Below are 134,204 nucleotides of genomic sequence, written 5' to 3'. Positions count from 1 at the left end.
GCGGCGGGATGTTATTTCTGTGCACATGGAGGTTAATACACAGCAGGGGTCCAGATGAAGTTGTAGCAGATGGTTAGTTGCATATGTGTGTGAGCACACGTACAATAATAGTGTGTATTACAACTATGAGAACATGTTGTGGATTAGACGTGATGAGCAACAGGATCAGCAAGCAGCATCGGTCCACTCCCAGCACCTTCAGTGCTTCATGGCAGATATTGTAATTCTACAGTAACTTGTTATGTATTTTTGTTAACTGTGTTGGAGAGCAAAGGAGATCATATGCATTAATCATTAATCAAACATGGCCCCTTACTGGGAAGAAACTGGGGTGGAAAAAAAGAAAACGGTAACATGAATGGAGAAATGCATTTGACTATGTGTTATATAATACATCATAATAATATGGTGTATTTATATATTTAAAAAATAAACGTTATTGTCTTCATATTTTCAACAAGCAAGTGTGAAAAAATTACACACTTCCCCTCCGGGTTTTTCATATTTTATATGATGCAACTTGAAATCACAGTAGAATAAATGAATGACAATTTCAAGTAAAAAGGATACATTGCATCATAAGAAGTAAACAGGAAAAAGAGACAAAGCAGAGTGATTATGACGAGGTGGATAAATGGAAGGGATATGAGCAAATGAAGAAGACAGAAGAAGCAGAAGAGAGGGAGAGGAAGACTACGTAGATGAAGAGATGAAGAAGAAAAGAAAGACAAGAAGAGAAAGTTAAGCATTAAGTTTGAATCCAGTGGCCTTATTGAAAATATTAAGCAAGTGAGCATTTTCTAGAAATTATCAACAAGAAGAGAAAGAAGAGTGACGATGATGATGATGATGTTAAAATTAGATGCCGAGACACAAATCATCTGTCAGATTAGATATACGTACGTGTCCAACGTTACTCCAAAGAAACACCAAACAACCCTCTCGTTTATTTATTGTTGGGCCTCCTCTCACACAGTTCGCAGCAGGAGCTCAGTCCATCCGTGGATCACCACAGGCAGCGTATGTGTGTAGTGTCAGAACTCAGGAACTCAAAGAGACACCGGACCTCTGAGCAGCGTTTCAAACCCGTCAGTCCTGGACTCGAGCCCAACTGAACTGAAAGTAATAAGCTCCGCCTTTGTACACGCACTGACTATCAAGTTGTTCTCCAGGTTCATTTACATTTAATATTTCAAAGCTTTACGTAAATCATTTTTCTACAGCGGTTTGAAATGTGTTGGCCTTAAAGCTAACAGCAAAAGGACACACACACACACACACACACACACACACACACACACACACACACACACACACACACAAAGAAAAACATCACAGATGAATAACAAACTATTTGAGAGCAGGACTGAATCAGCTGGTTTACTTGCATATCAAACACAGCAACCCTTCGAGAGCATATGTAAATCACTGCTGTGCTCTGAAGCAAAACGATTCATTTTGAAGTCTTTACAACTCTAAAAGATGAATAAGTGGACATAATGTGTTCTTGAAATATGTTCAGTGTTATTGTCCCGCGAGTTGTTATCGCACTCCGCTTTTAAACAATGTTTTATGAGATAAGAAATGCCTTCTCTTTGGGTGATAAGCAACCTTTTCTTTACACATTCTCAAAGTGATATTTATAACTTATAACACGTGAATTTGTCAAGAGATGGTCATATCAACCTGAGCGTCATTTCTCCAGCTGGGAATCCTTTAGACCCTGTTTTGATCTCGTTTGACCTTGTGCTACGTGACACTTTTCAGCCACAAATATCTGTGATAGCCAGCTGTCCCAATTTACTCCAAAGGTGGGATTCCACACGGTGTCCTCGCGGTGCACTGAACCAGTGCAAAATATATCACACTCCACACATCCATTTAATTCTTGAAATAAAATATATTCCCCGCTTCTTACGCAGCTATAAAATGTAATTTGAATGTAAATAGTCCACATCTGCCAAACGTTGCTGTTAACTGTTTCACAAAGCCCACTTTACAGCTACTGCTCATTCCTTTAAAGCTGCAATTTCTCTTGGATCAGATGCTGATTTATATTTTACGGATTCACCTTTGACCAGCCTCAAGGTTTTACCGATTACAGGTTGGCAAACTAGTACTGCTTCGTAGCTGGGCGTCCTTGAATGGACATTTAAATGTTTACTGTGTTCGCTCTACTGTAGACTCCGAACTGTCGGGCTGAAACGAGGACAACGCAAGGTGTTGATTGGGCTTTAAATTTTCATTTTCATATGCTACTCCCTGACTGCCCGTACCTGTTTGCATTCATTACACAACACTCTGTGAGTGACCACGGCCGTGCCATGTTATATGGTGGGGGGACCTGTATTAGGACCGGTATTGAAAACATCCTGTTGGTTCTCCCTTTGTAGTGTAACATTCTCCTCTTGATTGTTATTCGACAACAGGAAAGAGGATACGCATGCAGTCGGGCAGCTGCTGCATGAACCACGAGTCACACATTGCAAGCTATGATATTTTGCACTATTTACTTATATAAGAATATAAATATGTGTCATTCCACCTCACACATGGAACAAAAAGCAAACCAAACAACCCATATTACGATTACAAAAAAGGAAATAGTCCAGGTATTTTTTAAATCTGCCATCTGTGGTCATGATTAATGGCAAGGATATGGTGAAGTTTGACAAACGTCCTCCCTGATCTCCTCCCAAAATGTTTGACAGTGTTGCGCAATGTCTGACTTTGTTTCTGATGAGATTAGATTTATGACCACAAGAGGTCGCTTGTCAGGAAGATGTTAACAATGTAATTTAAGTCAACAAACAGCAGAAGCTGATGTGGTTTTTCTGGCGAGGACATTGTTAATTCAACACACTTCACCCACAAGAACTGTACTCAACCCAGCTGTGACTCATCTCTTCTCCCACACTGCAGTTCCTTTGGCACTTCATTCAGTTGTAGGATCTCAGTCTGTTCTTTGGCTCTCCTCTGACCTCCTCCTACTTAGAAATTACTCTCTCTAGTATATCGTGCCTTCATATTGTGTTTGGGGTTTAACTTGTATTTTATTCTGTCTCCTGAGACTGCAAATCAATTTGGTCATCAATAATTCTCTGCACCCTTGCCACTTAGTCACTTTCCAATGGATTTGTCAAACGTGTGAAATTATTCTGATTCTGGAAAACTCTGCAGGGAACTGTATTGTAATTCATTTTTCATATTGAACTTTGCCAGAGATCAACATCTCTTGGTTATAATGAGATTGCATCTCAACGGACCATAAATTATTTCTGAGAGTTCTCAGCTCCCACGATATGAAAATGCCAGCTTGCTCTTAAGGGAGCAACATTGCAATCAATTTCCTAATGCTAAAATGAAAATGTCAAGATCTTTCAATGTTGATTTGCCCAAAGGCCCTTGTGGTTCCATTAAAGTTTATTATAATATGTATACACCAGTATTTTATGTAACATTGGTGTCTGAACTTCGCCCTAGAAGATCTTTCTCATCCAAAAATAAAAGCACTGGTCCTTTTACTTCACGTGACATCATGAGAAAAAGGTGATTGCAATTATTGAGACTGATCTGACCCCATAGTTTTTCAGCAGACCACACCGGGTGCCACTCCTGTCAGCTAAGAACAGGAAGCGGTGGCAACCATCGACACAGGCTCTCCTAAATTGGACGATAGATGTTTGAATAAAAAAGTAGATTTCTGCTGATACATTCAGACTGTAGGGTCAGAATTTGGCGTACACAACATGAAAATATGGAGCCATCTTCACTTATTTCCACAGTTCATGCTTCTGGTGATGGTGTGAGGGAGAGATTCTCTTCTCACTTTGGGCACCTTATTGCCAATTTGAGCATCATTTAAACGCCACAGCCTACTAACTACCTGAAGATTGTCACTGAAAGTCCATTACTTTATGACCTCTGTGTACCAAGCGTCTGATGGTTTCTTCCAGCAGGATAATGTGCCATGTCATGTCGCCACGAGTCACCAGATCTCAATCCAATAGAGCGCCATTGGGATGTGGTGTAATGGGAGATTTTCATCATGTATGTGCAGCCGTCAAAACTGCAGCTATATGAACCAAAATCTCGGAGGAATGTTGGATTTATATATTATTAACTTAATGATTTATGCTGAACACTGTTGCCTACATAGTCTATGTTTAAAACCATTTTTTTTCACATTTCTATCTCAAATTAATAGCAATGATTACATTCCGTTTCATTTTAGCCAACATTTTTATCTAAATCCACTTACCTTCATACACCGTAGACACAGCTCCGGGGAGCAATTCGAGGTTAAGTGTCTTGCTTAAGGACACATCGACATGGGCCAGCGGACCCACATAACCTCTGATTGAAGAACTGCTCACCACTGACCCACAGTCACCCTAATCCTAAAATGAATATGTAAATCCAACATTCACTCTCCTTTTTGCACATTTTTTTGGTCATCACCAAATCGTGAGGGAAATATTAGTCTTTTTAGCTGCTAAATGCTCGACTGTGTTCACCAGACAGTGGCATTGTGGTAAAGCTAGTATTAAACGGAAGGTTTTTAGAGCTTTGGCACATATAATCAGATTTGTTGTCTACCTGTGCACAATTTCGACAGTCTACCATTTATTGTGATGGTGTAAATCTCTGTTTTGCAATAGTATAAAGCTGTTGTAGTGTGAACCTGTTAATGCTTTTAGCAAGATATACATGTTCAGATACAGCTGTTCTTTATTTCCCTCCTGGCCTACATTTATAGAATGCACCGGAGCTCTTATATCGCTTGTATTCATATTCATATTTGTATTAAATTGCATGAAAGACGGACCATTTCAAGCAGAATGACTGTTTATATAACTGCCTCAGGCCCCTTTCGGTGAACGCGTGTCGCCTGAGTCCAGTCACTCCGGCTGAATAAGGCAAACTAGACCCTCTCTCCACCTGTCTGATAAATGGCTCGAGCACAATTCCCTCGCTTTGCTTTTTTATGCCGTCGCCTGTCTTTGATGTCATCAGATAATTGCTCCTTTTAGAACTCGGAAAGGGCCACTCAGCGCTCACGGGATGGAAGAGTATCCATGGTCCATTGTGCCCTGGAACAGGGTGGAGATGCTGCACATCTGGGGCGAAGGAGAGAGGGAGACGGAGGGACGGAAAGAGAAAGGGAGAATAGAAAGAGATGAGAGGAAAACTAGAAAGATCACATTTGTGTGCAAGTGGCGGAGAGAAAGAGAGCGAAAGAGAGAGACAGGTGCTTTGTGGATCGGGGAGGAAAAGGAGAGCTTCGTGAGGCAAGGCTGCTGAAAGGAAAAAACTAATTCACAGGATGTCTTCCCAGTGTTCACAATGGTTCTTTATGTGCAGAGCATTGATCGTGACCAGGCAGAATGGATATTGATAACCGGCACTGGATCACTAGATATGGCACCGGTAATTGACAGAAAGTAATGTCTGTCAAATTGAACATATGGCTGAATAGAGGCTTTTTTTTTATCATGTACTCCTGCTGTACGAGCTGACACCTGCTTCAGCAACCCTCTTCCTCATGTATGTTATTATTAATTAGTCATTCTGCTGCATCCCTCGGCCCAATCTGTCCCCCTCTCTCTTCTGCTGTTAGACTTGATGACCAAGCTAAACTCTGCTATCTGTCGAAGCACTTTGAATTACAATCCTCTTCACACTCCAGTGATACAATGAAATTGTCCATCTCACATTTTGTAGTTATTATCATTGGATATTGCCAAATGCAATTATGGCAGAAATTGCATGGCTGCCAGCTACGTGATTGACTTTGACTGGCTGCCATATCAACTTTATTGTAACTCTTTAAGGTAATATGAGTCGTATTCTTAATGTGCCTGATAAATTTAGGAAGCGCATAGCGCCCAGTGAAGGAAGTGAGCCCACAGTTAGAGTTTTACTGGACCATGAAACTGCTTTTGTATATGCAAAACAAACTTTTCTCAGATATTACACCTGTATGTCAAAGCCTACAGTTATTTTGAAAACAGCAGATTGGGGACTGATTGACTGGGAATATTCACAGCGGGTTCAAATATAAGTTGGATGTGATGGAAAAGTAAGACCTTCGGAGAAAAACACACTCAGAAAGAAATATATGGATTACATATTTTCGGTAAACAAGTTGGAAGCCGTATCGTGTGAAATTGCTCCCTGTCTACAGCCATCTGCGAACGATCTGCATACATCATGTTTCTTGTTGTGCATGCTGAACCATTACCCGCAGCATTTATTTCAGCGGATCCTCCAAGATATCCCCGGGGCCGGGAGCGGCAATCACTTCCCTGCACTGCATCTTAATAACAGAGGAGAGGACAGATTGTGGCTCTCTGGGGAGTTGCTAAGGGGAATGGTGAGAGGATTGGGGTAAAAGAGAGTGCAAAGACAAAGTTATGGAAAGGGGAGGACGGGGAAGGTGTCAAGAGGAGGAGAAAAGTAAAGGAGGACGGGGGACATTATGATAAAACAAGAAAATAGGAAAGGGGAGTAGCAATGATCATATAGCGGTCTTAATATGTTTTGTTTTAGTTAGTTCAGAGACAGAGGCTGTACATTTTGTAAAGCCCTCTGAGGCACATTTTACATTTTTGGGCTATACAGTAAAAATAAAACCGACGAAAACTGAAAAGCTATAAGGAGACAAGGAGAGAGGATGGAAATAGGATAGAATTAGTGAGAGGGGGAAACGTTGAAAGGTCCAATGAAATGAAAGAGAATAATAGAGGGAGAACGAGAGCAAGTGAAAGATAATGATGGGAGGCTGCAGGAGCTATGGAGGAAAAGTCAGGAGTGATAAAAAAGAAGAGAAGAAGTTCAGTGAAACCATAAGAAAGTCTTCAGTGTTATGTGTGCGTGCGTTTTTTTTTAAGAATGCACACGTGTGCTTGCATAAAGGAAGAAAGCCTGCGAGCATTTTCAGTGCCGAACCTCTCCGGCTTCCAGAAGTCTCTCTCTCCCCCTGGAGTTTCACACGAATTCATGTAATTTCTGCGAGGCTGAGTTTGGCAATCAGTGCAGTGTATTGTTCACACATCTCTGGTAATCACGGTCTAGTCCTGTTGGATTAGTGCAGGAGATCCCTCTGATACTCTGTGTTGTTTGAGAGGAGAGAAAAAGGCTCTGGCTTAGCAAAAGGAGACTGAATCAGACGCGTTATATCTGCAGCTGCTGTCCGTTTGTCCTATAACTCGCCGCTCGTTCCAACCGGCGTATTCCAGGCTTTCTTAAATATAGATTTGGCACTTGAGAACATGGCAATATGTAAGGGCAGATGGCTCCAGCTTTACATCAAAGTAATACATTCAAAGGAAATGGGTGGTGTGCGTAATCATATTCACGATAGATTATCAGTTGGGCTGCTTGTCTGCATTATTCATATTTTGTCTAACAGCATATTTTACCCACAGCATACTTTCTCTTTTTCTGTAGTTTCCCTTCTCGTGCCATTAAGAGAGGAGACCTATTGAATGAAGCACTTTATTACACTCTGTGTCAGGAATGGACAATCCTCTTTTACTGACATATCCATTCAGTGGATTCATGTTCAGGTTTACTAACATCAATAATTTTTTGTGACATGAATTAAGAAAGAAATAGACTTTTACAACTGTCATTATCTTATAACGCACTGTTTTCATGTCACTGAAAATGTGAAGTGTGGGGCTCAAAAGCATTTACACAAGTTATTAAAATAATAATAATAACTTCACAGTATACCATGTGACAATGAGCTTTCCATCTCATTGTCACATGGTATAGTGTGACGTCATGGAACTATGAATGACCCTCCTCATCCCCACTGCCTTTTACATTACAGTGGCAATTCAAAGTGCTTCACAGAAATAAGTTAAATATGACCTGTCATTAAAAGTAACGACAATAACTAACCATTAGAATGAGATTGATGAGCAGTTGTAAAATCAAAGAAGAGAGAAAGAAAAATGAAGCCTGAAGGAAGTCCAGGCAGGTTAATATTCATGTGCTATTACCGTCTGCATACAACAATGCTGAGTTCTGCCACACTACACCCTCCACCTGCTCAGCTTCCTCTTGTATTAGTATTTAGTTGTGTGTTTTTGATTCGATGCCGTGGCCTCAAGCGTTATGTTTCCGGGTTGTTGCTGTCGGTTCCGTTCTCATGGACGCGTTATCTCAGGACCGCCGGGAGGGAAGTTCTTCACATTTTTCAGAAATGTCCACCTCTAGACTAAAGCACCAAAATCTAACGGATAACATTTTAGAGGTCAAGCTCACTGGGACATCACATCCTTCCTATTCTCGTTAACGCAATATCTCAGGAACGTCTTATTTCTTCACATTTGGCACAAACATTTGGATTCAATAATGAATGAGTTGGTCAAAGGTCATTGGGACCTTACAAAACACTTTTTTGGTCATAACTCAAGAATTAATATGCTAATTACAACAACTTCACACAATTGCTAAAAGGTAAATATTCTGTAATGACGGCATTCGGACAGAGATGAATGCAAACTGCAACATGCCTGTTTAGTGGAGGCATATCAAAAGAATAGATTTCTAGGGTGAGTTCGACCTCTGCAGTCTGAAATAGCCGTCATTGTGGGTTTCTTCTCTCAGCAGCAGCAGCAAAACAATGTTTTGAGATTTTCCACAGTTTAACTTTAGTTGGTTGTGCCAAAAGCATTTTTGTTATTTTTCTTCTTCAAACATTAACCGTCTGTGACGCTTTTGTCATTTGTCATTAAATGTGGTCGTGACCCTTTTCTCCACGCTGCTTTCACCGCCTCCTGATGGTAATTGGCAGCTTCAGTTGTGTCTTATCTACTGGGTTTTTATTCCCCCTGAGGCCTTTTCCGTCAAAAACACAGCACCACATCCAACAATGTAGCTGAACCTTTCGCCTTCAAGTGCAACCCAATGCCACAGCATGCAGTTTGAAGGCTACAGTGCAGTATTGTGATAGTGGGAGGCGAGTCCATTGCGCCATGTTAAAGTTATGCTGGAACCAGATCAGAGGACCTCTTGCACCAGTACGAGTGAGTGAGTGAGTGAGTGAGAGGTAGATTGCCTGTTAACTTCAACACAACTCCCTGGAGATGAATGAAGAGAAGCTGAGTACATGAAATGTAAATCATAACTGAAGTTCGAACATGATCCGTGTAGTTTGTGTAGCAGGAGTGAGCTTTATTCGCTGAGCTTCGGGGCACCCTTTTTCTTATAAGCCAATCACGGTGGGCGGGCATCCTATAAAGGGGACAGGGATTCCCTTGGTTCCCTACCTGACGTCAAGCGCGTGTTCCTGTCGGCTGGACTTCCGCCATGATCATGGACGCTCTTGGGCTCCCCTCCTCCTGCACAGGAGATTCACCTGTAGATTCGGTGTTGGTGAGTTCAGAATAACTCCTGATTTTATAGTCTCATGGTGACATGTTAGTAACTCGTCCTGATTTTATATATAGCCGGCGGTGACGTCATCATATGGCTTCTTGCCTCCTTCTGGAGCAGATGGGAATTATTGCCTGATCGGTAGGTGACTTCCTTGTGCTAAGTCCGGTAATTTAGGGGTTAATTATTACTATTTGATCCTGATTATAGGGGACTGTTGGCCGGGTCGGGAGGAACGCTGCCGTTTTGCCTACGCTCTTTTTGCCTACGCCGTGTTTTGTACACAGCGCGGTTTACCGACCATCGTTGACCTACATCGGGTTGCACATAAGTGACTGCTTCAGCTGTGTCGGCCTGCTGTGTTAAAGCACTTCCTTCTGGAAAAAAAAGGTGAGCAGGACATGGAAGCCATGATCCCTGGCACCTTGTTTCCGGAACCGTTACAGCGGGCATTGCAGTTGGGGAAGGTTGAGGTAACCCAAGCGGCTGTCACGGTCCTAATCGCACCCTGTCTGACCTGTGTTCTCTCCAGCAGGCTGACCCAGTTATCCAGGAAGTTGTGTTGTTCTGGAGACAGAAACAGCGTCCTAACCATGAGGAGCGGAAACATTTATCTCAGCCCGCATTGGTGCTGCTCCGACAATGAGACCGTCTGGTTGAGCAGAACGGAGTCCTTTGTCGCTGGATTTTCCGCCCTGATGGTACAGCGGCAACATTCCAACTGCTGCTGCCAGCTGTCTTAAAGAACAAGGTTCTAACGGGGCTCCATCAGGACCACGGACATCAAGACGTGGAAAGAACGTTTGAGCTCTTGCGAGCCCGTTGCTACTGGCCAGGTGTATCCTCTGCGGTGGCAGACTGGTGTCAGGCCTGTGAACGATGCCAAGTGGCCAAAGACACCCAGCCAGCTACTCGTAGCTACCTGGGGCATTTATTGGCTTCACGGCCTAATGAGATTGTAGCCATTGATTACACTTTGTTGGAACCTGCCCAGAATGGATTGGAAAATGTTCTGGTGATGACAGACATTTTCAGTAAATACACAATCGCAGAGTGGTTTTACAAGTTTGGTGTTCCTGCACGTATACACTCAGACCAGGGCCGCAACTTTGAAAGTTCTCTGATCCAGCAGCTGTGTGGCCTTTATGGCATTGAAAAGTCTTGCACCACCGCCTACCACCCGCCTGGTAATGGGCAGTGCCAACGTTTCAATAGAACCCTCCGGAACTTGCTGCGCACTCTACCAAGTCTCTCGAAAGAGAGATTGGAATTCTTGCCTGCCGCAGGTATTATACTGCTACAACACCACTCCCCATCTGGCAACGGGTGAATCTCCATTCTTCCTCATGTTTGGTCAAGAACCTAGGCTGCCCGTCGATTTCCTGCTGGGCCGAGTTCAGGACCCGGTTGGAGGAAACATCCATGAGTGGATCCAGGAGCACCAGACTTGGCTGCAGGTAGCCTTTGAAGGGGCTGGGGAGAGGTTGAGGTTGGCGGCAGAGCGCTGAAAGAAAAACTATGACCAGCATGTTCGAAGTGCCCCTTTGACGAAAGGTCAGCTGGTATTGTTGAGAGATTTTAGTCCCTGATTATAGGGGACTGTTGGCCAGGTCGGGAGGAACGCTGCTGTTTTGCCTACGGCGTGTTTTGCCTACGGCGCAGTTTACCGACCAGCGTTGACCTACGTCGGGTTGCACATAAGTGACCTACAGGGCCGGCCTTTTGTTTCTCCGTTGTCTTTTGTTTCTTATTTGTCTTTTGCTTGCTTTTCCTTTTGCTTGGAAAACCAGAGCCTGGGTTTCTTGTGTGTTTGTAGGTGCGGCTAGACCAAGGTGGTGGGAGTGGTGCCTCCGGGTGTTGGGGGTCTCCCTTCGTGTGTGTTTTAGGTTACCCCTGGTCCGGACCCTCACGTGTGGCTGTGTGTGTGTGTGTGTGTTGTGAGTGTACACGTGTGATCGGGGTGCTTTCTTTTCTTTTCGGGACCCTCACCTGCGCTGGTCCACCTCGCTCGCCACTGGTCAGTCCCGCACTACACTCCTTTTTATTAACGGCTCTTTTGTTAGTAAAGTGTATTTAATATTATTATTGAACATTGTGATAATAAAGATTGTTCATTGTACTAGAACCACGTCTCCGTCTCATTACGTACAAGGAACCTGAGTGTCCTCCGTGTCTGTACGACTGTGTACAAACCTAATTTGACCACATTTGCATCACTTATGCACACATGCACGTGCACAAACCGCCGCCTCAGCAGCACATCTCTGGTGAATCTTCTCGGAAAAGGAGGATTATTAGAGAATATATTAACGGTATACAGATATTACTCTGACTGCTAACTTTGAATTATGTTTCCCTTGGGTCTGCATAATTAATGATGGCTGAGGCAGGCATACTTTATCAATATACTATATATATACAGGATCCATTCCAATTGTATATGTACTGTTTCCTCATTCTTCCTTTAGTTTTCTTTCTGCTTCTCATCCATATGTACTCGTGCTTCTTTGCAGCGTAATTGCTTATCATCTTACCACCATTGCAATACCTTTTTGTGTTTTTGGGCAATGATGTGACGAATTGAGCCTCTGATACTATAATGTTATGCCTTTACTTGTGTTGTCAATTCAAACATTACACGATTACAGTGGCACTCTGTATTTTGGAGGATTAACGTAGCTGGACTGAGATATTTCATGTACTGTATATCTGCTAAATTGAACCAAAGCAGCTGCTGAATACTTTCATAGTGCATGATATTGGTGTTGAAATCTGATTAAATACTAGCAGCAGCACATACTCTTGTACTCATATACGTGTACTCTTCAGGACTTTTCCCTCTCTCCGTCTTTCTCAAAAATACATTTAAAGGGTTTCTCAACATTCAAGACGAGAGGTCATCTGACAAATGAAACCAGAGCAAAAGGGCAAGGATTTCTGCCAGCCAGACAGCAAGTGGCTGCTGCTCTTCTCTGACCTGTTTTTTAAAAAATTTTATTATTGCTTTTAAGTGGAAGGTCTATGGGACTAGACTCTGGAGAGAGGAGAGGAGTGTTGCTCGGGGAATAGTGAGAGAGGAGTAAAGAGGTGAAAATTGAAGAGCATAGGAGGTGCCAAAAATGTGCTACGGACAAAGGGGAGGGAGACGAGGTACACCGACCAGAAAGGGAGTTAGGGGTTGTGGGTAGGATTCATGCGTATGCCCTCCATGGCTCCCAATCTCTCATTCCAGTCATTCTACTTAAATTGGCTGAAATTCATTTTTGAAATCTTCCTTGTTTGTTTTCTAAAAAGTAAGAAACAAGACAGTGGGTTAAAAAAGAATAACAACTGCGGATAACAGAGAAAAAACAAAAGGGAATCAGTTTGCTTTTAAATTATTTTAAACAGCAGCCCACTGTGGTTTGGGACCACGGCAGCTTAGAGGGCGGAATTTGTTCATGATACTGATAAGTAGATATTGATCAGGATGCTGTGGAGGTTTTCCAGGGATTCCCCTCTGCTGGGAAGAGACCTCGGGGCAGACTCGGGACACGCTGGAGGGATTACACATCATACGGAGGAAGCCCTCAGGATCACACGCCAGAATTAATCACATCACATCTTTATGAATAGGCAGACTAGGGAAGCTTTGTGTTCCTCATACTCTATATCTTCCATATGTACCTATAGTGACGCTGTGGTGCATGCGCGGACTCATGCATGTGTTTCTGTTTGCACACACTGCCATGCATGGCTACCCACAGAGCTCTGTGCAAGCACTCTCATGTACTATTACTTTCTATTAAATGCCATAGTCAGAGGATCATACGATAAGCCCCCTGGCTGCTGTTAGCACTGCATGTAGCTAATTGGCCTCCTTTAGAGGCTCAGTTTGCGAATGATGAAGTGTCAGCGAGCTCTTATCCTTTAGATTCGCGGCGCTGCAGCTGGGCAGAGACAGAGACTAATGGATAGACTTTGCCAAAGGGGACTGCCGCTGCTCTCTGCCAACACATAATAAATCACACGCACGTCTCAGCGAAATGAGAGCATGCCACACTTACCTACACACACCCAGGCACTGACAATCCCTTCTAGGCATATTGGAGCCGTCAGGGAGCGTGCTCATGTTCAGACACGACACATTCATATACAGTTTAACCACATGAGGCAAAGTATGTGCTGCTGTAAATAGGAGCGTATAGCGTATATACTGGCGATACATACATGTGCACAAAGCAGCAGCTTCCTTATCTCAAGCCTCGAGGCCGTCAGCTTAGCCTTGAGCCGGGACTCTGATTTTCCTTACACATGCCGAGGATTTCTTCCTTCGGTAACAAATATGTTTTCTGAGTGATGCCCTGGATTTTTGACAAAAAGCCTGAGGCCGAAGACAATATTTTCACATCAAAACTAACTATCTCTCTTCCCTTTTTTTCCTCTCTTTCTCTCCCTGTTTCCGTTTCTGTCTTTCCTTTTTCTTGCACGTCTTTCCCCAAATTGATGGTGGGGCCCTGTTCACCGTATTCTTGCATTGATTTCTGGGCCCATCTATCCATCACAAAGCATGAAGTAAGAAAAGCGATTGCATTAGCAAAGACAAACAGCGATAGTGGTAAATGTAGCTCTCACCAAACATTAGTCAGCCAACCATCTCATGCAAATCTTTAACAACTCCCCAGTACACCCTAATAAACCGGTGAGCCGTTGCTTGATGAATCAAGATTAGGGAAGGTTTTTTTTTTCTGACATGACCCGTCTTTTTATTCTGAAATAGATAATGTGGCCCTCTCTTTGAGCTCTGATTGGGGACTTTTTTAAAGCTTCTAAATGGTTGTTCGCCATTTCATTGCTCCTCCAATATTTCATAGAGAAGAAGTGCAGCCGATCAACTATTTATCACATCAGTCTCTTTGCCTGCTTGATCTAGACTTAACTTTATGAATATATTTATGGGGGACAATATACACTAATATACGATCTAAGAATAAATATCTCACTGTGAGGCGCTATCACTTTAGTGACCAAAAAAAGTAAAGGTTTTTGCAAACCAGACTTAATGAGGAACAAGCCTATCAATGGGGCTTCTGGGAATATCTGTGTTAGTTTCTGTCTGTGCATAAGTGTGTGTGTGTTTATAACTGCCCAATTAACGTGCACATCTTCTTCGAAGTGACAGTTTCTTGTTGTCAATTAAGACAACATGACTGAAAGCAACGACGTTGTCTCAGCGAGCACTGAGATGATGTTGTTATTATAGATCTATGAAGGAGCAATACAAACGTTGGTTCTGAGGGCCCAGACACTGCATGCTAAACTGATGGTGGTGCATTATGGTTTGCAGAGACACAGGAAGGAAATGTAAATTGGAAAAATAACAAATAAAGAAATGTCAGGCAAATAGCTGGCATGTTAAGTCATTTATAAAAAGGCCGTGAACAAATTTACAGGACACATGCTGAGAAAATGCATTGAAAGAGTTGGCACGACATGAAACGAAGACAGGCGGGCTTTTTGTTGTTTTGAGTTCATTTTAAGGCAATAGATCTCACTCTTGGCAGATGTTGCTCGCTGACTGATAGTGGAAATGATGCAATAAGTCAAGTGATGTTTCCTCTCCAAGATGTCTCACTCTCACTCTCTCACTCTCGCTCTCTCACTCTCTCACTCTCTCTCTCTCTCTCTCTCTCTCTCTGTCCCTCGTTCTCTGTTTCTGACTCTTCCAACGCCACTGCTGAGGAGCTAGCGGCAGGCAGTTAGATCCAAATTAAAATCTTCTTTCAGAACCACCACTTCAGCTTTGAGAGAAACACACACACTCATTTCCTTTTTACAAACATCCAACTACAAACATAAAGATCTGTGAGTTGTTAGGTTGTGTGGACCCAAAGTCCACTTTTGAAACTCTAACAAGCCAAATTGCATTCAGAGTTTGTGCTAAAAAATGCGTATTGACATCTTTTACTGAAGTTAAAGTGTCAGTGCCAAACAATGAAAATGCTCCATTACAAGTCAAAGTCCTGCATTCATAATTTAGTTATGTATGAGCAGCAAATAGCAGCAACATTGTTGTTTTGGGTGAATCTGGAGCTAATTTAACTATTTTATATACATAAAAATGCTCCGTATATTATTAAATTATCCTATATATTGAACGCCTACATGTATGTAATATCTGAATCAGAAAAGCAGTCAAATTAATAAAGTGTAATATATAGTACAACATGTAATGTATGAAATGAAATGTAGTGGAGCAGAAGTATAAACAAAGAAAATGAAAAGTACAAGAACATCTATATAGGTGAACATGCGTCATTACTTACTTTCCACCGCTGCTGGAATTCTATTTCACATTTCCATTTATGCTTTTCAGCCTATACTTCAACCAACATTATAAAGCTTGAATGGATCGCACTTGAGTATTTTGTCATGTAAGTATGTGAAGTTTTACTGCAGATAGTTCAGAACAGGATGAGAAACCAGAGGAGACAACAACAGCTGATTTCATATTCTTATTATTTAGAGAGATATTGGGATAGTCATTTGCTGTAATAGCTTTGTGGACTGTAATAACTCATAATTTTGCCGGTTTGTTGGACCCTTTGATTATATTATATTATTATACACCGTTGTGCCATTCGGTTTTCAATTTCGTGAAGTTACATTATGCGAGTAAAGATGTTACAGTGCCAGACATATTTTTTTCATTTGTCCAAATAATTGCTTTTAAGACCTGGCAGCCACTACAGCGACAGCGTGTGCATGATAGATACTTGCTGTGTAATGAATCCCAAAAATGTTATGGAAGTGAATAGATAACCCTTCAACTAAAACAATAAAGACTGTCACTTTATCTAATGTGTGTTAGTAGAGACAATGATTGTTTCATCAAGATACTTTGGATACAGTTCAGACGGTGAATCGAGTGCCTCCAAATAGGACACTGATTTTCTCCAACCGAACCTTTTTTGGGCCTTGAACACTTATCTAAATGAAACCATTTGAGGAGTTTCGAGGGGAAATGTCTTCGGTGGAATTGCGGACAACTCAGACTTCTGAAACGTGACATGGGACCACAATCAAACCGGAATGGATCTGGACCACCGGTTTAATCTTAAAGAGTGCATGGTGTTTTTAAAATCCAAGTCAGTCAAATGTTGTTGTATCAAAGACCAACATTTCCCTTTGAAATATAGAGGAGATGTAGCATAAAGTAGTCATCCCCCAAGTCGCTTTCTGGCAAAAGAGCAAATTGAAATTTCTCTAGATTGAGAGTTGAGCTTGTCCCTTCTGGACCGAGATTCAGAGATCTGACAAGGTGAGAAATCCTTTAAAACATTTATATATATTTTTTTATCTCTCTTGCCATTCAACTGTTATAAGCTCAGTGTATTGATGATGTAAACCACTGTTGATTGGGTTGGATGATGATGATGTACAGATGTGCTCCAGCTTCTATGTTACGCTTGATGTACCTTGTTTTATGTCAGCGTTTTATTAATCTAATTGTTCTTTGTGTGCTTTGTGTTTCACCGGACTACAAGAGACATTTCCCCTTGAAGACAATCAAGTTCAAATCAAAGTTTGGTGGGAGCTGTGAACTTATAAGCTTTGTAAATGATGACAGATTGTCATTTCCCACTGCCCCCACACACACATACAATAATAAAAAATAAACAAAGGTGGCAGATGTTTGTCTCTCTCTCTCTATCTCTCTTAGGAGAATGTGAACTCTGAGGGGAAGTTTTTGTCACCGACTGCGATATTAATAACACTGGCCACTAGAGCACTACTCTTCATCACTCTTATGCTTTTAGATTGTTTGTGAAAGAGGAAAGCGTCTTTCCGTTTGCTGTTGTCCTTCAACACATGATGCCTGCCCTTCATCAAAGTGATGAGTTTGTGTGAGAGTAAGAACATCTGAACACATTTTATCCATCACTGTTTGAGAGAGAGAGAGAGAGAGACACACACAAACACAAGCAAAGAGAAAGAGAGAGAGAGAAACACAAACAAAGAGAGAGAGAGAGAGAGACACACACACACAAACACCAACAAAGAGAGAGAGAGAAACACAAACAAAGAGAGAGAGACACACACACAAACACCAACAAAGAGAGAGAGAGAGACACAAAGAGAGAGAGACACACACACACACAAACAAAGAGAGAGAGAGAGACACACACAAACACCAACAAAGAGAGAGAGACACAAACACAAACAAAGAGAGAGAGAGAGAGAGAGAGACAAACACCAACAGAGAGAGAGAGAGAGACAAACACCAACAAAGAGAGAGAGAGAGAGAGAGAGACAAACACCAACAAAGAGAGAGAGACAAACACCAAAAGAGAGAGAGAGAGAGAGAGAGAGAGAGAGAGAGAGAGAGAGAGAGAGAGCCTCCGGCGTGTGACGGGCTGTGGGCTGTAAGATCCTTGAAAAAAAATTCTGACAGATCAAAAAGCCCTGCAGTGGGACGGGGGCGAAGCAGAAACATGTGCTGTGCTGAGTGTTCAGTCAGATATATCTCTCTCTTACATTCTCTTTGACTCTCTCCTCTTCCCATTGTCTTTCTCTGAGAGTTCACTTTTAGACCACAAGTTATTATTAACAATGTATTGTGGTGCTGATGATCTGTATTGCTCAAATAACAACAAAAATGTCTCTGCAATGTCTGAAAGAAATCTACAATATGTTTGGACCGTGCTCGTTGTTTGCGAACACATCAACAAAGCAGTCCTTCCTTTTTGTGAACGCAGTCTAATTTTGTCGTTTTATTTTTAGATGTCTATTTGAAACGCTCCATGACAGGCTTGAGTTAGTCAGCTGATCTCAGGTGACAGTCCGTTTGAAATAACAGTGTTCATTTCAAAATTAACATTTTACTTTAAATATTCTAATTATTCATATTAACTGTGTTTAAATGTAGTCTACAGTACGAGTTAAGACTCTTTGCCTCTGTCTCTAGCAATCGGTGAAGAACATCCATTTTCAGATCCTTTGATAAATTAAAAAACGTTTCACTGTCCCACCTCAAAGCCAACGAATGAAGGTTTAATAGCAAAAATAGTAAGTGCGTTCATCAAGTCATTAATATTCATGAGTAGATTTGTTTCTTGGATCGTCTATTCTTCAGGTGTCACATTTTCACATATTAAACACTTTAATCAATTTCAAAGTAGCACGGGAAAGAAATTCCAATTGTTGCCTCTGGAATAACCTGTGTCATTTCCTGTTTGACTTCTATGAATGTTTAATATCGTGACTTTAATGCCTCTCTTATAAGAGTGGCATTAGTCTTGAAGAGTGTGTTGAGACAGGAGTTCAGGCCGTCCTTTAACCGGCTGTTCATCCTTGCTCAGTGCTCCTATAGGACCAATAACAACCGACTCCTTGTAGCATAATCTCATGCACTTTCCATCCAGTTTTAGGCCAGAGGGCAGTGGCACACCTATAATAAACCCTGTAATCACCCTGTTTGTGGTGCCATTTGATATAATCCTCCTCTCCTCTCCTCCCCTCCCGGGGTTAAAGGCGATGCTCCTGCGTCATCACACTGCTCCCTCCTACCTAACGTTACATTTAGAAATCCTAGAGGGAGTGGGATTAATGCAGTCCTACAATCCAAAGCTTTGATATTACTGAATAGTTCAAAGGAGGTCGCTGCCTTGTAATCCCATGTATCAGGACCTAAATGTAATGATTTTAATGGTCTTACACACAGTGTGACTCACAATTAAAAAATATATCACACCCAGTGGCTCACGGCACATTCTCCAAGGGCGTCTCTGACACCGTCATGAACCCAGAACTTGACCTACAGGTCACAGGTGTGGGAGTCACTTTCCCAAAAGCATCTTGAGTGCATCTGGTGTTGCAGTAATGCACCAGAGAGCAAAAGGTAACCAGTGTCATGGAGAGAAAGAGTTTTGTCTGTGCTGCTGAGACCTCAGCGTCACTACATCACGTTTGGCACAGGCCACATCTTTATTTCCTGTAGTCTATGAGTGATATTAGCTTTACAGGGAAAAGTCCAGTTTTTCACACTCAATTAAGTTATGTGACTGCAACTGGACGGGCGTCATTTGGATCATACTTTATTGTGAACCCCTGCACTTCTAGGCATTTATTTATACTCAGTAAAAACCTTGTAAGACTCTATATTGTAGACGTAAAGCATTTGTAACTTGTGCATTAAAGGTTAATGAGTCATCGACAATGTGATATAAGAGTTGCCATCTTATAAATATTACATGTCATTTAGCTGACGCTTTTATCCAAAGCGACTTACAATAAGTGGATTAAACCATGAGTCCAAACTCATATTTGCCTTGAATAGTACAAATTGTATTTTTTTCCTATAGTACAAATTGTATTTTCTTCCTTTCTACAATATTTTGTGATCATAATTATAGTTATTTATTGTTTTAATTTAGTTACGTTATTATTATGATTAGCGTTATTCATGGAGTATTTATGTATTTATAAATAATTCATCACAACTTATTAACAGAAGTTGTGGCTGAAAGAAATGCAGTAAGTGGACCTTGAGTTACTTTTAAGCTCAATTTGAGTCTTGAACACAAAGAACATGCTATTAAATTATTCCTAACAAACTTCAAGCAGTTGTTAATTTGTGTGTATTCATATTTAATTAATTTTGATTACAGCTGTGTTATTCTGTGTTATCAATGATTCATTAAGTGTTATGCAGCCTCACAGATGCTCACAAGATGGCTGTTAACACATACATTAATAAACACACAGATGTCCGCATACTACACATTTTACCTATAGCTCTACTGCTTATACATTCTTACCCCTAAAGGAACAGTACTGTCACTGTGGATTCATTATTAAAAAAAAAGTTATTCATGTTTCCTGTAACCTACATGCACCCTGCTGAGTGTCAGACACGGGTGTCATCTCTAAATTGCCACACGGTATATTACATTCTGGTCTGTCCATGCTCACTTAGCCCCTCCCTCCACCTTGGCTGACCCATGATGCCTTGGGCTTGAAGTGTTGCCATGACCATAAGCCAAATAGCCACCCATCTTGTGAAGTGTGCAGGCTTCTATGGGACTTCTTCCTGAAAGTTGTTTTCCTCCTTCTGACAGTCTTTATCTTTTGTATCTACTGTAAGTGGATTTGTGTCTGGGATTTGTTTGATTGACGAGAGCAGTTATAGCAGTGAGGAGTATGTGTTCTTTTTCCCCCTCTACATTATGTGGTATTATGAGTACTTGTACTAAATTTAGCACTGCTTTTCTTGAAGTTGATGTAACCGGGCTGTCTTCTCAAATACTCAATGCTATATGGTACTATAATGCCCTAATGTAGGGGAAACAAATGTTTGATGCTCTCTCGTGATTTTTCTCTTGAGCTATTTCTGTTGTTTCAGTCACACACACACACACACACACACACACACACACACACACACACACACACACGCACACACACAGGGGACAATCTGAAATAGGCGTGGGAGGGGGAGCTCTGGAATAAAAGGAGAGAGAGAGAGAGAGAGAGAGAGTGTGAGGTGTTTGTGGGGAGGGGGGCGGTGGGGACTGAGAACATATATCATAAATGTCGAACCTTCATTTTAGAAAAAGAATTGCCCATCTTCTTTTGCTTTTGACTCTGAGATGGATTTGATGGACAGGCAGAGGGCTTTGTTTCATACCATTTGCTGTAAGACCTCAAACGCACCATGCACTTCACAGCGTGATATCGACCACCATCATCATCATCATCATCATCATCATCATCATCATCATCATCATCATTCGTGTGGCCTGTCGAAGCAAATTAATAAATTGCTCTCTGCTTTTGTTTGCTCAACAACACAGTCAAGTCTTCATTCATAATAGGAAGATGTGATGATGATGATGATGATGATGATGAGACAGGTCCCAAGTGAAACGTGTTTATCTTTTTAATCGTTTAAACAAAGATGGACTCATATTTCTTAATGACAATCGTTGATTGCTTTTATTGTTTCAGTGCTACAAAGCTCATGGTGTGGGACGGAAACCAGGCGTGTCTCGGGATAGAATGCATGGAATCAGCACATGACACGTGTTGCATGGCAATATAACGATGGCTGCCGTCGCATATAGGATATATATACTGTAGCTACAACACTGAACAAACATGAGCTTGTACATTAAGAAAGAAAGTTCCCGTCTTGTCTCTCTTCATCCGCGGATAGTGAACCCGGGTTCTCTTTTTTTTTTACACGGTCCTCAAACACACATCGAAAAAAGAGACTGTCCCTGAATGAAGCCTCTGGATCCCCCCCCCCCCCCCCCCTCCCCCCCCCCTCTCAATACAGTCAGCGAACATTTCCTGCTGTCCGTCCACTCCACATGTAAGTAAACACACACGTGTTCACTGTGTGGGCTTACGCTCTGTGGAATTTGCATCTTATGATCTTCTTGAAAGCACTTTGGAAGTCTTTGTTGAAGTAGGCATATATGATGGGGTTGAGGAGAGAGTTGGAGTAGCCCAGCCAGTTTATGACTGCGCCCAGCCAGTCGGGCATGTAGCAGCTCTCTGCACAGAAAGGCAGCACAAGCGCTACGATGAAAAAGGGCAGCCAGCAGAAGATGAAAGTCCCCATGATGATCCCCAGTGTTTTCACCGTTTTACGCTCCCTCGCCAGCGCGATCTTTCTTTTCGCCCCCGAGTTCTTTTCATTCATGTGCTCGTAGCCCTGCGAGGAGGACTGAGGCGTGTTGGGCAGAGGCAGGTGCGTTTTGGAGTTGCTGATAACTTCTATGATCTCAAGTGACTCACCCTCCTCTCCGTGCTTCACCGCGCCGTTTACGCACGGTGAGCTGGGCTTCGACTCGTGGCCCCGCTTCCAGCCTTTGCCCCCGGCCTCCCCGTTGGCTTTCTTGTGGAAGATCGCCGGAGACACAGTCGAGCACTTGTCGGAAACTTTTGTTTTCTCGGGTTTCTTCACCGTCTTTCGAATCCTAAACCGTGCAGCCTTAAATATTCGCCCGTACAGGACCAGCATGAGGATGAGAGGGATGTAAAAAGCCCCAAATGTGGAGTAGATGGTGTAGCCCGGGTCCTGGCTGATGATGCAGGCGTCGGGATTCGCTCGGTCTTCGGCGCTTCTCCACCCTAACATAGGCGGAATAGAGACGGAGAAACCAATTAGCCAAGTCACACTTATCAAGATCGCAGCTCGCCTTGGTGTCCGTTTATTTACATAGTCGATTGGGTCTGTTATGGCCCAGTACCTGTCCAAGGCAATTGCGCACAGATGTAGGATGGATGATGTGCAACACAGTACATCCAGGGAGATAAATAAGTCACAGATCTCTTGCCCCAGTGTCCACTTGTTCAAAACCTGGTAGAGGGCCGCCATTGGCAGAACCAGCACCGATACCATGAGGTCTGTCACGGCCAGAGATCCAATCAGATAGTTAGCAACATTCTGGAGAGATCTCTCCAGGGCGATGGCTGCCACGACGCACGCATTCCCAAATATGGAGCAGATGATGAGGGCCCCCAAGAGCAGAGAAGTGATAATCTGGTAACTCAGCTTCACATCTGGCGGAGACACAGAGCCCGTGCCATTCTCACTCCTGTCCCAGTCGGCAACCACGTCCACCCCGTTGAGGTAAACGCTGGTCGCGTTGCTGCCGTTGCCGCTTGTTGTTATGAAATCCATAATGCGACCACACTGAGAGCGCAACTTTCCCAGAGCAGTGGGGGGACACGCCGGACAGATAAGTAGGACCCAGTCAGCCCCTCAGACTGCTGCCGCTGTGCGTTTTACCGGGGTCCATCGGAGTTACCGCGTTTGTGCCGTCGCTCCCAGGACGCATGACGCAGAGGTGTTTGTGAGTGTGTGTGTGCGTGTGCGTGTGTGTGTGAGAGGGGAGTTGTGTGAGTTGTAGCTCGTGAGTGTTGACAGCCGGGTGCGCTCACGGGTACTGCGAATCGTCTGAGCTCGGTGACGCCGTGAATTCATTTATACCAGCAGCTTTGGGTACGTCAGACCGTGTGGAGGTCGCCCTGGAGTGTTGTACCTCTGCTTTCCTTGTCGCTCCGTTTTTCACTACAGGCAGCCGACGAGGGCGCAGAGCTCTCCTTTATTTTTCTATCTTCTTTTTTGTAACTATTTGGACTCACTGAATTTAACATGTTGTGGATTAGTTTTAGTTTGCATCTCAAATGGTAGGTGCCAGTCAGGACTAACACTTAACCCAACTGAGTTATTACAAAAATAGTATGATAGAAAACATATATATGTCGGCAGGATACTGCAGGTAGAACTATTAACTGAGGACATTTCTTAATTGGTTATGACTTCTTAATAACTTTTCGTTTAAGCCAACTTAGTTTGAAACAGGCATGTGTTTATAAGAAAAATACCTTAAAGAGAAACTCCGTAACAAGTAAAGAGTATTTGAGGGCGCAACCATGCATTTCGAGCCGGGATTAAAGAAAATGCAACATGCTTTGGGAGCGAGATGTAGTTTCAGGACCAGGGACAGCGCCACGACTTTGCAGAGAGGAGAGCTGCTGCCATCTGCTGTTTACAGCAGGTACTGCCTCCGATGACGGCCACTGTTGCATCAGTATGAGCTGATATTTGCGAGAAGCAAACCCTGTGTGTGTGTGTGTGTGTGTGTGTGTGTGTGTGTGAGAGAGAAACATGAGAGAGAAACATCCTTGAATAAACCCAGCTAAGAAAACAAACACTCACTTGAAGGGTGGATAGAAGGAGGGAGGGTGTGCGGGAGTTTTAGTTGCCACGATCATTTAACCCAAAATTTAAAATAACAAAAAAGTAAACTTAAAAAACAGAGCAGAAACATCTTGCTGGTACTGGCAATATGAAGGACAGAGTGAAGTTAACGCCGCCTTGATATTCTGCTCCGCATGCCCGTTGAACTTGACTGACCCTCCTCCCTGCCTTGGGTCTCAACATTAAAATGAGTACTAGCTTAAGGCCTTTAGCCATCAACATAACATTCTCACTTTTTCACATTTTCAGTTTAGTCACAGTCACACATGGATGTGTTTTATCAGAGGGCAGAAGTTTGAAGATGTGTAGTGTGTAGTGTTAGCAAGCTAATGCCTCGCTGCAAGCTTCACTTAATATTCAGTGGATTCACTCATTAATTTAGCTCATAAAATACGAGTACACGGCTCAGTCCTCTATTATTTCTGTCTGTATGATGCTCCCTATGTGTCGGGGCGTCAATAGCTCTGCAACAGACAATCGGTCTTGTACTTTAGTCTAGTTTGTGGTTAAAAAGTATCCTTCCAAGAAGCTATCAGAATCATTGAAATTGAATGTAGAAGCCGACAGATGAAGTCAAATAATGTACTTTATTGACTCTCAAACCTGAGACCAGGATAGGACGAAGAAACGTGAGCAGAAAGATATCGAGAGGTTGGAAAAATGAGGGAGTGGGGGAGATAAGGGGCTGTTGGGAGAGAAGAGAGATGGGGAGAAGTTACAGAAGTACAGAAACAAACGTAAAGCAACTCAACTTGTTATTTGGTGACAAAGTTTCATCACTTCACAACAACTCATGAAGCTTTAGGACAGAGAAGCACGGATACAAGGATTCTGATGCTTTTAGATCAGTTAGAGAATGAAGGGAAGGAAAGGAAGTAAGGAGGGAAGTTCAAAACTGTTGAACTATTTTAGACGAGGGATAAAACCCCTTCAAGAACAAACAAGTCCAGCTGAAAGAGCTCGTCATGAATCCTTCATAGTGTCTCTGCTGGTCTGTTCTACAGGATCTGGTAGTGTCTCCACAGCCTCGGTGGACTGTAGTGTCTCCACAGCCTCGTGGGCTGTAGTGTCTCCACAGCCTCGGTGGACTGTAGTGTCTCCACAGCCTCGTGGGCTGTAGTGTCTCCACAGCCTCGGTGGGCTGTAGTGTCTCCACAGCCTCGTGGGCTGTAGTGTCTCCACAGCCTCGTGGGCTGTAGTGTCTCCACAGCCTCGTGGGCTGTAGTGTCTCCACAGCCTCGTGGGCTGTAGTGTCTCCACAGCCTCGTGGACTGTAGTGTCTCCACAGCCTCGGTGGGCTGTAGTGTCTCCACAGCCTCGTGGGCTGTAGTGTCTCCACAGCCTCGTGGGCTGTAGTGTCTCCACAGCCTCGGTGGGCTGTAGTGTCTCCACAGCCTCGGTGGGCTGTAGTGTCTTTCACAGCCTCGTGGATTAAATTACTTAAGATTCTATGTCGAGCATTTACTTCAAGTGTCTGTGACATATTCAGATGAGCAGGGTTGACTGTTTTTTTCTTCTTCTCTGCGCAGTAATTATAACGATGTCTTTAAACGCTTCACCTAACCTAACCCATAAGAATAATGAGTGTGGAAAAAAATCTTAAGCTTTTCTGTTTTTCTTCTGATGAAGAATATCCTCTTCCTTTTTATTTTCTCCATTTGATAAACAAAAAATCAATCTGTTGCAACAAAGTGCCCTTGAACAAGTTATCTTGCCTTCTTAAGTTATCATCAAATGCATTTAGGTGTTTAGGTGAAACAACAAAATCAGACAAAGGAAAGGTCAAACACACACACACACACACACTCTCATTCTGTGCTCTGTTTGTAAACTGTGGAGTGAAAAATAAGCTGACACCATGGTAGTGGTTGTGAGAAGAAAAAAAAGGTGGCTCTGGTTTTTTCACCTTATTTTTGTGTGTATTCAGGGGTTGCATAGCACGGTGCTTTCTATAGGTCACACGGGACTATAGTGAGGCCATGAACAGTGCACCTATTGTGATGGGGCTCACCAGGGGGACTTTGTCTTTGCCAACAGTGTGGAATGTCCCAGCAGGCTAACAGGGGCAGGAGAGGGCAGGCCAGAGGGCTGCAGTGCTCACCTCCTCTACACTGGAACAGTCCCACTAGCTCTTTGAAAGAAAAAAAAAAGCTTAATGCTGTGGGAGGAGTGGGAAGGAGTGGGAAGCATAGAGGAGACTTTGGGAAAGATGACATGGGAAAGACCAGGCTAGGTTGAATCAGAAGCGCTCTGCTGGTGACTGAGGGGCTCATAAGCGCCGCGATGAGCTCCGTTTTGGGATCCTCTAGTGTAAATGTCTCAGGCAGAGTTGGAGGTGGTGGAAGTGAGGATGCCGGTGAAGAAAACAACAACAGCGAGACTTACACCCAGTGTTTAAAAGCAGCGAGACCTGGGCCGAGAAGTGCAGATCCAGCCGCCGAGGAAAGGCCGAGCAGTGTGGAGCAGCTGGTGAGACCTGCCCTGCCAGGGAGGAAGGCACACAGAAAGACCTGCCGCAAGGACAGCAGAGGAAGATGGAAAGAGGGAAACCAAGACAGGGATGAGGAGAGGCAACATGTTGAGCACGTAGGGGGCAGGGAAAGAGGAAAACAACGACAGAGAAAGGCTGAAAGAACTGGCACACATGGAGATGGAGCCCAGGACAGACAGGGAACAGGAAGCACTGAAAGTTTGTCCAGCAATAACTCCGACATCCCGTTCAACAACACTCTGGAAGTTGGAGAAGGATCGAACAACTTTCAGAGAGGATGTACGTGTCCCAGATATCCAAGTACTGTCTGCAGCCAGACCATCACCGCCAATTTAAACCCCCAATTCCCTCAGTCAGCAAAGAGGTCTATGTATTCTGCTCTCTCTCAGCCTCCCATCCAAACCAGATCCACACCTCCGTCCCCTCTGAGACTTTCATCCAGGACAGTGGCCGGAAACCTGCACCGCCACCACCCGTTTAGTTCGTACAGAGAGGCAGATCCGTTCTGGATGGAGGTGAGAACAGGGTCAGCAGCCGGACGACCATCACAAAGTCACCAGACACGCATCCCATCTCTCATCAGCTCAGACCAAGGAGAAGAAGAGGAGCAGGGGCAAGACGAAGCGGAGGACTTGGAAGATGGCGCGGAAGGAGGCAGCGGCGTGATGGAGGTGATCGGTCAAACCATAACCTCAGCAGTGGCGCCAACTTGTGTTCCCTTTGGGGAGAGGAGGATGAGTAAAAGAGAGAAGAACAGGATTAAGTGCCTGAGGAGGAGGCAGAGGAGAAGGGAGAGGTGGAGACAAAGTCAACTGCAGGAGAGCAGACAGGTGAATGACAGAATTATCTGAGCGTCAATATGTCAACGGGTACTGAAGTCAACGTTCCTTTAACAAATGTTTTTGCCAGTCATTTCCAAGAAGAACCACAGAGCTTGTGATTACATCTTTGAATGATTTATTTGTGTCTTCCCATTTCCCAATCAATACTATGTTAATACAATGCAAATAATTGATTAACTCCAAAAGGCACTCAAGTCTTAAATTACCCAACTGATCTACTTAAAGCCTCATTTACATTTTAGGGTAGAAGGCTAGTGCAAGAAATCAAGTAAGAGTTTTGTATGTGTGTGTGTGTGGTACAATACAATAGGCAATCAGACTAAAACTATGCTTGTTGGGTCCACTTTTAACTGTATTTATTGCTGGCATTTGTGTGTCTGTCTGTGTTCATTTCATCTAGAGTCTGACTGTTGACAGGCCTATCAGCACTCAGCTCATCTCAAAATCCATTGTCTATGCGGTTTAAAGTGGGCTTACATCTGAATTAGTTGCATGATGAGGCTAGGGTGGAGAGCCCTTCAAAAACAGCCAGATAAAAGATCTGATTCAGTTTTGATTGGCTGCTGCAGATCAGCTGTCACGTTGGTGGATTGAAATTATTCTGACGAATTAGAGAAAGTGGAATAAAATGAGTTGCTTTGAAACACAGAATAGTGTATTATTTTTGGTTGAGATATTCCTCTCTCCCTCACATTGGAGTTGGCGTGTTAAAGTATGTATGATGTAGACAAATAATACACATTATATCTGGCTCGAGCAGATGAAATTATGTTCAATATAATGTGGCGGATTATTTCTGTGGAAGAGAACAGATGGCATACGCCGTGAGGAAAATTGCTCCACAATTATCACGAGCCAAATGTTAGAAACTCAAAACTCTTGCTCAGTCAAACCGACGAGAAGATTGACACCACTGAGAGTGACATTTGTCTTCTCACCTAACCCTCGGGGGAAAAGCAAGTCAGCGTATTTGTCCTAACTTTACCTTGTATTTAGTCAGAGAAAATGTAATATGCTTGCTTGGTCATTTATCATAATCAAGGCTTATTGAGCATGTTCTTTCCTCAGTTTGATCCAACTCTGCACTTGCAGTTACATTAATTTTCACATAGGAGCTGCTACCTACAAGCCCAGCATTTCTGTTATTACAGAAATATATATATATATACAGGAATACAGGAAAACATTCCTGCCCACAGCAATTAGACTGTACAACAAATCACCTCTGGCCAGGTCCTCTGTGGACTAATTTTCATTTTCACTGTACACATTCACATTTATTTATGTTGATTTACACTTCATATACACTACACATACTTTGCATTTTGCACACTCTGGTTAAACTTAAATTAATGTCCTTAAATACACACTGCAGTTATTCGTATTCTATTGTGTATATATATTTTACATATTTTGCACACTCTGTTTACATTTAATTTGATTGAATTTCCTTAATACACACTCCACAGTTATTTGTATTCTATTGTGTATATATATTTTATATATATTATTTTATATTTTGTATATATCTGTCATCCCTGTTATATTTTATTTTATTTTATTTTGTGTGTTTAGTTTATTTAGTCTATTCCATTTGGTGTCTGTAAAGTGTTGGGCGCTACTATGACAACAAATTTCCCCTTGGGGATTAATAAAGTATATATCTATCTATCTATCTATTAGTCATAGCCCTAGAGATTTTAAGACACTTCTGAAGGGCAGCTAAACAATAGTTTTTCTTATTCACTCTCTCATATAATGATTGTTATTCTTTGGACCCATTGGTCACAAAGTCTGATTTATAGCGTGCACAAATAATTTACAATTTTCTTATCCAACTGTAACATTTTTATTCCTTTTCTTCTTCGCAGATTTCATGTAGCTTTATGACCAACACACCTGCATTGTTGGCAAAAACGGTTGTTTTAACTCCCCTAATAGAATCTCATGTAAATATTTCTGAGTACAATGTGCTGCTGTCATTTTTGCATGTACAGTATAAGGAAGGCCAAAGGTCAGAGTGGGAGTTATTGTCATCCAGTTCCCCACAGGAAGTGGTTTCCTCCTGTGTGATGGGGAAACCATTAGTGCTGGATTGCTCACTTACTTTATCCAGCTGCTGCCAAAGGAAGCTGAGATGTTATTTTAGTTGCTGCCCGCAGTTCTGCAGAGACAATTATTTCTAAAAGAATTACGATGCTTGACACAAACCACATTTGTTTCAGGTTAGTAATGCAGTCAATATCTTAAAAGTTAAGATGGTGAAAAGACGAAGATAGGCCCACTTCTACAAATACATTTTGATTTGCGTTCCCCATGATAAAGAATTGTATTTACTCTTTTTACACATTTACCAATGCAATCAAGACAAAGGTGCCATGAAAATGTGCATGTTGCCAGGGGAGAGCCTCAGAGTGCGTGATTACTTGGGAGCTAAGCACTGTCGTCTCTCCTCTGTGTTAATGACACACCTTGGGAAGCAGGACTGGTTCAACACGGAAGTCCCTGGAGCTCCCCCTGGGTGAGAGAGCGGTAATTACTCTGTATGTACCCCCCCCCCCCTTGCCTTTGCAAGACACATGTTTCAGACACCAATCCTCTGAGTCTGTCGATATAGGTCTGAGGAGGAGACGGGGGACTTGAGGGGCCCCAGATGCTGATCTTAAAACAATTTTTGGTACTTCCTTTTTACATGAGTTGAAGCTGGAAGTTTGGAAATGCTGAGTGTGGATTTAGGTGACGACGCACTTGGAAGGCTGGTCAAGTTTACTGCTGAGGAGATGAGCGAGATTATGGCAGAGGGGCGGGGTGGATCAGATGAATTATGCTGTTGGAACTAAAAGAATGCAAACTAGATTAAAAAAGGTAAACTAATCTCAGAATCCAAGTTGTGTCTTATGGAGAAAAAAAACTCCTGAAGAGATGCAACACCTCTGTTTTCTGTAAATTGAATGGAGTTGGAATTAGGGTCAGCGTCAGGGTCAAATAGCTCTCTTTAGCAAACAACGTTTATGCTTTACAATAAGAAGTGAGAAAATGTAGGTAGGTAGCCGTTTTACACTCTACTGAGCTCACACCCGACACCCTCATGTCCTCACACATATTATTATGTTGTGCAGGTGGGTGTCAAAGACATTTACACCCACTCAAATAGGGTGTATTAAAGGAGAGACTATTGTATACATAATCTCAAGAAGAACATGAAAGATGACGTTCTCACTTGAATTTATTGCCAGCTGGTTCAATGACATATTGTAGTGATAATGTAAGTTCAGAACCTAATATTTCTGAATTGGTCTCTTTTGTCCTTTATTTGATGTTTAATCTCATTCCGTGTAGAAGTGACCCTGCAGAAATGGGTTTGCCATCATGAATTTAGAGTCATAAGAAAAGATAAGATTGCAATAATATTTTAAATAAAACTCATAAATCAGGTATTTCCATCCATCCATGCTTTATATCCAGTTTATCTTGATAGCAGGCTTATCCGGATATTTTAGACGTCCCTCTTCCCAGCAACGTTCTCCAGCTCTTCTGGGGGGACTAGAAGCGTTCCCAGGACAGACGAGTTATATAATCTCTTATATAATGCCCTGGGCCAACCAAGCCCGAAAGGCCTCCTTCTTTAGCTCGATGGCCTCCTTTACCGCTGGTGTCCACCAGCCGGCTCTTAGGCCAAGCATCGACAACCCTCACCACCACAACTCCTATAGCAGCCGCTTCTACAAAGGAGGCTTTGAACATGGCCCACTTGGATTCCAATGTCCCTAGCCTCCCCAGGGTGCGTGAAGGTTCAGATCAGGCAGCCCCCCCATCCCCCCCCATCCCTCCCCCTCTGCTCCCCCAGCAGAGTCCCCAGTCTGCGCCGTTTCAGAGACTCTAAAAAGGTACTCTGAGTTGCTGTTTGTTGCATAAGCACAAAAAAACAGTAAGAGATTTCTTCTCAGCGACTCGATGTTGCATAATGGAAAACCTTCTCTTTCCCCGGGGAGAACTCCAACACAGCTGAGCTCAGCTGGCGGCTTGTGAGCATCCCCACACCTGCCTGGGCCCTCTCATTCTGGGCAACTCTGGAATAGGCTGCGTTTACCAAGCAGGTCTCCATGAGGGGTCCCCCGTTTCCCTTTTTCCGGGGCGAGGTGCTACAACTTTTTTCTGGACGATTCATATAGTGTCAGTGAATCGCTCTTGTTCTGGCTCCTCCTCTGGTACCACTTGGCCTTAAAAAAGACCTGACCAAGAGTTACTGCTCCTGACAACTCAGCTCCCAGGGTCACTGGGGCAGACGTTAAGATGGTGATTCATTGAAGGGGACAAACGTGTTTTATTCGTATACTTTTATGTTGTGTATAGGAGCGGTCATGTTTATGTTGGCGCTAATCTGATTTAAATCTCATCTAAAAGACACACAAACCAACCCATATTTATATATATTTGCATTTATAAACATATAGATATTGACATGCTTGAGGAGACGGTTTACAAGAAAAGATACACAGGGGCAGACACATCTATCTTTTCTCTGTCTACCTTTCCATCTCACCCAGAGTTCAACAGGGAACGCATCAAGCAGCAGCAGCGAGGATGATGACGTGAGCGCCGGTGACAAAGAAGGTTACATCTGCGCAGTGTGTCTGGATGTGTACTTCAGTCCTTACATGTGTCAACCCTGCAACCACATCTTCTGTGAACCCTGTCTGAGGACGCTGGCTAAGAACAGCCCCACCAACACCCCCTGCCCCCTGTGCAGAACAATCATCACTCATGTGTTCTTCCAGAAGGGTGAGCTAATCGGCAGAAAGCACTCGCCGTACAATTCACATGATTAGAAATACTTATCACCTCTACTTGTGACTTTGCTCACAAGTCTAAATTGAATACTGTGCGATGGATAAACATACGGTTTGATATGCCAGTAAAATGTGTAGTTGAGAATAAAATAACCCATGAGTGATATAACCGTAAATACATATGCATACATGTATATGTGCAGCTCTATGTGTATTCGTGTGTCGGCTGGCTGTTGTACTGATGACATCTAAGCTGCAGATTGTTCAGAGGGCCCAGCTGCAGAGACCCCATGGGGAGCAGAGCAGACCTTTAGTTCAGCTCAGACCAGATGAGTCACCCCGAACGAGAATGGGAAGATGAAACCAAACACGATCTGAACAGTTATTTAGTGCATACAATAAATATAATTCCTTGTAAGTGAATAATGCATTGGGCTATGACAAAAAATTGTGTTTAAAAAAAAAAAAAAATCCTAATCATGAACCTTGTTATCGCTGCATGCTGATTACATGGGACATGATCAGGAAGGTCCGTGAGTCACTTTAGCCTTCTTCTAAATGTATGTCGGAGAAAGTGAGCGGCAGTGTGACCATAAAAAGACGGAGTGGCCGTGGTTACGAGCACTGCAGACACACTGAGGGCTCTTGTGAGTGATTAGATGACAAGCGTTGTAGATTAGATTCTTGTGTTGATTACCAAACCCAAGGTGACACAGAAACAGAACAAGGAGAAAATGAGGGAATCTGGTGATGCTACATCAGAATATATTGAATAAATCAAACATAATCCATCCAGGCTATCATGAAGTGGCGGCGTGAATAAGATGTTCATGTTTGATGGTATTTACTTTGTCTCACCGTCTTTTTGTTACAGAGCTAAACCAAACAGCAAGGACATTCTTCCCAAAAGAATACCTTTTCCGGAAACAGAACTTCCAGAAAGCAAGTTGTGCAAAGTGGCCTCTCCCAAGCTGCCGGAAACTCTTCCGTATCTTTGGAGGCAAGTTTTTAATTACCCCACATGGAAATTCTCTCAGTTCAGGACGAATTCATCAGATTTGGCAAAGTAGCGGCAGCTGTAGGACTCATTTATAAGGTAACTGCTATTCTCTTTGTATGCAAGTCTTTGACAGAGTAAAGTATACCTGCTACACAATCATCCTTAAAGGCTTCAATGGCACAAACACAACGCTCCATCTTTATGGCATACAGAATACACATTCAAGCCACATTTAGGCAATTTCTTATGAAACTAAAAAAAATGTTGGAGAATATCTTGAGGGGAAGCAGTGTTGCAACATTCCTAAGAAGTATGTGCTTATACCGATGTGCAATAACTGACATAGTTGATAGTAATATAAATACATATTGAAGTATTCAATGTGTAGTCAGCAATTCAGGAGAAAGATTGCTGATATTTGAACTCAATTCCCAAACAAATAATAACGAAACATATTTACCGTCCCTCTCGCTCCCAGTGCCTTTCTCTTTGCACATCCATTGGCCTTTCCCCTGTCCTGTGCACGAGCATGAATGTTGATTATAGTGTTTGCGATGCCCGGTTTCAGCTGCTTTGTTTGAGCCAGGGCTGTATGAGCACCGGCTTTTTTTTCAGCCCACACAGAGAATGGGCCGCGAGGAGATAATATCTTAATTTGAAATTGTGTTTTGGATTAGAATTGCTGACTTCAGCGTTAAACACGGCACCCTTATGGTAAATTACTTTCAGCAAAATATGAGCTCACAGCTTCAAGTAAAGGAGCAGCGCAACGTGGATACCCTGTATATGGCAAATATAACTTAAATACATAAAGGTTGTTTGGAATAAACTGAGGATATGGATGGACAGGGGAAAAGTTGACTACGCTGCAGAAGTTGATTGGAACATTTTGTTCAGCATTTTCTGAGATAGAATATATCCCACCAATCTAAGAAATGTTTGACTAATCAGCAACCAAACTTATTTACTTTTGGTAAATAAGCAAAATCACCTTTAAAACCCCAATTAGTTTGTAATTGTACAATGAACATTTTATTGAATTCCCCTAATTTTCAGAAATACTACACAGCGCTTGGCCTTGGTGTCCTCAATCATTGCTACCTTCTTAACCTTTTGGTGCCGTTTTACAACAAAAAAACGTGTCGCCATTAGAAGCTATTGGAACTGGCATGGATTCAAGTAAGGGTGGAGTATCACTACCACCAGATGTGATGCTACATTTGTCACCCAAACCAGGCTTCCAGAGGCAATCCAGTCCCGTTGCTAGACGCCAGTTCCCCCACGGAGGAGGCTACCGTCTGGACGGTCTGGACTTCGAGGATGACTCTCGAGGCTGGCGTTTTGACATGGACATGGTCATCATCTACATCTACTCAGTCAACTGGGTTATTGGCTTCTTCATATTCTGCTTCCTTTGCTACCTCTTCTTCCCTTCTTTTTGACAGTCATGGCAAATATGATGGTGCAACACAGAAAGGGACAAACCATATATATATATATATAGAGAGAGAGAGAGAGAGAGAGAGAGAAGACAATGAATGAATTTCAGGTTAAATGATGCGGTAGAAGGAAATTACAAGAGTGTGCCAGCTTGTTTTCTCTTAATAATACATAATTGAAATGGGTAACTATTGTAGGGGGCGGTTTGGGAATCAATTGTGCTCCGTCTCCACATGCTGCACATGCAATGTGGGTTGAACATGTCTTGTTCCTGTATCTTGGGGAGTTAATACATGTATAACATATCATGCTGTGTTGTGATTTCAACATAAGTACATACAGTCAGATATTGCTTAACATTTTGAATAGCACCACAGTCAACTGGATTACTCCCAGTCCATTTATTTTTTAACCTATTGTTGGACCGTGCTTGTTTATGCTTTTGCCCAAAACCCAGAATACCACATTTCAGTACTACCACAGGTTGGCATATTGCCATCATAATAACGTGATGCAAATCCTAGTTTATTAATAATGATGATCATAATAACTAAACCACATTAAAAACTGAAAAGACTATAACATGAGTGAGCACTTTTTGGATGGATTTTCATGTTTATGCATCCTCAGAAAACTCTTTAGTTTTTCTCTTTGGTTGAAACCACATGTGTTTATGGCTTTATGAACCCCTTTGTTCCAATTTATGACCATGCAAAAAGATAATTACTTTTAATTGGCACCTTTGTTATACTATATAGTATGCTAGATGTTTTTAATTTGCTATTTTTCAATGGTATTGAACTTTGTGGCTTTTATTGTTCTTAAGCACCCCCTGGAGGGAATAATGTAATAAATAAAGTCGCTGTATTTTATAGCCAATACCGTTTATATATAACACCTACATACGTACATGGCTTTTGAAATTGATACATACATTTTAAGTGATTTCCAATGTGTTTGAGCCACACAAATTACTTTATTCTTGAATCTTGACACATTTCAAGTTATTTAATTTAGATACCAAATATTTACATTTAAACTTTTCCAAAGGTCTTCACTTTTAGTTTTCACTTGTATGCCAGTGTAACGTGGTGTGCTTCGCCGAGTGCACACATTGTTCTTAGTTTGATATAACTTTATAAAAACAATCAAGCTGCTGCGTTGCCAGTTTGACAGCAAGAAAAATCTGAGGCCTTGGTGGAGTGACCTCTAGCTACGGAAACTGGCACTTGGGACAGAAAGCATTACCTCTGTGGTTAGTGGTGAGTACAGTATTGTGCAGGAAGCAAAGCAACCCTAAAAAGATATATTTGGGGTTCATGAAAAGCATTCAGCTCTGGTTACTCCTGGATAGAGACGGGAGTTTCTATGATGAGAGGCGCAAGACCCCAGAGAAAACATTTGGGGAGGCAATGGAGAAAGACTTTCACTCAGAAAGGAATAGCATTTAATATTGACTGGCAGAGTTATATTACCTCTATTTATTAAAATGCAATGCACGTTTTGGAGTAAAAAGCCATTTAAGAAAAAAAAAGTAATCGCTAAGAAACAAGGGCATGGGTTAGGGCGCCATCTCTTCTAAAAGATCCAAAGCCAACTCAAACACAGACTCTCTAACATTTTAATAGACATACCATTACGCTGTACATTTCCTATGTCAATCCCCACTGTATGTGTCTCTTTGTGTTTGTGTGAGTGGACCTATGTGCGTCTGTGGATGTATGTCACTTAAATATATGGATTTTTAAAGTCTTCCTCTGCATTCATAATTAAATAGTAATCCAGGTTTAGAAAGAGCACTCACCATACATACACTCAGATGAACCCAAATCAGGCTCTCTCGTGTGTGTGTGTCTGAGTGTGTGTGTGTGTGTGTGTGTGTGTGTGTGTGTGTGTGTGTGTGTGTGTGTGTGTGTGTGTGTGTGTGTGTGTGTGTGTGTGTGTGTAGGGGGGGAGTTGTGGGCTAACCAAGCAACTAGGATTTTAATAAGCATATCATCCTCATATTGCTGCAGAGAAGAGACATATTTCTAAAAAAAAAAACAATGAAACACACTTGTAGTCCCAAACTATAGGCCCTGCATATAAATATCATAAACATGCCACGGTTGTGTTTTCAACTGTGGCGTCCCAATGCTAAAGTTTCAATCGAGCCACATTTGGTCTTCATGGCGTATTATTGAATTGTCCTAATTCCATTTGACTTCTTTTCTAATGCGGAGGCAAAGTGGCCAGCAGTCTGATGGTCACACGTTTAGGAGCTACAATGGACAGCTCAGGGCGGGGGTTTCACCTGATGGGCCCAATTAGTATGCCCGTCCTTTGGGTGCGCAACCACAGAGCCACGTCAGGCCTGTAGACGCTGCTCGTCTTCTCCTGCCTCTCCAAGGTTAGAGACAGGCCCGCCCGAGCAGCTGGAAACACTCGGAGGAGCAGACACTGGGAGCCGATAGAGACCGCCATAGCGGGGATTACGTGTTTGTTGTTGTGACGTTCCGGTTTTCTCCGGCCACAGAAGCTGAACACACGCCTGTGCGCTGCGAGACTGTCGGCGCCATTGCGTCTCTGTCAGAAGGTTGTGCGGCTAAAAAAAAAAGAAGAAAAAAAATATTTTTTTTATTTTTATTGTTGCTTAATGGAAACGCGCAATCATTAAAAAAAATGGTTGCATTTGGAGAACGTCCGTGAGTGCGCGATCGTCTCCTTCCGACATCGGTGCGTCAGAGAAGACACCTCAGCTAGCTGGACTCCGGGTTGGATGTGAAGTCTTCCCTGTGTGCACCGTGTGCTGCTGGATTGAAGGTGACTTGCGTCCCGTCGCAGTCGAGGCAATGCGCAGAGGAGTCGCAGGCGCTCATCCGGTACTTTTTCTGGACTCCGAGGCTCGTCTGGGAAAATATTTGCTCCGTCTCTCACACTCGAGGGGGGGGGGGGGGGGGGGGGGGGAACGTGAGAGACAGACAGAGCAAAGACAATAATCGGGGTTTCAGCCCAGCCAGTAGTTGGCTGAGGTGGATTGAGCGTGTAAGTGTATAAGCGGAGGAGAGAATAAGGTGAACAGTAAGGTGCAGGGTGGTGAGGCAGGAAGGAGGAACGTGGTGGAGTTTTGGTGGGGTAATAACACAACACCGTTCTTTATTAGGGCTGTTTTATTAGTGGATGTGTATGCATGAGTTCTGCATCGAATGGGCGCAAAAACCGCCCCAGATCCGCCGGGAACATCTTCCAGATTGGCAAGCCTCCTTGCCGAGACCCACAGAGGAGGGAGAGCACCGAAAGTACCCGCAAAGCCCAGCGCGCCGTGGCCGACTGCAGAATGGTAGGTTTGCGACACGTCAATGCCTGCATGGTGCCTCTGGTAAAGATGTTATTAGCACAACCTTCCTTTGTTCTAGACGACCGACTGTCCCGTGCATGCAAGGATACACAGGCGACAGCTGTTAATAGCTGCACAAAAAAAAGGAGAGAAAAAGAGTCTGGGAGCCTAAAAATAGATGTATATGCATTTGTATTGTTTTGTCGACAGTGAAGGCAAACGGATATCATCTCGGCGTTCAGGTTGATTGTGATTCGCATTTGAAGTGTTTATGATTTGGGTCTGATTTCCAAATTTCCCCAATGACAAGATTATCGAGATGTTCGCGATCACGGCACATGCACATATGTTAATCGTATGTATTTTCATACACCAGTTTGCAGCCTAGATGAGTGCAGTAAGTTGTTATGCAGGAGTTGCACACAAATGAACGAAATATTTACACCCCAATCTCAAGCTCCGACGTTGTACAAACAACCACATTTAGCATAATGGGACCTGCGTCAATAAAAGAAAAAATATATATTTTTTCCTTTTTTCTTTCCATCATCCACTTTGACTTTGCGGACTATTTTAATGGCTTAGTCACAAGTTCCTCTAAGATACCAATGGACTTGTGTGACCACATATGTGCACGGTTGCAATAATACAAAACAAAAATACTACTTCTATTGAAGCACCATGCAGCTTTATTATGTGTCTTCAGTGTGGGGAGAAAAGGACTGAGTGCTGCTCAGCATTCCTTCTGCTCTGACACGTTTTCATGTTGACAAGTCAATATGCTGATGGCCAAGGGTAAAGGTCATTCTACTGACATAACCAGAGCAGGACATACGCAAGCGAAAGTTGTGTGTTACACGTGTGCAGTGCTTATCGTTTTGGGAATAACTTATTTTCTCGTGTGATTTTAAACATCTCATTGTAACACAGATCGTCCAAGAATTCAATACGCTTGTGGCTCTGTACCGTGAGCTGGTCATCTCCATTGGCGAAATCACCGTGGATTGTCCTACTTTACGGGCCGAAATGCTGAAGACCCGAACTAAAGGCTGCGAAATGGCGAGAGCGGCGCACCACAGTCTCTCCTTGATATCGGGGTGAGTTGGCACAGTCGCTGTCCGTGGTGCTGGAAAATAGGTACCTCGCAAGGGGCTGAGAGTGCACCAATTGGGAAGCTCTGCAACATTGCTGCGCTTAAAGTTGTAAAGTAGCTATTTTGTATTTATTCATTTCCACCAAAGATACATCTCTGATTTGCATAAGCATCCCCGTTTTAGGCACATGTATATTTGAGCCTGCTCCTCTGCACTTCAAAGAAACCATCTTATGTGTCCGCCCTGTTAGTGTTTGGGGAAAACCGAACATGAGTTCAAGTACCAAATAAAAAAAAGAGAAAAGAAAAGCGTGATGTCTCTAATTGCTCGCGAGACAGATTTACCAGGAATCAATCAACATGCTGTAACTGACCACGTCCCATTAGCTGGGGCCTAAAACGTTAATGCACGAAGTGCAACGCTTCCCCGGACGAATATCTGAGATGATAGTATCAATAATGTGAAGCCTTTTGCATTGCTTTTGCTTTTAGTGTGTGTGTGTGTGTGTTTAAGTGTGTGTTTTGTGGGTTGTGTCTCTATTATGGTCATTTGACCATTTAGATACCAGCATGCTTTTGAACAATGTTGGATGTTATTATATTCTAGAGTTCAGAATATCTTAAGAATCCAAATCATTGGCTTTATCTTTCTTCAGAAAGAGAAACGAAAACAGATAGACCGTAAGAAACAGCCAATGCAAAGTGATCAGAGGATTTGAGGTTGTTAACATTGTGGTTTGTGTTTGAGGTTTTGTTGAAAACAGCCACATAGATAGAAGCTTGACGTGTCTGTTGCCTCTCCAATGAGCACAACGTCTACTCCACATTGGTGCCAGTGGAAGAAGGGCAAATTGAGGCTTGGGATTTGAAGGTCCTCAGTAACGTTAAGATGCCAGTTGACTTGGCACCCTCAAACTTACTTAAATAACAATTGGACCGACTGAAGCCATTGGTGAGAGGGATTTGGAAAGACGCTCTGCAGTGCTAACTGCTTGCCAAGGCCCGGGCACTATAACAACATCCGGTTTACTCTAGCTCTAGCCCATCTTCCTCTTACATACACTTTTTCAGAGACCTGCAACATCTTTGAATGATCTCCATTAAACATTAGTCTGCCATATTTTTCATAGGCACACGTTTACATGTATTCTAATCTGCTCTAGAACCCATTTCCTGGCTCAATAATTCATCCACTTGCTATATCTTACGACGATTTAATAATGTATATCCTTCACTGTCTGTTACATGCATGACAACATCTTTCCATTTAAAGTATCCAGGTTTTGAACCACGTGACACACTCGTACGGTTAGCGAGTAAGCATGTTTACTACATGTGTTCTGCCATAAGGAGGCATGAATCATACAACATCCATTGTACACAGACATTTTAGTTACATTTTTTATAACAAGGCTTTAATAAAATCTTATTAAAATCATTTGAGAAACAGAGCAGTTTACAGTGCAGATACTTTATACTCTGTGCTTCTTTTCCCATTATATGGCTCGTAATTAGACAGCTAGACACAGTTATACCTCCACGCCAACAAGTACTATCAATTATAGTCCCGTGCTTGGATTTTTTCTGCTGCTGCTTCTGGAAAAGAGACATTGTAGCAGCTTTAGAGAGAACTCTTAAGTTTCCACCGATAGCAACATCAATGCCATTGTCATAATGCTCTATTCCTCCTTCTCTAAAAGCTCTGCGGGCAATTTCATTGTTCGTCTACTAAGAGACAGGGCTTGAATTTGACAGCACAGATCATTCCCCTTTAATCAAATAAAGCCAGTGTGTCTGAATGGTTTGAGTGGTGCAGGGCCTCTCCGATGTGCTAGAGGAAAGCTGATAAGCAGAATAGCATTGATGACAGCTCTGCTTTAGCAACAGTATACTGTAGAAGGCAGCACTGTGACAAAACAAGGCTGGGAAGGAGAAGCTCGCTGGTGGAAGAGGGGAATGCAACAGCATGATTTGTGTGAAGAATATTTGCACCAGGTGCAAGTTTCACGCCTTTCATCGCTGTCACTTTCCCCTGTGATGTCACACCCACTGGATATCACCTGCTGTCGTTCCCCCTTGAACAACTCCTTATTATCAGGCTGCTCTAATAAATCTCTTAAGTCCCTCCAGTTGATCCAGAATGCTGCAGCTCGTGTACTCACAAAAACTAAGAAAAGAGATGACATTACTCCTGTATTAGCTGCTCTGCACTGGCTCCCTGTAAAATCAAGAATCACATTTACAATTCTTCTCCTCACCTACAAAGCCACCATCATATCTTAAGGAGCTTGTAGTACCCTATCGCTCCACTAGAGAGCTGCGCTCACTACATGAGAGGCTACTCTTGGTTCCTAGAGTCCTAAAAAGTAGGATGGGAGCAAGAGCCTTCAGTTATCAAGCTCCTCTTTCAGTCCGGGAGGCAGACACAGTCACCTCATTTAAGAGTAGACTTAAGACTTTCCTGTTTGATGGTGCTTATAGTTAGGGCTGAATCAGGTTTACCCTGGTCAGCCCGTAGATATTTTGCTATAGGCTTATATGCTGCTGGGGGACATTTTAGGATACACTGAGCATCTATCTCCTCTTCTCTCTCTCCAGTGCACCTTACTAACTCTGCTTCCTCCCCGGAGTCTTTGTGACTTCACGTCTCATAGGGTCCATTGGACCTGGCTGTGTCTGAAGCTGGTCCTGGGTCCTTGCCCCTGCTTCTTGCATCCAGCCTCTGGCCTAGACCTGGCCTCCTACCCAATAGCCCTGCCTCCTTCTCTGTGCCTCCTGCCTCAAGGGTCTCGCCTCTTTCGTGATGCCTCCTGCCTGGTGGACCGGCCTCCCGCATTGGCCCTGCTGATGCGCCCCGCCCCTCCTCCTCTCTTCCTCCTTCTGTTTCATGGATTGTGGTTATCTGGATCGTGGTCCATGCCTACTACTAATTATTCATACGTTGTCATATTCATTAAATGTGTTGTAACTCTGTAACACTGTTCATTCTGTACACATGACATATATTGCTTCTGTCCATCTGGGGAGAGGGATCCTCCTCTGTTGCTCTCCTGAAGGGTTCTTCCCTTTTTTCCCTGTGAAAGGGTTTTTCAGTTTTTTTGTTTTTCCTGATCTGATGTGAGGTCCTGGGACAGGGATGTCGTATGTCTACAGATTGTAAAGCCTTCTGAGGCAAATTTGTAATTTGTGATTTTGGGCTGTACAAAATAAACTGAATTGAATTTAATTTAATTGACACCAGATTGATATGGTCCTGCGGCTTCTGCTGTGTCTTTTATAAGCTTGTGATCTGCTCTGGGTATATCACAAAATACTCAGATAGTTTTTTTTAATGTTTGAACTTCTCCACTGCCTTCTATTTACACATTCTCAGATGGTTAAACAAACAACAAATATAGACATGCAATAACACATTCAAGCACACATCTACTGTTGACGTCAAGAAATAGAAACAGGTCAAAAGAACCAGACAGCTCCTATTTATTCATCCGTAATGCAAACTCCAGCTTATCTCTCATCTGGTGGTTCAAATTTGGTAAACTTTGTTTGATGTTGTTGAGTTTATTACCCTCCTGATATTAGTTATTTTTCGTTTTTGTTTAGATATATAAAACATAAAATGATGTTAGTGAAATTTGTGGGTTGACTGCTTTATGAAGTGACATAGAAGATGTGCATTCTTACTATTAGCCATACTATTTTATTTTTTTCCCCGGTACCCAAACTTTATGCAGTTTGGAATCTACCTGCTGTGCATTGATCAGATGAACTGCTGCCAAGCGTAGGGTTAAGTTTAGCACATACACATCGAGTAACTGAGCTCAACGAGTTTAAACTCATCAGTCAACTTTCGCTTAACGGAGATGTCAACTTTTAGTTCAACAGAACTATGATTTAAATTTGTTTCCATAAAGTTGATTGAATCCAGAGTTCAGCCATCCAGTAACCTCTCTGTCTTCTAACGATGTGTCATTTCAGGCCAGAGGACGGGGAGATCCACCCTGAGATCTGTCGGCTCTTCATCCAGCTGCAGTGCTGCCTGGAGATGTACATCACTGAGATGCTCAAATCTGTCTGCTTGCTGGGCTCCCTGCAGCTTCACAGGAAAGGTTAATACATAGATGAGCCTCGTGGCATAGCTTTTGAGTTTGTGTGCATACGTATGCTTGCTAGTTTAAATACAGCGCGCTTTGTTTCTTTTTTTTTTAATGTAATTAATTTAAACCAAATGACAAAGAAAACAGATGAGCAGATTTTAAAATACATGCACAGATGTAATTATTTATTGACGGCTTTTAAAATGTTTTATTATTCCAAATATCATCTAAAACATTCCTTTAATACCACCAGCGGCCTAATCGCCAAACCTAAATATACGTGTGAAAATATAGTGTTTATAAGTGCTTGTAAATGTTTAATGACGTTGACAAATCATGTGATCGGACGGGTAATGTTATGTGCGTTTTTGTTGTTGTTTTGTTTCTCCTATGTTGGCGACACATGTTTAGGCTCGCTGCTCTCTATGTGCTTTAGGTAAGGATTCCTGTGGCCCTCCCGGGGTCGAAAGTAAGACGGAGGAGAGCTCAGACATCCCCATCCTGGAGGACACCTCTTCTTCCCCCACTGACTGCCCTCAGCTCTACTGGCTGGTGGCCGCTGATATAGAAAACATAGAAAAGTAGGTCGACCAAAGAATTGTGTTGTGTCCTTCTGTGTTTGAGTAAGTGCCGTGTGTTTGTGTGTGTTTATTGATGTGTGAAAACGTAATGCAACTATTTATTTTCTTCAGTTTTTGTCACTTAACATGGTTGCGTTATAACATTATATATATATATACATATATATATATATATATATATATATATATATATATATATATACATATATATATATATATATATATATATACATATATATATATATATACATATATATATATTAGGACATAGTTAAACAAAATATATATTTAGTTCAATCACTTTATTTAACTAGATCCCATTTTAAATCTTCCTCTTTCAACCACACTAATAATGTAATAGTTGATCATTTACAGCGTGCTTTGTTAAATATTTGTTTTTATGAACATATAATTGCATATTAAGGAAGCACTGTTTTTCTTATTGGACTTCCAAAAACAAATTACCAGATGTTTCTGTGCAATGCCAACCCACAGTATTTACAACTGACTTGGCAAAGTTGACAAATAGAATATAAAGAAATATGTAACGTTGAGTCTGTCGTTGGTTTTAATCATTTAAACATTTTTTAGTAAAACAACAGAATCAAATAATAAAAAATGTAACCCGTCCAGTTTTACATGGGATGTTGCAACTACTTGAACATTACCTCACTGTGTGAGGCATCTCATAGTCACAGAGTACACTGGGCTTTAGTCAGAGTGTGTATTAAATTAGCTTCAGAAATTAGACTAATACGTGTTATAATGCAAAATATTTATTTATTTAAGATGTATTTTTCGATTTCGCTGCAAAAATGGGGCAGGTTTGCTGAATTTGTTTGTGTGTAAATACACAGCATGAAAGATGCCCGTATTTGTGTTACTGCAGGGATATGAGGGAGATGAAGAACCTTCTCAGTAAACTCAGGGAGACAATGCCTTTACCATTGAAGAACCAAGGTAAGATATACACTTATTTAGCATATTACACACACCTCTACCGCAAAGAGCAGTGACACTTTGAAAGTATGTTATAGTCAAAAAGTATAGACAATTCATTGAGATGAAGACACATATCTAAAAGTAACTGCTCTGCTGTGTGTTCTTGTGCCCAGATGACAGCAGTTTGCTGAACCTGACTCCCTACCCACTGGTCCGACAGAGGAAGAGGCGTTTCTTTGGGCTCTGTTGCCTGGTAACCAGCTAAGGGCCTCGCCTTCGTGGGTAGGAGGCGGCAACGAAGACACCATTACCCACTGTCCTTCACCACTTGTGTCTCCCACCAATCTATTACTGCCATTTTCAAATAAATTGTCTCCTTCTCTTTTTTTTAAAGGCTGCCCATTTTATAATTTTATTTTGTAATACAAAGAAGAATTGTAACTGAAATGTAATGAAAACAAAAGTCATGAACATATATTTTAAGATATTTTGCAAACAAACTCTCCCTTTTTTTGGTAAATGAGGTCAGATATCATCTGATTGTCCAATGTGAAAGAGAATGAGAGGTCATATGAAATAGTTTCAATTTTCATTTACTTCCGCAAACCTGAGTGAATGAAATGATGATTCATGTAAAAAAAAAAAAAAGGGAATGTAATTGTCAGTTTTTGTCAGAAATAATGTGTTAACTTATGAATAGAAGCCATTTCAGGATGGCACTTGCAAAGACAAAGTTATATCTTCGTATGTCTAAGCTCAGATGAGAGGTTTGTGCAGAGTTTGTTGTGTATAACAGTATCTGTTTTCTGTTTCTTGCTGTTTTTTCTTCTTAATGTACTTAATTTAGTCTTCCATAAACCAAGTACCTGTATCCAACTTTAACTTTCCAGCTTCAAAATGGAATATATGATACAATACTCAAAATGAAAACTTCTTTGCACACAATATCTATCTATAAATTGAGACATTAGACTTGTATATACACATACTCTTTACGCAATGCTCTCTGAATTATTTTCAAAGATGGAGATGGTTAGTAAATAATCAGTTTGTTGGTGTAAACTGGGAGGGTAGTCAAATGCAGACAGAGGCCAGGCAGCATGGGTCTTGCTTATTAATGATAGTGATACATGTTTATGGCACGGTGAAGGTACAGTAGTCGAAGCTGATATAGGTCATTTTACATTGTTAATAAAACTTTTGTTATTGAAACTAATCAACTCATCTCTGGAATTGTCTTTTGCATGTAATGCACTGAATTGTCCACTGGGTGGAGACAAACTATCAGAAATGTCACGTTTGTCTGACACATTTAAGTTCTGGTGGTTTGATTTTACTGTAAGTGATAGTTAAAAGGTAATCATTCATATTTTGGGAATAAACACCCCGACATTTAATGTATGCTTTTGGGGATATGTTACTGATAGATGGAGAAAAGCAAGATCATCATTTATTAAGTTCATAACAAGCAGTGTTTGTCTGTATTTACTGAAGGCTGGAGAAATAGAGTGAAAACGAGAGTAAAAGATTGAAAAAAGGATTTAGGTCACTTTTTGCTGCTGGAGTATATTATTTTTATCAGTAAAGGAAATGCTTGAAAGTGTTGTCATTGTCTAGTGATAAGTGGCTGACATGATTTCTTTCATGGATACACATCAAACCCAAAATGTGGCCAACTGTAGACCATTTATTACAATCTAAACATGCAGGTTAGGTGAATTATGAAATTGCCTGCCGATGTGTGCCTTTTAACAAATGATTGACATGTCTAATGAATGCAGGGCTACACCGAAGTCCCCCGTACACCACAATATAATACATATATGATATAAATGGTATAAACTGCCAATTGCTCTGAATATAGAGACAGTATATTTTTGAAGGATAAATGGTTCCTTTGTGGATTGAAACCCCCCTACACACACTTTTAAAGCTATTTATGAACTATTAAAAAAACATGTTGGAGTGTCTAAAATCATAATAAACTATGACTTTATTTACTTCTTTTTTCGGATAACGAATGATGAGAGAGACAGGATTTTGAGGCGATGAAACAGGTTGGATTGGAACTTTTGAATATGAGACATATGCTGTACCAGGCATTTTTTTAACCTTTTTCATGGCATAACGGGCTATGACATTTATTTTATATATTTTACTTTACAATGACCTTTTATGGTATACTATGAGAAAATAATTTGCAAACTATACTATGACATTTTCATACAATATTAATTAAATACTAGACCTTTCTTATGCCATAGTATACGATGCCTTTGACATTTCTTATTTCATATTATATTATTTATTTATTGTTTATTTTTGATGGCATACTATACTGTATACTTATGTTGATGTTCTGTCTTAATGTTGTTCCTATCTTTCATGCTTTTATCTTTTATCCTGTATTATTTTATTGTAAGGTGACCTTGGGTGACTTGAAAGGCGCCTCCAAATAAAATGTATTATTATTATTATTATTATTATTATTATTATTATTATTATTATTACTGTGTCTATTTATAATACAGTATGTTCATGGCATACAAGCAAAACATGTATGGTATGATATTTTTATGGTATATAATCTTATGAAGATGTATGTAATGTTACACTATGACTTGTTCATGAAATGTTTTACTATTCTCTGAATTGTAATGCCATTTTTATACAATACTATATTTTGACTTTTAATCTCATAACTATGGCATATTAAAACATCACTTTACTTATCACTTGTCTTCATGGCATATTCTGACTTTTTACAACATCTAATGTCATATTATACTACGACAATTTTTGACCTTTTTATGGCATTCTACATGATGTCTTTTTTATGACGTCAAGTCGCTGGTGTAACAGTTTAAAGTCTGGTTCAGACACACCGTGAAAAGGCAACTAGCTAGAATACATTTTCAGCAGGTCCAGCTACCATTTTGCTATTTATTCATTGTTTTGATACAGTTTTACATTATGGTTGTATACATTCATAACGGTGTTCTTTAATAATTTGGGGAAGCAGTAACATTAGACACAATACTATTTCACTGGAAACATATGAGGAGTGTTATCGAGGATTAATGTGTAAAGGAAGGTGGAGATTTAAAGTCATATGGTCGAAGCTGCATCTTCAGCAGCACAAGGCAGGATACTGACAACTGACACCTTTTCTCCCTTACATCGCCGTAGTCCTGCTTCACACTCGCTCATGGTCTGCGACACTGTGGTTGCATCCTCCCCAACGTTTACGCACACATTTAATCCCAGGGTCAAGCAATCTGCAGAGTCTCTGCAGCGACACTCGTTGGTTTGATCTGAAAGAATGGGTCGGGAAGACAAATGGGATCAATTACTACAATCTAGCACATATGTTATCATTGATTGTTTGTAACTATCAGATGTCCCTACCATCACAGGTCTCCCACATGTGACACACGGTGCAGCTTGGTGTGTTGCGCTCCGGCCACTTGCATGTGCTGTCCTCTGCTATCATATAGTTCTTCCCCATACACTGCAGAGCTTGCATTTTGCAGACATTCAGAAGGACTGTTTTTCTATTCACAGGATTCGTGCCACAAACCTCCAAAGATGAACTGGTGACACAAATAAGCATACAACACAATAACCACAGGAACAAGAGAATGAATGTAATCCGTCCAATTTGCCAAATGTCACATGGACAAAGTGATGAAACATACCTGCACTCAAAAGGCATTTTGCAAACACATTTTCCTCTGGAAGACTTCTCCCATGGTTGACATTGCACGACAGGAGAGCTGCGTTGTTGTGGCGTGCTTACTGTGGGATACATAAAAATCATTATTCCACGTTGCATTCATGCATGCAACGAAAAAAATATGGTATATTGAACATTAAAGAAGGAATGAAAAGTAGGGTACAATATCTTGTTACGCAGCAGTTCCAAGCAGTCTGTTAGATGACTTGAAGGCCTATAAACCGTGAAGTAAAATGTACCTGGGCTGCATTTGATGTCAGCTGGATCCGGTGAAAAATGCAGACTGGGGTCACATATAATGGTTGGTTCTCCTAGTAGCTGTCTACCTGCTGGACAGGACAAGGTGACTATGTCCCCTATGCCATAGGCCTGCTGCAAAGGAGAGGCTGTGATGTCATCAGAGAGGGACTGAATGTTACACCTGGAGACTGAAAGCAATGCGGACTTCAACAATGTAATTCATTGTGACTGTAAATGTTCAACTTTGGTTCTAACCCACTCAGGGTTCACCTTCTACTGGACTCTGAAGGTATCACAAACAAAGTTATCACAATAATCATTCGCCCACGGAAAATGTGCATATAGGCGTAGAATATCAGGACGCGCCTCGCCGAATGTGTGCGGACCCCGCAGTATATAAGGCAGCACACCTCGCTGCTGAGTCATCCTTTTTTTTCTCTTCAGTGAACACCAATCTTGCCCACCGACATCTTGGACAGGCCAAGCTTCTTTTCAGGGTCTGTGCCCACAGGAACGACACAGAACCGGTGTAGAGGGTGGGAATGTGATGTTGTGGTGCATGTGGTATGCAGGGTGTCTATACCGCTTGCCTTTTTCAGGTCGTCACATCCTGATTGGCTGGTTACGCTTATGCAAATGCATGCTCGTGATTGAAGAAGAGTAGTACCCATAGAGACCGAGCCCCCAGTAAGAGCGCCAGACTTTGAAGTACATTTTACAATTACAATTTCTGGGTGTTTTCACGTGATGCCAGGCCCAAAAAACTATTTTCCAGAAAGACTTTGGGTCATTTTCTTTAGGTCAATCAACTTTCCACTACAAGAAAAGTGTTCAAATCCAGAGTTGTTATCCTTCCTCCGTTCAAGTGAACGAAAAGAAGGCAGGACCGAGGGCTGGGAAGTGGGGTTAAGACTATTGCCCTTGCTCTATGGGCCCAGAGATGTGAAAGATCTCTGGGAAATCTGCGTACTTTCCTCTATCATCTAAATTATGTAAATTATCAAACTTTTTTTCCTTCTTGCGTAACTTAAATAGGAATGAATGGAGTGTCGGCTCTGACACTGTATCCATTTGTCTCTATACGTCCACAATGAAGTCCTTATTGAACTTGATTAAAATATGCTGACATTTGTTAGAGGTACTCACCTGTGCAGGGTCCAGGAATGGTAGACCAGGTTTGATTAGCAGTGCATTCTAGGATGTTGTCACCAACGAGATAATAACTGCCAGTACAGGTGTACTCAACCGTGCTACCCACAAGGTAAATGTCCTTCGGGACCTGTGGAGCATGTGGTGATAAGAAGGGTATTAATTTCCATTTTCCGGTTCGGATTTTATGTACAGGAATCACATACTAAAGAACAGAAATTAGAGAGTGAAATATAATTAACAAATGTGACGTCATGCCATTTAGCCAGGCTCATTTCCCTTTACTGGAGGCACATCAAATATTGAATTTCACATACACAAAAACAAAACATTTCCCACATTTTTCCCGTTGGGTCTCAGCTTTAAAGGCTACATTATTATATTTACCAACAATACATCATTTCTCCATATTAAAATGTGGTGTGTAGCCTTTGGTAAATTAGGCTCACTGATGTAAAGTCAATTATATGAGGAGTCACACTAAACTGTGGCCTTCTTGTTCATACTGACCCCAAATTGGAAAATCAATTAGTGTGATCATGAAAATATAGAATTTTTTCAATAGTTTGTGATGCAATATACGGTAAATTGAAGTACTCTTCACCAGGATGTAGCCGTTGATTAGAACAGGTGGGTTTCCACACGTCTGACTTGCTGGGAGAGTTTGGTCAAAGCAATGAGGCTCCATGGCTCTGTAGAAAAAAGAGTTACAAATCAAGATGTGGTAGAGCGCTGATTGTGGATGGTGTGAAACATCCTTCGATGCAGTGAACCCTGGTGCCTGTTACAATAGTGTTGCAAAATGAAACTCGCTCTGACTTTAAGTGTTGCAGGTCTTGGTCTTCACAGTCAGACGCCTCAGTGGGTTCTCCGGTACATTGTTGTCCCCCGTTCCGAGGAGTGGGATTAGAGCAAGAACGTCTTCTTGTTCTTCGAACCCCACTGCACACCGACCAGGCTGACCAGCAGGCCCAACTGCCGTGGATCACTCCTTCATGGGCAGCAACAGAAAGGAGGAACGAGGGGAGAAAGTGAGGAATATATTGCACTCCGTGTGATAGTATCCAATAAAGAAATATGAATCTATCCATTATCTCATCTAACCTTCAGAAAGGAATGGAATAAAGCCTATTTTCCAACATGTGAAATAAATCCTTTCAACATATCAAACCACCTTGAGACCAAAGTGACAGCAGTTGTAAAGAATCTGTCGAAAAAAAAAATGTAACACCCACCCGGCTGACCCTCCGCTTCACTTCCCTGCTCACAGGCCAGTCCTGATGTGCCAGGCTTACAGATGCATTTGCATTCATCTCCAGCCATGACAGCCATGCCATTGTTGCTGCAGGGCCGGCAGTGGCAGGTGTCGCTCTCAGTCAGGTACTGCTCTATGGCCCTACGGAGGTAGAGTCTCTTCACCCCAGCACACTGAACCTCTTTCACCAGCTCCGACAGCGGCCGCAGCTGCCGGAACAAGAGAGATGGAGCGTTGTGTTATTTGATAAGATGACTAAAAAGGCACATGAGTGAATCCAACATGACGTTCATGCTTTTATAGTTCAAAGTGCTTATTTTACTCTGCCTCACTGTTTGTTTTGTGACATCTGGAAAGAATCGAACAGACTCAGCCCAGTTTGAGTACATTTTCCAGTTCTTGTCCGGTTCAGAGAGCTTCATGTTCGTCAGTGCTGCGATATATTGGGTGTCTCCTCCTTGCACATTCACATTTTTCACATTATTGTTCCCGGAACTTCCTGTTTTGAAGAGGTTTGCGGAAGGATGACAGAATTATTCAGAAATGGCAAGTGATTTCAGAGGCTGGTACGTTTGCAGTAAAACCAATAAAATCGTACCACTGTTTGATGAGTCTCCACCTCGATCACTGTTGCAGTCCACGTGGGTGATGGGGAATATGAAAACCCAACGTTTAGTCTTTGTACACTCTTTATATTGATAGCTTGTGCTGACTAGGAAACAATGGCAAATAAAAAAAAAAGTAATTGTTAGAAATTAACAGCAGGAATGAGGTGTTGAGATTAAATGGAAAAAACTATTAATACTTCTGTTACTAATACAATATAATTCAACCACCGTTTGCATTTACCCTCTGAACATTTACAAACTTTTTGTTATAGAATTAATTACTTTTTAATTATTTTTTATTTGTGACCTAAAAATTGGTTATGCCATGTTGCATTTAAAAGAAAATGTAATACAGTCTGAAGAACCTTTAATTTCTAAATGCATCAAGAAACATATTGATATTTATTTAAATAGTGCTGCAATTATCAAGAAACATTTCAGAAAATAAAAATAAATTGTATTTTAGATTAAGTCATTTGTTTTAGTGAAATGTATTTCGGGGAAAAAAAGAGAAAAAACATTCTGATGAAATACACTGGAAATTCCTGGAAAATGCATTTTCTTTTTCAGGCATATCATGAGGTTGCTGCATATATGATTTCTCACCCATTCCTCGTTCAGATTCTTCATCAATCTTGCCGACGACCTTGAAGGAGCCTCCTAGGCTTCCTTCTGACAGGTAGTGTGTTCCAAACCTCTGTAAAACCGTCCTGTAGGCAGCAAAGTTGTAGACCGATGGGAGTTTAACCAGAGCCTTCCAGAACCCCTCAGACAGCGGGAGGTGCTGATGAGAGTTACTCTGGAACTGAGCTACCTCAATGTCATTCTTTAGAACCAATAGCTTTTGGGTCTGGAAGGAATAAGTTTAATTTTCAAGTTTGCTTTTCCGTTTTTCATTCTCATACGTAAGTACTGGGATGTGCAGTGACAACCGTTTCAGGTTCAACACACACCTGGTTCCGGTCCTGTGTCTCGTGAAAGTCATAGTTGTGATATCCTGTCGTGGTCCCGGTCACTTTCTGTCTGTTGACGATGTCCTTCGCATAGTGCCATTTACTGGCGTACATCTCATCGCTGAAGTCATTCTGAGCTTTAACCTGAGAACAGCACACGTTTCACAATGTTAATTTAACAGGGGTTAATGTTAACCAATCTTAGGAAAAGGAAATACATGTGCACAGAAACTTCAAAAATACCCTGTGGAGTTTTTGACAACTAGTGGTAAGTGAGTGATGTAATTTCACCACTAATTTCCTTGCATTCACGGAAGGTCTTACAAGACTGTCTTCTCCAATCTGCAGCATCGGTTATAACACTTAAAACTAACTATGATAAGCAACCTTTGTGGTTGTGAGAGTAGTTACTATTCTCCCTAAGTAGTAAGAGCAGAAACAGCACTGTTATTCTCTCACATTTAAACCCTTTAGACAACATCCAAACTGTATCTGCTTATATTATCTGAACAAGAAAAATACACATTAGTGCAAGTTGTCAACGCACCCAGAAAACATTAAGATCAGAGTACGATTGGATTCACCAGATGATATCTGATGGGGGGGAGGGGGGGCGGTCTGACTCACATTGTGATATGTGTAAATCATTATATATGCAATATGTACTATGTGACAACATCCTTTGTAAAAATAAATAGCTCATCTAGTTTAAAAGGTCAACTGCAAAATTGTATTTAGAAATGAATGACGCCCATTCGTGGCATTGCTTTGCTTGACCTGGAATGCACCCTTTTCCTCCACCAGCCCCACCTAACTGATTTGCATTGAGATCCAGGGATGGAGGTCAAGTGAATGCTCATTAAAACCAGGTGTAACGCAAAGATATCCTTTTTCAGATAATATTTCCAGATAAAGATCAGATGCTAATACCAGGTGTTACTGGGGCTATTGTGGATGGTTGGGTCAACTAGCGGAGTGCATGTGACACGTCTATGTATCTCTTGTCCTTGAAGGCTCAGCCATCTCCACATTCTTTTCTCAACTTTTGTCAAACAGCTTTAGTGGCCAAAAATGAACCAGATCACAAAATGCATCGATATGAATGCACCAATAAAAAGAGCAAAAGAAGACAAAGACCTGTTAAATCTAAACAACACTGTGGTCAAAACTCTGCAGGGTACCTTTACAGTAAAAACTGAGAGGCCTCCAAGAGGCGCATCAATAATAATTGCAGCTCTAGATGTGTCCTGAGTGACCAACCATGAAGCTGTACTGAATGGTACTCAGGGGCAGTCTGTAGAGAGCATTGTGGACACCGCTGTAGATGACGCGACACTGTCCCCCAAAGCTCTTTGTGTTGATGACAAGTGCCCTCCGCTTCCCTGACACCACATCAAATCTACAGGAAGTATCCCAATGTTAAGCATATGCCTGCTTCTCTGTTGGTGCGTGGGTGCACCAACCATGTGTCACTTACCCGAGTCCTAGGAGCTCAATGTTAGGCGGGGGAACTGACTTTAGACATACAATGTGTTTTTCAATGTCACAGCCACGTTCGTCATCTCCGTCTTCCTCACAGTCCTGATCTCCGTTACACACCAGAGACTGGCTAATACACTTCCCTGTGGGTCAGAAGACAGACACACAGCTATGTGATTGTTATTCCATTCTGTATGATTATGGGCACGAGCAGAGTGTATTCTCTCACCCGATCGACAGCGAAACCTGTCTCCACATCCATCCTCTAGAGGGCAGCCGTGTGTGGGTTCACAGGCTCTGGTCTCAGACCGCTGCCCATCACAGGGGTTCCCTCCAAACTGAGCGTAGACAGCCATAGCTCGGCTTCTTGTCTGTCACATACCACAAGTTGACAAAGAAATATAAACAAGCATATAAATTAAGAACATATCTTTATTATTAAATTATTAAATATTGCTAGCAAAATGTGTATTTTATCATCATTCTACGTGTTTAACTACTTTAAGTTGTGCGAATAATTACTTAGACAGAGAAGTGCACTCGTCAATACTAGAATGACTCGTCCTCACCTGTAATTTGGTGCAGCCATCACACTCGGACCAGTCCCCATAAGGCCCCCACTGGCAACGAACTCTCTGGTTACACAACCTTGGGAATTATATTTTTAAATCAAATGATTCAATAAATGAAACAAAATAATCATTGTTGTTATCATTTGTGTCATTTATCGTTTGTATGTGTTTTTTAATGTTGAAACAGTAGAGCATTAACACATTTACCCGTTGGAAGCGAAAAGGAACAGCAGCCATGGCAGCGCTGCTGAAAAGAGTTGCGTAATGCTCTGAGGACGTGAAGAAGAGAAGAGGAAAGCACATGAAGAAGACGAGATAACACGCAAGGTTTCACAAAGTAAACGCTCAAATACTCAAAATCAAATCTTAGTTTGTTTTGCAGAAATCTGAAAATTGTTCTTGTGATTTTCCTGGTGTATTGAGTGTAAAATGTACTTGCCTCCATGGTGAGCGAAGAGCAGCGAACAGAAGAGTCTTGAAGAGGCGTTCTCAGTTTTGTTCTAGTGAGGGAGCCAAACTCTTAGAGGAACATTCCTTGGAACTCTTTTGGGTTTCATGAGGTGAAAGGAAGATGTATGTGTGTGTGTGTGTGTGTGTGTGTGTGTGTGTGTGTGTGTGTGTGTTTGTGTGTGTAATAAGAGGAAATAACATATTTTTGTGACTACTCCTGCCAAAATGCTCATTGAGAAACTGATAAACAAAGTTTTCTCTGAGAATCTCTCTCTTTCGTTCTTCTTCAGAGATGTATTATTGAGCGCTCTAAATGTATTTCTTTACTAATGTGTTTCAAAAATAGTTTTATATAGCCAGACCTATCGACTCAGCAAAAAAAAGAAGATCTGGCTTCCACACATCATTCTGGTATAGCGTGGAAGAACACACTGGATTTTGCATTTTCTTGAAACCAATAACACTCGTCTTGCTAAGCACAGGGTGCAGAGACAATGCCCCTGAAGAATAGATAGTAGAAGAGGGGGATGCCTGGGTCTGGCAGACCTATACCAACACACTACCCCGGCACACCACCTGTTTCTCATACTGTAAAAACAACCTCAAAGACTTCTGTGAGTGTATCGAGCCGATGATTCATGGATGCTGCGTAAAAAAATATTTTCCTACAATGGCAGATCAAATTGTCTGCTCAAGTTAAGGGTGAAGGAAATGTCATGTCGGGGCCAGTGCCCCTTAATTTCAACCCAATCAGCACCTCCAGGAGATCTCACGGTACATTACACCTGGGCTTAAAAGTTAATGCTTTTTTAAAGGTCAAGCTCATTTTAGAAGCGAATGTAGATGGAAACAGAATCAACTGACCAACTATGTGTACACATACAAGGATTTTTTTTCTCAGTGTACACAACTAGATACAACAGCTTGGACCAAGGACAACAACAACAATGAAAGATAAAGGATAGACAGGGCTATTATGTGTGTAGTCTTTTATGAAGATCATACACACATATACATATACTATGAATCTGGTTTTACCTTTTTGTTACATTAGACTATGACATTTTATAACCTTTGTGACGCATTATTTTATGACTTTTGAATTATTTTTGTATGACTTTTGTGAAACACTATACATTGATTTTCTTTTTACCTTTTTATAACATACTGTATTATGAGCAACACTTATGAGACACTGATGGGAAGATGCAGTTCAGTTTTGATTTTGAGTAATGCAGTCTATGAATTACCTTGTACCAGAAGCAGCATGCCCTTTCAATATTATTAGTCAAATTTATTCTCTGAATTATGTCATGTCATAAATCACCCCAAAAAGTCACAAAGTCAACAACCTTTCCCCACGGTGTTGGTTTCCTCCAACAGTGAAATCGATCCGCAACAGCAGTCATCAGGCACTCTGCACTGTCTGAAAAATGCAATTTTTCCATCAGAATGTTCAAAAGATGTGATGTTGGTGACTATTGAGCAAAAGAATCCGTCGTAATCTGTGTTCACATTCACTTCTGCCAATGGAGTTAAGGAGCAGTGTGTAGGATGAGCTCTCTGATTGCATCCGACTGAGTTCCCCTCCACTCACCATTCCCTTTCCAAGCGTGTCGTAGGTCCACTGCCAGGATCTGTTTCGTCTTTATCTGTTGAGATATTTGCATCACTAAAAGAGGATGGGATCTTCTTGCTTTTAGAAGGCATCTCGAATCATTCTCAGCAATGTAGGCGCAACACCTTAGGAGTTATCCTCATCCACATCTGGGACCACAAGCCACAAAGACTACGGCGGCCTCTGCTAGCAGCTCGCTTTGCGCCTCGTGCAGTTTTTCGTAGCATTTCTACCTTCCACTTTTTACATGCGCGAAAGAGAATCCGTTAGCAGGAATCTCCATCCAACGATGGAGAGTCTAGCGTTCAAGAAGGCAGTTTAAACTTGTAGGATTTAATAAAAGTAAGTGAGTGCTGCACAGGAGTAGAAGAAAAACATAAACTAACACAAAGTGACAAATGTGCCACGAGGAGCTCAAAAGATGACAGCAGTGTAGACGTGTGTTTTGAGATCCTCGCCATAAATTTTGAACATACGAGCACATTTCGCAGATGTCATTTTCTACAAACCATTTATTGTTTTTCTAAAATGAATGTACATGTATATTGTCATTTCTAACTTGTTCAGAGGGACATTTGTTGAAAGCCTGTATGAACCAAAACCTTCAACGGAGGCGAGACGTGAAAACAGTCATACGTAACTCTGAGTATTGAGATGTGATATAGTCGAGTAAACACTGGAGGGCAATAGAGATTTGAGAACCGTTTCCCCTCCATGACTGAGATGTGATTCAAGGCTGAGCAAATTCATGGATACGGCAAGTAAGGAGAAAACTGCATATAGTTAAGGATCTATTAGGACATTTAGATCAATCAAGATTGTGATCTTAATGATTTGTCCACAGGTTGAAAGAGAGAACGAGAGGCTGCATGAAGAATGATGACAACCAGGTGTACATCTGCACAGGGCCATCTCTTGCAGCCATATTTGAGTTTGTTCTGCTATTTCTACGTGGGATCCACATCGCTGTCTAATTATAGTTATATATCTGCTGTCACAGCCAGACAGGAGGCATTACTGTGCATAACTATCACATACTGGCAGCTCAAAAGGGAATACCACTGAGTTTGAGTGTTCCGGTGACATGTTTTTTTTTGGCAGCCTTAGGGCAGGCGAGGTTGTGTTAGTGAGCATTGATTCCCGCTGTCTATCATTTCGAGAAATACGCATGAGACAATTTTATCCCGGCCACAGATTTAGGATGTCAAATTAATGTGCAGCTCAAAATGGAGTCGCAAAAGACAAAAAAAAGGTTTTACTACAGCGGTGATGGCATTTTGGAAATGCAAATATATTTTCTGGCAACAGCAGAGGTATAAAGCGGTGAGAAATACAAAGCTCAAACAAACACTTCCTGGCAACAATCTCAGCCCTACATTTACAGGAAAATTAAGCTCCCTCAAGGTAAGCCTCTTATTCGAGAGCAATTTTCCAGGAACAGCAACTTTAGAGCAATGCAGAGATCGCATGGCATCATCTAGGAGTAAATTTAAAAGCGAGCCTTCCATCTGACAATATACAGCCATAGCATTTGTTCCCATACACTGTGCATATGTGATTTTATTCGACACCTGTCATAAACAAGAAGGTCTCTCGATAACTACATTATTGTAATGTTTTGAGGAAAATGGATGCTATGGATCACACAACAACATATAAAAACAGGGAGAAAACATGAACTCAGGTCAAAATAGACAATCAAAACATAAGGGATGCTTACTTTGTGCATAATAAACTCAGGAAATGACTACAAAAGTGATTTCCTGTATGACCCCCCGATAATTAATCACTCGCTACTGTACAGCAGCGAGCCAGGTCCCTGCACTTCGGGCTAGAATAACAGTTGGCTCAGACAATAGGCCACCAGACCGTGCCCTCTATTAGTGCCGCTTCTGTGAGCCTCATGATGTTCAGAGGGCATTTTGACCGCCATCTGCCCTGGAAGTTCGGTCTGCCAGAGAACAACAGGCTGTGAGGCTCCGGCAGAGACAGACTTAGTCAATGAACATGGGGCTTATGTGCTCTCCTCCAGAATAAACTGTACCGATATTTCTTCATTAAAGTGGTATTTGTGTCCTGATAGCCTACTGGTTTAAATGTATGTTTGTCACTGCTCCGTCCCCTTTTGATGCATATCATCCCTATGTATCTCGTCTGTTTCTACCTTCAAGAAGTGAAGAAATCATATATACGTATATAAAACAGATATTAAAAAAAAAAGTAAGCTTATCAACAATAAACTGCCGAGACTGTGAAGTCAAATTAACAACAACTTTATCTGTTCAAGGTATAGACAATGTACTGTATGGCAATGGTTCCCCAACCTAGGGGTCTAAAATATATTATTGTTTCATTTGTTTCTCACTTTTCTGAAATGTGTTTTATTCTGAAATTCTTGATAATTCCTATCTAAAAACTATGAAAATAAAACAGTTTCAGAGGGACACATCCCTCTTGTCGGTGCAGAATTAGACCTTCCTTCCTTTTCAGGTTAAAAACAATTGTCTACTTTATGTATAGGGCACAGATAACACTCTAAAAGAGGAAAATATTGCCGAAAAGCTTTAAGATGTGCTATATTTTTATTTCATTAAAAGCTGGCATTTTGTAAATACGTGTTTTTCAACAGACAGCAGCAATATGAAGATATGAAGCCTGTGACAAGCGGTCACAAGTTGCTTCACATAAAGGGTCACAAGAAAATAACCAACATATAGCTCAAAATGAACTTTGAGCTCCGAGACACAATGGACAAAAATTCCAATCTTAGAGAAAGGGCAAACGATGTCAAGGTTAAGCCTAACTCTTTGACTTCAAAGTGTTAATGGTCTGTGATGAACAAGGTCATAAACCAGCAGGCAGTTCTGGCCGATGGCCTTTCAGACAGAATGACAACATTAACTCTACTTGCTCCCTCTCTGTCCCCTTGCTGTGAGTGTTGCCCGCTGCCTCTCTTTGTCCACTTTCATGTCCGACTGAGTAAACAAATCCCCAGTTTCTGATCTCTCCCCGATAATAACCCGGCCTTTTGTTGACTTTTAATAATCAACTGTGTATCCAAGCCTTTTACGTTTCTCATTATATTATTGTCCATTGTCGTGTGGCTTGTATTGGCAGATACATTGCCAGCCTGTGTTGTGTGCACCCCATACAACTCGACACAGGAGTGGTTGGGGAAATCACTCCTCCTCCTCCTCCTCACACTCCAAGCTTTTCTGAAACTGTTCATCTCGTTACTGGCCCTCTGTACACCGTCTGAATGCCATCATCCATCTCTACCTCCCACACCTTTACCTCCTCCTCATCTGTGTGTGTGTGTGTTGGTGGAAATGTATCATCGTGTTCTTCTAAATGTAACTGTGCTACTGACCTCTGAAAGCAGAGTTCAGCTCATCTTGACCGATAGCCTCAACGGCGCCAGCGAAGAGGGACAATGACCGATCTTATTATTGTCTAGTCGTCTTGTATTTTGGCTTTCTCTCTATCTCTGTCACCTCTCAGGGACGCAGCCAAAAAACATCCGTCAGGCAGGCAAAACCTGTCTGAAGGACGCCGGGTGGAAGGAGGAAGGAGCAAGAGGGGGAGGAGGGGATGAGGGGCAAACATCTCATCAATAATTATGACTGTATAAAACTATGTTGCACTATCTTTCTGGGTCAGACCGCCTAACCATTTGTGGGGTGGAGCTCTGGTCATTCAATTGAATTATCTCTGTGTGTGTGCGTGTGTGTGTATGTGCGTGCGTGTGTGTGTGTGTGTGTGTGTGTGTGTATGTGTGTCATAGAGAGTGACAGAGAAAAACACATTCACACAAGGATAAGGACACGATAACATTGGTCATTTGCATTAATAATGACTTACTGTCCATTTGTAAATGGAATAAAGCAAACAAGGGAAATTAATAAGCTTTAACCTTTCCCTTCAGTCAACAACTGTAATGTGAAATCAAAGCAATCAAAGCACTTAATACCTTCCAGTCAGCTGGTCTGCATTTACCAGCACAAAACTGCACTGGGGAGCTTCCAGAGAAGTACGTGTGGATGCGTGTGTCATGATGATGTCAATCAACCTTGTGCATTTATACGCATCAATATGAGAACGCAAGCTTTCGATTCAGTGTTTGTTAAAAACAGCTGCATGCTTATTTTACGGGTCACATGACACAGAATATATAGCAGAATAGATATTTTTCATTCTTTTTAAAAGGAAAGACCTTGAACACAGCGAGACACTCTGCATCCCAGTTATCTCCGTTTCCTCTCCGTGAGCAACACCTGGCTGCAGAATGGCAGATGCTGAATTACAAAACAGCAAGGTCACCCTGGGCGCCGCTGCCCACCCACCTCCATCCTCATCACCCTGGAAACTGGATGATTTTAGGATGCTCTGCTGCACACATAGGGAATGAAATACTGGTATGTGAGTTTAAAAGCTGCAAATATACTTTAGATTTATAGTATTGCCATTTGGTGATTTCATTCAATCACAATTGTATTATAATTGCTTTAATAACAGGGTTTATTTTTCCCAATCAAGCAACTAACTAACCAAACACCACTCGACAAGCCAGATACATCCCAGAGTCACTTATTAGGCGTAGAAGCTTTATTTGATTTGATTTGCCATTTCCACTTAGAACAGAGTCACCTTTGAACAAAAGTTTTTGAGTTTTACAACAGCAAAGGACTCTTTTCACACCAGAACATAAAGGCAATGACAACAGTTTGGACCAGGGAAGACACAAATGTCCTTACGACGCAATTTACAAGCCTTTAAAGTCTGATTGTTTTCATTGTTAATCTGTATGAGTAGTAGCAGTGCAACATTTAAAAAATAGATCAGTTTGGAGATGTGTCCTAAAGGGTAAAAACATGTCTAGCTGAGATGCCGTCATGTTCTTGAGAACATGACGCAGAAGATAACTTAGCAGATGCACAAACACGAATGGACCCTGTTGCTAAACAACAAAAGTACTGTTTGGTTCATGCACTTCACTGAAAATATGAATAGAAGAAGCATTATGATAACTCAGTTAAGGTATAAGTTAAGAAATGATCATCAATGACTTTGCAAAAGTTTAAATAATTTACAATTCATCGGCAGCATACTATTTGCAATTACAGTATGTACAAACTTTCCACGATATAAAACATTTTAACATTTTAACATGAAACCACACTGAAGTGAAAGAAACGTTGAAACTTGAGCTCCACATTGAAGCATAAGAGTAAGAATGACTTTCTAGCTGATACTCAGTCACTTTTTTAAAATTAATAGTTTTGTAGAAATGGCACCGTTACTCACAAGACACATACATTCACAAATCCAAAGAGTTGAATTTCCTGTTTTGGTTGTACGTTACCAAACGGGACAACAATGTCCTCACAGAATACATTCTCAGCAGGAAATGCCACACTGATCATAACATGTGTGGATGTTTGACTCCTATGCGATTGTTTTCATGCAAAGTGGCGCAAAACCTTGCAATAAAAAGAATATTCCTATTATCTTTCTGGTTGCCATTTTAAAGTACATTTCTTTTCAAAATAAAATACTGCAGGGTATAGAATGACACCCATTAAACATAAATTGAAAATTAAATTGAACTAAATGATATAGCAGAAATCCGGGGATTCATAACATTCAGAAACATGAAACACCTAATAAGGTAGACACCAAAGAGTTACAGCTAGATATTAAACTAAACATTTATTGTATAATTTTCCATGTGTCAAAGCACAGCTGTTACATCAAGTGCTTTGACTCCATGTTATGATGTTCAGCCTTTTCTGACTTTAGATGAAACGTGTCTCTCAGTAAGTGTGGAGCAGCCTCATCACCTGTTATTATGAAAGACACAACACCGTGATACATCTCACGATGACTCATGTATACTGCACTACAGCAGTGAGCATAGGTCGCACACACAGACAGCGGACACACTCTCGTACCCAGATGTACTGTATTTTTATACTTGGGTATCACGACTCAGCACCCACCGCAGAATCCAATACATTTGTCACGTTGGATTCTTAACTATTAGAAATGACTCGTCGCATTGATTGCATTTCTAGCTGACCTAAATAAAAAATAAAACTGTAAAGGTTTTCTTGCAGCGACAGCTGATGCTTATCTTAGCATTTCAAAGATCGTGGTTTTGTTTAGATGCACCGTAGATACACATAGTTTGATTGGTACATTGATCTCTGCTAGCCGAGCTGCACTCTCTCGAAAATCTCTGTGGTTTTGAATGATGGAGGTGATGACTGCACAAAAGGTGTCTGATCAATGTCTAGGCTGCAAGCTGACTTCAGAGGAGACTATTACTGGGAGAAAGCCCCTTCAGAGATTACGTCTCAGGACACATAATATGGAAGATGGTTCCTTTATTGTCTATGTACTGTGTAAAGACATTGTAATAACACGTTTTAAACACATTCTGCTGTTTTTCAGAAACACCTGCAGTGATCTGAACTGCATACTGTAATAATGATAATTTAAAAAAAAAATCTTTTGTCCAGGTTTGGACAAAGAACGGCAAGCTATTTAAACCAGGCCAGAATTAGAGAGGTTTAAGTTACATAGGCTTATTTTACGACAACTTCTGAAAAGAAACGTCACTAGAATACCAAACATAATGTACCAACACATTTAGCTGAAAGTTGATATGCTGTGAGGAATCTACCCCAGGTGAAGAGGTAAGCCAGAAAACAGTGCACCAGTTACTTTTATAGCACAGGAAGTAAAGAAAATCAACATCCTCTAGAAAATAAATGTTGATCCCCAAAATAGAAAGAAATATTTAAAAAAACAAAAAAATATAACCTCACTCTCTTCGTGCTCCAACCAAACACCTGTGTTGTTTCTGCCAATCCCAACTTTTCCTGCCTCAACAACCTTTTGCCGTTGGAACTCTCAATTCACTATAGCCCTAAATAAAGTGAAAGGAGCAGTGCAGATGCCCTCCTGAAATAAACGCCAAAGAGAAAAGAGTGAGAGCACAGTCCAAGCCCCTAGTGCTAGTAGTGGTGACCGTGCTCCCCGACGCACCCTGTGGGCTTTCAGGTGGCATCGTCGTCTTCATCGTCTAGGTGATAGTTGAGGGTGATGACGGCGCTGATGAACTCTCCGAGCTCCACAAAGTCAGCCGTGATAATGTTGATGCCGCTCTCCCCGGGTCTCTGCGATCTGATCCACTGCATCATGCCCGGTAAGGCCCTGGGAGGACGCACAGAAACACACACACACACACGTTAGGGGAATGAGGAAGAGGGTGTGTGGGGTGCTATGAGAGTCACAAAAGATCCAGAGGGACAGAAGAAGGGATGATTCATGTTTGGCTGGTTTAACACACAGAGAGAGAGACACGCTGTGATAAAAGATCCCTGTGACGCAGCACGAGATGTCTGCAAGCCAGACACCAGCTGTGAGGACGAAACTCTGAACACTTGCTGGACATGTTCATGTGGGCTGTGCCGCAGGAGGAGGGTGTTACTCCTGCAGATGCCTCGCCCAAGTTTCTGCTTGGCAAATTCTCCGATCTGTCTCCTCCTCATGCATCGCGTCCCCGCTCTGTCGAGTTCTATGCTGGCAGTGTGCATGGCAAAAGGGAACGGACGGCTTTCTAAAGGACGCCTACATCGAAGTAACCCAAACACCTGGTGACAGTGGGCTGATAGTGGAGTTGTCAAATGAATAATTCATGCCAGGAAAATGTACGCTTTTCACAAACTGGTGACACTAAGAGCGAGTTGCATATAGACAACACTGGGGGTAAATCATGAAAAGCAAATCCTGAACCCGAACTGAGCAGGGGAGCTAAAGAAAGAGGGAGGAGAAGGATGAGAAGCATCGCCTGTTTATAAAAGAACTCAAGGTCAGTGTCAGGCGCCTCGGGATACCGACGAAAAACCAACATGCCTCTGGATTTTGTTATAAAATGCTACAATAACTCACATGACTGTTTGTGCGAGTGCATTTGTGTGCGCGCGCACATTAATCTTTGTTCTAAGTTTCGTGTAAACCACGTCATTTCTGTGGCTCTAAGTTTGGTTCCACAGTGTGCCACCTCTGGTGCTGAACTCGCATCTCATCCAGTCTTCATCATAAAACCTTTTTTCATATTTCTGTCATACACAAACAGTTGTACACACCTTTCTGTGATTGTCTCTCTCAGTCCGCTAGCCACCCCCTTCATCACAGTGCTGGCCTTTGGTGTCAGAACCACCTGGGAGACAAAGAAGGTCCCCTTCCTCCTGCAGGAGTCACATCACGTATTTACAAGTTATGTTGCTGTATTTCTCTAAAAAGCACCTTATGGCATCTACTGCAGAGATGTGCTCAACGAATACATCAATGTTGCCTTAATTTAGATTTAATTACATAGCCTTACGTAGCCACGAAGGGACAAAACCACTTAAAATAATACAACTATTTCACATGCAAATTGATGTCAGACTTCGAAGAAGATTGCTTCCAATTACTGTCAGCAGTTTCCTTTACATGAATATATTAATGAGTTTTAAAGGGTAAAAATGTGGTTTTACCTTAATTTAAGCTTGACCGCAGCAAAGTGGGGCCATAATAGGTTTTGGCCTAGTCTTGTTTACAACTTAGCCATTGGTGTGTCACATTGCCAGGGATTGTAATAACTCATGCATTTCATTCCAGCTCCCATCCTCCAACTAACGACAGCAAATTCATTTGTAAGTCATTTATTCCTGAACTCTGAGCAAGGGATGAGCATATGACAATAATTTAAGGTCATGGTTGATTGACCCACCGTGGTTAGATCACCTGCACAGGGGACACGACACAGTACAGAGATATATCCCATTTAACCTCATGCATTAAATGAAATAAAGGTAGCGTCTGACCTGCGGTCGGTGACAGACGCCTGGAGAAACTGCACCAGCTTCTCTGGGTCGGTGGTGTTGGCCCAGGGAGAGGGCATCATCTGCCCTGGCCACAGGAAGGGCACCTCCAGGGCCATGGGGTGGTGGTAGAAGACAAGCACCTGGTACTCCTTCTCCCACATGTACTGCAGAGACACCTGGAGATGGAGGCATGTGCTCAGGTTACATGGGGAAAGAAAAACAAAGAAAAAAACAAAAAGGTGATGGGTGTTGAATAGCAAATATACAAAAGAGCCCCTTCTGTGCTGAGTGACAGAAGACATTATAAAGTAGCTGATATGTATCTCACAGTTTGTCTTGGAAGCTTTAATGTTTATTTAAATGGAAGCAAATATGAATAAATGGATATAATTGCCAGATGTGATGCATCACTACAGCTGATTTTTAAGCAGCTTTGGTTCAATACTCAGTTTTGATTGACCATCGACATTGTTAGGTATGTTTAGTGGAGTAGACGAGTGTGTACTGCATTAGAGATCACTAAGGAGAAAGGAGGTATACTCCTATGTATTTCAATGGCTTTTTGACCAACAGGTGATTATACTGTAAATGTACAGTAAAAGATGCGGATATACTCCAAAAACCTACTCCATATACCTGCCTATACCCTCCACTACTGCAATACTCAATGTACACTGTTATTTCTGAAGACAAACAGTGTTTTATGTCTCATAGTGTATTGCTAATCGAGGGGAAAGAGTAATAAATGCAATTTAAATTCATATTTTAAAGCTACAACAGGCAAGTCAAGAGAAGCAGGAAGACTGAAGACGACCTGCCAGAAATCCTATTCACAGTAAATAATGAATAGCACTTTTGTGCTGATCTATATGTCGTCAACCCTTCTACCCAAAGGGTAAACAGCAATATTTGTACCTAGCTATGGTTGCCGTTCTGCCACAGCGTTGCGTATGAGAAATGAATCTTTTGGTTAAATCTCTGCTGCAATATTTTTGGTGGAAGAGTGGGGTTAAAGTTAGAAACCAAAACAAAGCAAAAACCAAAATAAACATCCTGGTCAGCAGATTAAAGGGAGAAGCCGGGTAATAAGTTGGATGGTGAGCAGGGAGGTGGTTACAGTTTAAAAACAAGCCTTTCCATCTCGACCCCAAGATCCACATAGCTCACATATATAGATTTTGATTCTCCATCATTCAGATGTATTTTGTGATACTGAGCATTCAGATGTACATTACGCCTGAGAATAAGTCAAACAACTACTGGAGAAGAATGAGGCGGTTGGCATATTTACTATGAGATCGAGGGGTGACAAGGGAATAGTAGAAGAGATGTACTCAAAGACAAAGGAAGGGAAGAAAGGGGAGCGAGGAGTGAATATAATACCTGAGGAGGAAAGAACAGTCATTGGTCTTCTCTAAACACCACCCGAGATGCACCTACAGCACTGAGAAGACTTATTATTGTAATCATTACTTTTCCAAGAATCCACATGTCACCGTTGGCCTTTTCCTCATAGACTTGATTTATCACTCACAGCAGCACCTAACAGGAAACTATGATCTTTGGTATTGATTGCTACTCCTTCTTTCCGGATTCTAGAAATACACCGTCACCTCGGGTGGGGGGAGGGAGGGAGGGAGGTGGATCAAGTGGTAGAGGGTGAAAAGAAGAAAAAAAAGCGACCGAGAAAAGCAGCAGAGAGACAAACCTATCTGAGCAAGGGGGCATTTTCTGTGTGAAAAAACAATGAACAAATATAAATGGATGCGATAACCATGATTTTGCATCTCAAAACATCTCTGAGATCAAAACATAGAAATTACTGTTATCCCGCTCTGACAAAAACAATAATTTTCAAAAAAACATTTGAACACACACACACACACACACACACACACGAGAGAGCCTGATTTGGGTTCTTCCTTGATCAAGAGTTGTTGCGATGAGAGAAGCATCTGAAATAATCGTTTGAGGCCCGCTTGTATAGCTTCTAGCGTACCTCCTGAGCGAAGACGACTGGGCAGAGTTTGTCCCCAAACACCTCTTTCAACATAGCCACCAGTCTTTCGTGGTGCATGTTCTGCACGCCGTAGAAGTGGTTGAAGTCCAGGAACACAACCTCTCTGGCATGAGACGACAGGAAACCGCTGATCTGCTCGAGACCTTCTCTGACCTAAAAGAAAAGCACAATAATGAACAATACGTGTATCAAGAATTTGTTTCATGATATTAATTATATGAAATAAATAGGCACATAAATGACTGTGATGTACTTTAAAATCTCTGAAGGACCGTGTGTGAGTCTGCGCTCTCACATGAATATGCTGCCACAAAACTGCTATGTAAAAATATCACTAAGCAACCACAAGCGTTGCAACAATATTCACCACATCAAAAACCAGCGAAACGTTATGCTGACCGTGGCACTGAAGAGTCCGTGGGCGAAGAACAGCTCGTTGTCGGGGTCGCGGGGCTTGGTGGAGATGCGCAGGTCAAAGAAGCGGATCCCAGCCTCCAGTTGGCTGGTGAAGTTCATTGTCTGTGTTGCTAACCACTTCCTCATTAGTTTCTTGGCCACCGTGCCAAAAACAGAAACAAAGTTCTGCACCGTCTCCGGCTGCTCGGGTCCAACTGGGGACGTCTCGTCAATGTAGAAACTGAAGGAATCATGGGAACCTGGAGAAGACACAAACATAAGGACGCATGCAGGTGTTGACCACTGCTGGCGGGACACAGCTGGAAGAGTGGGGTCAGTGCTGGACAACATCCCGGTGCCGTGGCAACAATACTGACAGTGAATAACAGTATTTTTGGTTAAACCTGATGCCGGTCTCCGATCCTCTGCTTCTGTAACTCTGTATGCCCTGAAAATCTAGTCTTGTCTTCCGATGACTCAATGTGCAATTTCAGAGCCGTGGAGACTTTCTAAACCCCACGAAAGGCTCATTTCTACCTTTCACAGGTCCGTCACACTTGCAAATGGTCCAACATGGTCCCGTAGATATTAAGATCCTCTTTTTCATATCACGCGTTTGGTATACTCCTGTTGGTCATGACTTGCTTGGTGATTCGATTCCTGGTGGTAACTTTCAAATTTAAATTTAAAGAAGTGTATTTAAGACCAATGTTTTTCCGAACGGAAAAAGGATCCTAGATATCTAATCAGAAAGTGTTTTAGGTATTTTCAATAAATCAGATGTCTTGCAGAGAAAAAGAAAAACTACAAACTCATCATATTTCTTGGGTAGATCAAAGCTATTTCACCCTCTCTATTAAGACACCTCGCTTTACAAGCAGAATTGGATCAACCTCTACTAGACAAGGTCGCTGAACTACCGCGTGCACTGAGGTGTACCTGCTATGAACAAGTTGACCTGCCATTGAATGTCTGGCACCCCAACTGCAGCGCTCATTATTTCTCAGTAAAATATCAAAAGATTAATAAATTCATTTCTTTTGCGGAAAGTAGTCCTGACGAAACTGAAAAGATACGTGCTTTTTTGAAATGTCACTTTCCATTACCCCGAGGCTCACAGACACATTTACATTCACCGCCACTGCTTTGGAGTGGCAGCGGAAATGTCAGAGATAAGATATCTAAAAATCTCAGCAGATAAAATTAAAAACTATTAGAAGGGATTTTTTGTTACTTTTGGCCCCGTGAGAGAGATAGTGATGTGATGATCATTTGGTTAAACCAACCCTTTCATCAAAAGCTTGTTCTAATTGAACCATTATTCTAGGAGCTGTACGAGAAACAAGACTAAATCCCATCCCACTAGTGGCTGTTAAAAATAACATTGGACAAAAGTCTGTCAATAAATTGATGCTTATAGGTGACACTTAAGCATGTCCTTACAATCGATCCATGGGGAACTCCAGCTAAGCGAGCTAAGCTAAGTCTGAAGGTCGTGTGACCTACCGATCCTGTTTGAGAGGAGGAAAAGTGTGTGTGTGTGTGTATCATTATTCAAATTAAGCTGACAGTAACTCTGGTATATTCCTCCTGCTCTCCTGACTGCAATCAGCTCCATCACGTTCCCTCACTCAAACAAGCATTCGCCCTCCCCTCCTCCACCAACACACAGCCTGCATTGACCTTCAGCGATACTCCGGTGCCAGGTCTTCGCAGTGGGCCCAGAGAATGACCATAAGCAGGTTAGACAGCTGAATCCTGGGGCAGCACCCGGCATCTTTACAGGCTCAACCGTACCACCGGGGTCGCAACGTAACAGAGTATGACCGTAACCAGTCACAACAGCCGGCTGTGCTGTTTTTTGCACAATGAAGCAATATTGTGGTGCAACAAAACACCACAATCATAATCACACTATTGTTTTATTCATCCATTAATCTACCAGTTATTTTCCTCACTATTTGATTCAAAATGATGGTGAGAAATAATCACAATCGTAAATGTGTGCATTACTAACTAGCATGTATGACAAAAAGACACGTGCATTATGCTTCATACTCCAGAGAGGAAAAATCGAGACTGAAGGGCCGAACGTTGTGCAAAAGGGGAAGAACGTCTGTAAGAAAGCTGCATTCGCACTGCTACCTGAGGTCTAAACACCATTAATTGTTGTTTGTGTTATATCAACCCACGGTGAACAAACTTTTCCTTCTTTTTAAAAAAAACCCCAACAAATTATGCTTTTGGTTCATTTAAAGGGACATAGTCCATCATTTGGAACGACCTGCTCACTGTAAACAATAACTAATCGGTCTACTCATGCAGTTTGTTAGGTTCAGCTTTGATAAATGTGATGATACAACATATTGTTACTCATAACTTGTAAAATACCGACGCCTGGTCAGCGGCCCTCGGCGTCAAATTATGATGCTAGCTCCCCCTCTAGGGTCCGTTTCCACTTGCAAAGTGCGTGACGATAACGTGACTAGTGACTCAACCGATACAGAACCACACAGGACTAACGACTGCTGTGACCAAATGTCAAAGTTAATTAGAACGGGACACAAACAGCAGTCTCACGGACAAAAGTCCTGTTTGTTTGACCGATCCAACTCGCCTCCCACCGGCACCGTGCGTACTATTCCCCTCTTTATACTACGTCAGGAGAGGAAGATGTGTGCATGGACAAACACCAACAATGCACTGAAAGTAACTAACTCGTTGAATAGTGCAAATTGACGTCGGCTTTGCAACATAATCTCGTCAGTGGGGTGAATGAGATTTCAACAACATGCAAGAAAGACAACGCACCAACAGAGAAAGGCGGAAACAAGCAGAGATGATGATGATGATGATGATGATGATGATGATGGTGGTGTAAAAAAAATCCTTTTTGCTCACCATGGACTCTCAAGAGTAGAAAATAAGAAGGAAATGGAAAGTAGCAGGGTGTAGGTGAGCTAAATGACATTTCCCATCCTCTCATGGATCGCTGTAAATAATTTGATAGTGATTGAAATGTTTCTCGTCACAGCCCGCGATTCTTCAAACGTCCATTCGCCCCAGTCTCACTTCGGCTCCCACCTTGCTACTCTCTTCCATCTTGTTCGACTGGCACAAAGCACATACATTTCCAATGAGGCTGAATTATTTGACTTTAAGAATCAAGATAAATGTCCTCCTGCTGGCAAACTCAATTAATTAATGTGGTGAGGCAAGAGCAGCCTGTGGAGAATCCATACCTAATCATTTCTGCCCGTTTCTTAGATATTCTGACAAAAAGATTTACTCGAGTGACCTGTAACATTAGAAAAACACTTTGCTGTCAGTTATAAAAAAGACATGAATGTGCACCTGGACCCACACAGTGACTTTGGTCAATCTACAGTTGAGGTAAACGGTTTTGGGTGGTTTCATTTCTCTAAGACAAATATTTTTTTTTGCCCTCTCTTTGTCTTTCTTTCTACTATTTTCTCCTGCTTTGTTTTTGTTTTTAATCTTTCACCCTCTTTTTTTACAATGGCTTTGAGTACAACTGATTTTCATCCTGGCATCTGATACCATTCATCCTCCTTGTTCAGGGGCTTAAGTGGCAGCATAATTGTCTTGGGACTGACGCACAGATCTACAGCTTGGGCCGCCCTTTTCCTCAGCCCCAAGGAAGCCAAGACTGAAGAGGCCTCTTATGCAATGGATTTGTTTTTATTGCCTGAGAGACCATCTTAACTCAATCCAATTGCCTTCACCCTTTTCCCCTGGCCTAAGGTATGCTATTAATTTCTTTCTTCTCGTAAAGCAATACGCTGCTACAGTCAGCTACTGGAGAGGGGTGGTATGGCTCCCATGAGCCCTCTCATGTAGATATGACCCTGTGGGCTTTTCAGTGTTTGTGAGGTAAAGTTATTTCTCCCATTTGGTAGTTTGTATGCTTTGAATCAAACAAAATGTGGATTTTCCCTGAGTAGGGTAGCTACAACCCACTGTCTAATTTTGAATTGGATACTACATTTCTTTTATGAGTTACTGTATATATTGAAACTAAAACAAACAAACACAATGCATGTGCTCATTATATCTTTCCCAAATCCTCACAGTAGTATTACAATGACAATTTTGTGCGTCATAATACAAAATTAAAATGAGATTTAAATCATATGTGTACCTTTTCCAAACGTGTTCCATCGCCAAGCATGTGGTAATAATGGTACAAATGAGTTAAGCCAGTTCTACAAATACAAACAAATCATTACGTGTGTACAAATAAGTCATTTATAAGGAGAAAATAATGTCATGGCGGTATGTCCATCGGCCTGTTTTGAAGTTCTTCTGCCCTCTAGTGGCCATAAATCGATTGATGGAGTTTGAAAAAAGCCAGAAAGAAAATATATGGATTATTTGTTCACCTATACTTAGAGAGTAGATGGAAAAACGTTGACTAGTTAAAAATAAGCAAAGCTTCGTTGATTCATACAAACATAGCATAGCGCTTTAGGAATCAAAATGTGCATGTAGTCATTGTGCACACCTGTAGGACACAGATACTGAAAATCCACTTTGATTACTATGCTAGCAGAGCAGCCGTTCCCTGCAGTGAAGCTTGTTTCATGGTGAGAGAAGCACAGAGAAACAGATTCAGTGTCTCTGGCAGCCCACCTCTGCTGACCACCTCAGTCGGGCGAATGTGCAGCCTGGCCGTCTGCAGCACTCACCCAGCAGATCCAACTGTCAGGAAAAACAGCCCATCATATCCCCCGCTGATCGGCTTAGTGGATGGAAAATAATAACTACTCCCTGCATCTTTCCCTTCCTTCTCTCCCTTCAATGACCTCCATCTTTAATCTGCCACCGGGCCCTTCTGCTCGTCCCCTCACCCGTTGCCCAATTAGCGACAGAGCTGGCGCAGGTCATCCGACTTGTAGACTCCGTAGTTTGGCACAGTGTGAGGCAAACGTGGCACACGGGGCCAAACACAGAGAGATGAGTCACAAACAAGGTGATTCGGACTAGCAAGAATATGCTTATGAAAAGATGTGTATTATTTTTATATAATAAATGATAGAACCACAATAAACCTGGCTGCTGGGTTGTGTCATGAGTCGCAGCAAAATAAACAAATCACATGCTCAAAAAGTTATGTTCAATGCCGCCCTCATATGTGTATACAAAAAACATTTTTATTTATTTTTTAATCTATGATTTTGACCAAAAAAAACTGTCTGTTCACAGCTCTTCTCCTTTTCTGGACACATTTCAGTGCAGCCTTCATGACACCACTGAGTCAGCTCTCCTCAGGGTGAAAAATGATTTATTTGTGTCTTTGGACTGACAATCATGCGATTTTAATTCAGTTTTGAGCTCTACATGACAATAAATGAGAAAAAAGCAATCAATTTTGTAATATGCAGGAATCACATTGGCCCTCGGGATCAAGCTATGATCAGTTAAGGACGGGATTTAGTGATTAAAATATGTTCTTCCTCTGCACCCGTCTCTGCGCTGTACCACAGGGGCCCATTACAGTGCTCATTTTAGTCCCATGGAATATGCTCGCTCTGGGATCTATTTAAAGAAATTCATTAAATAAATATTTAGTAACACTTCATATCCTGGTTACAACAAGAATATGCAGCTTCGTGAAACCTGCTGTCCATCTCGTGCCCTGAGTGGAAGATCTTTCAACCTAAGAACTTACAAATTAAACCAGTTTCTCTCTTCTTCAGGGACTCGGAGACATGCTTTTATCTCCTCACTTATTGATTACAGTAACTCTTCGTGTGGGAGTCAGTCAGTTGTTGGCCTTGTCTCGCCTGCAGCTTGCTCGACATGCAACAGCAAGGCTACTCGAGAAGAAAGACCGTCCCTCCCCCTGTTCTGGCCTCCCTGCATTGCATCAATCATTTTATGTGTACTGCATGAACAGACACCAGTGTACAGTCCATCTCCCCTTCCAGACCCCTGACATCTTTTGACCAATATTTCCAATGTATCTAAACTCATAAAACCTCTGGTTGATTGAGCATTTCCAATTCTTGACATGTTGCCTCTTACTATGAAGTCTATTGTGCTCACACAGGCTTTTGGGTGTAAACATCTGAGCACTTAACTTTCTGGTACTTTTATTTATATTCACATCGTCTAAACTTTTCACACTTTGATCAGCATTTGTTCTCTTTAGGTTCTGACCATAAAATGTCTCCACTTGACTAAATATTGCATTGCTTGTAGATACTGGTATGTTGCACTCATACTGTACGGAGTTAGGACTCCTTGATTAACTAGCACTTCACCATTAGAGCAATCCTCACACAGAAAAGTTAAACTAATCAACCATGTATTCCTCCTCACAAAAGGCAGTTCACGGCAGATGTGATCGCCCATAAATAGTATGCATTAGTGTATATTGTACTGTACAATGTGGCTTTTAAACTGTTTTCACATTGGACCGGTAGATCTCAGTCAAACGTAAGAGGACATAGATAATATGTCAAAAATGCATATGCTACCTTGAGAACCTATAATGGTTTGTGTGTATGGCCATGTATAATCCTATCATACTCAGGATATTTGGCAGCATCAGTTCATATCCAATTACTCTAAAAAATGGGAAAGCGATGCCACTAAAACATCATAAAAATTTGATACCATCTTCTCTGTCACTACAACATGTTAATATGACTTAATCTCCAAATCATACACGTGATTATGTTTACTAATGAGTACAGCAGTGCAATGCTGGCAATGCAGACACAGTGGGGACTGTTTAGCGGCACCATGCCATCACATCACCCCCACATGAGTGCGACACATTGCCAACATACTTTGGCCTGTATCATTGAGGCTGTCGGCTGGTGAACTCACTATTTCTCCCTGGCAAATAATAAGCATCGCTAAATTACAGGCAACGGTGGGCGGATGCCGAGGATTGTATGTCAGGAATCTAACATGATGAATGTAATATTCTTTCTGCTCAAAAGGAAGAGTGAAACCTGTGGGGGAAATAAAACAGTTGCCTCATTTGTTTCTTGTCTGTCACAGTTTTATTTATGCTTGAACAAAGACTCGTAATGCTGCGCTCCAAGATGAGATGAAGGGAAGTGATATGAGCCAGACCTTTGAAGGAAATTCAAATACATACTCCAAGAGGATATCGTTTTTTGCTTAATAAACTCATATAGTTCTGTGGGATTTTTTTTTTTTAATCAACAAAAAATGTGTGCTCACAAGCACGAGAAAGTGCAAAGAATTTGCGGACGTTAACGGAATCTGCATCCAAATGGAGGACCGACAGAGAGCAGCTGAGCTGCGGGGCCAATAAGAAGTAATGATAGCTAATTAAATTGAACAGAGCATGTTCCCATTGCCGGCTTGGCACGGGTGAACTGTGGTGGACCACGTGAATCGGCAAAATTGCGAGCATGAGGTAATAGACGTCATGCTGCTCCTGTCTTTCAGTGAGTATTTGATTACATCTACTGCTGGACTTCATGTGTCTTGGCATCCTTAGGAGCAGTGGACGGGGCTGGTAATATGCCATGCCTCATTGGACTTAAGGTCCATCATTGGACATGCCATCAAGTAGACACACCAGGTGCTAACAGCAAGAGAGACAGAAATGGAGAGGAAGTGGAAGGAAGAAGAAAAAGAGAGAGCGGGGAGCTCGGAGCATTAGATATGCAAGAAGAAAATGAAGAATGAAAGAGCTGTGTGTGGAGGTGTGATAATCACTAGGCAGCAGATATGGAATTAGCTGGCTGCTAATAGGCCTTTCCATCACTCAGATCAGTGGTGGGCTTTACAACCAGCATTTCCAATTTGAAAGGAGCTTAAGGGGCCCTGCACACCGATTGGCTGAAGGTCCAACCCATCCCACTCTCTTCTCCTCTGTGGCCACCACCCCAGTACAAACGCCAACAATCCCACATTAAACAGACCTCGTGGTTCACGTCTGTTCTTAATCTTTAGAGCGGATCATAGTCTTAAATTGTATTTATACCTCATATCTTCTCCTCGGAATATTAGAAGGACAAGAAAGACATGCAGACCATCACAAGAGGATGCTGAACTGTTCACAATACATGGCACTTTTCACGTTGCGCAACAGGTCTTGCCCTTTGTTCTAATGAGGCGCAATGGAACCAACGCTGTATGTTTCTGTTATACACAGGGGCGCAAAGTAAAACATCAAAGTTTGCAATCCAGTAGAACACTGTACATGTTAAAAGTCATAGCCTACATATGTATTCCTCATTCACTACGATAGCGACATGGAATGCGCGCGCGCGCACAGAAAGACACGGACATACACTTGATGACACCGGGGCGACGTAAAAGAAACACTTACCGGGAATAGACAGGTTGGTGAGCGGGGTGCAGTGCATGCTCTGCGGTAAACTTGACATCCAGTCTGCGAAGCGCATGTCGCTTCTCCCGTGAGACGAAGCCATGCTGCCGCCGTGCACAACGCTCCGTTCACCCAGACCTGCGTGCCTGCGCCAACCGGAGTGCTCACGCGCGCTCTCGCTCTCTCTCTCTCTCTCGATACACACCCGAACACACTTTCACTGCCTCTCTCCTCCTTCTTTCTCTCTGTCTGTCACACACACACACACTCTCGCGCACGCACGCACCAGCGCGACAGAGAGCCAGTCCACACACCCCTTGAGCAGTACGCATCTGCGGATGCCACAATTACGAACACGTGGTTTGTTGGATTGATCCAAATATGGCAACAGCTCGTACGCAGCAATGACACTGTAACGGGTACACGTTTCAGTTTTTACGGTCTACATAATCCGACATGAAAATAGCAGCCTACCATTAATAATTACAGTTTGAAGTGTTATTTCTCCAAACGATCAAAGACCAACATCCACGCATGTTTCTCAGACGTGTAGCAGGGCGGCACAACACCAACCAGTGGCTGCATGTTAAACACTGTGGGGCAATGATGTCGTGCACTTGGATATATGGTATTTTGAGCATTTCCAACACACACACAACATATTTTAATCAGATCATATACACCTTCTTGTTAAGGAGCAGCAGTGCCTTTGATGGTATATCATGCAAATATCCTCAGAATTACATTAATCGAGATGTGCATTATCTAATTGTTTCTCTAGAAAAACACAACTATGTAATGTACTGGCTGTAACTAATGGTGGCTCTAAATACTGGGATTGAAAGCGAATTCCCAATTGACCTAGAAGCACGTCTGAGGTCATGCACAAGGCCGACAGAGCCATACGGCGGTGATTAATTATCATTGCAATTAATATGACAATGATAATGACAAACTGACATTCACTGTGGTGATCATCAGCTGGATGGCCACCTTATCCCGAGTCATTCAACAAACTGGGTCACCATGCAGAAGAATTGACCAACGACTGCAGATTTTCATTTATTGCATTTATTTATATTCCCATACTCAATCTACTTATCAAACACTCACATTGTAAGCAAAACGCAGTCTCTCAATGTTTTCATTTAAAAAAATTCAAAAAATTATTGCACTGCTTGTGTTCAAACATTATAGTTTGTTGTAAAAGCCTGTCAGGTTTCCTGTATTCCCTTTTCACTTGAGTACCAGCATGAGAAATAGGTTAGTAAATGTAGGCTTACAGGGTACCACTCGCGTTTGACTCATGAAGGGATGTGCTGCATTTACATTAACAGCCGGTGGCCAAAGCCACTGTCACTGTCACTTTCCTCAATTTTTCTGCTTGATGACCCAATCCAGTGGATCTTCTTGAACCCGAAAGCCCACCGGCTGAATTCCCCAGTTATGTAACAGCCCTCAGGTAATAGCAGCGCCTCTCTACTCGAGTGCATAAATCACATCAAGAATGTCAATGCAAGTGCACCATCTAACCTGTAGAGTGTCAGAAGCCTTCACTCTCAAAGCCATTTGCTTTCAATCAATGTGTGATTTGATGAATAACAAGCCAGCTGTTGTTGTTTTGTACTCTTTAATCAAGAAATCAAAAGATTTAGAGAAAAGCAACAAATAAATTAATATTACACCCAACAAAAAGGCTTGTATTTGACTTTCTATACAAAGGCAAGGGGAGAGCAAATGCCTGTACAAGAAATATGAGGCTGAGATATAAAAAAGGGTTTTACATTGTGGCAGTGATGATTATTACAAACATGTTTTTGTTGGATCCTTGTTATCACATCTCTTTAATTTTCCAAAGGGAGAAACACTAAAATATATCTTACATTAGATGTATACTCCAAGGATGTTTTTGTTACTTGGTATAGCACAACTTTTACACAACTACAACAATAAACATATTTCCTTTTGTGCTGAACGAAGAATCAACATAACTAAAACACACATTTTCTTTTTTAAATTAATCACATTTCAGCTCTCTATTTCCCTTTACAGTAAAGTGTTGACATACTATAAATATGATTTCAATCAGTGTTTAATTTGTGTTCAAAGTACCAGTGAAATTACATTTTTCCTACAGAACATTTAAAGAGGATTCCCTGTTTTCCCTGTAATATTCATGTGGCTTATTTTGTAATAGCTGCACAAACTAAATGGGAATAGCTGCATTACCTTGATGCTGTAATAGGGAACAATAGAATGTTCCCTAACCGTTTGCCAGATCAGATCCTTAAAAAGAACCATGCATGTCGGCTCCTGTGATACCCAAATTAATATTAGCAAGGACAATATCCCAATATCCCTTCTGATATTTGCATGCTGATAACCAGGGAACTGAACCAAAGAGTTTGGTTTAAAAAGCATAATTTAACCCGTCTCAGGCTGTTTAATCACCAGCTGTTGACCACAGAGAAAACTATTTTTCTCACTCAAACCAAAAACACAAATCCATTGCAGGTTCCTTCTAGATTTGCTGCATGGACCTCAGGTTGGGGGACACCTAGAAGACGGATCACAGGGAAGTCAAGACATGTCTCGTTATGAAGTTAGGACATTATATGTAGCCAAACTGTTCTGTTACTTACTTCAAAATTGGTGCCAGTGCATGCTTTGATATCCTCAGGAGTGAGCCCCTCCCATACTTCTATCAGGGTCAGGCCTTTTGTCGTATCCACATCAAACACGGCCTGGCGAACAGAAAAAGGGCAGAAAAAGGAGGGAGGGGAAGAAGGGAAACAAATTTAAAAGGATGACATGTTTAGAGAAAAAGACAAAGGAGAGTGATGAGACACAAAGACAAAATTGCGAGAACGAGTATTTCCTTAATCGATGGGTTTGAACCCCATAGTGTGCGGATGCCGGGGTCTCAATTATCAAAGTGAAAAAAAAGAGATGACAACATCCTGCCGCACCACTTCAGGGTCATCCTTAGACGACGAAATAGCTGCAATTATTGGTGAAATTCTGAGTGTGCGAAAGAGTGGTCCAACTCCAAGAGGTTGGACCACTACAAAGTAAAGAGCAATTTTATTTATAATTGTGGCAATACTTTTAAGAGACGAAACATAAAAGAAAAAAATCTGTTGGATTCACGAGTCCCATGCTGGCTCTTGAGTGCTGCTGCAGTTGCTCTGATGTAGCACCAGAGAAGAGGGATGAAATGGAGACTGGGAGGCGGAAAACCTTTTGCAAATTACCTTTAAGAATCCTCCCAAACCTGTCATTTACACAGAAGGCCAAAGTACCATAAATGCTGGAAATGTATCGAAAGGAAAACTAAGTAATGTATTTATGTTTTCTGAACGGTAGCAGCAAAAAAGGAAATCCTTCGGGGAGCAGACCTGTTATTACTTCTTTATGCCTTCTTTTCGTGGCCACAATTACCATTTTCTATTCTATGAGCCATGTTGCTGTATGTCAGAGTGACAGCGTTTGTTCTGCCCAAAGTTGTCTCAAACATATTTGGGTTTTGGGTTGGCTTCTGTTCTTGCTTGAATTCATGTATGTGTATAGAATAATGATTCTCAACACTATAACTTTGTGTTTTATTATATTCCCAAAAGTTGCTTAAAGATCGGGAAAGATTTTCAACGAAAAGATGACCGTTAATTTCTCAGGTACCTCCATACTATCAATTAGCTAGACAATTGCCCAGCTTAAAAGGAGCAGTGTGTATGATGTAGTGGCATCTAGGGGTGATATTGTAGATTGCACCCAACTGAATGCCCCTCCGCCCACTTCTCCTTTTTTACGTCATGCTCTCCCAAGAGCCAGTATTTGGTTCGTCTGTTCTGGGCTACTGTAAAAACATGGCCGTGCAAAATGACCGACATCCGGCCAAAACCTGCTCATTAGAAACACAAACACACACACACGGCAGGAGGCTGATATCTCACTCCAATATAGCGAGACAGATGGAATGTCACAAGGAGCAAGGGTCTCTGGATAACACAGGCACTGACATGCATCTCTAATCGGGACTCGTGTCTCAAGTGATGACGGAAATGTACAAATGTCCCAGAGGTGCTGGATATAGGAAGAACAGCAGTGTGCTAATACGGCAGGTGTTATGTAATCAATGCGCGCTCACAGTTTCCTGCTTTGAAATCCACTGGACAATGACACAAAAGAAAGAGCTGGGAAAGTAAATTATAAAGCGGCGAGCCATCGACTGACCTAGTTTTCTGAAATCCACAAAAAATGAAAAGAAAACTGTGCCTCCATTCGCAAAGCAGCCGTTCTGTTTTGGAACTGTTGAGTCACCTTTTCTTCACAGTATTCAGAGTCACCACCATCATTAAGCAGATTGATGCGAGTTGGTCATTAAGGCGCTGCTAGTCCAACCCGTGTGTCGTCTGGCGCGAAGTGGGCTGAAGGTCACGGAACAACAACACGCCGACATCATTCAGCCCACCTTGCGCTCGAGACCAACGTGAACGCGACAAGGAGATGGGAATTTACATTTCACCCTCCAACAAATACACTTCAAAAGCTTCAGCCAGTGTCCTAATTACAAGGGGCAGGTTTTGGAGATGTGTTCAGACAAAGACAGTGTGACAATAGAATCATTTCAATTTGGTTCCTGGAGTAATAATTGGCGTCAGTGGTCTCTGCCATCATGGAAGCGATGCGATTCGCTCACTGCACACGTGATGAACACAAAAATGATCCCAATCCATCATTTCAATGAGAATACTGCGAGCGAGCCCGCTTGTGAACAGGGGGAACTGTGGTTAAGAGAAAAATAAATGGCATTCGTGGTGTACAAAATGGTCGGAACCATATTGGCAGGGAGCAGCGACTTTGCCCGGGGCGGCAGGTTTCCTCATCACCCTCGGTCTCAAATCGCAACAACACTATATTTAGGACAACACTAGAATTACCGTCCCTTCTGGCCATCCAGAGCCCAGGCGGATGCTGCCTTTGTGACAATATAGTGTGCGTCGACATCTGTGCGCGAGTCCGAGTGGAGGGAGCGGTGTGTGTTTTGGCAGGTTTGGCAGCCCACAGTTTCCGCTCTCATTTTGAAAACAAATTGGAGCAGTGCTTCTTTTTGTTGTATGCGCGACGGCAGTAAACAGTAAAAACAAACACATTTTAGCTTCTTAAAAGCATTGTTTGCCACTTGGTTTATTGACCCTCGTGTTTTACCACTGGGAGTTTTCTCAGGTGATCAGCACAATTATATTCTCACATCCCCGCAAGTCATTTCATAAACAGTGTTTTGGGCAAATAAAAGAACAAAAAGCTAAAATGTTGGGCTGGTGTCATCTTACCATATGTTGCTGAATTAAAAAGGTTCCACTTGACTTCAGACATTAATCCCTAATTGGTTTTCGTGTCAACATCTTTAATGAGTTTTAAGTGTCCCACCACATCCTGTGATGCACAAGTCCTGGCAATATCCTCACTGAGGTTTCAGCACGGGGCCTCATCTACTTGCAAACGGTTAGATTTATTGATCAGCCTTTAATGGCAATCACAGATCATCGTTACTCACCCTTTCATCATTGTAATGGAGATACACGTAGCAGAGGAGACTATTGTTATACTTCCAGATGTATTGTTGAACGGTACTACAACGGATTTAATAAATCTTAGACAAATTGAATCCCACTGGGTTGTTGTGGGATGAAACCATTTCCTCGTGAAAACTCATGTGTCTGTTTTTCAAGCGTGAAAGGAAGTTTGAAGGACTGTTTCACCACATTTTATGGATATCAACTGAGAAAAGGGGAGAAACTAAACATTTTTGGACGTTTAAATAACTAACATCATCTAAAAACATTGCATAAACTATAATCAAATTGCTATGAACCAAGCGCAATAAATAATAGAGTAAAATCTGTCTGCTGGGTGTAAATCCCCAAAAACGAAGTTAATAAATTTGGTTCCCGGTTACGGCTGCTGGAAGGCCCCCTGCGGGTAAACCACCATGTGCACGTTGTTTATTCATCAACCTATTCCAAATCAATAACACCGAACATATACATACTGCACATGCACTCTGAGGTCGAGAGGTTCTTACAGTGTTCTCAAACTCCCACCAGTCTAGCAACAGTGTGTTTTTCAAGCAATGTTGTTGCAATTTTCTACATTGCAACAACATTGCAACTAAGAAATACTCGTTTTGGCAAACCTCACTCGGACACAATATTTAGGAGAAGCATGAAGAAAGGCCTGAGAAAAACATAGAACAGGCGTTTGTGTAAAAAAATGGTTTCGCAAAATTACAGTAGGAACTGAAACCATGTTCACACCAGTCTGACTAAATGGATGTTTTTTACATTGCAACAGACATGAAATAAGAATGATGGAGAGGAGGAGGACGGTTATGAAAAATAGTATTTGTTTAAAGAGATGATGAAATGAAATGACATAAGAAGTTGAGCCATTACCAAGATGGTAAACAGCTGGGGATGCAATAAGAGGAGAGAGTACTAATGGATATAGAGGGAGTGAAAACAGCAGGAGATGAAAATGAGAAAGGTAAAGATGAGTCAGTGGTGCAAGTGCTAGTAAGGGCAGTAGAAAGAGCTTTAACCTTTATAAATATTGACAGAAACCTGCTTGCTCGGAAATGTTGCATACTCGCAACAAAAGCCGGCCGAGCGGGAGAGAACAGCCGGGGTGAAAAACAAAAGCCTTGGACCCGCTGTCTGACTTTGCCCCTGACGGGTCGCGTCTTAAATGAGCGCGTTCCAAAGGCGGTGAACACCAGAGGGTTTATAACGTACAACAGGACTCTGCGAGCTCCCGAAAGCTCTACTTTCCCCGTCAATCAGCGATTATGCCTCCTTCTCACCCACTGCTCTACACCCTCCATCTTCACTGCTCTTAATTTTCAGAGAATGCCACCAGTGGGCCATCATAAGCACTATGCTATCAAGATAAGTGTTACCTGTAAGTTGAATGTTGGCCATTACAACTGGATGGGAGCGATGGAATAACATTCAAATAATGTTCATGAATTTTGGCTAAGCTCCATAAGCAATGAGATTCACTCGGGGGTCCAAGTAAAAAAAAATGGAAACCACCAGCCACAAGTCTCACTCAACACCGAAAGGGTGGGTCAACCAAGACTACCCAACCATATCCAGAACCCCAGGATCAAACTTTTACATCTGTGCCATTGACACGAAAAAAGAGAGAGAGTCCAAAACACATAAAAGCTGCAGATCAGCTACGACTACAATCATTGGAGTAGCATCAACAACATTAGAAACCCAACCCGAACCATGAAAATGAACAAACCCTAAAATTGAATCAATAAGAAGTCTCCTTCCCATAAACAACTGATTGAATTAATGTTAATTGAATAAATGTAATTGTCATCTACTGGTGTCGTTGCATCATAAACATCTCTCACTTCCAGTGTAATTGTGTTCGTACGTGTTTGTGTGTGAGGGAGATGTAGATAAAGTAGAGATAAAGATACAATGTGTAACTTGTGTTCACCGTCTGTGTGTGTGTGTGTGTGTGTGTCGCTTATTGCTGACGTGCTGTGATAAAATGAGGAAAGGAAACACACTGAGTGGGTTTTCCTTATTTGATTTTGGTTTCACTAAATCACTCCTGATTACAAGGTGGGAGATTGTTATACTTTGCAAGGAGAACAGCCAGGACTCTAATAAAAAACTGATTAACCAAGACATTTGTATTCATATTAAACAAACAAACAACAACATTAAAACTGGTGGTGGAGAGAGGTACCTGCAATTTGGGCCACAGGTTAAAGGCTTAGTATCTGTAGTGGTTAGATCAAGTCTTTAAGACTTGACCGTTGGTGTCTTTGCCTGTGTAGTCAGTGTGTTCAGGTTTTACAAGAACATTGCTGCTTAACGCAGAATTAAAATTCAAAGTCACAGATATAATATAAATCAAATCCTCTCATGCCCACCCGCCCCCAATCCAAGTATCTTACAGGACAGATGTATTCTGAAGCCACAACTTACTCGATGCCACCAACTAAGGAGCACCTATGAATAGCCTTATGCTGCGTTCAATATTCACAACGCTTTTGGTGTGAACGTGGCATTAGTTCATGACTCATGTATCACCCATCAACAACTAAATATATATTTGTATTTATATTATATATATTATTCATGAATAAAAGGACTTTGACAACATCTTTAGCAAATTCATCCTATTTTCCAAACACCACATTTTTCCATATTCATGTCACGTCTTTAAATATGATCAACGACAAATCTGCAAATAATCTTTTTGGTGTGAGAACAATCCCAAAATGTGTGTTGAAATAAACTGTTAATGAATATTCATCACAGAAAGAGAAGTTTATGTTTATTTTAAATGTCTGCACGTAGTGATTTCGCTGGATATTATTGATGGATAATTTGAATTCAACATTTTTTAAATTTGGTAATGTTTTTTGTCAACCAATTTCTCTGTTATATATTAATCTCCGTCTTGCCTCTTTTAAAAATAGAGAAGGAGCAACATCCTCTGCATCTATGGACTGGTCTATAAATTATATATATATATATATATATATATATATATATATATATATATATATATATATATATATATATACACACACATATATATATATATATGTATATATATATATATGTATATATATATATATATATATATATATATATATATATATATATATATATATATATATATATATAAATACATTAAACAAACAAATAAAGATACCTTTTCTGTGATGATTCGATCCACACACTGCTTCCCAGTTAAAGGCAGGCTGCATTTGTCCAGAATCTTGTGTTTTCCTCCCTGACAGACAAAGGATAGTAAAAATAATACAAATTAATTAGAGGTCAGGCTCCTATCTGTGCGTTAATACTTCCAGAGATGCAGCTACAGTTTCATTATATCCAGGAATGCAGATAGTTATGAACACTCATCCTATCCCCAAAGGATGTACACAGAACATATTCCATAAGCCTGTCTCAGTTTCCCCAACAGCCTCCTTGAAGAAAAGGCACTCAAAGGGTCTCTGAAGTTGGCTGAGAAGCACACATCTTACATCCCCCCCGGTCCCAAATACAGAATGAGAGCAGACTCCAGTACGGTAAATGTATGCTCACCTGCTGCACCATCTGGAATATAGCTAGGCGCCAGACAGAACCCCATAGCAGAAAACAGCGTGCTCCTCTGAATGCAGAATGTTACATTGAACTGGCATCATGTCGGTCTGGACTTTCGAAAAGTAAACCACTTCGGTTGGAGTGCCTACTGCTATTGCCTGTGGAGTTACTCTGCCCTTCCTACAGAACGAGTCCAACTAATCAGCTGTTCCTAATACATAAGTCCAATTCTGGACTCTATTCAAATTACCGAAGACGAACAAACAGGACATGGTTTGTGTACAAAACCTCATCGGGATCAGCTGGCGCTCTCTGGTGAAGAGGCATTAAGCAATCCATTAACGGAATTATCCCTAATCAGTCATAACACTCATTACCGTAAGAACCAGAGCCAAGGTGCGCTGGTGAGTTGCACCAAGATTTGCAAAAGAAAATTGCCAATTTAATTGGATCTGGAACCTCGGGGAAGGAAATTAGTCTTTTTCGCACACACACTGACTCTAGTATACACACACCTTAGCTGAGTGCTCCATTGTGACCACCACCTTGGTTCCAGCGCTAGCAACCAAATCCATGGCTCCCCCCATTCCCTTCACCATCTTACCCTAAGAATGGAATATAAAAAAATGTATTAAGGTTTCAGTTTCATTTCTTTCAGGGAGGACAAAACATAAAACACCTTACAAAATAACACACTCAAATCTTAATCAGGTATTAACCATGGCCTTAAAACCTACCGTACATTTACATTAATACAAAATAAAAGAAAAAAAGAGCAAACAAAAGCATTGATTTCAAACGGTGAAAAGAAATGAAAGCGAGAACTTTTCTCTTTCAGTGGCCTGTTTCAAGTAGATAGCTCTCCCCAAAACAACTCCCCCTCCATCAAAAAAACAGTTTACGAAGCTGATATGTGGCTCTGTGTCTTCAAAGCGAGGATATCTTCTAATGCTCTGTGCCTGGTAAAGAATAATTTCATCCCTGCATTAGACCCCAAAATAACGTCGCAGACAGACACAGAAGAGGAGGAATAGTTCAGAATGGATCTTCAGCATCCAACTATAAAGCAAGGAATCTCCATTGGTGTGCGTCCTTCGCATATCTCGAGAAACATTTATCTACTTTACGATTGGCGGATGTATTGCTGTTCACATTCAATATTAATAAGCTTTGAATAAACCATTAATAGCCCTCTGTACGGCAGTGGGGGGGCTTAAGGGCTCTGCGGCCTTCACATGCTGCGACTCATTGACTGCAGTTCATGTTTACTGCTGGATGCTGGACAAAGTAGCTTCAATGAAAACTGATGGCAGTGAGCTCTGTGAATCACACTGAGTGGCGGTGAGGCGGTCACTGGATATACTTTTGTTTACTATCTAAGTTTTCTATGCAGTGAGCACCACAAAACTATACTAGAAAGGTGCACCAAGCAGACTGCAGCTATCTGGCAGGTGTGTCTGCAACGAGCACTGCTGAAACATCTGCAAATGTATCAGTATTGCTCTCAAATGTATCAGTATTGCTCTCAAATGTATCCTCAAATGTATCAGTATTGCTCTCAAATTGCTCTCAAATGTATCAGTATTGCTCTCAAATGTATCCTCAAATGTATCAGTATTGCTCTCAAATTGCTCTCAAATGTATCAGTATTGCTCTCAAATGTATCAGTATTGCTCTCAAATGTATCAGTATTGCTCTCAAATGCATCCTCAAATGTATCAGTATTGCTCTCAAATTGCTCTCAAATGTATCAGTATTGCTCTCAAATGTGTCAGTATTGCTCTCCAATGTATCAGTATTGCTCTCAAATGTGTCAGTAGTATCAATATTGCTCTCCAATGTATCAGTATTGCTCTCAAATGTATCAGTAGTATCAGTATTGCTCTTAAATGTATCAGTAGTATCAGTATTGCTCTCAAATGTTTCCTCAAATGTATCAGTATTGCTCTCAAATGTATCAATATTGCTCTCAAATGTATCAGTATTGCTCTCAAATGTATCAGTATTGCTCTCCAATGTATCAAATGTATCAGTATTGCTCTCATTTCAATGTCTGCATCTGCGATCCGTTTCAAGGATAGAACTGCAACGCGGTGCGATTATTTTAACTTCAAGTCTAGTGATAATGTGTGTAAAGGTGAGGATGATGCCCAATAGTGTGTGGTACCTTACAGCCATAACTGAGCACCCAAAATATGCAGATTTGGTGCAGCAGTTTGGAAGATTAGCCATGGACAGATACACAGATGCATTAATTCACTCACAAGCAATCATTCACTCATGACCAATCTTATTATGTAGATAATATAATAGATAACAATAACATTCATCCTCTTTGTATTGGGACACTGGCAGATAAATGTATGATGTGATCGATGTCTGAACACCTGAAGAAATGAAACCAAAGCCATCTGCATGAATAGATACGATCGGCGTAATACGGTGAACTTTACTTTACTGTGTAAAGTAAAGAACTTTACTTGGAGAAGCAATGTTATCAAAACTCATGGTTCTTGGTACAATTTGAGCAGCGCCATTCTGAGTGTGTAGTTAATGGTCTATGGCATTAATGGTCGCACTAAGATGCAGCAGCAACAGGATTATTGGGTGAGTTGTGATTGGGTGTTTTTTTGATTAAAAGGTGTTCACAGCTGCATTGTTAAATAAGATCGCTGATTGTGTTGCTAGTAATAAGCAATAACGTCCTAAAGACGGGATACAAAGTAAAAGAAGCGATCATAGACCATGGTTTCTTCTACGTATCACAATCGCAACAATCCGCAAATATCCAGAGACCACCAGAGTCTCTTATTTAGGCAGAAATAAATTAAGAAATGTGAGCAAAGCAATGAGCATTGAAGCAAACTTCAGGAGACATCCCTTCAATACAATACCAAGTGTTCCCTTTTTCATCATTTTTAAATGAGATGCTTAGATAATATGGTTAAACTACGGACTTTAAACCATGTCTGAATGCTCATATGTGCACTCAATGTTTTGTCTTGTCACAATTCAGTGAACTAAAATAAAAGTGTTTTCTTCAAAAATGTACAATTTAAATCAAGAAAGTACTCTGAAATCTGAAAGATCATCACAGAAACAGAATTACGAGCCGGGTGAAGAATTGTCTAGTCCCTCGTTGTGTTCAGTACAGAGGGTTTCCAAATAAGGAAGGCTGACATGCAGATATGGCCACAGGGTGACGGCTGAGTAACTGAATTAAAATCCTATTTGCGCATCAATCATGTGAAGAGCCTGCTTTGCTCTGCTCGATAACCAGCAGATATATATGCCAAGTGTGATAGGGAAACTGTCTGCCTCCAGGGAAGCCAGCTGGGTGGAGAAGATATCAACAGAGAGCAGAAGGAGGGAGAAAGTATAGATTGAAAATATAGGAGAGGCTGCATTTGAATTTCATATACTTAAATGATATCTTATCTTATAAAACACCAACGAAAAGGGGCCCGACGTGACATCCTTGAATAAATACACCAACATCTATGTGATTAAAATATGATCCATTTTGAATTTGAACCTTCAAAAACAGACTCATTAAATACACAGTGCTTCTTAAGATGATGCTCCAAATAGAAACAGTGTCCTTTTTCATATGATCGATGTTAATGCACTGTCTTACAGTCAAAGGCCTAGGTGATGTATGCAGAGGCCCTCGGGGGGATAACAACCTGATGGGAGCCAGTCTGGATTTACAGCTGCTAATGTACTCCAGCCTGCAACTTAACTGTAGTACTTCAAAGTGGGCATCTAGTACTACAATTACTATGATCAATAATATGATTATTTTAAAAGTATATTGCAAAATGATCTTGTTTTGCTGCGGGGGCAATCAAATGTCTGTCGGAACCACAGTTTCCTATAAAAAAACTGAATTGGTTGTGTCTTTCTGGTAACTGGAAATGCAGACGTCAAGTGATGGGAATTATTATGGGCCAATCCTTTTGGAATGCATGCAAGCTTTGAAATCAAATGACCAAGTGCCTGTGTCGCGTCACAGTGACAGCAGCCAAGCATGAAGGAACAACATATCAGCTTGTGTGTGTGTGTGTGTGTGTGTGTGTGTGCACGGGGTCAGGTGTCTCTCTAATGCTTATGACCGTATATAATATTTTATATATATATATATATATATATATATATATATATATATATATATATATATATATATATGCTTGTATAGAAAACACACTTTCGGAAAATAACATTGCTAACTGAGTATTGTCCATGGCCTATATTACTGGGAGGATTGCTATTGGCTTGCCTCTGATTAACGGCTTTGCATGGTTACCCAAGGCCGCTTTGATCCGACCGGTTCTGTGCAGCAAAACAAAATTCATAGTGGCGATGGAATACGGTAATAGCCTATTACATCCTGCTCAAAGAATTGATTTATTACATTTAAATCAAGCCCTCAAAGAGAACTGGGGGGAATCGATGGCAGAAATGGAATATTAAATAGCATGTTTTCTTCAGTGTGTCTGTACAATAAAAATGCAAAATGGACACTTAAAAGGGCAGCAGAACATGCAATAATTAATTAAATGGAATTTACTATTAATTTTGTTAATTAGCGCAGCTTTGGGCGATAATAACCTTGCTGGTGGGACTGAAGCCCCACAGGTTTTTAATTTCCTCACCACCCTGATTATGTCCATTTGCCTGCTGTATTCTTAGCACCATGGGGTGACGATGCCCGGTGAGACATCTCCCTTCTAAACTGTGACTATTGTTCAACTGCTTAATTTAGGGGTGTAACGGGACACACACGTCACAGTGCGGGTTTGGTACTGTAGGAAATAAAAGCAGCATAAGTTTATTTTCATTTCTTTTGAACAAACAGTTCAGTATTGTATTGACACATTCATTATAAAAATAGGGAACATTTCAGATACTTCTGTATTTCCCTGCACATCCTCTTTGTTTACCTGGTTTTTTTCTCTCTTTAAAGCTGGCAGGCTTTCCTTGGTGATCACTTGTTTTAACGTCACAATGCTATGAATTGTGGGTCATTTCCTCTGGCAAAGTCTGGAGAAATGCATAAGGTGTGCATTAAGGGCTCAACATGTCATTGAGATCCTCAAGCACTCGAGGATTTGACAGTGTGACACCATAAAGCCTTTGCAGGAACAAGCCTCACAGTCTGAGTCTTTGAGTGTGGACATTGGGATTGGGCCACTGACTGGCACGGCAATCAGCTGTTTGTGCTTACCTCAACACATTTCGCTTCACGTCTTTAGGTTTCCAGGTTGGATCTCGCTCTTTCGAGCTTCGGTTCGGCACTACGAGCTTCAATCTACATACTGTGTGTTCTGCGTGCCCCGTGCCGTGACCTCCCTGTCCGTGAACATTCGGCACAAATGTGCAAATTGTATTCACCACTTTGCTGAAATACAATCATAGACACATTCAGACAAACGGTTTCGGGAAAACGGTTGCATAACATATTGCAGAAGACCTAATTCTTTTCAAAATGTGCCGTTTCATGAGGTAAGAAAATGTTAGTTCGGCAGTTCTTTATTCCGCTGCTTTGCATAAATGAGCACCGGTTATGAGAAAATCTCCTTGCAAGTCTTCCCACAGATGTTTTCTCGAAATTTCCAGACTTTTTGAACAGTCTCTTTCAAATGAGTCCTTGCCAAAGGCGGATATACAGTATCCTAGACATATACTAATTAAATGGGCGTTAGAGAAAATCCAATCATATAATGGCTTTAAAAGTGTCAGATAGTGTGGGGAACTGCAAGAGGCGGTCTCAGTGGCGCAGAACCCAGATAAGACTCGCACGTCCAGTGTCTGATAGGATGGTGGCGTGTAATATTTAGAGTACCAGGCTCTTCCTTAGACTTGTGATAAGCGCAGAGTAAATGCATTTACAAGCACACTGATGTAAATATTCAGTCAAATATAATATATTAGTAAGGGAATACATTGTATATCAAATATATGCACCGGTAGTGTATCAAGGCTAAATATACGATGTATAAAAAGTACAAAGAGGTACCTAAAGATGATGATGGTATACAGGAACATACCAGTAAAAACATGTACCCCCTTAATAAAGTACTCAGTCTTAGTAAATGCATGGACAAACTCCCAATATACTACTTCTGTTGCAAATACATATAAGTACATGCATTAAGCATTTAAACGACACAGACGCCATAACACAAGACTCAAGTTAAAGCTCTCCCACGATGACACCTACTATCACATGTGAGAACAGCGACATTGTCAGATCCAGTCCCACTCAGCCAGCAGGGATTTCTCTGTGAGCCATCAACGGCATACAAGTAAGGCTATTTATAGATAAAAGGTCTATACAGTAGAGTAAAGCATGGGATGGCAATGGAAGTGCAGTCAAATGCATCCACACTGAGATTCCCTGTTCATGCAACATCTCCGCAGGAACGTGGGGCAACAGGTGCAGGTGTACCTCTGCGTACAACGGTGTCTACATACTCCACTCTGGGAGGGAACATTTAGAAGACTAAAATTCGGTTGCCTTTTCATGCATTATCAGTAAAAGAAAATAGTTTCTATTGGGCTGGCGTTCCAAAATATGCTGCTGTGGCACGAATGCATGAGGGAAAAAGCATCAAGGGAAAGACGAGCACTGTATTTGTCGTAGTAGGCTTCGGGGTTTGCTTGCATTTATTTCATTTTGTAGTTACCATGACAACATAATATGATTTACTCATTTGTTGTGCAAGTGTTTGCCTTTTCAGTCAGTGGCAGAAACAACACGGAAAATGACCCCCTTCACAATCCAAAAGTTCCCACTTACCAACCGGCTTCTTTTCTCTCCCCCACAAATTCTCTGACAATCTGATACAAATGGCTCTCCATTTAATAACATAGCGACAGACCATCACAAGCCTTCCGTTACCCAGACAACTAATGACAGGAATCAGAGAGAGGCTGACGAGGAGACAATGGACAACGCATACTAACATAACTGGAATACATACCATTTCACAGTGTACGTCTGGTGAACACGACGTAATCTAAACCAGTAAATCAGATGGGAGCATTTCAAAATGTACACAAACGAGACACAGACAACTTTAACTGATGAAAAACTAGCAACCAATCCGGGGGATTCTGTTTTATGAAACAGCAGGAAAACGTCTGAAGTTCTCAGTAAAATGCACTAAATTCTTAATTCAAGCTGGCATCCGGCCCCATCATGAGCACATTGAACATTTTAATTGTCAGTAGCTCGAGTTATTGTAGCACTTAAGCTGCAGTCACACTGAGCCTCGGGGGATTTGGGAATATATTTCTGAAGTAGCGCTCGTTTCTCTGTTAAAAGTCCACGATTATCAAACTTAGTTCTATTGTATTAAGTATTTGTATTTTTTTTCAGATTTTATTTTAGGAGGAGGCGCTTACAGGAAATATCCGCGTCTGCAAGACCACAACGTTTCGGACATTTTGATGAATAAAGGATGACATTTTGTAATCCAAAATGTCATCCTTTATTCTAGTGCCTCTTTCTCTCCATCTATTGTTTTTCAAGATGTTTCAGACTGAGTGGAGATGTAAAAGCATTTCAAAGCCCTCAACTACAGAATGTTCCTCTGCATTTTGCATATTTAAAGCATTCAAAATCAACATAATCACGCTAAGAGTACTGCATCCACCACTCCTACGTAGAACATTTCAAATTTCACGCTATGTACCCATCTTAGGTAGTGAATAATTTTCATTATCCTAGAAGGTGGGAAATTAAATTCTTCTCATCAATCCTTTATTTAAAAAAAAAAACGGGGGGGGGGGCTAATGAACATTGAATGTGGCGGTGAGGACAGAGCAGTATTTCTGTCTGTGTTGCTGCATCATTCACGGTCTCAACACCAGAATGGCCCAACCAGAGGAACTGAACTGCTTCTGAGTAACAGCTCCACTTTCAGGCCTTCAATATCTGCACATGTTTAATTAAGACCCCGGTTAATTAGCAATTACCATGGGCAAACAAGTACAACTGGAGAGGTAAATAGAAAATGAATTACGATGCAACATTGAGAGATCACCAGCGACAGCAGCATTCCTGTGCACGGAGCCGCCTCGGCGCAACTTGTGTGCGTTTTATCCTCGAGGTCTCTACAAGTAACCTTCTTCTCGACACTCTCGTCTCCACTCGGCCGCTTAAAGGAGACACATCTGTATAAAATGATGCGCTGGCTGAAGTGACCTTGCAAGTACACTTCAGTGCAGCAGAAAGCAGATGTGTGCCAGGGGGGCTTTCTGGTTGAGCCCTCCCACATTGTGAACAGTCGTTTAATGGGTTTATGACCTTAGTAATCACTGAGGAGGACTGTGGCGTTCAGACCAATGGACCCGGGGAAACGTTGCGCTCCAAAACAAGCCCTTCCCCTCTACCTCCCTGACAAGCACACTCCTCTGCTCATGAAGAACGATAACCGAGGCTGCATCTTTTCAACAAAGACACCACCGATTATGAGGAATGTTGAAGGCCATCATCTATAAAATAAACAAGAGCTAACAGTTAAGTCTCAACTGTCTATAGATAGATATGATATACCACCAAAATTAATATCCTTGGGCTTTGGACTGATGGTCGGACATTTTTGACATTGATACCAAAGCCTTAAGTCAAGTACATCACTGATTGACAGTAAATAAATACCAACATGTTTGAACCCCCCCTCCGCACAAAAAAAGAAAAGGCTATTACATGCTTCAAAAAGCAGCATTTGTGTGGTGTGCTGATCCCCAGCAGAAAGTCTGAGTTCATAAAAAGATGGTCGTGTGTCAAAAAAAAACTAACTTACTGGGATCATCCAGTTGGCCAGGTCTCCATGTTTTGACACCTGCATGGCTCCCAGCATTGTCAGGTTGATGTGACCACTAAAGAGAATGGCACAAAAGAAGAAGACAGCTGTCAACCTCAGAAACAGTTCTTAGCTCATGAACTCACTCATCCAGTCCACTCATCAGAAAATGCATACAGTACCGCTTCAAGACACACAATACAGTCGCTAATAATTGAGCATAGTATACATTCTCACAAACACACACATATCTTCACAATAATAACCATCAGCTGGAAAGACTGTTTTAGTTTTTCATCCCTTTTTAAACTCCTATATCTTTTTCGCACCTTTCCTTCCGTTTCTCACACACACACACACACACACACACACACACACACACACACACACACACACACACACACACACACACACACACACACACACACACACACACACACACACACACACACACACACACACACACACACACACACACACACACACACACACACACACACACACACACACACACACACACACACACACACACACACTATTTATGAGCGCTATTGGATTTCCAGGTGGTGGACAAACAGAACTGATGCTGCAGGCTGTGTGGGAGGGCAATTTCAGACAGCTGGCAAATCAATAACAAACCAGGGAGCTTGGGATCATTGGCAAGGCTGCCGTCTAGTTGTACTGTTGACATATCTATATCCAGTGTGGTGACATAGCTATTTGCTAATATCCAGTGTTACAAAGCGAGGCTATCTTCTGTGGTCAGATCTAATGGTCAGGTTATCGTCCATGGGATAAAACTAGTGAATGAAGGACATATTAGCTGAGAAAAATATTGATAAAGAAATGTTTGTCGTTTAGTTTTTTCTGCATAAACCACACCACAAGTTCATAGAAGTGACCGGTAGTATCAAGATTTTAATATTTTCAATCAATAGGCTGTCTGTATATACATCTTGAAATGTCAGGCAAGTGTGACTTTGAGTCAGTGAATATGTTTTCGAAGCATCAGTGTTATGGCCTTACCCTCGGATCATGGCAAATGACTCATCACTGGAGAAATAGGCAGCCCCTGGGAGCACAGTGACAGTCTCCTTTCCTGCGGAACAGACAGCCGATAGGGTTCATTCGGAGAGATGCTGCAAATGTTCTATTTAAAAGTCTCACCTGCCGATTACGATTTTGTCTTTCTAAGAACTATAAATTTACAGCTTTTTCCACTGCCGTCCTGAAAAATATTTTAACCTTCTGAAGCCTTTGTAGATGGTCAATCATTCTAAATTGTATCCTTTAGCTTTGTTGTCATCTATGGTGGTTATTTGCTTGAAAACTCACAATTCAAAAGATAAATCTTGCATTTTTATTAAATTATTTGGTTTGATCAAATATATTTAGTTTTTAGTGCTATATATATATATATATATATATATATATATATATATATATATATATATATAGTTTTTCATTATAAGCTTAGAGCTAGTGTTACGAAGTTGAACAGGTTGTAATTTCCTACCCAAAATATATTGTATCTTGCTATGATAACATAATCTTCAACTGTATTTACTCAAGTTTATGGCTAAAAACTAAATTTGATAAAATGACATTTGAACACATGCTATTATAATTGACCTTCACCCAATACACATTTTTTATCGAATAGCGCTTGAATGCATCATAATGCAAGTCAATGCAACCTCCGTTGACGTCATCTTTTAACTCCGTTATAAGTAAAAAAAACTTTAAAGAAATACACACAAATAAATGGGTGAATCAAAGAAAATGTGGAGTATTGATTGAAATTGGAGGTGTCAACAATAAGTTAGTATCACTTTAAAAGTGGAACTGGAAATGACTGACTTTCATAGAAAATACATTGTACATACACACACACACACACACACACACACAATTATCAACGAGTGTGTTGTAGAATGCAGGAAATCAGAACATAATTGTGGGATGTCAAATGTTAACCGAATCAATCCAGTTGTAGTATTACATATAATGATGTATCATTGTAATGATTGTATTGTTTAGGATAACCCTCACCAGCGTTAATCAGGTCTGCATCCACTGCATCCTCCGTGGGGTACGGGCCCTATGCAGAGAGAAATGAAGATGAACAAGACTGTCTGAACATACTCTCACACGTCACTCAGCCTCACCGGCCATGATCTTTCAAAGAAAGGAAGAAGAAAAAAGACACAATCGCATTTTGGTGATTTGATGAGACATTGATTTTCTCTGTGCTCAACAAAGGGAGCAATCCTTTTGGATGGCGGAGAGGAGAGGAGTGGAAAGGAGAGGAGAGAGCAGTATCTCTTTAAAACTGGCACACATAAGAAGAAACTTTAACAAACAAGGCATTAGCATAGGCGCTCACATTCTCCTGCCAAGACAACTGAATGGAAAGTCATTCGATAGCAGTGGCAGCAGCTGCCTTTGTTGAAAGCTCTGTCAGCAAATAATGATCGTGAGAGCGAAAAATGGAGAGAGATAGTCAACCTGCCACAATCTGTTACATAACAAACCCAGTGCATTTCAAATGATACCGCTCAAATGAGTGGCTTTTCATACATGCTCAGTGGAAACATATTCACTGCTCCTAAAAACGACCGTCGACACAAAATAAGCTGCTCGTTAGCTGGTTTAGTCCAGACTGAAGGCACTGGGGCCGCAGTGGGAAGAAAGCTCTCCGGAGGTGTCTTACCAGTCCCAGAATTCCATTTTCACTTTGGAGGTTAACAGTGATGTCTGGTTTTATAAAGTTGCTGGCCAGCATGGGGATACCAATACCGAGGTTGGCTGATTGGTGCTTTGTTAAAGATTGGTAACTATTACATTGGTTGTCATGCAGCGTGAAGCAGGTATTATAAAAACATATTCAGCATTGATTTTGAAAGCTGCTTTAACAGAAACTCCCACACACCGTAGAGCATAGCGTGGACATTTCGATGTAAGAATCTACCCAACTATGAAGTAATAACATTTCCAAGACCTTTTTAAAAGGATACCATACATCCCATCCTCAAACTCCAGAGCAGCCCGGCGAATGATCCTCTCCCGAATAATATCAGAGTCCTTCTTTGGTTTGGGCTTCTCTTCTTGGCTTTTCTTTACCGTGCGTTTCTGGAGGGAAACAGGAATATATGAGGATCAGGGAGACGGCATGCTGAGAGGGTATTTCTGGCTGAGCATAAAGACACGTATGAATAAAGATGAGATAGTGTGAGCGTGGTTCAAAATTGTGTGCCTGGTAGAGCCTTTGGAAGAATTCAGCCAACAACTTCTCATGTTCTGGTAGATTTATTCTGACAAAAGCATAACATTATGACAATATATAAGCATTTATATTATCACCAGTATGTACGTTTTCTGCTGGAAATGGAAAATCCTGCAACAATGACTTAGTCAGAAAGGGTTTGACTCAACACCTTGTTGTTAGAAGATGAATCTTCTTTTTTTATTTAACCAATTGCTGAATGGAACACGTCTTTCAATAAAGTTACTTTCACATAATTCAGAAACGATGGAGAAAATGGATATGTCTGGTTTTGTACCTCAATCCTTTTTTCGTAGCTGGCTCCCTGGACAACCCTGTGGACGTAGATGCTGGGTATGTGGATGTCCTCTTCAGCAAATGTCCCGACCTCCACCACCTCCTCCACCTACACGGAGACACAGAGGGTTGAGCTGAGAGATTTTCTCATTCTGCTTTTTCTCAAGAAATGATCTTGATTTTTAGGTTGTTGGGTATTTTTTAAGGCCACACTTGATTGTAAAGAAAGGAAGCTCTATCATTAATTTGACCAATACTGCAGACTTTCTTTTGTTTCTTCTTTTGATTAGAAATCTTACATTGAGCTACAAACAACCCTGAGGGCGACACACAAGCACACAAATATGATCTCACATGTTTAGAAATTCTGCTACCGTCATGTCTTCCAAGGGGAAGGCAAGGTAAACATTTGTGGGAGACGGTCTTACATTTATTCTTTTAGCAACACTACTGAGCTGTCTGTGTACTCTGAACCAGCCTGTGTGACTAAAAACAGAAGAGGATCATCAGACACACCGAGACCCAGAGCTTGATCCTGGAAACAAAGAATATGGAGAGTCAGGGTTTGTGGGGGAGATTGTTTTGGCAATGGGAGAATTTTGGTCGAATCAAACACCCCAGTTCAAAAAGAAACGTACATATTTAACTCCCCGATGTGGGAAACACTGTTTAGCTGCATGTCTATATTTTTAGGTCTAATCCACAAACTGCGGCCTCAAGAATCTCGGACGACATTTACAGATCAGCTTATTCTCCGGATTCTTGGCCATGTATATTGTCTAAATACACCCCCAAGACACTTTAATTACTATTTAATATGGTATCATTTTGTGTCAGATATCCGCAAAACAATATATTCCTGGCTGAGACGGAAGTGCACCACCTTTATGTAGAAAGTGTCCAGCAGCAGACGAGGAGTGTACATAAAGGGTTATTTCTGTCTGACTAAAACAGATGGAAATGGCTATCGATTTAAGCCGAGCCGGGTCAAGACGCCCGGGATAGACATCCCAGAACAAACGCACCTGCACCTGCACCTGCACCTGCACCCTCCTCCTTAGGTAACATTAGGAGCTGCTATAAACCGAGCCTACAGCCTGAATTTACACAGGTGTTCAGGGATGGCATGTGTGGGCTCCACTCAATCTTTTTGCCAATTTTAGCCTGCTCGGGCTCCTAAAAAACTCATATGGCATGCTTATATTTAGGTCAACGTAAGAATCAGATTAGATGGGCGGATTTCGCTTCAACAAACAGAAGAGACTCCAAGAGGGAGGAGGGGCAATTTATTTCCTTCTGAAGAGTCATCAAGGGGGCGGCCCTTTGGAATCGGTACACATTAAATGGAAAAAGAGAGTTATCGTCACATCTTTAGGCCAAGAGGGGGCTTAACCATGACAACATAATTCTCGTCCTCCCTTTTTACTCTTGTGTGCTTCGCTCCTGTGCATCTCAGAGTGTAACCTACTTATTCTATTTACATAATAATAATAATAATGCATTTAATTTATATAGCGCTTTTCATAATACTCAAAGACACTTCACATAATTAAAACATCCTAAAAGCTAAAAATAAATAAATAAGAATAGCTAAAATACAGGTAAAACAAATAAAATAAATAAATAAATAGGGACTTTGAGTCGCTCGGACCCTGATAAGAAAAAAAAAACAAAAAAAAAAAACAATCACACATTAAAAGCAGTTCTGAACAGGTGGGTTTTGATTTGCGATTTGAATGAGGAAAGATCAGTGCAGTCTCGGATAAGTTTGGGGAGAGAGTTCCAGAGGGAGGGGGCAGATATAGAGAAGGCTCTGTCACCCCACGTCCGGTGCTTGGTCCTATGTGGGATGGACAGGAGATCGGCATCAGAGGAGCGGAGCCGACGGGATGGAGTGTGGTGGTGGAGCAGGTCGGTGAGGTAGGAGGGGGCCTGATTATGGAGGGCTTTGTGAGTGAGGAGAAGGATTTTGTATTGGATCCGTTGTGGGACGGGGAGCCAGTGAAGGCTCTGGAGAACAGGGGTGATGTGATCACGGGAACGGGAGTGGGTGAGCAGGCGAGCAGCAGATTTCTGGATGTATTGGAGTTTGTTTAGGATTTTGGAAGATGTGCCATAAAGAATACTATTGCAATAGTCAATTCTGGAGGTAATGAAGGCGTGGATTAAAGTTTCAGCAGCAGATTAGGAAAGTGATGGGCGGAGACGGGCAATGTTTTTTAGGTGGAAGAAGGAGGTTCTGGTGTTTTGTTTGATGTGATGTTCAAATGAGAGGTTGCTGTCAAACATGACTCCGAGGTTGGTGAGGGGAGGGAGACAGAGTGGAGTTGTCAATGGTGAGGCAGAAGTTGTGACTGGTTTTGGTGAGAGATCATATCCGATTTATCACAGTTGAGTTTGAGAAAGTTGGTTTGCATCCATGATTTAATGTCAGTGAGGCAGTTGGTCAGAGTGGAGTGAGTAGTAGTGGTAATGGCTTTTGTGGAGATGTAGAGCTGGACATCATCAGCGTAGCAGTGGAAGAGGAGACCATGATGACGTATGATGTTTCCAAGAGGGAGCAGGTAGAGGATGAACAGAAGAGGACCAAGCACCGAACCCTGGGGGACGCCCTGAGACAGAGGAGCAGTGGAGGAGGTGCAGTTGTTGATGCTGATAAATTGTTGTCTGTTTGTTAGATATGATTTGAGCCAGGAGAGAGCAGTTCCGGTGATGTTGAGGGACGATTCGAGGCGGGAGAGAAGGATGTTGTGGTTGATGGTGTCGAAGGCTGCAGTGAGATCCAGGAGAAGGAGAATGTTGAGGTGGCCAGAGTCTGAGGAGAGGAGAAGGTCATTGGTGACTTTGAGAAGGGCTGTTTCGGTGCTGTGCTGTGAGCGGAAACCAGATTGAAATGGCTCGAACAGATCGTTGGAAATGAGGTGGGTTTTGAGTTGTGCAGCGACATCGCGTTCCAGTATTTTTGACAGGAAGGGAAGATTTGAGATGGGCTGGAAATTGCTCATGGTCTCAGGGTCGAGTCCAGGTTTCTTGAGGATGGGGGTGACAGCAGCCAGTTTAAGTGTGTCGGGGACTGAGCCGGAGTTGAGGGAGGAGTTGATTATTGCTATGATGAGTGGAGCAATGGCTGGGAGACATTCCTTGGTGAGAGTAGATGGTATGGGATCCAGAATACAGGTGGAGCTTCTCATTCCTGTTGTGAATGAAGAGAGCTCCAAAGGGGACACAGGGGAGAACTGAGAAAGGGACTGAGGGGTGAATATGGGGAGAGGGGGTGGAGAAATGGAAAGTGCGGGTGAGGTCTTCAGGTTGCTTCATTGAAAAATGAAAGGAAAGAGTTGCACTTGTCGACTGTAAAGGATTTGGAGGTGTTGTCCCTTGGTTTGAGAAGCGTGTTTATTGTTGAGAAGAGAGCCTTTGGGTTGGAGGAGCCAGCGTGTATGAGGTGTGAGTAGTAGGTGGTCTGGGCTGAGATGAGAGCGTCATTGTATTGTTGAAGGTAGTCAGAGTGGGCTTGGAGATGGACTGTTAAACCAGTTTTCCTGCAGAGTCTTTCAAGCTGGTGCTTACGGGATTTCATGTGGTGGAGATCAGGAGTATACCAAGGAGCTGAGTGAGTGAATGAGACTGTTTGGGTTTTAATAGGAGCCAGCTGATCAAGACAGGAGGAGAGTGTGTTATTGTAGTAATTTACGAGATCTGAGGGATTATCAGACAGTGGGAAAGGGGAGGCCGACATGGTACTGTCAAGAGAGGCTGAAAGAGTTGTGTGAGTATGTTGCGCTTGGTTCTTGGAATGGGGATAGGGATGCCGATGTCCATGGTGATAGCCAGGTGGTCGGAGATATTGAGGTTGAGGCTGGAGAGCTGAAGTATTGTGAGACCAGTGGAGCAGACCAAATCCAGGATGTGACCTCGGCTGTGAGTGGGGAAGTTGATGTGTTGTGTGAAGTCAAAGTTGAAGCATTGTAGCAGTTCTATGAATTCTATGGCAGGTTTACATTCCGTGTCATCAATATGGATGTTAAAATCACCAAGGAGGAGAACGGCAGGTGAAATTGCACAGAGCTGGGTCAGAAAATCTGAGAAGTCAGAGAGGAAGGAGGGGTTTGGCTTGGGGGGGCGGTAAATAACAGCAATTACCAGAGGAGTCGGACCAGAGAGTTTGAGGGCAATATGTTCAAAAGAATGAACGTCAGGAATGGGAATGGTGGTTGTTTTAATGTCCTCCCGGTGGACAGCAGCAACACCACCTCCCCGCCCCTCTGGACGAGGTTTATCTGTGTATGTGAATCCTGTGGGGGTGGTCTGGTTGAGTGAGAAATAGTCCAGGGGTTTATGCCATGTTTCAGTGAGGCAGAGAAAATCAAGATTACTGTCCATTATGAATTCATTCAGAAGGAGGCTTTTGTTATTGAGTGAGCGGGTGTTGAGCAAGGCCAGTTTCAGGTGACATTGCGTTGTGATAGGCTGTGAGGACTGAGGAAGGGGACGGAGATTGGACCAATTCACGTGTGGTTTGTTGTGATGACGTAACGAGGAAGTACGATTGCGACAGGACCACAGGGATGGGATGGAGTTTTGGCACGTGAAGTTGTAGGTGAACATGCGGCCAGAGCCTCTGTGTGAAGGATGGCCTCGGCGAAGTATTCCATGTTGTTTCAGAATGTCCATGCAGTCCGGGCGCAGGTGGTTATCAAAGCCGCGAAGCTCCGACGCGGAGTACAGCGGCGGCATGGTCCGGTGGCGGAGTAGTAGCGTTAAGCTAGCGCCAGCCTGTGACCGAGAGCCCGCCGTCCGCGAGATGAGAAGCGATGTGCAGCCCAGGAGAATCAGCGAGATGATCCACAGCATACCAGCGGGAAGACGCCAGCAGTCCGGTGAGGAGAGAGTGGTAGCCTGGAGGGGCTACCAGCCCGTTAGCCTGACGATCCTGCCCAGAGAATGGAGGTCCACCTGGTGCAGTGGTGGCTAGCGGAGACCAACCCAGGTCTGCTCACCGCACCGGAACGGAAAGATCCCAGCAGAGTAGACAGGTGGGCTCGTGATGGCTAGCGACGTGGCAGCCAGGGGTGAGAAGACCAGCCGTTCCAGTTGCAGGACAAAAACAACAATTGGACTAAACCCGGAAGTCTTCGGGCTAGCGGGCTAATTACTCTTCTGAGGTTAGTCGAGTGTTTAAATATATTCAAGGTGCTACTCTTGTGTTTGTGACCACAGAGCTAGCAACCTAAACAAACAGGCAAAAAGAAGTGAAAAACACAAGAGCAAAAATAAAAACGCGAAAACACGAGCGAAAAATCGAGGCTGCCATCAAGCGGCCATCTTGGATATGTGAGACTGATGCAGTTTTACATGAGGGGCAAGCAGCCGTTCAGGTCAAATTTAATTTAATCTCCCCTTATCACTACTTCCTCCCGCAGCACTCAGCACTGACAGAGGAGTCAATGGCTAAGAGTGGATCCCATCTTAGCGTTGTCATGGATACGCAAGCTTTGGTCTGTGGTGAGCGAGGGCCACTCAGGGCTGTGGAGTGATTTTAAGACTCTTCTTCTGGTTTCCCTCGGTCGGGTTATGGTAAATCTCTTTGGCTCCACGGTGAAAATGAGGCCATGCAAGATGAGATTGGTAGAGAATTGATACGACAGTCCCACACATCCACCCACATCCTCCTCTGGGAGCTTGATCTGTCTTTTGTGAGATTGATGATGATTTCCAAAGACATCTTCATCAAGCAAGACTGAGCTCGTCACATTAAGAAATGGAGAGAAAATAGGGAAGACTGGGGTGCAAATATTTGATCGCATGAATTTAGACACTTCAGATGAATTCCTTTAATTAAACATTTGAAAATCCCTAATTATGTCTCCTCGTTCTAAAAGCGTGCCCCTCAAAAACCAACAGCGACAGAAAAAAAGGAAAAAGAAAATCGCACATCCAATAGTGTTTCTACATGTCGTTTTTTCGGTGCTCAAACACATGAAAACAAACCGTGTATTCCGCTCGATATATATTCAATTAGCCTTCTGTAGAGAAGTCGCAGCACAATAACAAGCTCATACAATTTAAATGTGCTGTGTACATAAAAAAAGCCTCCTGCTCCTTTCATCTAGGTGATGTGTCCCGCCTGCACCGGCGCTCAGATGCAGTTCAGACAGGAGGTTCAATGGATGGGGGACAAATAAAGCATTATAATGAAATTTAAAATAAAACACACACACACACACACACATTGATATTCCTGTAACTATAGAATGATTTTCACATCAATGAGAGGCATGAAGTGAGCTGGCAGAAGGATAGAGGGAATCAAAGTGCCCTCCGGGGACACAACAAGCCTTTTTTTTTTTTTTTCTCTCAAAGGTTTGTGCCTTCTTTTAGGCTGTGAGCTTTGTCAAATCTTGTTAATCTCAAACCGATTGGATCAAAATGCTCGCGGATTCCTAGAATAAACCACCAACAGTGGTGTTGCACACAGTGTTTCCTCTACGGTTGTTAAACAATGCTGGAAATGTGCCATGCTCATCACAAATGTTTACTAAAACAAAAATAAAAACAAAAAGTGCTACATTTTCTGTTGACCGCATCCTCAAGCGCATGGAACTGAAACCGAATATGATCAATGAGTGAAAAATGCCAGCATGCTTTCAGACGGGCATTCGGCAGCCAGACAACCCTTCAGTACCGATTACACTCAATGCTCCAAAAGGTGTTCATTTGAGCTGATCACGACCCTATTGGCCATCTGGCATATGTGCCGATCGCCAAATGAGCAATTTGGATCATGCGTTTGTGTCTTCAGATCTCATCTGCATTATGATTCTGACAATTCCAACATGTTAGTAAGCTGCAAGCTTCTAAAGGCTACTATGTTCATTACATCCTTGATTTCAAAAAGGCAGTGGGCTAAATGAGTGCCTTCCATTTCAACATCTAGTGCACACTCTGAAACAACATTTACCGAGGAAATTTAGTCTGACGGTGGTAATAAATCCTGGTTGTGACCAGGATCATAAGGATTCATCTGCTAGGGACTATAAATGTGTACATCAAATTGTATTTCAATCTGGCAAGTAGCAGTTTGGCTCTTGTATTTTCAAAGTGTTGGGAGGACTGATAACACCAGTCTATACTAAACACCACCAGGCGCTATACAACTACGTCTTTCGGCAGATTTACCTTCGTTGGGCTTAAATAGCCAAATAGCTGCCGTGTGACTATTCTCACCCGATACAAACAGACACACTGAAATATAATGACTGTGAGGAACTTTTAGCTGGATATTTAACAGTCTCCATTGACAACTGGCGACTCCATATGACCAACAGAAACAATTTTAGAGAAGATTGGCTATTTCTATATGGTTATTCCTAATGCTTGACACTGGTCCAAAGTCCAGCGACCAGCCCACCGCGGACCGTCTCAGATAAACGGCTTTGTTGTTGCCTTGCACCTGCAGTCGTATGCTCAGCAGCCGGCAGCGGTGTTTCCTCCTCCGGACCGGAGCAAGGCTTCACCTTGCTGCTCCGCCGGTCCCCACTGGGAGCAAACACCGACAGCACGCTGGTGTAGACCCAGGAAATATTGCTATGCCTACTGGGAACTGGGGGGTAAGGGGGAGTGAATCAGGACCAGGACTGAGCGGGTCAGACTGTCACCGCCTGCTGCAGTGAAATGTGAACTTTTCTAAATGGACTCTGGGGCTCAAAACCACGACTACTTTCCTCCACAAGGACCGATCAAGTTTTGATTTTCAATCTTAATTCACATCTGAATAACCCCGTGACAAACTGAGATATTACAGACCGTACAATCTGTAGCGGCCCTACACTATAATTGCAAAGCTACCCGACTTTACAATCCATCATGTTTGTGTTTGGTGTGCGCGACATTGACATGCGACAGTCCGGAGAAAGAGGGTGTGGGTACGGGCAACAGCGGATCCGGATGACAGAGACACCACACATTCATTACTCGGTGTATTTATAGCCTCTCCATCTTCCTCCCAGTGTGCGTACGCCTGTGTTTGTGTAAGCGGGCAATTGGCCATGCTCTGCTGCCACTTTTGAGGCTGAGCCCCGGCTCCGCGCTCTAACCCAGAATACTGACAACATGAGCAATCTGTTTCCTCTCAGTGGAAACTTGCCTCTATGTATCCAGAAAAATGGGAGACAGACAGCCAATGCATGCTCTGGCGACGCCATAGGAGCTAAATATATTTTCACACCAAAGGACATTGCGTCATAAGGATTACAAACTCCAGTCCTAGTCCTAGAAATGTAAACAGTAGTGTTTACATTTCAAAGAACACATAAGCCTCTGCGCAATCAGCCTCAGGGACTCAGATGATCGGCAGGCAGTCATCAGGGACTTCCAGTCAAAGCGCATAACATGCACATTTACCAATTTCAAACATTCAGTTTGTGAATATGCTCAGCAAATCTGTCTTCCCCTTCTGCTGGCTCCCATCATCTCTTTTTATCTAAACGTTCCTCTTTTCTGCATTTCTGTTCAAATCCCTGCTACAGAGACCTACAGCACAGCTGATTTTAAATAAAGTTATTATTAAACTAGCCATACAGTTTGTCACTGGCTTTAGTATCAGTCAGTAAATGTCAGCGTTGCAAGTGAATTTAAGTCAATGACATCACTCAGTGTGTTCTCTTATTTGGCAGTGCATATGGGCAACTCATTGCTGGCAATATCCCTAAAAAAGTAAGCTATAAATCACACACACATTATTTATATATATATATATATATATATATATATATATATATATATATATATATATATATATATATATATATATATATATATATATATTCATGAGCTCATCTCTTGCTGTGTGACTGTATCTCTATCAAGGCTACTATGAATGAATTGGGTTGTCCTCAATCACCATCAAGGTCGATTATTCATGAATTGATGTGTAATCTCCTCATCTAAAGAGAGTATCTGCTAAATGGATATGCTAGTGCAATGTCAATGCCATCAGTGTCATCGTAGAGCGTTTTCTTCTCGAACATGCATACAAACGAGCACACGTGCACGCTCTCTCGTGGGGGAAAAGGATGTCAGGCTTTTATTCCCCCTCTGTCCATTGATATTACAGCAATTTGTTCTGGTTGTAGCCCGGTCAGCCCAGCAATTTGCTCTGGAGAAGTTTCAGCTCAAGGTAAAAATAATAAACAAATTAAAATCCAGAGTGAGACAATACTGAGGACAATGTTAACTGTGCTGGTGTCAAATACTATAAGCATGTCAAAGATGAGGCCTCAGAAGTGTGCGATGCCTTTGTAGAGATACCGGCTCAAAACAAGTGCCATGACTATGTTGCACAGAAAGGATTTTCATATCAAAGCCATGTCCAAAAAAACAACACAAATAAGAGCAGAGCAGCTTGGAGACGGGCACTGCATGAATCAGACTAGCGGCTAGCAGACTTCCCTTACTCTTAGCTCTTCTACTTTTACTCGGTTTAAGTCACCGCATCTCCCGACATCAGTCACAAGGGCGTGAAGAAGATTAATCATATTCACATTGCGTAGGTGAAAGTCTATTACAACAGCGTCAATTAGGCAAAAATGTATCGGGTTAGGATTAAAACAAGGCATAAAAAGTCCGGATCACCAAACGAAATAATGATATTTGTTGCACTTCTGCACACAAAAGCTAATTAAAGAACATCTTTAGGCAGTAAATGATGGGGAAAACGAGTGGATTATTATATGCCAACAGTAGCTTAAGGAATGGAATTAGTCGGGGGCACAAGTCAAGAAAACTCAACAAGGCATAGTAAGTGCTGTAAAATAGCATTAACAATGTGGGCTGTGATAAATAATTAGAATTCCAGCAGGAAGCAAAGAAAGCGTTTCGCACAACTGTCATTCTGAGGCAAAAAACTGTAGGGACAAAAAAAATTAAACGGAAAACATTACCTATACATAGTTGACGTTAACAACTCACCACACAAATGTGTAGGTTTTATGTTGCCAATTTTGTTTCAGCAAAAATGTAAAGTGGGAGGCTATGGGTGAAACCCTGGGGGATGGAGGTCATTTACATCAAATTAGACCTCTAGCTTGGTAAAAGAACATACTGCCAAATGCATTCATCAAATTCATGCATGACTGGTTGATTGTTCGCGCACAACAACACCCACGCTGCTGTGTTGCACTGCCACGGTGACAAAATACAGTTGAGTCATTTACCGTGACTGATGGTCGAACAACAGCAGAAACCACTGCTTTGATTCAGTCTCTGGTGTGTTGTATCCCACAATGCAATGGGTGCGTTCACTGTAACTGTGATAAGGGTATAACTGGACCAGCTGGAAACCGTGCTACATTGAACAACTGAATAGCAGGGCTTGGTTGCCTAGTAACCATGACAGGAGCTGATGATGATCTGGTCATTTTTAAAATGCTTTTTGTGTTATCTCGTTTTCTGACACACCTCCTGCTTCTTGTAGTTTTAATTCAGTAAAAAAAGAAAAGAAAAATGACTACAATGTGCCAGTTACCTGAGGGAATGAAGCCGCAGTGGTAGTTTTTAATGGCACATGTATCATTATCTAATGTATATTTGAAGATAGGTTCTTCCCAGAATTTTCCATTAATGTCATACAGAAGTGGAGTCACCAGGTTGCCCATCGACACGCCTCAATTTATGGATATGAGGTGTGTAAATATTTAAATTGATCATGCCTTTCAAAAGAATTTCACAACTGATTGAATCAGATAAATCAACCTTGCTGTTGGTTTTATCTGTGGTCTTAGTTGCTGCCCTTAAACTGGATATGAGAAGTGCATAATCTTTATTCTACCCCATTTTCATAAATCCAGTCCGTCTCCCGCCGCAACACCCTGACATCGTTTTTCCCTTTGATGACAGAGGATAGCTTAGCTCCTGAACAGCTTGAGCCCAGCTGGCCGTTTACAGGTGACAGAGAAAGAAATATGGTGCAGCAGACGATCAGCTTATTCTGCAACGTGATTGTCAAAGAGCTTCAAAAAGCATCCGACCCCATCTGTTGGTTCCTTTTCCAACCTTAACGAGTGCACCAAGTAAGCAGGGTCAATATTGACAGCACATTACCAGATTCATGACTGAGCATGCACTGAATCCTAAAAGATACATGCATTTTCAGAGAGATGGTAATTGCTTCTGTATCAGAAATAAAAAAGGTCTTAATGGGTATTGCAACACAGGCCTATCATTTTATTGTCACCACATAGATAATGTTCATATGGTACCTGCACTGCCATAAAAAGGCATCATTAAAAATGGCAGGTACAATGTGATAAATTACCTTGATAGGGTGATAAGAGGTTCAGGCTCATAAGGTTCATAAGATTTAGGCAGCTATAATGAGATTCTCAGTACTTAGCACAACTAATGAATATCATTACAAATGCACATTTTAAATATGATTTAATTTCCAATGTTGCACTTATTTTATGTATTTCACATGAGGATACATGTTTATTTCTTATTTTATACAAGGATTTTGAAGTGTATTAATATCAAATGAGGGGGGGACCTCACTTTTGGTTATATTTTCAAAAAGAAAGTTTAAATAAATCAATAACCGCATGGTGTATGGAAGAGAGTTTTGAAATGTACCGAATTCTAATTTAACATTTGAAAATCCTGTTTGATATTATTTGTCAGACCATAGCACCATTTACAATGAATGCCCCAATGGATAGAAGCATTTAGTTGGTCCCTGGATGACAAGTGTCTGAACGGACTATTTGTTATTAGAACGTGACGTGAAGAAATAGGAGTGAAATGCAAAATCTTCAAAGACTAAGCTGAAACTGACACAGTTGTTCGACACAGTCTGGTTTTTGTGCTGGCAAAGAACACAACATTACGTTGAAGAAAAGATTCATTCAAGTTTTGCCTTCCCAAAATAGACTATCTGTACCGGAGTCTGTAATGTGTTTTGTTTGAGGTTAATTGATTGAGACTTACTTCTTTTCACAAATAGGAGCAAAAGCAATTTATAATATCCTGAGGCGACACACTAGTCTAGTCTAGTACTCAACTAAAAAGACTGTATACTGTGTCCTTGTTTGCAAAATGCATTACTTCCGAATCCATGAGAGTTTGCAGAAGCAATATAACTTTTCTCGGTGCTTGTTAACTGAAGTATGTCAGGTGCTTCCTGGAAGCTTGTAGATAATGTGGCATCTAAATCTCACATTTAACTTGTCATGTCATTCCCTTTCTCTTCCTTGCATTCATTCCTGCCACTGTATGCAAGTAGAAATGCCATAAAAACAATCTTAGAAAAGCACCTGGGATTTGAGAGAGAGAGAAGAAAAAAAAAAGTCAAAATGCAGCCTGGGTCTCTAAATCCATTTAACAATTGTTTCATCCTCTCTCCACTCACCAAAGCCTCGAGCAGATGATTCTGGGTACAGAGGTTGAAGCAGGCAGTTCAATATTAAATCCAAACAATTATGCTTGCATCTAATAAAGCAGCCATCTGAGCAGGGCTGCATTCTCATTTATGTCACCACTGTCTACATCACACCTCCAGCAGACGTCACACAGACTATTTCTTGGTGTCATAATTTAATGTTTCAACATAGAACTCATTGTCAATAATTCATTGATATCCATCACTGGCATCATGGGCGTTGTCACCACACACACTGGCTCCGGCATGATGGGAAATAGTGCGGACTACTGTCTTACAACTTAATAAATACCTGTGCTACTTACCACTTAAAAGAGGTCTCTAAATAGCTATATAGTGAGAAAATGTACTCTCCCCCATTTGGTCCCAGACATTTTTAAAATCAACAGAGCACTAAATCTCAAATCCAGCCACTGTGGAATAATTGAAAATGTGCTTTGTACTTTATGTGAGCCCCTTCGCTACCTATTTATTTTCTGAAAGCGCCAGTGATTTATGGTTCTCTCACACACAGTTTTTCTCCTGCTGTTCTCTAAATCAAACAGTGTCTATATGGGAGGTGTGACACACACACACACACACACACACACACACACACACACACACACACACACACACACACACACACACACACACACACACACACACACACACACACACACACACACACACACACACACACACACACACACACACACACACACACACACACACACACACACACACACACACACACACACACACACACACACACACACACACACACACACACACACACACACACACACACACACACACACACACACACACACACACACACACACACACACACACACCAGAGAATAGCGGAACGTTCTAACTTTGTTGTCGGTCATACAGATTGAGGCTGAGATCTTTGAATGTCTAATCGTTTAATAATCTGAGGTATAAGAGTTATTTTCAGGAGAATATGAACCATTTCCAATTCAAAGTGATCCTTTTATCCCACAAGCATAAACCACCTGGCCTTACACCTGCGAGATGCCCATCTCACATTTCTGCTTTACAACCTTGAGTGTGAAAAGGATCTTTTCCTTTGTTTTGTTTTTCTAACTTGTCGCTTGAGGTTGGTTAGATAGCAATACATTTTATGTGGACTGTGTTGTTGTTCTACTGCTACGGGTGACCTAACCAGCGGGGCACGCTCACGTGCACCAACGTGCACTAGAAGAACGCACAAGGAAGGAGAGTTGCTTTCAATTGAGTGCCAAAATGACTAAATTCCCATAAAATGAAAGTCTGCATAATGCATGAACACCATTAAAAGGAAAGCTGAAGCCTGCGTTGTTGGAAACTCATACCTCAACAATGGTGGTTTTGGCTGCCTTGCACATGGGTTGGTTGAAGTTCCTGGCTGTTTTCCTGACAGAGGAGAGCAAGAAAGAAGAGGTATGAAAACAAGTATTACTTCAAACAAAGGTAAGAGATGAGCAAGTAAACACAAAAACTCTCAGTGTAACATCTAATATCTCGCACCCAGTGGGTTTACTGGAAGAGACTGCTCTCTTGTGGAGAAATACTTTCCTACATCTACTACTTTCTATCATTCCCATTCACCAGCCTGGTGCAAAACACCTTACTGATGGTAGATGGAGGGTGAACACTGAATTTAGACTGAGCCATTACTGATGAGGTTACCCATTAACTTAATGACTGATTTATTAATTGGATTTCTCTGACTTTTATCCATGTACATTGTTGAACTGGCGCTCAATTAGTAATGACCAGTGATGATCCTAAACCTGAACTGAAATGAGTGTGCTGTGAGAATAATCCAAGATATAAAAGCTGATGCCGATAAGATGTGTTAACAAACTTATAACAAACAGAAGAAAAGCATAGAGCTAATACAGACGGAAGATGTAACTCAAAGATCTTATCGAAAGGTCAAGGTTCAAATAAGTTCCATTGCTAAGGACCTCTTAAATGGAATCCCAACCCGTCTTTAACCTGTTTCACTCTCACCACATGACACCATCATCATATGCAGATTGTTGTGCAAACACGAGCAAGGTGAGTATGACAAGTCTAATGTGCTTTGAGGCAGGAAGAAGCCAAATTCTTTACGAGATAAATACTGGTATTTTCCATTATATCCCGTTACCTGAAAATAATGTTCCCCGCCTTGTCAGCTTTCCATGCCTTAACCAGTGCAAAGTCTCCAATGATGGCCTTTTCCATGATGTAGTGCCTGCCATTGAACTCCCGCACCTAGACAATGACGACACAATTCAAAGAGTGAGTGGCGCTGGATGCAGTCAAGGAGGAACATGTTGACCCGTTTGACAGCATTTTCAGACTTGGCAAAGAGATGCGAGTCCAAATCTAGGTTAGTCATTATTGCTGAGAAAATCAATAGCGTGACAAATGTTCATGGCGACACATTGCGCCATTTGTGAAAGGCCTTTTTTTTTTGTAAACAGGACCTTTCGATGTGTCCCTCGTTATTTAAATGCAGTATCGTTTGGTCTACTTAAAGACTAGAATCAAACCACACAAACAAGTTGCAACGTTCATTTGAAAAGGTTCCAACAAAGCAGGCTTTCCCGGGACACAAGTTTTGCTTCTTCAACCCAGGCGTTTAAGTGTCTTGCACTGTGAAGAAAGGATGGCTTTCACTTCCTGGAGAGAACAACGTCGCCCCACATCCAGAAAAACTCTCACCTCTCTCTTCTCACTGGCGATGGCAATGCTGCCATCTTTGTTGTACTTAATAGGAGAGCCTCCCTCTTGGATCAGTGTGCCATAACCAGTGGCTGTGAAGAAGGCTGGAACCCCGGCACCCCCAGCCCTGATCCTCTCTGCAAGAGTTCCCTGAGAGGAAAAAAAGAGTGTCCGATTAAAAGAAGACAATATATAAATGTCCACTGCATGCTTTTGTTATTGTCCAGTATGCCACATATTGATGGCCGAAGAGCAAAACCTCCTATCTGTTAATAACGGTTAATCACAATGTCCTGCTTAATAAATTGTCAAGTTTTAACTTTTCCCGAGAGTCTCTTGCCCTGCTGAAATCCTACCTTGAAGGAAGAACACAGTGTGTCAGAGTGGGTGATGTTTCATCATCTACTCTAAGATCTACTGTGGGAGTACCCCAGGGTTCTATTTTGGGACCCCTTTAATTCAGTTTATACATTAATGATTTGCCGGACGTCTGCGATGGGTGTGATATTCAAATGTATGCTGACGATACAGTGATGTATGTGCATGCAAAGAACAAAGAACAAGCTGCACTCAAACTCACGTCCACAATGACTAATGTAACTAAATGGCTTGCAAATTCCTGCCTTCATCTGAATGTTAAAAAGACTGTTTGTATGTTCTTCACAAAGAGGGCTTGCAAAGTGTCACCGGAGCCAGACGTTTATGTTGCTGGTGAGAGGCTACAGGTAGTGTCATATTTTAAATATTTAGGTATTTTTATTGATTCTAATCTCTCTTTTAAAAAACAGGTAAACCATGTGACAAAGGTCTTGAAATTTAATCTCATGAATTTTAGATATATAAGACACTGTTTAACCATGCAGGCTGCAAAATTGTATTTTAATGCAATGATTGTCCCCCATCTGACCTACTGCTTAACCAGCTGGGCACAAGTCAACAGCTAATTAAGAGAAATTAGTGCAATGTGCATTTTCATTTTGTTGTTGTTTTTTTTTCACTTTGGGGGGAATTTGTGTATAGACGTTTCCTGACCAACCTGTGGCGTCAGTTCCACTTCCAACTCCCCTGTCAGATACTGTCGCTCAAACTCTGCATTCTCCCCGACGTATGACGAGATCATCCTCTTGATCTGCTTGGTCTTCAGCAGCAGGCCCAGGCCAAAGTTATCCACGCTGAAGAAAAGCATACACATCTCATCACAAACCATTTAAAATGGGAACTATTAGGTGAATTGTTAATGGTCGGCATTTACAGTATATGGCGATCTTCTTGTCTTAGCAACCACTAAAAGCACTTTATAAACACAAGCCGACATTTGCCCATTAACAGACACACACATTCATACAGTGGTGGCATACAAGGTGCCACCTGCTCCTCAGGAACGATATGCACTCAGACTCAAGCAATTTGGGGTTCAGTATATTGCCCAAAGGCAATCTAACATAGACGATTGAACCGCCGGGCTTCTTATTATTGGACGACCGCTCCATCTCCTGAGCCACAGTTAGGCGACAGGACATTGAACAAATACCAAAGACAGAAAAGTGTGGCTTTAAAGTCACATTTTCAATATTCAACAAAATAAAGATTTAAAAGGAAATTGATAGAGATTTCACAGGTTTAACTAAGTCTGCAAAAGCTCATAGAGATGTGTTGCCACTTTGACATTAACGTATTTTATCTGTTGATCTCTGTTTTCATAGAAATCCTAATCACCTCCACTGCTTTCAACAGTTCCCTCCACTTGTTAAGAGGTTATTCAAGGTTGTTGTAACTGGGCCAAAACCAAGTGACACGGCTCCTTTCATGTGATCTTAAAGACGGGAACAGCCTATCCACGGCCACGATGGAAAGCTCATGAGACCACTGAGACATTTGAGACGGTAACCTTGTTTATTGTCTGGCAAAACTGCACAGAGTTGGTACCCTTTTTTTGTGATGCATGCAGTGACAGCATGTTAATAAACCTGGGGCATTCATGCCGGTCTCAAGTCTGGGTTACACCGGCCCCCCCCATGGTACCATAGGACGTCACACTGTGACTTTTCTGTGTGACGCAATAAAGTAATTGTGTTACTAGGGTTGTTAGGCTACTCATGGAATGTGAAATGGCTGACTCCATGTGGCTGGTCAGTCATTAACATATAATGGGAGAGTTTTCATAACACTTTAGAAAACATATAAAGCGAAATTTCTTCTGAATAGAGACAGTAAGTCTGCAGTCAAATCAAATAATGTTTAATGACCAACCAACTCAAACCTTAGACAAATGTTTGCTGTATGTTAATGTAAAAAGTGTGAATTTCTGCTCCCACTGCAGAGCCAAATACAACAACTGAGCTTTTCAAGGAACGGGTTCTCCGTCTTTCCCCTATCCCAGGAAGCCGAGAATCAGGAACCGCAGCTTTGTCCACAACTCTATTCTCAGATCATCAGCTGACAAGATATCTAGGTTATGTGCACTCCGAATATAAAAAACAGATGACTGTGTAACCCTGTCCCACACACCGCTAGAGTTACAAAACATCGAAGGCCGTCTATGTAAAAGGGTTTGGCAAGTCGGACTAATGGCAACAGTTTGTGATCTTGTGTATGGAACTGGGGTGTTTGCATGTGTGTTTGAGGACAAACACCATGTCAGCTGCAATGGGTGGACACTCCTGTCGGGGCCAGACATCGATATAGAAGCAAAATCCGAGCTCACTGAGATAAAGGTTCAGTGATCAGAGCAGCTTCCAGCATTGGACACAATTTCTGCCTTTCACGCAGAATCTATACTGATTAAAGAATGAATATAAAGCTGCAAGGGGTGCAGTTCTGTCACAGCTCAATCATCTCCTCCTGTGCACAGCTTAATCCCCCTCTCATCTCGTATTACAGTGCATAGAGAGCCCACTGTGTCAGTGTCCATCACGCCAGAATTCAATATTCCCAGTGTGCCAAAACAACTTTCTTAAATCTTCTGTGCAAAATGAAAGGTTACATAACTCCTTCTTTCCCCTTGCAGGCCTCTTCCCTGCAGTCACACTTTGCAAAACAAGAATAATCAATAATAGTCCCTTGTTGCAACATGAGCCAGACGAAAGACATGTACTATACTATAGTTCACACTAAATTGTACATAGCCTACATGTAGATATGCATTCGATGATCCAATGTGTTGGGACCGGCTCAGAAAATACACAAAAGAGACAACACGGCCACTATTTGGAATGTAATAGTTGGGGAGCAATGATTGTTCAGAGGCTCATGTAAATATGTTGAGAACTTCTTCCAAGAATCAATGTCCAAGAGAAAAAAATCGAGTGAAGAGTAACTTCTGTGAAGCTCCCTTTGTAGGGCAGTGAGAAATGTATTCAGAGTCCGTGGAGAGACTTCGAAGCCAGTTGATCTTTCTACTGCAACACTACAATAATAATCACTGTTTGCCACCACTTGTGACTCTAAACCTCAACTTTGTAGTTGTATCAGCTTTGAGACTCTAATACTGGTGCTGTGTAGTGCAATTACAGTAGTGGATCCCTACCGTTGGCCCAAGTTACAAATACACAAACACATATATACTTATGACCATGTGATATTTCAGTTTTTCTTTTTTAATAAATTTGCAAAAGTTTCTACATTTCTGTTTTTTTCTGTCAAGATGAGATGCTGAGTGTACATTAATGAGAAATAAAATGAACTCTTTTGATTTGAGCAAATGGCTGCAATGAAACAAAGAGTGGACAATTTATAAAAGGGTCTGAATACTTTCCGTACCCACTGTACACACACACACACACACACACACACATTGCCAAGCAATGGCAATTCATGCACAGTTGTGTAAGTATTTATACAGCTGTAGAAATGCAATCAAAGTTCTCCAGAAGTATATCAGACCGTACGGTAATCGATTTCAGAGTGGGGGTTTCTAATTTGTGATGTATGCTAAGTGCAAATTGGAACAGTTCATCAAATTAGGTTTAGGTGAAAGGTTAATCTTTTTTCTTAGCCAATACTTTCGATTGCAGGCTGTAGTCAGAGGGAAATAATTATTTTTTGCAGGATCGATTTGAGTAGAAAAGATTCCGGTGACTCAAGTTTCAGTGTTGCCATGTAAACAATTCAGATACAAAAAGGTATGTTTACTGTGTGGCAGCACGTTGGGAATTAATTACGGAAACATGGCAACCGACAAGACTGTTTCCTAGTCGACAAGAGAGACGTCAACATAGTGCTAAAGAAGATTCTGCTGCACATCAAGGTATGTGATAACAAGGCAGGCTTAACAAAGGGCATAAATGTCAGCTGTTTAAAGTGTATCTTTACTTTTTCCCACTGAGAGAAAAGACACACATCCCACACAATGTCACCTGACCACTGAAGGAGAGGCAGTCACTGCAACGTCTTTTTCTTGTGCCTGCAAATCTGATAACTTATCAGAAGCCGACTCCATGGCATCTTTCCGGGTCAACACTGCCTGCTTGAGGATACAGCGACAAGGTCACCAATACCTCTCCAATGTGACTTTAAAAACAAGTCCGTTGAGGACATGAAGAGACACACTTGCCCGTGAGTCCAATCAAGACTAACTGGGACATGTTGTCCGAAACTGGTGAAAGAGTTGAAAGTCGGATTGAACTTTTACATTAAAACAGTTAAACGCACACCTCCTAATGAACCAGAAATGACACACACATACATGACACTGCTCACCTTTCCAGTTTTAAACGTGGATCCAAAAAACCTGAATTAAATAAACAAACTAATCTCCATCAACATATTCACTCCTAAAACAGGGAATTTGGTGGCAATGGCATTATATTAATATCTAAAATCAAGCTTCAGCACACGTTCACTCGTTCACACACACTTTCTACCGTTTCTGCTGGAAACCAGGCCCTTACTGGCACTCTTTACCTTTCTTGCTCTCGCTCCGATACACACACACACTTGATTTTACCCCCCCAACACACACACACACACACACACACACACACCCTTACCCTGCATTGTTGCTGACGGCCGTGAGACCGTCAACGCCGGTCTTCAGTAAACTGTTGATGAGATTCTCTGGGATGCCGCATAATCCAAAGCCTGTGTTGGAACACGTAAAAAGACCTCGGATAATTAACAAAAACAAGAGGAAGCAGTCAAGGAACCACTGCAGACCGTGTGACAATGATTAACTATGGTCAATCAAGGTGGAACTTTCACAGAGTAGATTAGGAACATGGCAGATTTGGAAAGAAGAAAAAACAAAAGGATTTTTACAGATGTTACAAATCACACAGGAAACACCTTAAAACTAATAACTTGGTCAACCTTGAATCAAGCCTCAGGTATTTCTAGTCGTTTGTCAGTATACAGTGTTTATAATACTACACTGAGTGAGGCAGATTTCTGTTTGTCTGTGTGTGTCCCCCCATAGAGGCGTGACACAACGGAAAATGTTTAACAATGTCACTCTGAACTTGACTATAAATAAAAGCTGTAGAATTTGCGTGCCTGTCTGTGTGTGGATGGTTATCAACCACCATGTCAGACAGAGTTCAAGCTCACTTAGCTGTTGAACAGTACTTTTCATCAGTTAACGAAACTGTCATGCAGTTAAAAAAAAAAAAAAAGTGAGGTAATTTACCAGCACTGTCAATTGAGGCGTTTATGTAAACCACACTGTAATCGCAAGAGTCCGTTTGTGAAAGTGTCATTTATCTTACCTCCCACAAGAATGGTAGAGCCACTTGGGATGTCTTTGACTGCCTCCGTGGGATCCGAGTAGAAGCGTGAACTTCTTAGGTTGGAGGTAGAAAAGTAGCACCCGCAGGTCTGTGGAAAGCAGATCAAGCGAAGCATGAAACTTTTTTTCTCCCTTTTTAAAAAAAAAAAAAAAGCTCCAGGAACTAACTATAAGCATTTCTGAATGAGGACATATCAGTACAACGCTTTTGTTCTTCTTTTTGTTGCTGTAAAACGCTGCTTGTTAAAACCAAGGCGACAGACGCCTGAGGGCAGCTAATATGCTTGTACAGTTCAAACGGCTGATGGAGTTTATTTCAGTTGAGGAGAGGAACGATGAGCAGAACAAATCCTTCAACAAAAGGAGCAAAGCTTGAGGGTTAGCCCAGAGCCCCATGGCAGCAGTTTACTGAGGAATGAACTCACATTGTACCTGTGGTGCTGAAACCAGTTTTTATTATAAAATAATTCTGCAGCACATTCGCCACTATAAATGACTTCCCAATACCCACTGAATTGACCAAAATTGGGATGTGATTCTATAGGCTGGGCTTAATGCAATTACATTATAAATCTGTGTAACTTGACAATTGATATTACACACAATGGGATTTCAATAACACGGATTCCTTGAGGATGTTGCTTTCCTCATTGGTTCTAACTTCAGACATCACATTATGTAAGCGCATGTGGTCGTTTCACCACACACGAGCACACCTTCACGTTTGGAATAACAGCTACGCTTCATGTATTAATTGTGTTAAATCCGTTCCCAGATGCAAATTCTCATTATGCATTTCTAAATGTCAGCTAAAAGTTTGATATGTGGTGACGAACTGTGTTGACGTAAATATGGAGAATCCCTGCCAGAGTTAAACTGTCGCCGCTTAAGGTCAGTTCACGAGCGAAAAGTAAAACAAAAGTAACATTTGAAGAACGAAGAATTACAAAATGCACTTTATTCTGAGATGAGGGTAATCAAATAGTCACAATATGCTGACCATGTCCGACCATCACGTTTCAACCTTGTTAATTCTAGGGCGAATCAACGAAACCGTACCAACCTTGTTCAATTGGAGATTAACCACATTTAATTTGGTTCTGCGGGAACCTGAGAGGTTTTTGAAGAATAAGTTATCCGCTCTGCACAAAGCTTTGAGGGCCGCCATATTTTGGAGACACGGGCAGAGAGAGAGGGAGTCGAAGAGCACAGTGATAGCTCAAGCCGACGAGACGACAGATGATGTAGGCTGCCGAAAGGTCGCAATGTGGCTACTAGCAATGCTAGCTCGCGCACCAACAGCGCTACAATGACATTGGCGTGTTCCCCAGTGGGCTGGACCTGCACGAGAGGCTCGGCAAGCTCATTCACATTTAACCCTTTCACCACCACGCCACGGTGAAGTACTCGACGAGCTGCACAATACTTTCACTATAGATACGTTAATGTTAATTAAACACTCAAGGGTGAAATACATTGAGTAGTGCGGAGATAAATATCCCCCAGGCGATGCGCACGCAAACGCGCTGATGTCTCTTGGAAACGGGTATGACACTGTGAGCACGTGAGTAATCCCTGGCTCACGTGACGCATACTTTTAGTCATGGCCGACGACTACAGGCGACAGGGTTTCGAGTTGGAGAGAAGGATATTTGAGTTAGACATCAAGTGTGCCAGTCTCAGAGCTGAAAAGCAAGGTAACGACAAGACGTTGTTATTTTTTACGGTCTCGTGGCCATTCTTAGCCCTTCGCGTGCGTGGCTACGGTTACTGTTCAGTTTGTTAGCCAACTAGCAAGTTAGCTAACGTTATCTAACACAGCTTCAACTATAACAACAGCTGCTGTCCGGTTAAAATAACGTGTATGTCGGCATGTAGTTAATACTTCGCCTACAGTTAACTAACGGGCGGTATACTGTTAACTAAGTAGCGGCTGACCGGGGATTGTTTTTTAATATCTGGGTGTTCCAAGTTAACGGCTAGCGTAAATGTGCTAACGTTAGCTAAAAATGCATTATTGTTGACAAACGTTTTACGTTAGCTGGCCATGAAACGGAACGCCCAGTCAAAGTAAATACAATAGGGTCGAGAGTTAGAAGTAAACATGCCATTACGTTGTGTTAGATTTTACCTGTTCCCTTAGTTATTATGCATGTAAACATTGTCAAACGCTAGAAAATGTTAGTTCACATTTCATGCTATGATTGTATTAATTAACAATGTTGGCAAATAGTCCCATTGCCTTTTAACTTTGTGACGTTCAAACTCTTAACGTTACCATTTTTCTTAAGTAGACCTGTAATTGGTAACATGTGAATATATCGTTCTTCCATAGATGATGACTATTTACAGAATGCGTCTGCCATACTAGACAAGTTGAAAAGCTATTACAGGCAAGGAGGGGAGAGTAGCAACCTTTCCAAGGTGCTTCAGGATTACACACAGGTACTTCATTACATTACACTTCATTAGTGTTTAATATCTGACTGTCCCATTAATCATCCAGTTTATTAATCATCATAAAATAGTGAAAAATGCAGATCTCAAATTCCCTGAACCCAGGGGTATCTTCAGGTTGTGAGGTGCATCTGTCTAAGAGTCCAAAACTCAAAGGTATTCAGTCATGCTTACTTTTATTAAACAGGGAAAACATCCTCAAATTTGAGAAGGCGGAAACGCCAAATCCTTGACAAAATGGATGTTTTATTTATTTGTTTTAACCCTATAAACATCAAACTTGTAGCACCTCAGTTTAGCCTTATGCCATATTCTATACATCAACAAATAGTGGTATTATTTACTGAACTGATAACATGGCTTTCCCAATGTAGGAGTGAAAATGTATGCCCAGCCTGCGATCAAGTTACTTAACATTTGTACTAAGAGATGCTTAGATTGAGGATGATTAAAGCCAAATGTGTGCTGGAGTCAGGTTAGTTGTAGATTGATACGTCTGTCTTGTTGTGAAGTAATCTAAACCCTGACCCCATTTTTTGGCATTGTGAAACCTTTTGCATAGTTTTCTTGAACATTGTATTCAATTTCAAGTCTGAGTATACATTTGTCTCTTATCATTTAGGTGATCCTGGACATCACATTTTATGAAGAGAATAAACTGGTGGACCAGGAGTTCCCTGAGGACTGCTCACCTTTTAAAATCCAGCAGCTGCTGCAAGACCTGACTGAGCCAGAAGTTTTGGCAGGGAGGCTAGCACCAGCACAAGAAGTGTGTATATGTGTGTCTCAAAATGATGATGTGCATGTTCTGTACATGTTTTTAGGGTATTCGCAGTAATGTCAATTACACTTTAATATTCATAGTTTTTCAACAACAAAAAAGCATTGGCACACATTTACTACCATGTCATTGTCTAACAGTACTATTTATGTCTTTTAATAGGTGCAGTCTATGTTGGGCCTTGAGCTGTTAGAATGCCTCTATTGGAGACGTGGAGCTCTGCTGTACATGTACTGCCACACCCTTCATCAACGAAAACAGTGGATTAAGAAAAACAAGGACACGTTCCTTAAGGTGCCACACTGTGAAGAGATATAAGTCGATATAGCACATTTTATTTGTGAACAGAGACATGGGCTGATTCTGCCAGATAAATGTACTTTTGTTTTGGTGAAAACAGAAGTTTAGTATCTTACTTTTTTTGTTTGCATATGCTGAGATTAGTTTTAATGCTCATTTGACTTTGGTATTTCATTCTAGTGTATTCAGGAAGGGGTGCGCTACCTAATGCGGATGCTGCAGGTGAGAAACTCTGTGAAGCTCAACGATGGTGTGGTGCTCCATGACACTGCTACAGCAAGCTTCCTATCTGAAGGTAAATATGTTATCAGTTATCTATGAATAACACAAACTGTTGTGCAGCTTCAGTCAAGTTTGAGACAATTCTTCATGTGGGCCGTTTGATCATAATCACTACTTATGATTTTGGCCAGGAATCTTCTCAGACACACACCTGTTGACGATGATGTACATCGGAGAAATGTGTTTCTGGGCAGTCAAGTACGAGGACTGCAGTGCTGACACTATGGATCGCAAAGAAGATCGCCTCCAGTTTCGGGACATTGGCACACAGATCCTCAACAAATACGTGCTTGCTTGTGAGGGCCCTCTGCAGGGCCAGGGCTGGAACACAGAAAATGCCAAGGAAATCCTTAGTATTTTACAGTGAACCCAGCTGCCCCTGTGATGAAGTTGCCCTCAAGCACCGACCTAAGTTCAGTATTCAAATGTGTGTCAACCCCAAATAAAAATGCAATCCATCAGGTGGGGTGTAATGTTGTGGCCGGTGAAGTGGAGACATGGGGGAGAAAGTGTATGTGAAGGAAAAAGAGTCTTTGGATCAGTGTCTACAGGCAACCTCATCCCATGCCAAAAGGCCTAGGCCAAAGCAGGTGAACGAGAGGTTAGAATGGTTAAGGTTGATGGTGTAAAACTGGCAGGGGATGCAGCTAAGGTTTTTAAATAACATTTTGCCCTGTTCTGCTGAAAAAGCAGTTATCATCTTGATTCCAGACTGTTCACTGGGGCACTTATTTTGCTCTGAGAATGTGTTATAATAACATTAATATAAATATAAAAAGGTTATTAATGAAATTTACCTCTTTTTTTCCAAGATTGAAGATAATTCAGCTGAAAGTGAGACAATGCACAGTAACATTTTATTTATTTTATTTTTTTTGCCGTTTTGTTATGCTTTTTAATATATTCTAATTGCATATACATTATATATGTATGTGTGTATACAAATATACACTAAAGGCAAAAGAAAGGTGTTCAGAAACAATTGACTGATGTATTCATGACTATTTGAAGTATGTTCAGATTTGTTCATACCAGCTTTGTAATGCGCCACTTGTATTCCATCTTGCAAAATTACATATTTTTTTTCTGCCACTTCAGTAATCTTGATAGTATAACTATTAATAGAGACTCTGTGTTGTTTGGACGAAAAATCATTTTTCTGTTTTTTATGTCCTCGTTGACAATAAACACGCGCGTTGTTTTAAGAAAAATACGATTTAGCTGCACTTTATTGAAATAAGTCCATACCCACAATGCCCCGCGACAGCCAACAACAAGGAAGTAAGACGGAGGTGTGTTGTCACCGCTCGCTGCATCGATATTACAGCGAGTCACTAGCTGCTCGAACAGTATCGTCCCGCTTCCGAAGTCATGGCAGGAAAGACCCAGCAGCTCCACGAGTCGGTGGTTATCCGCAGCCTGCGGCGCTTCAGAGATCGATATTTTCCAAACGGTGGTCAAGTTGTCAAAGACGATTTGACGTCCGCTGCGGACACGGTGGGAGAGCCACAACCGGGATTCATGGATAGTTTACCGGTGAGTGCATTTAATGGACACGTCTTCATCCTATAGGTACATCGAGGTTGGGGTAAGTGTTTGAGGTTTAAAGCGTGCTAAATTAATGCCTGTGATGTCAAAGCAAGCGACTATTATTACTAATTAGAAATGTATTGCAACCAGTTCTTGCGCGGTGTGAGTGGTTTGCTGTGTCCCGTAGACTGTGATGTCACGTGCACTTCGTTTCCCCGAATGTTACATTACATGTCATTTAACTGACGCTTTTATCCAAAGCGACTTACAATAAGTGCATTAAACCATGAGTCCAAACTCGGAACAACAAGAATCAAGCAAGTACAATTTCTTCAATAACGTTAAACTACAAAGTACTATCAGTAAGAGACATTTAAGTGCTACTAAAGGGCTAAACAACAAAGTGCTATCGGTAAGGGACATTTAAGTGCTACTAAAGTGCTACTACGGCTCCACCTTCCCTATTCAAGGTATAGTCGAAAAATATTTGTTTTTTGTTTGCGACAGAAGATGTAGAAACTTTCTGCTGTCCTGATGTCAATTGGGAGCTCGTTCCACCAATGAGGAGCCAGCACAGCAAACAGTCGTGACTTTGTTGAGTGTTTAGCTCAAAGTGAAGGAGCTACAAGCCGATTGGCAGAAGCCAAGCGAAGTGAACGAGATGGGGTGTACGGTTTGACCATGTCCTGGATGTAGACCGGACCCGATCTGATCGCAGCACGGTACGCAAGTACCAATGTTTTGAAGCGGATGCAGGCGGCCACCGGTAACCAGTGAAGGTCGCAGAGGAGCGGAGTAGTGTGGGTAAATTTTGGGAGGTTGAAGACCAGTCGAGCAGCTGCATTCTGGATGAGCTGTAGAGGTCGAATGGCATTAGCAGGAAGACCTGCCAAGAGGGAGTTACAGTAGTCTAGCCGTGAGATGACCAGAGCCTGGACCAGAACCTGTGCCGCCTTCTGAGTGAAAAGAGGTCGTATTCTCCTGATATTGTACAGCATGTACCTACAGGAGCGTGTTATTGCGGTAATGTTGGCAGTCAGGGAGAGTTGACTGTCGAGTGTCACACCGAGGTTCCTGGCAGTCGGAGTCGGGGCCAACACTGAGTTGTTGAAGTTAATAGTTAGGTTGTGGGTGGGAGAGCCTTTTCCTGGAAGGAGGAGAAGTTCAGTCTTGTCCGGGTTAATTTTCAGGTGGTGTGCGGACATCCACTGAGAGATGTCAGTCAGACATGCAGAGATTTGTGCTGCTACCTGTGTTTCTGATTGGGGAAACGAGAGGATCAGTTGGGTATCGTCAGAATAGCTGTGGTAGGTGAAGCCATGCGAGTGAATGACAGAGCCGAGAGAGTTGGTGTACAGAGAGAAGAGAAGAGGACCAAGGACTGAGCCCTGAGGGACCCCAGTAGTGAGAGGACAAGGCTCAGACACAGATCCTCTCCAGGTTACCCGGTAAGTGAGGTAGGATCAGAGGGTCTGGGTGTGTGGCTGAAGGAGAAGGCCGAGGAGAGAGCAGCAGGGGTTGATGTGTTGTCTGGTGTGATCCAAGTCTCAGTGAGAGCCAGGAAGTCCAGCGATTGCTCGATAGCGAAGCCAGAGATGAAGTCCGCCTTGCGGTTAGCTGACTCCTGTGACGAGGCGCTGGGTCTGTGTGGAGCGGGTGGGATAAATAAGAGAGTAGGGATTTTGATGCATGTGTGACCAAGTCCGCAGTCTATAGTATCTACGAGTAGATGTGCACACAGGTATGGAAAGAAAACACATTATCAAAGGGAAATGTTTATACTCAGCCGCCCTCAGCCACCACCGAAAGACTCCCACGAAAGACTCCTAGGTCTTTATCCTCCGAGTCTTCATACGAGGAGTCTTCCCTGACGCTATAAGCACCAACCTGGTTATACACCCGAGTTGGCGATAATTAGTTACAGCTGTGTCGAGCCCGCCCACAGGTCGTTGAAGGAATTGCCCACTTATCGATCGATACTGGTAAGAGTCGGCACTCAGGGAGGGGATTCCTTGCTACCAGTGAAGTCTCAGTTTGCTAGAATGTGAAATTCTTGCCAAACTGATTAAGGACAACAATCTGTTTACCTCAAGGTAAAAAGTAGAATATAGTTTAGTCCCTAGTAGTTTTGGATTACAGAGCAGATACTTAAATCCTAGCTGGTTTCGTTGACTTTTTAGTCACTTGTGTAAAAAAGCGGTTCAGGAACTTTCCCCCATCATTGGCCCAGTGGGCAGGGTTCAGGGTAGGTCTGTTCAAGACGTTACATTTAATGACACTTGGTTGAGTAGGCCTCATAATGCATCACATTTGAACTGCGAGTCAAATGCACTCACAATGTGTGGAGATGTCTCATTAACCTACATACAAGAAATTGGCTATTGAGTCGGCTCGTTCTGTCATGGTACTTAATTAGCCCACATTCAACGTATACTATTTATGTTGCCAACTCTCACTAAATTAAGTTAGCTTTTCATATCCCCATGTGTATTTCTATTCATAACATATGTTCAAGTGATTGTCCATCGTTTCCTTCCCGTCTCCTTCTCTTAACTGGTTGTTGACACTATTTTTAGTTTTAGCTTCGTTGAAGTCATATGATTAAATCACGTCCTTCCTCTCCAAGGTGGACGTACAGTTCCTGATCATGACCTTTCTGTCTCCGGAGAGTATTTGCAGCCTGGGAGCCACCAGTCGGTACTGGAGGGCTATGGTCAGAGATCCGTTACTGTGGAGGTACTTCCTGCTCAGGGACATGCCAAATTGGTCCTCCATTGATCACGTGAGCATGCCCCAACTGGAGTTGTTGGACACGCCACTGATCGATGAAGGTGAGAGCCTGGACGATAGAGAAGAGTGGGACGTTAAAGGGACGGAATCCAAAGTTGACTACATGTCAGAGTGGGTGTCTTTTTTTTCTTCTTCTCCCGTCTTGCATCAAGGTCCACGGGTTGGTTTGACTGAGATTTTGACCTCCATTCGTGTCTCAACAGATACCTGAAAGGCTGCCCGTCCTGTAGACAACAATGGCTTCCCTCGCGGCCGGCGTATGAGGTCGTGACCTCTTTTCTTCAGTCTCTCGTGCCAGCGTCCGAGCCGCGCTATGCCATGTTCGGCCCCGGCATGGAGCAGCTTGACGTCTCTTTAGTCACAAGGCTCATGTATGCTCCAGATGTGCTGCCTGTGTCAGGCACTCCTCAAAGACAGATAAATGGTGGGACAACTTTGATGTCGAGTGCTGATAATAAAGCATAAACTCTCACCGGGCATTATTATTGACACAATGACGGTCACATCTACATACTTTTGTGTTGTAGGTTTACTTGCCCACCACTAGGTGGCAGTATTTGCCAATCATCAGTTTAAGCTGCCCCAATAATCTAACCGGTCCTTGTTTTTCTACTCTAGGTATTGGCTCGGGGATCAGTTACATCTTCAACAACCAACACAAATTCAATATTCTGACTCTGTACTCGACCAATAGGTAAGCTCTTTGTGTTTGAAGAGTGAGTAGCAGTTATAATCAGCGTTTCTGCATATTATTGTGAATATTGGCCACAGTCATCTAACTGTGTGTGTGTGTGCGTGTGCAGGGCAGAGAGGGAGAAAGCCAGAGTGCAGCGGCAGAGCATCAGCAATAAACTTTTTACCTGTGAAGGAACCGATGACTCAGGCTGCCCCATCTACAGCCCTGCTCCTCCGGTCCAGCCAGTGTGCCAGGCGGTGGACGGTTTCATCTACGTAGCCAACGCAGAGCCCGGGAGAGGTGAGATCAGACAGCATTGCTGTCGGCTGCTCCTGCTCTTCCTGCTTCCACCAATGTCGCACTGTGCACAGCGTTTTCTCGATGTATGAATTTCCAGTGCTGACCATTTGCGTAAAAACAAAAACCCACCATCTCATCGGTAGGTGATGGGGAGTCCGAGGCGGCTCAGATTCGGGCCATGCTGAGCTCTGCCGAGGGTTCAGCAACCAGGCCCCTGCTGGTGCTCTCTTGTGTCTCCAGAGAAGAATCGGAAGAAATCCAGATAACCCACCTGCAAACCATTACCAGCGGGGCCAGGTGTCGAACTCCCTGTGTTGACATCGCAAAGAGACTCGGACTACCCCAGCTGGCTAACCCCTGGATGGTAAGTGTCTGATCAACTGAAGGACGTTCACCGCATTTACATCCGTCCAGTGTCAGTTTGAGGCTTTTTAAAAAAAGTTTCCTTTTGTGTTTCTCGGCTCTTATTCAGGTGCAGGATACGGTAGCAGAATCCCTATCGGGTCTTCTGGACGGCGTCTCCTGGCTGCTGCGATGTTCTCGAGTCAAACTCTCTGGGAGCTAGTTAACTCACTTCTGCTGGCTTCCAGAAGGATGGAAACCACTAATTTCATTGCCCCATCATACTGACACCAAGACACACTTTGGCATTTCCTGAGTAATGTATGCCACGTGTGTGCATACAGAGTGTCTCAGCATCGGAGCATTGCCTGTCGGGGTCAATGAACTGGATCAGCGCTGATGGGTTTCTAACTGTTATTCATCTAGGAGAACTGAGAGAGACTCTGTTCTTATTCACAGAGAGCGCTTTATGGAGGAGTGATGGCAGGCCGGAAGGTTCTACATTTATTAGGGAGCTTCACAATCACCCCTCAAACTGGGTTTGTTCACTTTTTTTATGTCATTATCCAAAGCGACTTACAATAAGTGCATTCAACCATGAGTACAAACTCGGAACAACACTTGGCAGTACCAACATGCAACAGGAGACAACGGTACACACGTGGGTCGGTTCAGCTGTTTTTTAAGTTGCAGGAAAACGTAGTTGTTGCAGAAGGAGGAGCACTGCATTGTTCAATGAGACGAGCAGGCAAACCGATAATCAGACTCCGGTGCCGAACACAAAAAACCCAAAATGAAACATTTTAAAACTCACATTGACTCAATTTATTCCCACATTAGTTCCAATGACGCCAGATCGTGAGCTGCTGACTAATCGAGTCGCCCGCTGTTCAGTTCAACATGGGAAAGAGATTTTTCATGATTTTTCATGATTTTTCATTTTCTTCAATGTTTCATCTCAGGTTCATAATGACCTGACATTTTTACAGTGAGCTTATATAACTTTCAGACAAAATCCACTGCCCTCTGATCCATGCTTCACTCTCATATACTGTAAAGATATGTATGACCTTTTAGAGCGAAATTATCATACAATTTATTTTAAATGTTGTGTAGCCTTTTGAGAAATGGCACATACCCTTCAGATTTTATGTTTGAAGAAAAAAAAAAAAAAAAAAAAAAAAAATATATATATATATATATATAAAAAATTGTTATACAAATGGTTTCATGATTACAGATTTCTCTTGTGGTGGATGAGTCACACTTTCAGTCCCTCACAACACTGATAACTAAATCGCCGTTGAAGTAATATAAAGCTCTTCCATGTATTTTTGTCATGATTTGTTTTGTCTTGCCTTCTTTCACGTCTTCTCTGCACACTTTCACAGGTTTAAAATCCCCAGAGCCGTGGAAGACACATTTCCCCTCTCCTCTGAGGTCAGCCCTGGCATGAAAACTTGAGTCCACATCTGTATGTCAGAAAGCGAGGGAGAATATTATATTGTGGCCAGCAGGGGGCGCTGCGACTAGTAGCTGTATGTGTCAGTGCTTGGTTGCCAAAAGCTCTGCGCTGACCATAGAGATATGAAGTGTGAGAAATATTCGTCAAACATGGATGTGAAATAATGTCAACAGCAGAACAGATGAATGTGTTTAGTGTTCTCCTGTAGATAATCCAGATGCACAGTTGGACCTCACTTAATGTGTCATAAGTTGTGTCCCATAAGAAATGACCACCCGATTCATATTCGGTGTCCCCGGCGGCAGCGTTCGAACGCCCTAATGGCAGCATGGAAGGCATGACAAGATAATGTGCCTCGCTGGTGCTCTTTTGTTCTAGTCCCCTAGGTAACCACAAGTCTGTGGTAAAAGTATGCCCCCCCCCCCTCCTGGTAGTTCTTCCATCAAAAGGCTCTTTTTTTTCTCAACAATCATTTTCATAGACATACAAATTTAGAATAGGACCATGATTGGTGCAATTTAGGTGCATTAAGACGAGCTGTGGAGATTGGTTATTTTTTTCTTCTTTTTTCCCCATGCTGAAATTTAAAGGGAAATGATGGAGAAGTCTGCCGCTGTTTGTGCGTGTTTCAGGGAGACCGAGAGAGAATCTGACTTTTCCTCTCAACTCCTCTGACTGTTCTCCGTAAACAGGATGTCTTTCTCTTAGGTCAATCGCTCCACAGTTATTTACATTGTGTGTCGTGTGTATGAAGGCTCATGCTTACAGACTTTTAAAGGCAGGTATGCAGGGAAAGACTGCTTAATCCTTTGCTCCTACTCATGTTGCAGCCAATGGAGGTGAAGCCCTTTTCAGTGTGGATGAATGAGAAATGAACTGCTTGTGTGTGACTGCAGCCTACAGTAAGTCAACCAGCAAAGAAGTTATTGTGGGGTCGGCAGCCGTGATGTATTGGGTCCATTGCTGGTACATTTTCAGAGTCTGTTTATTTAGACTGCAGACTGTGGACCATTAGCACACATCCCTTCATAATGTGGGCCCAGGTTTCCTGGGGCCTTGTTTTTTGGAAGGTAGGCCTCCAGCTGCCTCTTGTCTCCCGCAAATCAAAAGAGGCCTCTGGGAAATGATGTCACGAGGAAGACAGCCCTGCACTGACCCAAGACGGTTTACAGAAGAAGTCTGCAACAGTGTGCGCACAGTGATAACATGGCGTGTAAGATGTGTACTGTGACACCAGGATGCAGCGTGTTGAAAACACTGTGTGTGTGTGTGTGTGCGTATAAGAAACAGAGGGGACAGATACAAAATAAAGGGCTCTTCTGTGGCGCACAGCAACTCCATCTTGGTGTCGTGCCAGTGTGTTAGAGAGGTGTGTTTATAGTGTTCTTTACACAGAAAAAAAAATGAATTAGGTATTTCCTATAAATTCCCAGAGGTTTCTCCATAATGGCCTCATTCACCACTACTTTTCGGAGAATTTGAAGAACCATATTTACCCGGCAGCATAATTGCCAAAATAAGGGATTCTTTTTTTTTTTTACTGAAAATGTGCATGGAAATTAAATCTAAAGATGCTTTCTGTTGAGTACAAAGTATTAAAAATGTTTTCTGTGCCCCTATATGAATAACAAATAACACACCTTTAGAAAACACCTGTACAACATAAGTCTATAATTCTGCAGTAACTATTACCGTGATATTACTCTGCTGTTGAAAACGCATGTGCTCTTTCTGAGGCCGTAGTTTATGGTGGTGCAGAATTATCTATTCATAAAGCATCTCTAATGCTTCGTTAAATATATTGTTGATTGATAAGTAGACTCGACAGTGTGACTAAACTGCTTTGAATCTAATGAAGACCGGTTGCTGCGTCAATAATTGTCTGACTTGAAGGACTGAACTTGGCTAAAATCTCTCCTCACAGGGTTAAATACAGCGACGACTCCTCGCCGCCCTCCTCGGGCATCATCCTCTCCATCCTCCCGCTATCCTTCTTCACGTTTTGTCTCATCCCACCCTTTTCAATCTCCTCCTTTCATTAGAGTTAAGTCCCTGATTTGTATTCTGCAATAACGGCCAAGATTAAAGTAGGCATTGAAAAAAAAAAAAATGCATTTGCATGATGCATTCAGTGATTAGGGTAAGCGTCCCTCTTAATTGTGTTGTTTTGCACATGGTGGGGCTCTCATGCTGATACTCTGTGGATCTTACTCATCCCGTGCAATCTCAACCAATTCGCTTTAATTTCCTCCCCACTTGACCGCGTCAGTCCCACCTACCTCCTGCTGCCGTGTGCGTATACACGGCATGTTCGGGGTCTCGCAAGACTGGATCAGGGTTTTGAAGTGTTAATGGTGAATTACATGTGAATCCTTTTGAATCTGAGGAGTAGATCGGTAATAAAGAAGATATGGTACCAGGAGCACAGTGATCCGGCCTTGTATTTTCTGCTGCTGTTGTTGTTGTTGTTGTTGTTGTTGTTGTGTGTGTGTGTGTGTGTGTGTTCGTTCCCCCTGTAGCCATCTCCTCTCTTTTACCCTAATCCAATAGGCAGCAGGGTGCTGACATATAGTTGTGAGTGGCCGCACTAGTGATGTGAGACTGCACTAAATGCATTACAGGTGCCTTGAAGGGGATGACACAAAGGGCACTCTTTCATTATGTGGGGAATAAAAGCAGACAGCCAAACATGGAGAGATCCTGCATAGCTAACACAAAAACAAATGCACACAAAAACAAAACAATTACGTGAATATCACTGGGACTGAAGTGTCGGTGCTTAGTCAGGCGGCTCTGAGTTTTTGGAAGCAAAACAATCTGGAAATGCATAAAAGTGTGGCGAAATCAACGAATCACAACAACCAATGAATATTTCCTGCATGTGTAAAAGTCTGACATACTATATTCCTGTGTGCCATTTATGTTCAAAACGTATTAAACACACATACATGAGCCACACTGTTGCACTGGGAGACATGACACAGTATTACATTGAACTTGGGCACAGTAGACTGTATTTTTATTTTTTTAACTCCTGCACACACCTGTCCCCGTCCGTAAATACTCACTGGCACATTAAATCCGCCGCCGAAAATAGCCCCCGACGCGTACACTGTTTACTTCAGTTTTAGACTAATGTGTGCTTAAATCAGTGCCTATTGCTGTTTTAGGTATTTCTTTTGCCTTTTTAAAGAAATTAAACTATTATATGAATATGTGCCATTCATGACGGTTTCCAACGTCAGCAGGAGCCTTCAGGGCTGACACTCACAGGCAGGATGTGGAAGTTAGAAAGCATTCGTGGAACAACTGTTGCGTGGTTGATTCTGGTCTTTTCGTACTCCAAACAAATATTGAACGTCGCCCTGCCCTGTCCTTTATGGACGTGGATTATTGGATATGGATGAATATGTCTGATGGCACACTTGTCGGGGTTGAGCCCCCAGCGACATGATCACTCAGGGCAGACAATCGCAGGAATGAGTATTCCATAAACAAACTAATTCAATGGACGCCCCCCGCTCTGCTCCAATCAGGGCTCTCCGTCCATGTGCATGTCCAGGGGTCACTTAACAAACATTGTTTGCAGTGGGGGGTTTTCTGTTTGGTAATTAATGTCACAAAGTGCCCCGGGACCAGTGAAAGGTCAGCTAATTACAGTAACTTCAAGATGGTAAACAAAACTGAGAAACCTCATTAGATATATTTCAGTTATGGCGCTTTCCTCTGTGCAGATTCGTAAGTTGCAATTGACCGTATTTGAAGAGAAGCCTTGTTGTCTCACAGGGTGGTTTTATGCACTGCAGCCGTAGGACTTAAAGCTAAGCCATAACTTGTGGGCCTTGTGGATTTGACAGAGATGGGGGATAGGCCTATAAAAATAAAATGCGCTCAATGCAGACATACCAATTTATTTCCCCCTCGCATCACACATTCTGTGCAACAACAACAACAACAACAACTACAACAACAACAACAACAACAATGGTGTATTGATGAAGAGGAAAATCCACCCCTCCTCAACTGCCTGTATGTGTGTCAGCCCGTCTTTGTTTCTATTCCCTCGCTGACTGTGTTGAATGTATGCAGGTTCCAGTTTATCATAATTTCTCTCCACTTATCATTAACAGACCACTGAAGTTCAGAGGATAGCGGTTAACTCGACTTTATTGGCTTACACATGGCGTCATAAGGTGAAGGTGTACACTGTGCTGTTATATAAAATGAGCAGGAAGCTGTCCTGCAAAATGGAACCCTGATGCTTTGGCTTCATTACTGCAATTGGTTTAGTTTTCCTCTGATGGATGTTTGCCTTCAAAGCCTGAAAAAGAAAAATTATCACAAGTTCCACGCAGGCGAATACATGCAACAGTTTAGCAGCAGCAGCAACAGCTGGGTCCATGGGGGTGTTTCTCTCTCACGTGTTGGGGCGGGCCCCATGCTAATTGATGGCTCTTCATGGGTGTGGGGTGGGT

At 42.0% G+C, this 134,204-nt stretch overlaps 7 protein-coding genes across 7 annotated transcripts; 3 read left to right on the top strand and 4 right to left on the bottom strand.

Moving 5' to 3' along the window:
- Positions 1 to 21,778: 21,778 nt before the first annotated feature.
- Positions 21,779 to 23,062, bottom strand: htr1aa (5-hydroxytryptamine (serotonin) receptor 1A a). The gene has a single exon (XM_034541934.1). The coding sequence runs from the start codon at positions 23,060 to 23,062 to the stop codon at positions 21,779 to 21,781; it is 1,284 nt and encodes a 427-aa protein (XP_034397825.1).
- A 13,083-nt stretch (positions 23,063 to 36,145) lies between these two features.
- Positions 36,146 to 45,951, top strand: rgs7bpa (regulator of G protein signaling 7 binding protein a). Its single transcript, XM_034542072.1, has 6 exons — positions 36,146 to 38,027; positions 38,955 to 39,121; positions 43,096 to 43,226; positions 43,651 to 43,795; positions 44,685 to 44,755; positions 44,911 to 45,951. Exons 1-6 carry the CDS (start codon positions 37,878 to 37,880, stop codon positions 45,000 to 45,002), a joined length of 756 nt encoding a protein of 251 aa, XP_034397963.1. The 5' UTR covers positions 36,146 to 37,877; the 3' UTR covers positions 45,003 to 45,951.
- A 1,754-nt stretch (positions 45,952 to 47,705) lies between these two features.
- Positions 47,706 to 55,174, bottom strand: c7a (complement component 7a). The gene is made up of 18 exons (XM_034540880.1): positions 55,169 to 55,174; positions 54,937 to 54,998; positions 54,727 to 54,805; positions 54,387 to 54,528; positions 54,156 to 54,300; positions 53,939 to 54,077; positions 52,679 to 52,822; positions 52,332 to 52,575; positions 51,716 to 51,829; positions 51,450 to 51,616; positions 51,098 to 51,326; positions 50,682 to 50,853; positions 50,467 to 50,554; positions 49,860 to 49,992; positions 48,713 to 48,901; positions 48,436 to 48,535; positions 48,146 to 48,330; positions 47,706 to 48,051 (listed from the first exon to the last, which is right to left on the bottom strand). Exons 1-18 carry the CDS (start codon positions 55,172 to 55,174, stop codon positions 47,846 to 47,848), a joined length of 2,544 nt encoding a protein of 847 aa, XP_034396771.1. The 3' UTR covers positions 47,706 to 47,845.
- Positions 55,175 to 61,380: 6,206 nt separating this feature from the next.
- Positions 61,381 to 76,742, bottom strand: plcxd3 (phosphatidylinositol-specific phospholipase C, X domain containing 3). The gene is made up of 6 exons (XM_034542603.1): positions 76,431 to 76,742; positions 68,093 to 68,349; positions 67,673 to 67,846; positions 65,674 to 65,849; positions 64,951 to 65,052; positions 61,381 to 64,015 (listed from the first exon to the last, which is right to left on the bottom strand). Exons 1-6 carry the CDS (start codon positions 76,531 to 76,533, stop codon positions 63,859 to 63,861), a joined length of 969 nt encoding a protein of 322 aa, XP_034398494.1. The 5' UTR covers positions 76,534 to 76,742; the 3' UTR covers positions 61,381 to 63,858.
- A 1,301-nt stretch (positions 76,743 to 78,043) lies between these two features.
- oxct1a (3-oxoacid CoA transferase 1a) lies at positions 78,044 to 120,228 on the bottom strand. The gene is made up of 17 exons (XM_034541516.1): positions 119,870 to 120,228; positions 118,787 to 118,895; positions 118,073 to 118,163; positions 114,121 to 114,256; positions 113,085 to 113,234; positions 112,525 to 112,631; positions 111,722 to 111,782; positions 97,950 to 98,057; positions 97,404 to 97,518; positions 97,100 to 97,194; positions 96,439 to 96,487; positions 95,413 to 95,485; positions 94,387 to 94,462; positions 86,089 to 86,178; positions 85,179 to 85,259; positions 79,073 to 79,174; positions 78,044 to 78,987 (listed from the first exon to the last, which is right to left on the bottom strand). Exons 1-17 carry the CDS (start codon positions 119,972 to 119,974, stop codon positions 78,952 to 78,954), a joined length of 1,584 nt encoding a protein of 527 aa, XP_034397407.1. The 5' UTR covers positions 119,975 to 120,228; the 3' UTR covers positions 78,044 to 78,951.
- Positions 120,229 to 120,298: 70 nt separating this feature from the next.
- c9h5orf51 (chromosome 9 C5orf51 homolog) lies at positions 120,299 to 123,842 on the top strand. Its single transcript, XM_034541517.1, has 6 exons — positions 120,299 to 120,503; positions 121,142 to 121,251; positions 121,886 to 122,032; positions 122,207 to 122,338; positions 122,525 to 122,639; positions 122,758 to 123,842. The coding sequence occupies exons 1-6, from the start codon at positions 120,410 to 120,412 to the stop codon at positions 122,991 to 122,993; spliced, it is 834 nt and encodes a 277-aa protein (XP_034397408.1). The 5' UTR covers positions 120,299 to 120,409; the 3' UTR covers positions 122,994 to 123,842.
- Positions 123,843 to 123,909: 67 nt separating this feature from the next.
- On the top strand, positions 123,910 to 129,077 carry fbxo4 (F-box protein 4). Its single transcript, XM_034541503.1, has 7 exons — positions 123,910 to 124,162; positions 126,783 to 127,057; positions 127,150 to 127,370; positions 127,565 to 127,640; positions 127,750 to 127,922; positions 128,066 to 128,286; positions 128,395 to 129,077. Exons 1-7 carry the CDS (start codon positions 123,998 to 124,000, stop codon positions 128,485 to 128,487), a joined length of 1,224 nt encoding a protein of 407 aa, XP_034397394.1. The 5' UTR covers positions 123,910 to 123,997; the 3' UTR covers positions 128,488 to 129,077.
- Positions 129,078 to 134,204: the final 5,127 nt, after the last annotated feature.

The sequence above is a fragment of the Cyclopterus lumpus genome, chromosome 9 (assembly GCF_009769545.1).
Source record: "Cyclopterus lumpus isolate fCycLum1 chromosome 9, fCycLum1.pri, whole genome shotgun sequence".
Classification (NCBI taxonomy): domain Eukaryota; kingdom Metazoa; phylum Chordata; class Actinopteri; order Perciformes; family Cyclopteridae; genus Cyclopterus; species Cyclopterus lumpus.
Note: the sequence above shows the minus strand (reverse complement) of the source record. Positions and strands in the feature narration are given on the sequence as shown.

Excerpts from the sequence above, each read along its gene's own strand:
- c9h5orf51 (XM_034541517.1), top strand. The coding sequence starts at position 120,410 with ATGGCCGACGACTACAGGCGACAGGGTTTCGAGTTGGAGAGAAGGATA. Across the intron at positions 120,504-121,141 it reads TCTCAGAGCTGAAAAGCAAG|ATGATGACTATTTACAGAAT; the intron begins GTAACGACAAGA and ends GTTCTTCCATAG. Across the intron at positions 122,339-122,524 it reads ACAAGGACACGTTCCTTAAG|TGTATTCAGGAAGGGGTGCG; the intron begins GTGCCACACTGT and ends ATTTCATTCTAG.
- htr1aa (XM_034541934.1), bottom strand. The coding sequence starts at position 23,062 with ATGGATTTCATAACAACAAGCGGCAACGGCAGCAACGCGACCAGCGTT.
- plcxd3 (XM_034542603.1), bottom strand. The coding sequence starts at position 76,533 with ATGGCTTCGTCTCACGGGAGAAGCGACATGCGCTTCGCAGACTGGATG. Across the intron at positions 65,850-67,672 it reads CAGTCGTCTTCGCTCAGGAG|GTGTCTCTGCAGTACATGTG; the intron begins GTACGCTAGAAG and ends CTCCATCTCCAG. Across the intron at positions 65,053-65,673 it reads GCGTCTGTCACCGACCGCAG|GAGGAAGGGGACCTTCTTTG; the intron begins GTCAGACGCTAC and ends TGACTCCTGCAG.
- oxct1a (XM_034541516.1), bottom strand. The coding sequence starts at position 119,974 with ATGGCGGCCCTCAAAGCTTTGTGCAGAGCGGATAACTTATTCTTCAAA. Across the intron at positions 111,783-112,524 it reads GCGGGGAACATTATTTTCAG|GAAAACAGCCAGGAACTTCA; the intron begins GTAACGGGATAT and ends CTCCTCTGTCAG. Across the intron at positions 98,058-111,721 it reads CCAAAACCACCATTGTTGAG|GTGGAGGAGGTGGTGGAGGT; the intron begins GTATGAGTTTCC and ends GTCTCCGTGTAG.
- c7a (XM_034540880.1), bottom strand. Across the intron at positions 50,555-50,681 it reads CAAGACCTGCAACACTTAAA|AGCCATGGAGCCTCATTGCT; the intron begins GTCAGAGCGAGT and ends TTTTTTCTACAG. Across the intron at positions 49,993-50,466 it reads TAATCAACGGCTACATCCTG|GTCCCGAAGGACATTTACCT; the intron begins GTGAAGAGTACT and ends CATGCTCCACAG.
- fbxo4 (XM_034541503.1), top strand. The coding sequence starts at position 123,998 with ATGGCAGGAAAGACCCAGCAGCTCCACGAGTCGGTGGTTATCCGCAGC. Across the intron at positions 124,163-126,782 it reads GATTCATGGATAGTTTACCG|GTGGACGTACAGTTCCTGAT; the intron begins GTGAGTGCATTT and ends TTCCTCTCCAAG. Across the intron at positions 127,923-128,065 it reads CAACGCAGAGCCCGGGAGAG|GTGATGGGGAGTCCGAGGCG; the intron begins GTGAGATCAGAC and ends TCTCATCGGTAG.
- rgs7bpa (XM_034542072.1), top strand. The coding sequence starts at position 37,878 with ATGAGTTCTGCATCGAATGGGCGCAAAAACCGCCCCAGATCCGCCGGG. Across the intron at positions 38,028-38,954 it reads CCGTGGCCGACTGCAGAATG|ATCGTCCAAGAATTCAATAC; the intron begins GTAGGTTTGCGA and ends ATTGTAACACAG. Across the intron at positions 43,796-44,684 it reads GATATAGAAAACATAGAAAA|GGATATGAGGGAGATGAAGA; the intron begins GTAGGTCGACCA and ends GTGTTACTGCAG.